Source organism: Phyllostomus discolor, chromosome 3 (assembly GCF_004126475.2).
Source record: "Phyllostomus discolor isolate MPI-MPIP mPhyDis1 chromosome 3, mPhyDis1.pri.v3, whole genome shotgun sequence".
In the NCBI taxonomy this organism is placed as follows: domain Eukaryota; kingdom Metazoa; phylum Chordata; class Mammalia; order Chiroptera; family Phyllostomidae; genus Phyllostomus; species Phyllostomus discolor.
This window is the reverse complement of record NC_040905.2, coordinates 9,034,714-9,140,639: the sequence shown is the minus strand read 5'-3', so window position 1 is coordinate 9,140,639 and position 105,926 is coordinate 9,034,714. Positions and strand designations below refer to the sequence as shown.

The 105,926-nt window shown below is 43.8% G+C and overlaps 1 protein-coding gene across 2 annotated transcripts; it reads right to left on the bottom strand.

Moving 5' to 3' along the window:
- Nucleotides 1-283: 283 nt before the first annotated feature.
- Nucleotides 284-88,151, bottom strand: LOC114506429 (FYN-binding protein 1-like). Of its 2 annotated transcripts, XM_036020191.1 has the most exons (18): nucleotides 86,985-88,151; nucleotides 42,939-43,095; nucleotides 31,970-32,016; nucleotides 29,770-29,789; nucleotides 29,297-29,328; nucleotides 28,569-28,689; nucleotides 25,519-25,678; nucleotides 24,888-25,032; nucleotides 21,221-21,243; nucleotides 19,068-19,131; nucleotides 18,130-18,267; nucleotides 16,509-16,534; nucleotides 14,529-14,595; nucleotides 11,571-11,661; nucleotides 10,174-10,336; nucleotides 3,476-3,509; nucleotides 1,277-1,308; nucleotides 284-536 (listed from the first exon to the last, which is right to left on the bottom strand). In XM_036020191.1, exons 1-18 carry the CDS (start codon nucleotides 88,123-88,125, stop codon nucleotides 514-516), a joined length of 2,484 nt encoding a protein of 827 aa, XP_035876084.1. In that variant the 5' UTR covers nucleotides 88,126-88,151; the 3' UTR covers nucleotides 284-513. The 2 variants fall into 2 exon arrangements, with proteins under 2 accessions (XP_035876084.1, XP_028379965.1); XM_028524164.2 differs by lacking the exons at nucleotides 18,130-18,267; nucleotides 29,770-29,789 and having other exon boundaries at nucleotides 31,953-32,016.
- Nucleotides 88,152-105,926: the final 17,775 nt, after the last annotated feature.

Below are 105,926 nucleotides of genomic sequence, written 5' to 3'. Positions count from 1 at the left end.
TAACACATAGGGACAAACTTTATACAAAATTTTTTGCTACAAGTATAATTTTGAAAAACATTGAACCCACCAGCTAGAGAGAAGAAACAGTCAAAATTGGAGGTGTAAACGATAGTTTTCTCCTTGTGGATGTTTGAAAATTTCCTCTTTTATATTTCTTTATGGTTCTTCCTTATATTTCTTTAGACAACATAGTCATTTCTTCTCAAATAATTGTTTTGGGATGGGGGTTGCTATTGATGACCTACACGAAGTATCTTTTTAAGTATAGCCAAGGCAGAAATGGGATGTTTAAATATTTAATAATTCCTACATTTCATGATACAGTCTTCCCAGATGTTGATTAAGCAGAGAGATCACTTTCTAAGTCCACAATGTCAAAACTTTATCAAGATAATCATAATTTTATAACACATGATAAGTAGTTTTGTGCATTCATTTTCTGTGATAACCAATAACATAGGCCAGTTCAAACCCAGACTTCACGTAGGTACAGATGACCCAAGCTGAGGGTTAGTCATTGTCATAGATGCAACCTGAAAGAAAAACACCACAAATTCAAATAATGTCATGCGAAACATACCCTGTGAGTATTCCAAGGTTGGAAATATGGTTGATTCAGATGCTCCTGGTTTAGGATTTTGAGAAGTAGGAGCTCATACACTTATTTAACTATTGATCTGTATTCAATTCCAATAAAGTTTATGGACAAGTTTATTCTCTGTCAAAATGAGACTCAGGGTTGTTTTGTTTTATTTGGCACTGAATGAAATGTACCTTGCGGAAGTCTCAACGAATGAGGTTGAAAATATTAAATAGCAATAAGAATAAATTTAAAAGGAGATTAAAGGCGACATGACTAACACTGTGCTTCCTGTCAGTTGAGATTAATTTTTTATATCATACTTTAGGAATAGATAATGTTTGGGGAATACTGATTTTATAGGTTATGAAATAAGTACCAAATGCACATATTTTTTTGTGGGAAAGCAGTTGGGCAAAGATGTGGGTTCATAGTATAATAAAAATTCACCGACTATTTTCCTGCGTCTGTTTTCAAAGGAAATAAATGAGATTCTTCCTTGATTTCCAGTCATGTGTAAAAACAATTTTTTTTCATTATATGAGCACATGTACCTTTTCTAACAGTTTCAAGTGATTCAAATTCTGATCAGATTGGAAGGTTCTAATTAACCCAGCAAGCTACTTTTAGTATTTGTAAGAACAGTAAATTCACTGTTCCTGTTCTCTGCGGCTGGTGCCACGGGGGACTCACCGTCAGCAATATCGTCATAGATTTCTCCATCACTGTAAGGGTAGAAAATACATTTTACTTTAAAGAAAGTACCTTTTTAACATCAAAGCAATATTAAGAATAAAAAGTTGATATACGATATTATAGGACACAGGCATTTAAGGGTGAGAAGTTACTGTGCATTTATAAGTGGGAAGAAATTTCATTTTCATCGGCATCTTTGTTCATTGGCTTCATCTAACCCTCTCTGTTTCATTATAAAAAAACCCCCACAATTTATTTCTGATTGTCAGGCACATCGGATAACGGAAACACATCTCAAGAGCACAGGCCACGCCTTCTTACTCTTCTCCAGACCCAGCAGTGAGCCCAGCGCAGAGCTGAGCTTGGGAAGGAGTGTTTTTGTTGGACTAAACGAACTGACAAATCCTGGAGCATTAGAACTGCTGGAGGTTCTAATAAAAAAAATCATCAATGGATTCATTATACTTGTTAATATCAGATTTATACTTTCACTTGAATTTCAAATGTTAAATGAAATACAATGATATATGACATAGGAAATGGATGCATCATTTTTGCATGTTTCTAAGTACAATTTACAAATATTAATTATAAAACATACACATATTGGTTATAAAATAAGTAGCCAAGATATAGTTACTATGGTGATTCCTATGTTACATAATTCTAAACGTATTTATGGTGACAGGTAGCATCCATAATAATAGTTCTGGTTATTTTTACATATTTTAGGTTTTACCTGGCCCCAACCAAATCTTTGCGAAATAGTCTATTCTGTTTGACTGAGTGTCTTCTAAGTTCCAAGAGATATAAATATAAATAAGACACAAGCTTGGATTTCAAGAAACTTATAATCTAACGGAGGAGGAAATGATACACATGTAAAAATAGAAAGTACTACAAATATTAATATAGCCTTGAAATGTAGGGTGCAGTTTCAAAGCCCAGGACTATAAGGTGACTTTGCCACTTAGACCCGACTGCATGTGGTCCCTGTACCCGCTCTGTGCTTCTGCCACGGAGCAGCCGCGGACCCTCCGACCGCTGCCAACTGTGGCAGATGCTCCGAGTTCCCTATGTCTTCTGTTTGGATTCTTTCTCTGAGATCGAGGGAGGCTTTGGCTAATGGGAATCTGATACAAATGCAGAGAGCACAGATTTTATTATTCATTCAAAAGAATCACAAGTGTTCACTTTAGTAGGTGGTAAGCCAACAATTACTTCCAGAGTGCACTTTCTAAATTCCCTCACAATCACCCTGCATATTCACCGGGGGAGATGTCATCCTATTGTTTACCACACATTCTTTCTCTGACATTTCCACCTTTCATAGAATAAAACCTACTGATAAGTCCCGTGGCCAGCACTGTGAGTAATGCTCTGAAGAAAATGAAAGTATTACAAATATTTTTCTTTTGAGTCTATTCTGGTTTTCAGACAGAGACCTTAACCCTGATTTGTCCCTTTCTGCTGGTGCTGGGTTGTTTATGGACACGGTTTGTGAATCCTCCTTGATTCTTTTTAGGCTGAATTCTGTAAATCTTTGTATTGGAGTGTGGCATAACTGATAATGGAGTTCTTTTGTTGTGTCAGTTTAGTAGGAACAGAATCTCATAATGTTTTGGGGGACTCTAATAGCACACTGCTACCAGACCGTGACAACATCTTATTCATAAGAATAGAAGAATCATTGACTACTATCTCAGTTCTGGCATGCCTCCCAAAAGACAACTTAATGCTCTACTATGTCTGGTATGAGTAAAGAAAGGTCCTCCAGTTAAGGGCCAGACGACACACTGTTAATAGGTGACACTGACATCTACTGTGCAGACAGTAATCAGTCCCTGATTATTCAATTCAACCCACCGCAGTAATCAGGAAGTGAAATGCAAAGTACTGATGAAAGTGTTAGTGGCTTCGACCTGTCTCCCATGTTTGCAATGTGTCTCCAGTGAATACATAAAACTGTCAACTGTAGAATGATGGATGAGAAGGGTTTCTTGTCTATTTAAAGTGACGCTTCATGAAACCCTTAACTTTACTATGGGTACTGACATTTATATGACATTCGTATAGCATATTGTTTTAAAATGTATGATAGCTCGGTAGACCATATTATTTAAACAATAGTAAGAATCTTTCCTAAAGCAAAGCATAATTTTTTTTACATGTATAATAAGAAGAGAAAGGACTTACTTGTCCACCAAGTTACTCCGAAGAACATAACCATCTATGAAAAAAAGGACATGAATTTTATTAGTAGTACAGACTTGAAAAATCTTTACTATTTCTTTTAATATAGTATAATATATTGAATAATTGTATCTGTCTTCAAATACAACCCATTTTTTGTGTCTACTTTTCTTTCCTTTCTTCTTTTCTCTCTAATTTTTCTCTCTGATTTTTCTCTCCTACATGTCTCTTTTTCTCCATTTACAATGTTTCCTCCTTTCCCCTATAAATAAAAAAAAAACAAAACACTGTTTTTACTTCTCTAAACTACTGCAGGTTGTAGTATAAGGTGTTTTGAAATTTTAATCTATTTTTTAAGGTGACAGCCATGTGACCCATTTGAAAAAGAATTTAGTAAGCATTGCTTCTCTAACTACGAAAGTAGTTCATAGGTAGGTATTTTAAAGACCACCACATTGAAGACTTCACATGTTGAATGTTATAATAGTGGGCAGAATCCTGCCTGCTTTCAGACGCCAGCTCCCCCGGGGCTGCCTGGGGGAGCACGCATTCTAACGGTCTGAACACAGCTCTGGGATGTGCGGTGCGGAAGGTCTTCCCCTACTGCTTGTGCTGTTTGACGGTCTCAATAGTGGTGTTTTCATCTGTTATCAGACAAATCATTACACAAGAACACATACAAGGGGTTCTAGTAACTCCCTGGGTAAGTAGGAAATAGACCATATTTTATACAAGAAAGCAAAAAATATTTTTGAGCACCTTATGTTTGCCCCTCACAGTGTAAAATGCCCTTAGGAAAAATATGGAGCATTTTGTTCAGGAAATGTCTGTTGACATCTAATCACTAACCTTTCAAATGATTAGCTTTGTGTTACTGCCTGAACTCTCTTGTATTCGGGATGTTGGCACCAATGATTGCCTTGCCAATACAGCCTCTACATCACATCTTTCACTAAGTCAAATACAGGTCTTGATCCACTTAACATATAGTTTGGGTTCTAAATCGGAGTAAATATATAAAAATTGCAAAGCAGGAAGCTCACAAGTGGAGATTTATGCAAGTGATAATGAACTTACTAGGACACCTTGATGTCCTATTATTGTTGATTTAACATGTAAAAACATATTTTTAAAATGTTACAGTCATACAACTGAAATGGTGGATTAAAACTTAAGGCAATGAACTTTCCCTTGAAATATTCCGGCATCAAAGAACTTCACCAAAATATTTTATCCAGAAATTCACCACCTTCAGATAAAAACTGTTTATAAGAATAATACTGGAAAAAGAAAGAATCAAGGTTTTCTTTGAATTCCTGTAGTATGGAAGTAAATGAAGCATGTTTCAAAATGATACAAGCACAGTAAAGTGCTGTTTTATTACAAGCATGAAAAATTAGACCATTGTATACATTCTCTTTTACTTCAGTCAAAGCAGAAGTAGCAGAAATTATTAATGCAAGAACATCTACAATGAATACTCATCATCCTGGGGTAGTCTTTGATATCATAGTTCTTTCATTCATTTCATGTTAACAGACTTGAAACAATTAAGGTATAGATCATAATCTAACATAATTATATGTGTGTCTCTCACATGAGAAAATTGGTGCAGATCACAAGGTGTTGGAGTGAAGGGTGGTTTTGTGTCAGGTTCCAATGACTGACATCCGCCTTTCCCTGTGCTTCTGTCTGGGGCCCAAATAAAACGTGAACAGTTCTCAGGCCCTGGCTGGCATAGCTCAGTGGATTGAGCGTGGGCTGCAAACCAAAGTGTCGCAGGTTCGATTCCCAGCCAGGGTACGTGCCTGGGTTGCAGGCCATAACCCCCAGCAACTGCACATTGATGTGTCTCTCTCTTTCTCCCTCCCTTCCCTCTCTAAAAATAAATAAATAAAATCTTTAAAAAAACCATGAGTGGTTCTCTATAGACAGTAATGGCCCCCAACTTTTTTTAGGTAAAATTTGTGGTTTTACTTTCATTTTGAATTTTCTCCTAAAAACTGGAAAGTAAAACAATACAACTGTGTTTCCGTGATACATTCATGTTTAAGTTAAAAATTTAAAAATAACTACACATATGAGCTGAAGCTTTTAGCAGTGACATCAGTCTCGTTGTGAGTTGTTGGGGCTTTATAGTCTCTCTGAAATGAAATTAAAATGCGGAAAATTAGAGAAATGTGTAAGAAATTATAAAGCGTTGTAAGAGACTAGAAGTATTCTGGCATCAAACATATTTCTGGTTTAAAAAATCATTGGAAGATTAAGAGTGACAAAGATAAAGAGAATATAATCATGATTTTGGAAATCAAAGGTTTTTATTTTCCTGTACTGTTAGGTAAGCTACTTTTTAAAACTCAGTTATGCAAAAATTGTGTGGGCCTGGATAAAACACTATCTGTAAGTAAGCACTAACACAGACCTTTACATGCCACAGTTAGTAACTCGTGATGTACGTCTTAATGATCTAACTTCACAAAATAAATTATAAAGACATATTCTCTTAGATTCTCAAAGCCCTCTTATATTTCCTCCTGTGTCTTGACTGTTCAAGAGTTGGCTTTCTCTTCTGCTGAATGCTCCATTTTCGTTGCTGTTATGTGTTTGATACATAAACATCAGTGACTGCGAATCTTTGTAAGAAAATTGTAGCAAGGAGATTAAGCATGGGGCAGCACTGTACTGCTGTATTTTAGTTCCCTAAAATGATGCGATAATTGGGGGCTCGTTAGCTATACAATGACTATTGAATAGCGTCTGCACAGGGCTAGTGACTTTCTATACAGCACCGTTTTTGCTGTGTAGCGTGTTTAAAACCCTCTGCTGAAACGTCATTCTGTGGAAAGCACAAATCACGACAGTGTCAACACAAGTGACTTGCCATGAATTTTTATATAACCTCTCCATTATAGTTCCTAGACATACTTTCTTTGCCATAGAAAAACGCTTTCTTTGCTCACATGTTCCATGTGCACCCATCATAAGGGAATGATAATGAAAAGTACAAACTAATGAAATTAATTTAAAAAAAACCACCTTATGGCTCTTTCTCATGGAGAATGACCACCGTGTCTCTTTAGCCCCGTGACATGGTGAGTTTGGGCAGAGATTCTCCTGACACTAGGAAATTGTTATTCGGAATCCTCACATGCATAGAGCAGAACACAGTGGCTTGGAACAAATGTTCTGAAATATGTGGTGGGGTAGAGCCAGTGACGAAAGCAACGCCCACCCCCAGGATGTGCTGGGTTCTGTCTCCACAGAACATTTGCTCGCTGCAGCGTCGCCGCGAGCCCGCGGAGGGTCAGCTCGCCTTGCCGAGGGGTGCCGTGAGCACGAAATTACGAAGGAGATAGAATACCATCTTTCGGAAACGGACAATATCTGTATTCTAATAGCTTCCACTTTGTTTTACTCGATAAAACTGACAACTGTTATTATTTCCTCATTATTTCACTTGTTGTGAGCAAGTCCAGATATAAAATTAAATGTATTCAATTTGGTCTCCTGCAGTTTAAAAACAATGAAATCGTATTCCACAGATGAACCCGGGCAAGTAGAACAATGCCCAATTTCAAGGAAAAATGCTCATAAGGTAATAAAAAGAAAAAAGCATATGCAGTGCATAAAACTGAATATAAATTGTTATAGTATCCTAGTTTTATGAAATTTCTCTCTTCCTCTCTTTCTTGGTCTCTTTCTGTTTCTCTTCCCCTCTCTCATTTCTGAGGCTTCAAATCGGGGTGACTTCTCAAAGTTCTGAATTTAAAAGATTTTTTTTTCAGTGGGGATGTGTTGTTTTCAAACTGAAAACAAAATTACTTAAGCAAAGAAATGATCAGCCGGATTTGGGAAAACTTAAAGTGCCTTTGAAATCCCCCTTTCTCTGATGCTCCAAAGAAATGGAGGACATTTTAGCCACAAATAACTCAGCTCATGTATCATCGCATATTTTGGTAGAAATTTATTTCTCCAGTGACAAGAGATGGGAAAACTCACAGCTAATGAGACATTGAATTGTGGGATATGCACCAATACTAGGGAGAAATTCTAAACATCTGGGACCACACCAGAAATATCTCCCGCAGGTCTCCACGCCTCTGTGATAGCGCCCACAAGTCAGTGGGTAAGACCTGGTCAGATGGGGTACCGCCTGTGAAAGTGGTGTGTACTCTGACTCACAGTGGGAAGGGATTACTGTTCATTCTTTAGCCTCTAGTTTCTATTGTTACCAACCTTAGGTTTGAGTCAGTGATGCTTTCTTTCCTTTGAAGCATTGAAGAAGGGAGAGCAAGGAAAACACTAGGGTCACCATGGTGTTGGGTTGCAAATGCCTTTGCTGCTAACCACAAGATGCAGAAACAAGGAACTGAGAGGTTTAGAGGCTCCCAAATGACACGCAACAAGTGAACCACGTTACTAAGGCTCAGACAGAGGACTTCTGTTTTCTAACCAGTTCGACTATTCAACAGACATTTTCCTGTGAGTGTTTGTGTGCCAGACCTTTATCTGGTTCTCTGGCTGCAGTCTCCAAATTGTCAAGTGCAATTCAGCAAGCCCTAAGCAAGGTGCCAGGCACTGTAGAACGTGTTGGCATAACAATGCTGAGAACAGTTCATTGAAGCTACTCTCAGAGTCTAATAACAGATTGGTGAAACAATAAGGCAATTACAGCAACAAAAGTATTGGTAGTAGCTCCGTGAAGCAAGGGAGATATTAGTTGTGGTGGGGTGGCTGGGGAGTAGAGAGTGGACATGTTTCCAATTGGAGGTGTCAAATGACAATTGTGTTGCTTTAAATAGAAAAATTTGGGCATTCCAAGGAGAATAAAACAGTGTAGAAGGAAGAAATAGCATAATTAGTCGAGGAAATGACAAGTAAGTAGTTTGTAGGTCTGGGTGTCAGTTGCACATGGGAAAGAGTTGATGAGGATGAGGCTAGATCAGAAAGCGGTACATCTGCACAAATGCTGGTCTGAAAGGGGGTTTTCTTTGTTTCCTGGAGCTCTGTTGATACTTTATCTCCAGTAAGGCTTCAAATCTGAATACCACACTCCACCTGCCTTTTATCCTTTGTCCCACATTCCATTCTCTCCTCATAAAAGCCAACCACACCTCGTCCAGGGTAACTTTAGACACATTTTTCTCACCCTCATCACTGTGTTTGGTTCTTTTTTTTTAAATGTATTAGTAACACACTTAGCTTGTTTTTTTTTAGTTTATTATTTTTTTAAAAGATTTTATTTATTTATTTTTAGAGAGAGGGGAAGGGAAAGAGAAAGAAAGGGAGAGAACCATCAATGTGTGGTTGCCTCATGTATGCCCCTTACTGGGGGCCTGGCCTATAACCCAGGCCTGTGCCCTGACTGGGAATCAAACCTGGGACCCTTTGATTTGCAGGCCAGCGCTCAATCCACTGAGCCACACCAGCCAGGGCTGTGTTTTGTTCTTAAAGCTTGTGTCATCTTCCTGTGTTTAAAATTTGACGTGGAGTTCACACTTCCTGTGCAGACTAACCTAGCTCAGGTGGGGCAGCTGTGCTGGCTGGCCATCCCATTGCAAATACAGGACAACAAAGCTTTGGATCACTCTTTCCTCGACTTTAAGTTAAATAAGCATCTTTATAAAAATTTCACAAAACATACTTCCATCTGTCTGCTTTAATAGCTGACAGAGTCAAAGAAGACAGGGACTGTCTTTTCATCGTATGTCATATCACATGCATCCAAGTAGGACACGGAAACAAGAGAATTGGCACAGTAGGAAAACTGGAAATTCTAGGGGTGACAGGACACATGTTACAAATTTCAAAACCAGGCCAGAGCTGGTGCCGCTCGCTACTTTCGCACCGTGATTCTTACATTAGTCCACACAAGGATAAGCCAGGGATGACTTATGACCACAGATGCCATCTGACCCCACGGAGCTCACGACTCAGGACGTCAAAGGTGGGTCCAGGCAACTGCAATTTCAGTCCCCACCCCCCGCCCCCACCCAGGGTCCTCCTGATGCTGGGTGTCTGTGCGACCTCATTTTTGAGAAGCACCAATTTGGCTCTGCAGTGCGACAGAGAGCAGGTGGGAACTGAAAAGAGGTGAAAATCAGATACATTGCTTGCCACACAGCAAGATTTCTTAGTGTTTTCTGTAATGAACAAAGCATAGAACAAGAGAGTTCATGGAAACAGCAGCAACCACGGAACCCTGTGTGGCTGCTAAATTCTGGAGGGCTGCATCTACGCAGAGTGCCCCAAGAATTTTTAAAACATACAATACCTATTTAGTCAGGGGCACTGGCCTATTTTGCCTTAAATTGCCAAAAAAAAAAAAAAATGACAACAGCCAACACAACAATAGCCTTCTGGTGTGAATGCTCTGTCTTGAACCACAAATATATAGGTCACATCATGGAGCTGCATCTTATTGGTCCGGCCACATAACAAGTTTGCATCTGATTGGTTAATTCTTGGTACCAGAAATCTTTATATACACCTGATTTTTTAAAAAGTCACTGGGGAGCAAAAAAAGGTAGGGAATTACTATTATTCATTTTTTTTGTAAAACAATCAAAATTGTGTCTTTTTGGTCAGATCAGCAAAAAACCATATTTTTTGGTGGGCCACAGAATTTTAGTCATTCGTGTAGGTGTGCCCCGAGGCGACAAAGGTGGAGAGTCGCTGATGCAGCGTAAGCCGTGACTTACATTTCCCTTCGTCATTCCTGCAGAGGACCTTGGTGTCATCCGTGTTCTGTATGACTTCGACGGATTCGCCAGGCTTCACCGGGAGGTCTCTGTTCCCCCACTTCTTCGCAGTTAGGGACGGAGCAACTGTGGTTGAATAGAGGACTCTGATTTCACCATCATACTGGGAAAATAAAAAGTGCATTGCTGATTGATGACTAATATCAAAGTAATCCATTTATTGACATGTTCACTAAGAAAATCTCTGATAAATATCAATAGTTCCTTGTTTTTAAAAGATAATGTAAGAACACTCAAGAAAAGTGTTTTTTAGGGGAAAATCACATATAACTTCACCAACTTAATATAATATCTATTTTTTAAATAAAAAAATAAGAAAAAGTTTAAGGTGCACATTTATTGCCTTGATACACTCATCTATGTCAAAATTATTACCACGGTATTTAGCGGACACCTCCATCTCCTCATGCAGTTATCATTTCATTTTTGTGGTAAGAACACTTACGATCTACTCTTTTAGCAACTTTCAGTGTCTAACACAGTCCCGCCAGCTGGGATCGCCACGCTGTGCATCAGGTCTCTAGAACCGGCTCATCTTGTAACTGAACGTTTGTACCCTTTGACTGACATCTCCCTGTTTCCACAACACCCTAGCCTCTGGTAACCCCCCACTGTCCCCTAGGTTTCTATGAGTGCGGCTCTTTTTGGATTCCACGTTTAAGTGACAATACAACAATTATCTTCCTCTGTCTGGTTTATTTCACTTAGTGTGATGCCCACAAAAGTCCATCCATGTTGTTACAAATGGCAGGAGTTTCTTCTTTTTCATGGCTGAATAATATTCCATTATATCTATCTATCTATCTATCTATATCACATCTACTTTATCCATCCTATTTCAGATTTTTTTCTTATCAAAGTTCAAAGGATGGCTTAATTTAGGTGATCATTAATGTGCATATACTATGCATCGTAAGTTTTCTTACCTTGTTATAGGAATAAATTTAAACCTAAAATAAATTTTATAGAAAATAAAGGCATTATGCCCTAGCTGGTATAGCTCAGTGGATTGAGCATGGGCTGTGAACCAAAGCATCGCAAGTTCGATTCCCAGTCAGGGCACATGCCTGGGTCGCAAGCCGCGGCCCCCAGCAACCACACATTGATGTTTCTCTCTCTCTCTCTTTCTCTCTCCCTTCCCTCTCTAAAAATAAATAAATAAAATCTTAAAAAAAAGACTTTCCCATGGAAAGAAATAATTATATAAAAAAGAAAATAAAGGAATTATGATGCATAACTGTGATATTGATAATGGCACTGCATTTTGGAACTTAAAAATCATAGATTTTTTTTTCATTAGCACTTTGAACTTCACATGATATTTTAACACAACATACTTTAAATTTTTTCCTGAAGTCTTTTTCTTCTTTTTCTTGCTTTTTTAGCTTCTTAGGGTCTATGTCTTCTGTTTTGGCCTTGGTTCCTTGACTAGGGAGGCAGAACACATGTAAAATAATACTTAGTTTCAAAAACAGAAAAAGAATAATGTATAATAGAAACTTTATTGATAACATGAAATATTTGTTAAATTTCGTTTTTAATTCTTTTTCTTAGAAATCCACTACAGTCATTGTAACAAACGATGGCATTCCATCATGCAGAAGAAGTTCTTCAAGAGAATACGGATTATGAGTTGAAATGGATGTAAGAGATGATCTATTAGATTGAACTACATAAAGTCTCCGTGGCATAGTTTAAACATGGTCACATGTCAGCAGTTTCATATGATTCGACCTATTCTTGAACCCCTGACGCTTTTCATCCCTTCCTAGGTATTAAATAAGTTGGCCAATGTCATAGAAAAGGCTTTCACTTGTACATGGGACAATGATGCCTCAGTCCCCTTCAAAGTAGGTCCCTTGGGTCCTCACACAGTTCTCCCCATTGCCATCAGCTGCCCCGTTGTATTTTCCTGAATCTCACCCATCCTCTGAAATCTCTTCCCTTTCAAAGGTGGTTTTACTTCTGGGGAAAGCCAACTAATTGGTGCCCTGTGACTTCTGACTGCCGATGAGATTCAGGAAAATGTGACAAGGAGGCTGTGTGAGGTCCCAAGATGCCTTCTTTGAGGGAGACTGAGGCATCATCGTCCTTGTACAATGTTTCTTGTATCTTGTATCTTCTTCAATAAATGCCTCTAATTTTCACAGTAAAAAATGATTTTTTAAAAAAGAACATTTTAAAAAAAATGAATTTTCATGGCTTAAAGAGTTTATCCATATGCAAGTTTTTCCTTATCTACTCAAAGTGGAGCCCGGGTTGCATGCCATACACACCAGTGGGCATAAGCCCAATTGTTGTAAGAGGTTTATAAGCCAAAGACAGTGAGTCTCCAGCTTGGCTATATACAGGGTCACCTGGGAAGCTTTTCAGGAATAGCATTACCCTTGCCCAGTTCCTAGCAATCCAGATTACATTAAGTTAATTTTAAATTCTAATTAATTAGGCTAAGTGGGGTCCCTGCACTGCCATATTTTAAAAGCTCCCCTGGTGACAGGCATGTGCGGCCAAGGTTGAAAGCCATCCGGTGGGGTTCAATACGGACGTTAGGGAAACGTCGTGAACCTCTTGCAGAAGGGAATTTTAAAAACCAGAATATGTGTGAATGATGAAACATTTTAAACACTGATAGTAGATTTTAGGCGGATGATCTGAGATGAAGTTTTGTTTATAACTGATTTGTTTATTAACGTTTGAATCCTAGGACTTAGTTCCTTCCCTTCGAGGTGAGTCAGCATAGCACTCCACCTGCTGCTCCCCCTACCCAGCCCCCCTGCACCCCCTGACACAGCACCTCCTGTCTTGGGGCCCTCCGGGCAGAGGTGGGGTGCTGCGGTCCCCGATCAGCACTCCGAAGTCATCGGAATATACATGAAAGATAAATATTCCCCGCAAGCTATCTTAAAAGAGAATTTATTGACATTTATTTTAAACGAGAGTATTATGTTAGAGGACATAAAACTGTTTTAAACTCTGAAAATCAGCAACTGGTAAGCAAACAGTTACATATTATGTTAAATTTAATCAGTTAAAGCGTTTTTGCTTGAAGAATAGAGTCACCGTGTGACTCTGTACTCCCACAGGGCTGTTTTACGGAATGCACCGGCATTTCCGTAGTGATATACAACAGAAACGTGCATTACAAACGGTCTGGGATAGAAGTGATTTCCCAGTGGTGAGGACTATTAAAACTTAACATATTACTGAAGATTAGGTTTTCCATTCATGAAGAACTAAGAAGGGAGCATGATTCTCCTGTCACCTTTCTTGTTTGTTTCACCTGTCAAGCTCAATGTTCATGTATACATGGCACCGTATTTCCCCCTGGGTTTCTTTAACCCTGGTATTGCCTCTTGTTTGGCGAAATGAGTTGAACAGCCTTGATAACAAGCGAGTACTTCAAGTTCATGTGTGCATTTTTACCAGTACAGCTCGGGAGATATCACTTCTTGTACTCTACTTCTGTTACTTTCATCCTTCAACACATCAAGCCCAGAATCTTTTTACTCACCTTTCTTTTTTTCTTGAAAAAGCTAGAGAGGTGTTTGCTTTTGTACACTGTATATATTAGAACATCTCCCTTACGTATTGAAGTATAAAAAAGAATCCTGCCATGTTATTTCCTATTTCAAAACAGTTTTGAGAAGGTACTCCTCTTGTATTAACTGATTTTAGATTTTTTTTTTACAATTTTAGCCTAACATTAAGTTGAAACCTTAGGTGAACCAAAGCATGTCACTATTTACGGCTTTTTAAAAAAATTTGAATACAACCTTTGAGAAACTGATGTTTTTGTGAAAAAGAGACACAATAGAAGTCCTGCTAAAGAAAAAAAAAATCCTCTTCTTTTTCATAAAAGATGAAAGTCTTGTGGAGGACAGAAGAGGCTTACACAAGGTGGGTGAAGGCTGACATGTAACCAAGAAGTGGATTCAAGACAAAAGGGTTTTGGGGAACAAAGGTAAGTTGTGATCAGGCTCTCGAATATTTTCCCGGTGAGTGAATGACTGAAGGAGTGAATGAACGAACTAATGAATGCAGCTATCTGTGAGTTGTGGAGCAGAGGATAATCAGGGGAGGAGGAGCAGGACCTCTGGGAGGGTGAGGGCGAGGGGAAAGGTGAGGGAGGAGAGAGACCCAAGAGGAGGACCAGGGTTATCTACTCACAAGCCTGGCCAGAGTTAGGGCTGGGATCGGGGAGAAGACAGAGCGAGCAGGGCCTCGCACAGTAGGTCCACGCCCTACTGAGCAGTCTGATTTTCATGACTTCATTGTAATGAGAGCATTTTAATTACCTCATCTCAGCTGATGGAGCAGGGTAATCTGAGGCATCCACATCGTCGTACACCTCCTCTCCCCCTTCTAAACAAAAGACAAAACATCAAATGTTGAAACACTGTTAGTGAACGTTTTGACATGAGCAATTCATGTTGCAAGGACCACCAAGCAAGTTTGCTTGTGGTTTCTGTACATTTCTCCTGGAAACACTATTCCTTTAAGGGGAGAGGTTCCTTTCTCCTTGGATGCCTGAGTTGAGTCTCCCTGAAAAAACCAGTGACCGTGATTGTAACTATCATCCTCGGAGGAAAAGAAAAACAGCGGCAGATGACTTGAAGACTCACAAGTGTGATACATGGCAGGATTAGAGGTTACTGACTAAAAGAGTTGACATCCTGGCACTTGGCAGTAAGAACTGAAATCAAGATTCTCTTGGGATTGGGAGTTATAATAATATATATCATTTTATTTTTATGTCTGTGTCTATGTCTGCTTCTAATCTATCTGTCTGTCTATGTAGCTAGCATTCTTTTTTGTTCACTGGTCTGTTCCTCATTCACTTTTTTGCTACAGCAATATTAGGTGTATTAGGTGTGGCGCCACCTTAGAATGGAAAGGACATTATGTTAATAAGATTTCTGAAACCAGGAAGTATTGAGAATCAGCACTGGTGGAAAAGGTCAATGGTTTTTCCAACCTGTGATGATTTTTCCTCCCCCCCAGACTTCCTGTGGATAAAGATCCACAGAGAGTGAAGGTGATGAGATGGGTGGAAGGGTACAAATATTTTAAGGAACGATTATCATAGAAAGTTTAAATGTTCTCTGGTAGTGGGAAGGATTTGATTTCTTTTAGAAACTCCTCTCTCTCTCTGCACATATGCAAACATACAGATTCCTTTCCCTACTCAGGTTAATTCATTTCACAGGATAAAACTTGCTTAGCTATGAAGAACCCTTATTAATATGTAGGAAAAAATGACCTATTGGTTTCCAGATAAGGAAAACTTAGTATTCCATTTGCATGTACTTAGAACACATATAAACAAAAGAAAATTAAAACAAAAAATATAGTTTTTACTTAATTGATCACATTTGTTACATTTTATACCTGTTCGTTGAGCTGTCTCTCGAATATGTTTTAAAAATTGTAGATTACAATACAAACGCATCGTTATTTACTGATCAATTTGAATTAGTTCCTTACATATTTTCAAATTTATAACTGAAAACAAAACCAGAAAAATGGCGTGGAAGAATATATATTATATTTGTATTTTGTTTGCTCTTTCTATTTATTTACAAATTAAAGTTTTTAAAAGCCCCTGAATATTCTTGTGAGACATTTTATTTTGTTTAAGTAAATCTAAGAAAAAAATTTAAAAAATTTGTTTCAGTACAGGTAAAAAAAGATAAGCTTATTGAAATTATACAAAGAAGAAATGTTTGCATTTAGCAGTAGTGAAATTTCCAAATAGAACAGAAATTATGCATTTTAAGGAATAAAAAAATTTTCTAGATTTAGAAGGACCTTGGAGGCATCTGGTCTGGTTTGTTTCTAGAAACCTCTATGAAGAAGTCCAGTGTACCCAGCCTTGATGGAACTGGGGCGAGGGGGACCTGGAGAAGGTTGGTGTCCACCCTTGCTTGCTTAGCCCTTTCTCCCCCGTGATCCTCCCACTGCAAGGACTCTTTATTCCTCTTTATTATTTTTATTTTTTCTTCATACTTTTATTGTTTATGCTATTCAGGAGTCCTCACTCCCCCTCCCCTTCGCCCACCTCCATGCAGCCTCGCCCCCTTTCCTTTTCCTCTTCACATTACTTCATCCTCGGGAAACCGGGGCCACCCAATGTGAAGTTACTCGACAAGGTTATATAATTCATTGTTTTCTATCAGGGCTGTAGTCCAGATACCATTGCTCCATCCAGTGATTTTCCCACTATCTTATCTTCAAGGAATGCGATGTAAAACATACAGTTGGTTTTTATTACTTACCCAGTTGTTTAGGAGGCGGAGGGAAGCTGGAAAGGAAAGGAGAACATAATTGCCATCAGACCATTAGAAGCACAGCAACGGAGTCCTTTATTTAGGAGACACGTGAACAAGTCACAGCCTGGAGGCTTGCAAAGGCTGAAGGATTTGTCAGCTGTCATTCCTTTCTCATCCCCCATTTCTCCACAAAGTCCGGTTTCTGTTCATCAATTTGGATTTTGGCCAGACTTTTTTGAACTACGATGTTAGCCAAAAAAGTCAAGAGTCCAGACATTGAGTGATTTATTTGCCCATAGCCACTGGACTGGTGTTTTTAGATTTGTTTTTTTTTTTTTTTGAGGTTTGGGCATATTACATCAAAGTTAATTAAATGGCCTCAATCTTTTGGATTCACTGTGGCATAGCTCAGGCCAAAACTGTTTGTTGGACTCAAAGAGCAGAAATGCAGAACTGAAATTTACAAAGGTCATAGGAGTCTTTATATGACCATGTTTTCCCAATATGTACATATACATCCCCAAACTGGAGAATGGTGAATGAGAGGCATACCCATGGAAACGAGTGAGGAAGAGCTTATTAGGAGAAGTGATTTGAAATCAGCATTGGGTGGCATTTAGTTGCAACAGAAAAAAGACCTTTTATTACTTTCTAAATTTTAAACACACACCCCCACCCCCACCCCCCACACACACACATCACTGGAATAATGGTGTGCAGTTTTGTGAAAGTGTGAGAGGTCATTAGTTAAAATGATCCAAAATCAGAATTAGGCTTCGTGTAATTGAAGCAGAAAAAATAACCCCCGCTTCTATTTCTGAGTAAGGATTATATTTGAGAAATGCTTCACTAAGATTTGTAATGTTTACTTGTAAGTTTAAGTGTCCTATTTATTTGAGTGTTGTCTTAGCATCACATGAGAGGGTTGAGTCATGTACCCGATCGCATGATTAAGACCCTTCGGAGTCATATGCCTGGAATTTGTACTAGAGGGTTATTTTTGGATGGGAAGATAAAATTTATGCATTAGTTTTTATTTAGACAAACTGAAGATACGTAGAATAACTTTGGTATGGGATAAATACATCGTTCAAATAGAATTAATATGTCATTGTGGTGGAAGAGAGTTACTAAGACTTTAAGTCTCTGTTTGGAGAAAAGAAATTCCAAGTTGTGTCCTTCATTTCAAGCAAATTAATTTTTAAAAGAGTGTATTTTGAGGAGTAGTTGTTTGAAATACTATATAACAAAATGTGGAATTAGAATCGGAAGCTTTTAGATGTGATGTTACAGTTAAAAAAAGTCCTACTAGGCAGGGGGTGTATGAGGATGTGAAGGTGTGTATGTGTACATGGATGTATGTGTGTGTGCATGTGCGTGTTTGTCAGGAAAACAAAATATATCTTACAATTATAAGATGGCTCTTAAATACGTTGTGCTTCTGTTATGTAAATGCATGAGTTTAAGGGCGAGAAAGTCAATGAGGCTAAGATGACTAATTTCAAGTAATATTAAAATTGTGTAAAGTCTGTCAGAATTTGGTTATTGGCCACGAATATTAGTAGCATTTGATTCCATTAATATTAGTGTAGCTATTGTGCACTGCATTTGGTTGGTCGACTCTTACGATGAACCTTCATTATTGTCTGACTCAGAGACTTTAGGTTTCTCTCGTATACTTTTCTTTCTGTCCTCTTTTCCCTTTAACATCTTCAAAATCCCCCAGGACCACGTGTTACTCTTCTCTTCAACCTGTAGCGTGGAGCTTGGGAGCATGCAGGCATTGGTCAGAATGGAATAATCAGTGGAACATGCAGACATTGGGTGGACGCTTAGATTTGTTACAATTATCCTGCGTATCATTCAGGCAATAAGGTACTCGTTCTAGGCAACAAGAAGATGCTATTAACCTTATAGGTCATGAGCTTTGAATACTGCTGCTACTAGGTAAGTAGTAGGTAAGTTTTATTTTATTCTATTTGGTGAGATTTCTATCGATTCTTAAAATAGTAGGCTAAGTCAGGATTTAGTAAATTTTAAACATCAATTCAGCTTTATTTTTTTATTAAAATTAGGTAACAAATACATCTGAAATTTTAAAATATGACATTTTAAAAGTTTCAACAACTAAAGGGTAGGGTATTCAGTACTGGTTTTGCCACAGATAGAATATGGTCTCAATTTATTTGAGTTTTCTGTAACTATGATTATTATACAAAGGATAGCCATACAATCAATAAACTCTTCAGAGATTGTTATAAAAATAAATTATCAACTGATAAGTAAACAACTGGGAAAAGTTTGGAAAATAAAAACGACAACCCCTATAATTGTTTATCTCTTTTCATTTGACATAGTGGCCCAAGTTTTCCCAAACCACACACCACTTCATTTGAAGTGTGGTGCAATTATCCTTCCTGATTTACTATGGCTATTAAACATCTAAATCATTTTTGCCAATGTAATACGGAACATTATTTTTTGCTCTTTATTCTAACTAGAAATCAAAACTAAATCTAGTAAATACGATAACTTTCAAGGAGGAAATTCACTGGTCATTCTTACCCATCATCAGCCTCTTCTTCTTCAATTCCATCATAAATATCATCATCTGGGGGAGGTGGGAACCCTTCATTTGGATAAAGGTGAGAAAATCTCCTGTTAATTTTGTAATTTGGTCATAGGGTAATCACTCAAAATTTGATAATTAAATCTGCCTTATTTAACTGCAGAAAGCATCCTTCTTTCATATTAACTATTTGAATAAAAATAATTATACTATCCTACTCTCTTCTAGATAGTAGGCACATTTTTCTGTTGATTATTTTATACAGAATTCTTAGAGGTAAAATGTTGATGCAATAGTATGAGGGATAAAAAAGGTGCTATGCACAGGAGATGAAAGGAATGGATATTATTAATATTAGAAAAAGAAAAAGAAATTAGAGAATACACGTTAATATTTGTTGTTGAAAAAGAGAAGGGTGGAGGTGATATGAACAATTTAATATTGAGAAGACACCTAGGAAAAGCTATTGATTGAGATATAGGTGAAGAAAAGCAAAGGTAATAAAATGTGAATGTGTAAATATTGATGGTAGCTGAAGCAAACCTTTCATTTCTTTTATTTCATTTCATCAATGTGATATTTGACAAGTTAAACCCTTTCTTGCTTGAGTTGTTATCCTACAATCCTCAGGAATCTTGGTATTTGGCAAATCTTCATTTAGCAAATGTTTATTGAATGTCTTTTCTGTGCAAGAATATGTACAGTGAGGGAGAACATATTTGCCAATGATACATCTGATAAGGGGTTGATATAAAAAATTTATAAAGAATTTATAAAATTCAACAACAACAAAAAAAATCCAATTAAAAAATATAGGCAAAAGACCTGAATAGAATATCCAAAGAGGAAATGCAGATGATAATAGACATATGAAAAGATGCTCAAATGTCACTAATCATCAGAGAAAAGCACGTTAAAAGCACAGTGGGATATCACGTCACACCAGTCGGAATGACTCTTGTCAATAAATCAACAAAAAGCAAGTGTTGACAAGGATGAGTAGAAAAGGGAGCGCTCGTGCACCATTGGTGGGAATGAGACTGGTGCAGCCACGGTGGAAAGCAGTACGGAGTTACTTCGAAAAGTGACCAGTGAGCCTGCCTTATGATACAGTGTTTCCATCCTGGAAATGTACCTGAAGAAATCTGAAATATTAACTCAAAAGAATATATGCGCCCCCATGTTTTTGGCAGCACTCTTTACAATAGCCAAGATTTGGAAGCAGCCAAGTGCCCATCAGTAGGTGAGTGGATTACAAAGCTCTGGTACACAGTGGGATGATGCTACATGACCATAAAAAAGAAGGGAATACTATACTTCACTTTGTTTGCGACAGCATGGATGGGCCTGGAGAGCATGATGCTAGGTGAAGGGGTTAAGTAAAACCAAAATAAAACACTCCCCCCCCCAAAAAAAAACCCTCATAGACACAGACAATAGTGTGGTGGTTACCAGAGGGGACAAAGGGTAGGGAGGGTAGAGGTGGGTAAAGGGGGGTAAATGGAGATGGAAGGAGACTTGACCTTGGGTGGTAAACACACAATACAATATACAGGTGATGTGTTATAGAATTATATACCTAAAACCTATATGATTTTATTAATGTTACAACAATAGATGCAATTAAAAAGTACAGAGAGTAATGGGGTGAAAGGGGGCCACTGTGACTGAACAACAGTAAAAAAAAATAGAATATGTACCATGAACTTGAAATGAGACTTTTGGGATGAGAATGTTAGCACTGCAAGGTGTTAGTAAAACTCCCTTGTTGGGTTGATGAGAAGACAAGGGTCTTTAGGAGTCACGGCCAAGGTGGCCATGTAAGTTATCATCCAAACAAAGACACTTCTGAAAGTGAAGGAGACTTCTCTTAATAATCACACTCAGGTGACTGGCATAAATCAAGACTTTCCTGGGCGCCCTGAAAATGGAGTCGCCCTACGAGTCAGCGCAAACTTGGGAGACAGATGTGAATTGCTCAGGGTCACTCGGTGACCAGGACTGAAACCCAGGTCATTGGTGTCAGTGCAATGCTCTTTCTACCACTTTAACACGCTTCTCGTTGGGCGAAAACAAAAGCACTTCGTCATTAATATATGCAACAATGTTTAAGACTTGGAGATATTTCCCGTGAAAGTGTGTGGCTTACCTCCACCTCCACTGTGACTGTGGCTAGGAAAAAAAAACAGACAAATTAAATTAGTATGGAGTATTTAGTTATCAGAAAGAGAAGCACATGTATTGAGTGGTTATACCAAAAAGAAATAATACCTAGTTAAAAGTGTTTAGGTTGTTATGTGTGGCCACGTAATAACAAGGCAAAACACAAAACAAAACAAACCTAAGAAGAATCAAGTGAGTTTTGGTGCTACATCAAGTATTCAAATCAGTGGTGCTGTTGGCTTCTCACATTTCCCATAAGGCTTTCCGATCACACATTACATCATTCCACACATAGACTTATTTTTTAAAAAATGAGTATTATTCCAAGAGTCATATAGAACCATTATTGCATTCAATTTGATTCTCTTTCAACATCTGATAACCACAGCATTTTACTCTTAGTCCCATAGCATTATGCAGTTTATTTTGAAAGGCAGAACTTTCAAAAAATTAAGATCTTATTCATGGGGCTCCTATGGAGTGTGGTCCCTGATTTTCTAAATCTAGACTGCTTATATTCATATTTCTCATTCCTTTCTGTAACATGTGATATCCTGTTTTACAATCATCCATTTTCTTACCTGTGTTTGCCACTAAAATGTTCGTTCCGTGACAGCAAAGGAAGTATAAATTGTGAGAATGGGAAAACCTCAGAATTCGTCAGACTCCATCCCCCCAATTTGCAGAAAAGAATGTGAAGCTCTTAGATATCAAATGACTTGACCGAACCTTCTCAGTGAGCTGAAGAGCTGAGATAAGGACCTCAGCATCCTGCCTCCCTGGAAAACGTCTTGGCTGCGCCCAGCTGCATTCCCGGGACCACCGCGAGTGCCCGTCGGGTAATTCACCCACAACAGGTACCAGACTGACGGCACCACGGCACAGTGTAATTACATACTCATACTTGAGTCCTCAACCTTCAAGTCAGATCAAAGAAATTGGTCTGATGCAGTTCTCAGGTTAATTTAGAAATAAAAAAATGCTCTTGCTAATGGAACTTTATAGAATAACATGCCACAAATATTTTCATATGTAAATGAAGAATTAACTTTTGAGGAAGTTTAAGTGTCTTCTTTACTCACATACCCTTTTCACACTCATTTCCTCTGACACTTCCTTTTGAGCATAATGCAAAAAAAAAAATTAATGTGAAGAGTTTCATTCTGGTTGACTGACACTCCTGGCGACTCTATCCCATCTTGGAGACTCTCATATTCAATCCCCAGAGAACGAGGTTATCATGATCAGGAGCAAAGCTGCCACCCATTATTTCATGACCGGAGCGATGCTTCAGCTCTCTAAAATAACTGTGTAACAGGTGAAGCAGAGGTAAAGAGAATGTGAGAAAAGAGAAGCAAAGAGAAAAGAAGAAATGGAAGGAAAAAGATTGGATAAAAGACTGGGCAGAAAAATGTTTGCCATGTGGTGGAGGATGGGAATCTGCATTAGTAATTTCCTTTCCTTCAGTTTTCGTTTTCATTCCAGACACTGCTTTACGTGAAAAGAAAGAGAGGAGGACAGAGGTCAGAACATTTTCAGCCTTTCCTCTGCTGAGTTTGAAGGGCACAGTCAGCTCTGTTCACCCTGCAGGGGCCCGGGAGGAGCAGGTAAGGAGTGCAAGGGGCCTGGAGGCCTGTGGGGCAGGCGGAGAGGATGGTGCCCCCTCTTCCTCTCGCCAGGGCAAAGCTGCCGGCCATTGTCAGCATCTGTCCTTGTTGTACGGGGGACAAAGCACGTTCTGTTATAAGATCCCTGCCAGCAGCAGCTGTAGTTTCAAAAACAAAACTTGTGTAGAAATGATGTCTCCTCTTTCATTTTTCTTATGAAACGTGTATGAGAGGAACAGAGGCTAGTCAATACTGCCGTTCTCTACCTGTTTGAGATATGCAGCATTAAAACTACCCACCTCCATCAGTTCTACTTTATTAAATAAAAGATCCTTTCTCTGCTGCTTGTTTACTCACTGAAGCGCGCCTCTCATCAGAGTTGTGGTATGTGTGGACTTAATGATGCTTCATTTTAAGCACGTCATTCATTTTGGGGAATTTACTGTTTTTCTTGGGTATGTGCTTCCGTGTCCACATGCATTTATTAATTTGACTGTGGTTCTTCAGCCCCCAAATAAGAAAAATGTATTTTTGGAAAAATAAGTAACACATACACATACTATACCATGATAATATATGTGGCATGACACGTGTTCACGAAATTTTGTAAACCTGTGACTACGACCGTTTAGAACTTCACCTGACTTGAAACTGACATTGACCGACTCCTCCCCTCGGTCAGTGGGTTTCTGATGACTAAGGCCTCTCCGTGGGCTGTACATTCCAGTGTACACATTGCATGTTGTAACGTACTGTTGCATAATTTCTGGTCACAACATGGTAAGCAGGCACTGCAGGCGATACTTATTTTAGAAAGACAGAACTGCCAGAAAGCCACATGACAAATTTCACTGATGACAAGAGGTAAGAGACCACAAGAGGGACATTGCATTCTTCTTGTGTCTTAGAAGTATGTTCCTATTTTGATAGTTTTACATTCTTTAAATGGTTGATAATGAAAACGTTTTTTTTTCTTTGAAATCTGAATCGGGAAGAATGCAGGCGCATTTTTGCCCGAGAGAAGATCCAGCACAGATTCTCTGTTTCGGGAGCCAGGGGCCGGTTCCCAGCACCGCAGGGTGGGCCTGGAAATACGAGGGCTCTTTTCTGGGCCGGGGGTTGTTCTCCTCCTTTCCCTGCAACTTGAAGACATTGTCATTTTTTACCAGGAAGGAGAGAGATAGGAGGAAGGAAGAAATAAGAGGACAGCGGAATGGAAAAGCAAGAAGCAGAAGAAAGGATGAAGAAGGTCAGAGCGAGGGAAAAGAGAGAAGAGCAGGCATGGAGGGAGGAAGTGGGCGGCTGAGAGAGGAAAGCGGAGAAGGAAAGGTACACGGAAGAAGACAACCGTTCTCTCCTCTTGGCTGCTCCAGAAAGGATGCCTTGTTCTGTTCCTCTGCCCTGGGAAGGTGTGCCCATAGTTTGTGGGAGGGACTGCATCCTAGCCAGTGGAATGAATGGGCAATGGAAAGTTGGTCCCTTCAGTTGATACGCAGTAATAGTAGGGGGCTGAGTGTTCATATTTATACTTTTAAAGAGCAAAGTAGAGTTGTAGTAAAAAGCATGCGTTTCTCTGTGATATGTTCAAATAAGAGCAACAAATATTTTAGACTCAAAAACTTCAGAGCAAAAATTTTATATTTCTTAGAACTAAATTTTATATTCTTATGCCTCATATTTTCCAAGATTATATTTATCTTAGGCATTGGAACAGATATTATAGAACAGGGTTTTGGAATGACAACACACTTGGCAAGATTGGGCAAATGGCCCATTATTTTTCAAGTAGCATTTGATACATGTAACCAAAGAATAAAATCAAAGAGTCTGAAGTTTCATATGAACTTGCACCTATATTGGAGTTACTGTACACAGATAAACAACTGCTGTTCATAGTACCTCCAACACAGGTGGTATATACATAAACTCAGTTTAGAGGTAGAGAGCAGTAGGACATATGGAAGGTAAAATGTGGAAGGACCTTAAAATCCACAATCGCTGGCAACGAGACGGTCTGACTGCTCTCCAGGTGGTTTCTGTACATACCTGCTGACCTCATCCTGCTCCCCCACATCATCATACACTTCTTGGTCATCTTCAATGGGTTTCGATGAAAGAGGACCGAGAGAGTTTTTCTTCCGTTTCAAGGAATCGTAGTCAATCTGCACAGCAGTTGTTTTGATGTAGCCATCTACCAAAAGGGGAATGATGTGTGTTCAGGTCACAGCAGCTGCAGTCTTTCCAAGTGGTGAACACAATATCAATGGCACATTTGCTCTTTAACATGGCCCTGTATCTCTTTGCTTGCAATTCTGATTTCTAGACTTCCCAGGTAAGACACACACGTTTTATGCTGTTGTGGTTTGGAGTAAGCTTAGCCTCTATTTTCAAGATTCCCAAGTGATTTACATGATTGATTTTTTTTTTTCCTTTTAACATCAATGAGAAACCTAATGCCCCATTTCCTCCCTGGAGTAGTGTCAACATTTACATTGTTCCCGCTAAACGATCGGGAGGTGAAGATGGAACTCCACCTGTCATTTTAAATCCTCCTATCTTCGTCTACCCTGAACAAAACTCCTTCCTCAATGCTTGTGAGCAATTCTGCAAGCATGTGCACATTTCATTTTGGCTCAGAAGGAGGACAACTTGAAGTCATAGGAAAATGTGCACTCACATGACCCCCTGCTGGTCCTGCCCAACCACTTTCCCTCTGGGTTGTCTGTGATGCGGATTATTTCAATCTGCTCCCCTTGCTTGAAGCTCAGCTCATTCTTTCCCCCTTTGACATCGCAGCAAGCTTTGGCTTGATGGATGACTTGGATAGGGCCTGTGAGCTGCAACGAGAAAAAAAATAGGCATTACGACAGGCTTCCTTGCTCTTCAGAAAGTCTTCGAGGAATGCAGTTTTGGAAGCTGGTATGGTCACAACCTGCCAATCTGCCTATTTCCCACAGTTACAGCTTCGAGCTAAAAACTGAGGGTAGGGCAAGTCAGGGAGAATTCACAGGGGCCAGGGGGAGGAGCAGAGAGCGGGTGCACGTTCCTGGGTTCCAGCAGAGAGAGCTGATCTGTGGACCTCAGCAACTCGGAAAGGCTTGTGAAAGAAGCCACTGATAACCAAGTACCACTGATGTGTGACAGTCCACTCTTGGTGCTATGTGTTTTCATGGGAGATACTGGTGGTCTGCTTGGTGGGCGAAGGCTTTTCCTCGCATCTCACCATTAACTTATTTTGATGGTTCTCAGCAGGCCTAGAACCCAAAAGGGAAGGGTAGGTGGCAGTGGTGGATGTACTCTTGGGAAGAGCATTTTCTTTTTCTTTTTTTTTCTTAAATTTTGTGATATTGTCTATCTATACATGTGGGGTAGACAGTACCTGCTGTAAACAAAATAACATTTTAGAAATAGCCTTGTAACTAAAAAAATAGCAAACAAATATGAGGCTTTTAAAAATTAGTGTCCTCAATAGTATAGTGGTTTCTTGAAAGCAGGGGAATAATCTGGTTTAGACCATGGATCCTAACAATCTAGTTTTCTGATCTTGAATTGATGTCTTCTAAAACAGAATTTCTTGAATATTTTGATGTGCAACTATGCACTGTGAGTTTTGAAGAAGCTTTACCTTATTTTATTGTCTTATGATGCTATGAGTTGTGAGACATGCCATTAATTATGTACCACTGAGAAGGAAAGCAAACAGCTTAATTTGAATTGTGATGTGCCGCCAATGTCAAGGTGCATCCTAATGTTAGAATTTTAAAATGTGAAATATTTCATGACTTAGAATTAATGGAATATGGTACCATGTAAGAGTTCTTACATTTACTTAATTTATTTACTTTAACATCTATGAACATTTTGTGGAAGAAATATAGCTTGTGAAGTCCTAGTCTTGATCAACTTTTCAGTTCATATTTAGTGATATGATTCCCACACACTATTTTTTGTTACTAAAAAGGCCATCTGAAGGAATGAGTAAAACATTGCAAAGTTGATTTTTCCAAAAGAAACACAAGAAAAACTTCATATAATTCATTTAAAATTATAAACAGTCTTTTCAAACACATAAAATGTGTATTGTGAAGATTTTCATTAACAAAATGAATTATTCATATTTTTCACTTGAAAATATAAATGTTGGTAGTCATATATTTTGTTGAGTAAAATGTTGTAATATTTGCATTGTAACCTTAATTTTACTTATATATATAGTAAGATTTCTAAAAAATTTAACGAGAACCAATAATAGATACAGTGCTTTATGTGCATTCTTTTTTTTAAAGATTTTATTTATTTATTTTTAGAGAGGGAAGGGAGAGAGATAGAGAGAGAGAGAGAAACATCAATGTGCAGTTGCTGGGGGCCGTGGCCTGCAACCCAGGCATGTACCCTGACTGGGAATCGAACCTGTGACACTTTGGTTCACAGTCTGCACTCAATCCACTGAGCTACACCAGCCAGGGCTTATGTGCATTCTTTTATTTAATTCCACACCCAACTTTTGGGAGGGGTGTCATTTACTTTCGCCTTAAAGAATAAGAATCTGAGGTGCACAGGAGTTGAGGACCATACCCATGATCGCATGCGGCCCACGTAGAGCTGGAATTTGAATTCGCATCTGCCCAACTGACTAGGCTTCACGTTCTCTGTACTCTGCTGGGGATTCTTTGTTCTAATGTAATACGTATACCGAGACATTATATATGAATCACATTTTAAATAACTTAAAACATGTAGTGAATATTTCAGGGGAATTAAATGTTTAAAGACAACACTATGAATCCTTTTTAAAGAAGAGAATAATTTTGTACCTCACTCTAAAATGTCGCTGACATGCCAGACCCACATTAAAGAGGCCATGTCGTCTCCAAGGGTGTGGCCAAGAGAGGACAGCCTGCCACGGTAGTGCTGGTGGCAGTAATACAAGTCACACACACACAATTAGAAATAGGAGATTAGAGGAGACACAGGTCAGTAATCCAGGTAGATGAAGAGGGATGAGCCCTGGCTGGCGTAGCTCAGTGGATTGAGTGCAAGCTGCGAACCAAAGCATCGCAGGTTCGATTCCCAGCCAGGGCACATGCCTGGGATGCAGGCCATGGCCCCCAACAATCGCACATTGATGTTTCTCTCTCTCTCTCTTTCTCCCTCCCTTCCCTCTCTAAAAATAAATAAATAAATAAATAAATAAATAAATAAGAGGGATGAGAAACAGCAGGTATGAGAAACCAACGTGTACACAGACTTAACATCAGGGCAAAAATGTAAGCCAGGTGTAAGCAGTGAGAGTGTTCACAGAAACTTGACTCAGGGACAGGTCTGGTTCCTCTGGAGACACACGTGTCCCTAGCGCCGCTATAATTCATGCCCCGGGGGTGTGTGTGGTTTGAGGCTCACAGCATAAGCAGTTTAATGTGAAATAAGAGCCACAGTGGATGTGAGTAACTGAGTGTTCATTCACTCAGTCAACAAATTCCTTGGGTGCCCACTAATTCTAAGCCACCATATTTTACTTGAATTTTATCTAATTGTACTTTTAATGCAGGGATAAGAGAATACATTGAACCAAAAAAAAATCTGTTGTGAGGATAGTTACTCTTTAGAAAACAACAATTAACCACGATTAAGTAATTCTCCAACCAGGCACGCTTTCAAGAGTGGTGCCCCTTGTGTGGGAAAATGATAAAAAGAGGTTACTCCACTGATCAGCAAACAAGCTCTTACTTTGAATTTCTTCCTTATCTCTTGTTCTTTCTTTTCTCTCTCTTTCTGCTCCTTTTTCTCCAGCTCTAACTTCTTCTTTTCCTCCTTTTCCCTTTTCTTCTCTCGTTCTTTGGATGCTTCTCTGTAGAGAGATATTGTCAGGTTGTTTCATCAGTCACAGACATTGGCGTGATAAGGCTCCCTACCCAGAGAGGTTTCCACCCACAACGGGAGAGGGTATCTGCAGTCCAGATGGAGGTAAACAGCTAAGAGTTGTCAACACTCCTGGGTGTGTGAGATGGTTCTTAAACCCAGTGGGACATGTACAAATGAGGGTTCCTTCCAAAAGCTCTGCTTCCCCTTACGGCTGGTGCCAACCAGTGGGAGACACCAAAGATAAAGGCCCTCTTCTTGCTGCTTGTCGGCGTGACTAGAATTACTCTCTGTGTCTGTCTCTCTCTCTGACATCCATGCTGTCCCAGGTACAAGGGCACAGACATGCTGTGTATCTAGAGGCTGGTCTGTGGCATCTCACAGTGTTTTACAGAGTCCTCTGTGAAACCCTCAGACGAGTCAAGAATCTTTAGTCCTTTGTATTAAAATAAAGGTTACCATTATATGACAGTCATTTGAACAATAAGGTTTTTTTTTTTTTTGGTCCTAGTGTTGAATATCCATCTATTCTCCCTCCTACAAACCATTATATTCATCTTAGAAGGAAAATATCATGTTAAAAAAGTAACTCATACATGTCTTCATATGTTTCTCCTTCACTTTCTTCCTGTCAAAAAAACATAAATAATAATTAATTTTAATTGTTCAAGAGGGAAGTATACACATATTACATAGATCGAGTACTTAGTAAAACAAGCATAAATTTAAGTGTACATAAATTTGGCTTGTTTAAAATATTTTTTCCTTTTTAGAGATAGACTAGGAAAGTAAGCTCCAAAAGATTTCATTTTATATCCTGCTATATAATTCGGATGTGTTGGCAGATTTTAAGCTTATGTTTAGTGCCACAAAACTACTATGAGTTGGAATAATGATTGGTATTTAATGTCTCCAGCATTTTAGATGAACTAAGATCATAAATGGAAAAATATCAACTTTACTCATAAGAATTTTCATTTGTTGTTTATACCAATAGAAAATGAATCACAATGCTTGTTAAATGTTCTAGTTACGGCAGTATAATATGAGAAGGAAAAAAAAAACTGACCTCTTCTAGGTTTCCAGAACCTAAAGGGGGTTAACAAAAGAATAACATACTGTAATTAAGAAGCACTTTAATATAGGGTTGTTACCTGTAATACAATATTCCAGACAGTTCATAATCTAACAAAACTTATGTTTCATCAAAGATATAGAAATATAAAAAAAGTATAAAGTAGAATATGTAGTTTAGATCCTTATGTCTTTTGGACACTTGTGATTTAATTACAAAATCCTTTTATTGGCGTCCATAAGATAACGAAGACACCCTTTACGCTCCTTATGAAAGGCATGCACATTTGCTTTTTCGGGCTAGTCTGGAACAAAGGTATTATCAGAAAATCACGTCTAGTTTGCACTTTTTGACTTACTTTGATTCACTTTCACGTATCAAACAAATCGAGTTACTTAGATTTTTTAAAGAGGACAGTTTTTAAAGAACACTTGAGTTTACTGCTCAAGTACTCATTAATATCGATGACCAGATATTAAGACATAATCTAAAACACTAATAATAAAACAGTATGGTGCAGGCATAGAAACAGACCAATGGAATAGAGAGCTCAGAGACAGATGCATAAATTTACATATGAACATGTACTGCACACACAAACACACACAGAGTTAATATGGTATAAAGGTGGCACTTTAGGTTAATGGAAAAAGGGGGATTTCAGGGTATGGTAATGGAAAAATCGTCCCCATACATGAGGCTACAAATCGGATTCCTCCTAATTCCCCAAAGGTGAACTGAAATGACGTTAAAGATCTAAGTATAAAGAATAAAGTTTATAGAAGAAAATAGAAAATGATTGTTTTTTATTTCCTAGGGATAAAACTTCTTTGATAAAACTTAGAAAGCATAGTTATAAGATAAAAATTAGTAATTTTGATCGCATTATATTTATTACCCATATTTTTTCAGACTGTAAGATGTATCTAGGTTTTAGAAAAAGGAGGAAAATAGGAAAAAAATTTTTGAAGCAAAAAATGTGGTAAAACATTTAATAACATAAATAACATAATATTTCACCAATGTAAATGTAAACAGAACTCAACAACAGCATTAACCACCATTATTCCTCCCAAATTTGGGGATGGGGGGAAAGTGTGTCTTATAGTCTGAAAAATACGGTATATTCAGGCAGCATGGGCTAAATTAATAGACGGAATAAAGTGGGAGAAGGTATTGGCAATGTCTGCAGCTGACATGGAATTAGTATCTGGAATACAAGGAACTCCTGCAAGTCAGCCAGAAAAGGACACCAACCCTCACCTTCTCCCTACAAAAATGATCAAAGGATATAAACTGGCAACTTCCAGAAGAGGAAACACAAAGACTAATAAACAAATGAAGTACTCAGACTCCATAGTAAGCAGAGATATGAAAGTGAAATAGCATTTTATACATATAGGACTGGAAGCAATGGGAAAGCCCAATACACCATGGACTGGTGAAAAGCAGGCACCTTGGAATGTCCCTGCCCTGCTGATGGGGGTCTACACTGACAAGGTCTTCTGGGGAGTCTCTAGTCCTACTCAGTCAAAATGAAGATGCCACAGCTTATGAGCAACCATTCCTGGCTGGATATATATAATATGTATGTATATATGTATATATGCGTGTATATATATATATACACACACATATCATATATATCGTATATATATAAGGGAAGTCTTTCAGAGGTCCACACAGGGGCAAGAAGGTGCACTGAATTATTATTTGTGGGACTAGTGAGTTGCAGGTAAACTGTGAATGCATAGGATGCATACCATGGAGTACTTAACATGCATACTGTGGAATACGTGTGCACTCGTTAACAGCAACAAATTAAATACAGTACATATAGCAACATGGATGGGTCCCCCCAAGCACATTATGTTGAGTGTAAAAGGACAATCAAAGTGAGTGCTAACGTAGTGTTGATGCAAACTGAAGTATATGCGCACACACAGCGGTATGCGGAGAATATGTACAGACGCACACACACACTAAATACATAAGCATATTTGTCCCTGGCAAGGGGAAGAGAGGAAAGGAAGTGGGTCACTAAAATGAGTGAATAAATAAGTAAAGCCAGAGAAGGGTCTCGCATGGATCAATGATGATGACGACCCACGAATAACCTGACGAGAATGAATAACGTAAACTCCTGTAACATGAAGTAACAGAAAGATAAATTAAACATCTGTTTGCCCCTTACCATCCAAGTGCATGCCACCATCTCGACTGTCATCATTTACCGAGCTTCTGGAAACAAGAAAGAAGAAGAAGTCAAAATGGAACGCGTAGATGCTTACCTTACAGTACAAAGGAAAAAAAGAATAAAAAGATACTTTTTAAAAGTTATTCTTTTCTCTTTAATAGCTTCTCTGACACAAGACGTCAGAGGCCATTGGAGTGACTGGAATAGTCCTGCTGCTGCCACCGCTGCCCAGAACGGGGAGCCGGGGAGGGAGCACCGACCACCGGGGCGTGCATGGCGAGCACAGGCGATGAATTCGTTGCTCCGGGGCAGCAATGTGGTTTTTGTTACAACGGCAGTGTGTCAATAATTCAATCCTGGGATTCTGAAGGCATCGGATGGGTTTTATGGTGCGGATACCCCGGAGGATTAGTTCCAGTCCTGACTCCTTCCTCTTTCCCAAATGTTCCCCACATGGCTGCACGCCCGTCATTTGTGGCTTGGACTCCCAGGCGCTTGGTTCTAAACCACTGCGCTCCAACGGCTCCTAACAGTTATTATTCATACCTGGGCCTGCGAGATCCCTAATGATTTACGGAACCATCTATGCTTTCTATTCCTACTCTCAAGTTGAGTAGCACAGCTGGAGAGAATTGCCATTTTGTTGATTTCAGGTATTACAAATAATTTGACATTTGATTTCCACTACACCCTCTCCACTATTCTATAATCTCATGACGTTTTTTATCTAGACCATCTTCTCTTGCATCATCTTTCTCAATGGCTATTCAAAATGTTCACTACTTTCTTTAAACCTCCTTTTCCTTTCCCCTGTAATCAGGTGATCTTGTTTCTCATTTCACTGATAAAATAACAGTTATTGGGTGTGAACTCTTGCAAGAAAATACATTCTTTTAACCCAACATCTTACCCACAGTTATGAACATCCTTACCTTCTCCCTACCAAAAACTTCCCTTCCACCTGTGTTCTTAATCCCATATGAATTATCAGTGATTTTAATCATCGTATCACCTTTCTTCTGTACCTCAGTATATCATTTATATTATTAGTATTGCTCCTCTTCTTTTACTCTCTATCTCTAAATATCTAACTCTTTTTCTTCTCCAGCCCAAGTGACTCTCATTTATAAAGAGTAAACACTTCTCTTTGCCTCTTTAAACCTTCTGTATCCCCACAAGATAATCCTGTTTTTTTCCAGCCGAAGTAGAGAAAGATGTTTACAGTCACTGACGTTACTTCCTCTCCTCTCTCTCACTTCTTCATTGAGAACAACCTAGCTTCTATTGCCAAGCCTTCCTGAAACCAGCCTTGAAAGAGTGAACTACCAAATCCACCGGACATCTCTTGGCCTGCATCTCACTCCATTGGCTGCTTTGTGGCCCTCAGCAGCACGGATTATTTTGCCTTCCCTGAGTCTCTCTTGTTGCAGTGACGAATCTTACCTGTCTCAACTCTTGTCTCTCTGGCCACTATCCCACAATTTCCTTTGTGGGTTTATTTTCCTCTGACTTCTCCTTTAAGAGATGATGTTTCTTTGTGTTCTGGTGTGGGCTTTCTTCATTTTTTTTCATTCTATATCTGTCTCTGAACGTCTTAAATACCCCCAAAGCTTCACATGTTATTTTAAACTTGGTGACAGTCATATTGAAATCTTTTGTCCAGGCCTATTTTTGAGTTTTATTCTATCTATCTATCTATCTATCTATCTATCTATCTATTTCACTATCTACCTATCTATCTTTACTTGGACGTGCAACTGCAGGCTCTATATTAACATCTCAGAAGCTGAGGTTTTCCCCCTTCATCTCAGCCTAAATCTGTTTTCCTTACCAAGTTTCTCACTTTGGTGAATGGCACCACAGTTCACATACTCACCTAAGCCTCAAGTCATCCTTGATTTCTCACTCTTCTCAGGCTCATATTAAATTAACCAAGTTTTGTCAGTTCTACAAACTTAACGTCTTTCTTTCCTTTCTCCTGCTAGACACGAGTACAGCCCCTTCTGCACGCTGCTGCCAAAATGACCTTTCTAACACAAAACAAGGTTATATTGCTCTTAGTTTCCATACTCAAGACACTTAGAGAGCAAGGAAAGAGTGTTACTTGAATGTAAGAGATATAGGTTGAAAATTTAAGCTATTTGAAGAAAGTGAGGTGGAAGCACCTTGTGATCACCGAGGCTGTAAAAAGAGCCCAGTGGGTACAGTTGTGGCTCAGGGAAAGCTACCATGGACATATGTGTTCCCACCTCAGATGGCAAACATGTGATCGTAAACTGTTAGTATAACAAACGCACTCTTCTACATTTAAAATTCCACTTACATATGCACAGATTTCTATTTAGCTAAGTGTAGATTGGTTATGACAAGATGTTTATTTCTCCTCGTGAGCCTTTTTAGATCCTGAAAGATGGAGAATTAAATACAGAAATGATGAAGTAATTCAAACCCCATGGCACAAACATTTGTGGAATAAGTTTTATAGTCACTGGGACAATATACACGTGTTTGATATTTTTAAACATTTACAATATTTAAGAGATTAGTTACATGAGAGAATATTCAATTAGATGTGCCACATCATTTAAAATTTATGACTCAGGCTTTATTTTAGTTGAAAGGAAAGATCCAAGGTGTTGATTGTCAGTGGTGGCTGACATCATTAAGAAAGTCAACCAAACATTATGAGCTCCGGACAGAAGACTTCCCCATCATGAGGAAGGAGTCATGGACACAGACACATGCATACATAAATAAGTTCAATCAAGCTGCTTCTATATCCAGCTACTAATTTATAAGAAATACATACAAAAGGAGAATACATAAACTATATTGTAGAAAAGAGATCAGCACAATCTAGACTGGGCAACTACAGGCCCACAAACGACTTGATTTGTTCAAGAAATAAACTGCAATAAATAAAAACAGTGATAGAAGATGAGCTTATAGCTTAAAAAAGAGTTATAAAACATATAAGCTAATGAAGACATTAGACTTTGATTCTTATTCAAACAAACAAACAAAAACCCCCCACACAATTTAAGAGAGAATAGGAAATTTGAACAATGACTTGAAGTTTTGTATTAATAGAGTCTATTTTTATGGATACCTACTAAAATATTTGTGGATACTCTGACTGGTGTGGCTCAGTGGATCGAGCACCAGCCTGAGAACCAAAGGGTCGCCAGTTTGATTCCCAGTCAGGGCACATGCCTGGGTTGCGGGCCAGGTTCCTGCTGAGGGGGGTGTGCAAGGCAACCACACACTGATGTTTCTGTCCCTCTCTTTCTCTCTCCCTCACCCTTTCTCTAAAAATAAACAAAATCTTTAAAAAAGTAAAATATTTATGGATGAAATTATATAATTTTTGGTGTTAGTTTCAAAATAATCTGAGAAGAGGGACAGGTGGGTGGGGGTGTGGATGAAATAAGATTGGTGATGAGTTTATAATTGTTGAAGTTGGTTAAGGGGACATGGGAATTCATTATACTATTCTCCCTGCATTTTGTATGCTTAAATTGCTTCAAAATAAATATGTATTTTATAAAGTATAATGAAAACCCAATTGCAAATAAAACTCTAATATCTCAAATGACTGGTTATGGTTTAATAGATTAAGAATCATTTAGGTCTTGGAAGGGTTTTTGCTTAGTAGAGTTATTAAATTTGTTCAGTCAGGTATCTGAAATGCTTAAAAATAATGCTTAAAAATTCAATATATAAATTTTTACATTCAATGTAAACCGTGTAAGGGAATTAACTAAATTTATAAATAAAACTATTAATTTGAAAGAACTTAGTGTGAGCTGTCCCATCATTAATCAAAGATCCCCCTAAAAATAGTTACTTAATAAAACTTACTAGCTATATCAATAGGATAGCAAGTTACATTACATAAATTTAAGTACTTAAAATAAATTAAGCCTTTGCATAAACTTTCATGAATTAAATATTAATTAAAAGTACAAGGTATAAACACCAGAGACATCAAAATATACTGACTTTCTACAGAATCACACCTACAGCCCTTTCCAGAGTATACAAGGTTTTCACCATCAGGCCTGCTCTTTTGCAGTTTTACTTCTCCTATTTCCTCTCCCTCCATTATTTTTTTCACATTTTAATAGTGAACTGACTTACTCCGAACACTCTCTAGTTTTTTGTTCTTCCATGCTTACCCCTGCTGTTCCCCTTCTCATCATCCCCTGCCTGTGACCCTTCCTAATCTTTTAGCTTCTCCTTAAATACTCCGTCTTCCGGGAAGTCATCCCTGATCCCCTAAACCCATGCAGCCGCACCTTCTTTGCCATACATTGTTCCCTTGTAGCGATTATTCTGCATTACCGTAATTACAGAGAAACTGACGCGTGTTTCTCTTCCTGTTCTGAGACCATAAGCCCCTGGAGGAAAGAGACTGTCACTTTGTTAGTTAATTTATTAACATGACTGTCATTTTTAGTAAGTTATTAGAATAATTTCTGTCATGTATAGAATTTTTTTGATGAATTAATGATGTCTTAGTAATAGTAAGAAACTAAATTAACTTTCACTATTTAAGTGAATTATTTATTAGCATTTATGAAGAAGGATATTAAGTAAAAAATACTACCAGACTTGTAGTTTACTTGCTAAAACACTTGGATGAATAATACTAGCAAAATGCAGGCTAGTTGCATATCACATTCATACTTATATCTACACATCATGCAAACCATTTGTTACTTGTAGAGCATGTTTGCATGCACACACTTACTCATGGGTCCAACATTATAGCATGTAAATCTTAGTTCATTTATATAGGTCTGAATGCACAAATGTATAACGTGGAAACATTCAACAAACACGGACTAGAGATAGGAATAGGGATGCTAGTGAGGAGTGAAAGGGAAAATGAGGAGCACTACACGAGTGTCAGGAATAAATCCAGATCAGTGCCCCCGTTTGCTCAGAAGGAGGGTTCCAGGCAGAGAGAACAGCTCCGTGGGAGCTGGAGAGGCAAACAGTGAGACGAGCCACAGCCTAGGACATGGGCAACTAAACAGAGGGAGTGGGTAGAGAGGAAGCAAAGGGCGCGTATGGTTTGCTCTAATAGTATGTCCAGTCCAGGAGGCCTTTCACCAGAGTTCTTGTTGTTACGCTACGGCGAGCAGAATTAAGTAGGAAGAGTAACGTTACTGCCGTCATTGTGACTGTCCTTTTGGGAAAACATTGAAGCTGTTTCCTGACTGTTAAAGAGGTGAGCCTGTTGACCTTTTGGCATCATTGCATTCATGACTCCTACTCACGACTTTAGCTTTTGTCATTTGTGTTTTCAAAGAAGGGAGAAATCTGAGTGGCACATAAGTCTGTGTTCTACCTGCCCTCACTGAAGTGAAGCCCCATGAACGTTACCCTGGAACATGTCTTCTCCCTACACGACATCCAGTGTACGGAGAGTGAGGGAACTCCGACAGCTCCCCAAACGGAGTTAGAGAAGATGATGCCAGTGCGCACTTGATGTGGCAAGTCTCAGATCCAGGAGCATTTAAAGCATTTCTAATTAATAAAAAGGTTATAATGGTAAATTCTTAAGTTTCCCCTAATTTTAGAGCCACAAAAAAAAATCCGAACAAAGCTTAAACTGACTATGAATGACCGCAGGGAAAAACACTGTTAACCTTTCCTTTCCCCTCCTTAGTCACTTCCCATTATTTATTATTTCTTATTACCTCACTCTTCCTGTCTCATTACTATTAATAACCATGTAATTTGTTCTGTATTTCAAAGTATTCAACCATTGACTCTGTTTTCTCATGAACAATTAGTCATGCTGTTAAAATTTAACTTATTTTTTTTAAACAGCTCAGAAAAGCGTGTGACACTGGAGATGTTGGTCTGAACACTAATAATGATAAACATGCTCTTTTGATCCATGTCGGTTCCTCCTCAGATGTCTGAGTGCAATAGTAGAAACCATAACTAGCTGATTTCTGACCACTAGGTGGGGAAACAATACAATTTAAAACGCAAGATAACTTGGGCCTCCACCACTTTATTTTTAAAGCTACTTCTCACTTGTAACTTTTACCTGCCTCCAATCTTTTCCATTCCCATGGCATCCTGACCTGAATGATATAATTGCAAGCGACTTCTTGGGAGAAGGCAGGTGATAAAGGCATCCTGTCTGCTGAAATTCCTTCCTCCGGAGAGATTTGTTTTCTTGCCTTAAGCAATGCAGACTCTCCATCCTGGGAAGAATAACAACCTTACATGCTCATTATTCCTTTGAAAGTCGGCCCCTCACCTGAGCACCCATCCCAGCTGCTCTAGTTCCTGGTTCCAGGAATTCTTTCCTTCCTTTGTCACTATCATTTCCCCTCTTTATTGGATCTTTCTCATTAGCATACAAATACACTCCTGTTTCTTCCATGTTAAAACAAAAGTCTTGATTCTGTTTCTTCACTGGTTACTGCTCTATTTCTTTTCTTTCCTTTCCTCCTTTAACATGCTGTCTATCCATTCCTTTCCTTTGTTGCTATTTTAAAACTCAGTCAGGCCTGGGTCCCCACGGCTCCAGGAACTTCCATCCACACTGACCTCCATAGTGCTCGCTTATTGGTCCTCATAGCCTCTGATACAGGCAATCACTGCTTCCCCGTTCAGAATACTATCTTGGTTTTTTCCTAGACGTTAGGAACAACTTTATTGGTTGTTCTTTTTTATTCTCCTTCCCTGATTTTTCTTCTCCCAGGCCCAGCGGAGTTCAAGTGCACCAGGGCTTGTTTCTTCTCTCTAGTTTTATACTCACGTCCTTGGGGAACTATAATAGTCTGGTGACTTTAAGTGTGGCATATATGCCTATGACTGTCAAATTTATATTTTTAAACCAGACTCTCCAAAACCCATCACTCCTTATACCCGATTGCCTCCTCCACATCTCCACTGGGATGTTTCAGAGACACCTTAAGCTTCGCATAGCCACACCCTGCCACCCTTCCCTACCCAAACTTGCCCCCCTGCAGCCCCTCCTGTTTCAGTAGATGGGAGCATCGTCCTCAGTGTTGCTCAGGCCAAAACCTGGGAGCCATCTTCAACCCTGTTTTCTCTCACATCCCAAATCCAAATTCTGTTTCAAAACATATCCAGAATCTGGGCACCTCTCACGACTCCGCCCTGGGGAGAGCGCCCTCTACATGTTGCCTGTGTTTCTGCAGTTTCTGCCCACTTTCCCTGCTTCAACATTTGCCCGCCATCTCTTATCAAACGGCTGTTAAGGGAATTTTTTAAAAAACGCAAGTCAGAAAACATCACTGCACAACCTCTTTTTGTGGTTCCCTTTCACTTAGGAAAAGAGCCACAGTCTCTATCACGTCCCACAAGGCCCTGCACGAGCTCAAGCACCTTCCCAAGGGAAGGGATAGCAGGAGAAGACTCCAGCTTCTTCCTCGTCTTTGAATATTCTAGGTCTTTGTTCTGTCTGTTTTTTTTTTCTGCCTGGACCTGTTTCCCCACCAATACCTGCATGCCTAGCTCCCTCACTTCGTTGGGTCTGCTCAAGCACAACCTTGCTGCTAAGGGAGCCACCCTGACCTCTGGGTAAAGTTGTTAACACGCCGCCCCTCTGTCTCACCTTCACACGGCACCGCCCAGCCCTGTGGTGTTTTCTCCCACAGTAATCGATGTTTCCTAACATACTGTATCTTTTACCTGTTTATCATTCTAATTCCTTTGCTCTCTTGCCCCCGATTTATGTGGGCAGGGGCCTTTGCTTTATTCACTACTGCCTGAACTCTTACTGCAAAGGCACAGAGTAGTGGCTTAAAAAATAGTTGTTGAGTGGCTGTAAAATAATCTCTTTGATCTTGACCTGAGAGTGGCCAGTGATTGGAGAATAGAGGAACGGCATTTGCAGCCCTGCGGCAGGAGCACCTGGGACGTGCCCAGGTGTGTGTTTGAAGGGTGGTGTTGTGAAGCACAGAAACACCCACATCTCACAATTTTAAGTAAAGATCAAGCCATAAATTTACCTTCTGCGTTACATATAAAATTTTCAGCCAGGCTATCAAGATCCATTTTGCTTTCATTTCCTCTTTGTGTCTTATCTAGCTTCCTCTACTTGGGGGAAAGTTTCTAACCAAGATATTTCTTCACTTTGGAATTTGCTTGAGCTCTCTGATGAGAACCCACAACTTTTCATGATATATCACATTTTTGTTTCTGAAAAAAATACTATCTCAGAGACGTGCTTTAGCGTTCATTCCCTCTATGCCCTCCACTTAACAATGAACTTTCAGATACTCCGATTATAGTTGGTCTAGGCAATATGACACCTAAGACTCTTGTTCCTCTCCTGCTTTCTTCCGAGAGTCTGCATTTTGTGGAGTTGACAACTCTGAGATGAATCAGACTTTCCAACGAGAAGCCCTTAATAAGATGGAAACAGGGGTGAGGTAAAGTTTATTACAGTTGGTGGTTTGTGCTAGGCTTTCTTCAAGTGAGAATTTGAGCCTAGCTGGTCTGCAGGCCCCTTTCAACTTTCCAGGAATTCCCTGCAGAGCTGGGAAACTGACCAGCATCCATATGAAGGAGCTGCATAGGCTAAAGGGCTATTTTTGAAATCCTTTCTTTCTCCCACAACTTTTTACTCCACACCTTACCATAATGGATTTTAGGGGGAGGTTCGCAGAAAAGAGTTAACACAGCAGGCCCGAAACTGTTATATTTAGAAGATCCTTCTACAAAGAAAGGTTGGCCCTTGGCTTGTACTCTGATATGAAAAGCTGCCTAATTGTTAAGAGTGGTTTGCCACTCCTAGACTGTATACACAATGTGATTTATGATGAACTTCTGATTTTTTCCAGAAGTCTGGTATTTTGGAAGTTGCTAGGTAGCAGGTGCCTATGGGACTAGCTCTCAATAAAAGCCTGTCCCTAACAGGCTTTCTGGGGAAGCAGCATCACATGTGCATTGCATCTCCATGGCTGGGGGCAAGAGCACCCCCAGTGTGTCCATTCCCAGCCTTGGAAGGAGAGTGTTATCATGATAAGCCTTAGCTGTCAGTACTACTCTAGGGACAGTCTCGTGATCCCATTAGAAAATCATCAAACATTTATGGTCTCAGGGATCTGCAGACAGCAGGAATGGTGCCAAATACTCCTTCTCTCCTCGATTTCTTTGATCAAACTATTATGTACTGGTCTCCATGTCTTATAAATGTTCAGGAATTCATGCTCCAGGCATTCATCACAATTTCTCACTAGAATTACACAGAATCCAGAAGCCTAACTGAAGTCTGTCATTGGGATAAGGTCGCACAATAAAATTCAAAATGCTAAGTGTGGCCCTGGCTGGCATAACTCAGTGGATTGAGCGTGGGCTGTGAACCAAAGTATCGCAGGTTCAATTCCCAGTCAGGGCACATTCCTGGGTTGCAGGCCATGGCCCCCAACAACCGCACATTGATGTTTATCTCTCTCTTTCTCCCTCCCTTCCCTCTCTAAAAATAAATAAATAAAATCTTTAAAAAAACCTTAAAAATGCTAAGTGTGAAATATAGTTGGTTAAATTTATCAAAATAGGAAAGAAATTAAGAAAAGGAAACAGGATTAATACATGTGAAAGGACAACCATTCACACAGAAATCAGGTGTATTGGAGAACACATAGTAATTCGTTATTTTAATGAAACTAATCTTTACTGAGCCTTTATATGTCAGTAGGCAGATGGCTTACCCTCTTATTTGGTAGCTGCATATCATGGGGTGTTACAGACTTTACATTACAATTTATAAGCTCACAAGTTTGGAAGGGTGTGCGGTTAACATGGACGCACACTGTAGGCCATATAGAAGATACTCCTCGCCACTGAGCTCCTCCAACACTCTCTGGTTCCTGCCTTCACATCCTCCCCAAAGCATAATAAAGTGAAACACACTGGAGCTTACCCCTGACTAATGCGTTTGCCACCCCTGCTCTCAACTGTAACCTTAGAAATTTAGAGAAAACTGTCAATCAGATGAGCAGATTCTATTATCTGGGTTATGGATATTGAGACTTTGAATGTAAAGAGCATCAATCTGGTAGGGGCTTCAAGGGAAGGGAAAACAGACTATAGTTGAATATTTGGGGATATTACTTATTGGTGGTGCAGGAGAATCACGGACAGCAATTTTCTAGAAGGAGAAAGGGAAAATCTAGCCCCACGGGCCATAGGAGGCAGGCTTGCCACTGACTGGATATTTCTTTTTAAAACAACATTGCATTCCATTCCAATCTTCCACTTGCTTTTTCCTCCCCGCCCCCACCCATCCTGGTAAATCACGGATAAAGAGCCTGTACGGAAACCCCTATAGTTTTAACATTTCTAAAAAGTACCATCTAAAAAAATTTAAGCTTGAATAAAAGTTTCCTAGGTTTTTAAAACAGCCCCAAACCTGCAGAATGGGAGAAAACCTGCTTTCCTTTGGACTCAGACGGACACTGGCTCCAATATCTACTCTATTCTTGCATGATCTTGCAGAAGCTGTTTAGCCTCTGTAGAGTTCCATTCCCTCGTCTGGGGAACGATGAAACGTTACACACTTGAGAAGATTATAGGGAGTACGTATGTAAAATGCCCAGCACACCACAGGCTGTCAGTAAAACCTGGTGGTGGTGGTGGTGGTGATAACGATGGTGGAGATGCTGGAGTGGTGATGGTAATGATGGTGGTTGAGGTGAGGGTGGGGGGTGCTGACCCGCATCAGGCAGCGGGAATTTTCTCCTAGTAAATGCTCAAGGGGCAAACTACTGCAAACACAGACAAACAAGAGTGGCTGGAGGTGCTGGAGGTCAGAGAGCAGCCTGCTTAGACACCCCGTCTCCCCGCCAGTGGTCCACCCCTGGGGCCCCAGCAGGTTACCATGGAACTCTCAGCATCCAGCCAAGCACAGTTTGGAAATCTATGGCAAGAGGCTGACAAAGGCATGACAAGATAATCTTCTGCTTACTTTAGATCTAGAGGAGGTTTGATGTTTCTGGGAGGTAGACTTGGGACTGGCGGTTGTGTCGGGTGGGAAGCTGGCAAGGGCGGTTGGCTGGCTGGATGGGACGGTGGGGGCGGTGGTACGGAAGTTGTTGAGAAAGGTGGTTGGCCTTTGCTGGTACCTAAAAAGCAAAACAAACAACACCATGAATTAAGACGAGTCTTCAAAGCACAAGAAATGGTTACTCCCTTGTGTAGAAATGAGAATTTTAGATATAAAATGTAAGGAATGGATCTGAAGTCGATGCTTTGGAGAGTCTAATATCCTAAGTATCATGGGACATGGCATTTTTAATGTTCCGTTTCTTTTATTTTTTTCAGCCTTATTGAGGTATAATTGACAAATAAAATTGTGAGATATTTAAGTGTACAACATGATAATTTTACATACCTATATATCATTAAAGGATTCCTTCCATGAGTTAATTAACACATCCATCACCTCACATATTTACTTTTTTGTGGGAGGAGGGGAAGAATATTTATAGTCTATTCTCCTAGCAAATTTCAAGCACACAATACAGTGTTACTAACTATAGATACCATGTTAAATGTTAGATCCTCAAACTTTACATATATTTTTTAAAGATATTATTTATTTATTTTTAGAGAGCAGGGAAAGAAAGGAGAAAGAGAGGGAGAGAAATATCAATGTGTAGTTGCCTCTCACATGCCCCCTACTGGGGACCTGGCCCACAACCGAGGCATGTGCCCTGACTGGGAATCAAACCAGCAACCCTTGGTTTGCAGCCTGTGCTCAATCCACTGAGCTACACTCGCTAGAGCCAAACTTTACGTATCTTATAACTGAGAGTTTGCACCCTTTTACCTACCTGTCCCTATTTCCCCCACCCTTAGCCCCTGGCATCCACTTTTCTACTCTATTTTGATGAATTCAACTTTTTTTTTAAGATTATACACATAACTCATATCTTGCAATATTTATCTTTCTCTGGCTGATTTTACTCAGTATAATGTCCTCCTTATTCATCCATGTTGTCACAAATAGCAGGATTTCCATTCTTTAAGGCTGAATGACATCCCGCCATATGTATTTACCATATTTTCTTTACCCATTCCTCTGTAATTGGACACAGCTCATTTCCATACCATGGCTGTCATGAATAAGGTGGCTATGGACACAGGAGTGCGGCAATCTCTTTGAGGCAATGGCTTTGTGTCCTCTGTGTAGATACCCGGCAGTGGGAGTGCCGGGTCACACGGTTGGTCTAACATTATCTTCTCGAGGAAACGCCATCCTGTTTTCCATAGTGGATGCACGAATTTACATCCCCACCAACAATGCACACATGTTGCCTTTTCTCCACTTCCTGGCATTTTTCATCTCATGTCTTTTTTTATGACACCCAGTCTAACAAGTGGGAGGTGACATTTCACTGTGCTTTTGATTTGCATTTCCCCGATGATTACTTGATAAATGTTCCATTTCTTGAGATAGATAAATTCTTTGAATTTAATTCCTACTCTTAAAAATATTTTTTACCTTGTTTAAGGAAACCTTAAAAATTATTAAATCTATGTGTAGAGTATATTAATGAAGTATTTCATAATAGAAAGTAAACAAACCAAAGGAAATTCTCTTACTTTTATAAACCTTAGCTTTATATGATGGATTTTGTGAACAAGCCTGTATCGACTTGAATGCCACATTCTTTGTTTTCCAGATGTAGATTATTTTTCATCTGACCCATCATTTTATAGCACAGAGGTTTAGCTTTTGTGTCTGTTCTCATAGATAACACATTTTTACCTGTTTTTGATGATCTCCTTGAATCTTTGAAATATGTATGAGAAGTACGTTTTGTTTGAGGTGTGATTTTTAAACATTGAAACCTATTTAAAGTCTCACATGTAAATCATATATATTGCAGAAATTATAATACAGAATAAGGAAAACTAAATATATATGAATTACCTATAATTCTATCACCAAGCAGTAACTACTGGGTTATATGTATTTTAAGACATTATAAGAGGGGAATAAAATGAGAGCATTTTGCTATTTTGCTATCAGCTTTTTATTTTTCTCAATATTCATAAATATCTTTTCAGGTTAATATAAATATAATTTTAAGTTATTAAACTATTGTTCTTCATGTAACTCCACCATGATTTAAAAATAAACAGAGCTCTAAAATTAGATATTTATATAATTCTTTTCTTTTTTGCTGTAATAAATGGCTTAATCTTTGTACGCTTCTTTAAAATTTTTTCTTAGGATAAACCCATTAAGAAGAAATGCTGGGTCAAACAACATTTTTAGGGCTTTTTATTTATATATTTATTTTTACAAATATCAAATTATCTCCCAGAGACATACCAACTGAAAGCTTCCTCTGTTAGCATGAGAGAGCTCATTTTCATTCCTTTTGCCAACATTGGCATTTCTGTTTTGAATCTTTGACAATATTACGGGAAAATTCTACCTTTCTTGTTTTAATTTCGCTTTTATCAAACAAATACATGCTCAGGAATTGGCAAGTCAGTGACCAACATACAATAACACTTCAACATTTGAGATGTTTCTTTTGCATTTACATACATATATACTGCTTGATTCATGATTTTTAAAAATATTATTGACTTTCTGCTTAATAGATGTGGATTTTGCTTTCCTTCCTTTTCCTTTCCAATATAGCAAGAGCATGATTTTTCTAAAAAATTAAATTTGTATCGATTGTTTCCATGATCATGACTAGGCAAACATTGTTCTTTGCTGAGTCAGGTAGTATACAATACTATAATTTTCTGTCTCATTCAACTTACTCTTTTCTTAGAGTAAGTTTGTCATTTGCAAAGTTTTCTTTGGAACACTTTCTTCTCACAATTTCCAATAGTTTTTAAATACTTCTAAACACTTTCTACCAAATTAGACCTGTCATTTAGTTGGCCACTTCCAATATATTGCCTCTTTCCATTTGCTCTAATTTGATCTGGTTGCCTTCAAGGGCTGTCACACAGCTGTGATCCTGATCCTGGGATTTGCCTTTGCCAGTGTCATGGCTCTGGTACACACAGAGAATCCACTGTGACCAAGTGTGCCAGCTCTGCAGTCGGAGTGCCCGGGTTTGGATTCCGGCCTCACCACTTACCTGTTGGGTGACTTGGTTAAGTGACTTCTGGTTCCTCTGTAACACAGAGCATCATAATGCCACCCCATAGGGCTGTGGTGAGGACTTAACATATGTAAAGCACTTGGGATCCTACCTGGCATATAATGAGTTCAACATTTTATTTTTCATTTAACAAGTATTCATTGATTGTCTACCATGTGTCAAGCTCTGTTCTAGGCACTAGGGACACAACGGAAATAACAGATGAAAAATTTCCCTCTTCCTGGCTGGCGTAGCTCAGTGGATTGAGCGCGGGCTAAGAACCAAAGTGTTGCGGGTTTGATTCCCAGTCAGAGCACATGCCTGGGTTACAGGCCACGGCCCCCAGCAACTGCACATTGATGTTTCTCTCTCTCTCTTTCCCCCTCCCTTCCCTCTCTAAAAATAAATAAATAAAATCTTTTAAAAAATAGCATTTCCTTTTTCTTACTGGTTTATGAAACCTCTTTATTAAAATCTTAATCATTTTGCATCTCACATGGACAAACTAGACATAATAATTTGGCTGCTTTGGCTCCTGCTTCTGCATGTCCATGCCAAAAACAAACAAACAAACAAACCAAATACTCAAAACAACAACAAAACACTTTGCCGCAACCAATCAAGCCTTAAAAATTTTCAAAAGCTTTAAAGAAAACGTGGTGCTTTACAGTAAATTCCCTCAATGAACCAATGGCAGGCTTCTCAATGGCATATTACCACATTTTGTTGTGTAGAATGCACACTCACATTTTTGGCCCAGACATTCAGGGAAAAAAAAGTCTTTCGTTTTAATTTTTAAATTCAATTATTTATTTATATTTAGATATTTTCTTGCATTAATAAAGTGTATTGTCATGCATACAGATATCATTATCTCTTCCTAGAGTTACACTTTTAACACATGAGCATAAATAAAAGAATTAAAAACACTTATATAGATACTGAATTAGTACTACCCATGTATAATGTGCATCCTAATTTTTTCCTCAAACATTTGGGCAAAAGGTGCTCCTTATACACAACAAAATATGGGTATACAAAAAGCTCCCTCATTCTGAATTCCTTTCAGATATTTCTGCCTCTTTCCAAAGCGCTTCTTTCACTTAAGGTCATAAAAATGTGACCCTCTGTCCTCACTGTGACAGTCCCCTTCTTGGAGCTGTATTCCGAGGTTGCTCAGGTGTGTGCTCCTGACCCTGGCTCTCCCCGCCCGGCGCCTCCTCCCAGGGGCTGCTCCTCGCCTTCCACGCAGCTACGTTTTGGGGGAGCTGTGGTAGGAAGGATGAGTTCCCTCACAAATCTGGTGTGTAAAAATGTCCAGCTGATGCTATTTTTATTAGAAATGTTTTGTCCATTTCATTTTTGTCATAAGTGAAGTTTAATTTTTTGATATATTGGACTTACTACTTTTTCTCTAAACCAATGAATACATTCTTTTATGTGTAATTTCTATCACTAGCATTCTAAAGAAAGGTCTTTCCTGCTCCAAGAATATATAATTGTCCACCTTCTCTTTTCTCCTTGGCTTTATTTATTTATTTATTTATTTGCATTTAATTCCTTAAAATGCGTAGTAATTTATTTTGGAGTCAGACATGAGAGCAGGACCTATTTTTATGGTTTTTCTTGTTATTGTTATTAAACCTTTACCCGAGGTCCCAGCACCACTTAGCTATGACTTACTGATTTGAATTGCCTCTTCTCTCCTGGAGTAACTACTTAAGATCCTATTGTATTTGACAGATAAAAATGGTATCTTGTTCATGTATAAATAATGTGATTAGATAGACTCATAGGTGATTTCACAGCTGTACACAGAGGGAAGAACCCACTGTGAGCGGATATTGTAAACCATCATCAAACTAGACAGAAAAACTGTTCATTAGCCGTTTGTGACATCTTTCCACGAAAAAACTTGACAGGCAGGAGGTGATGTCACCTGAGGATAGTCTAAGGGATGGAGATGAGAAACCGCAGACGAGGTGTGGGGGATGACGGACTGCGAACACTGAAAACCGTCGTGCCCCCAACCCCCATGCATTTGCGCCTGTGCACGGACCCGTGGGACGGTCTGAGTGGGCATTGGCGGCGCGGCCCTGCTGCTGTGCCTGCGCCTGTCCTCCCTGACAAGTTACACTACCTGGAGCTCCTGGGAAGGGCGTGCTGGCTTCGCCACTGGACCGGGAGCTCCGGGGGTCCTCCTGGACCTGGACCGCAGGCAGCCACCTGGCCACCACCAGGGGAGGGCTTGCCCGAGAGGGCAGCAGAACCAGCGGAAAGCAGGGCTGAGCGGTGGCGAGGGGGACTGGTTGGATTTTTAGCTAAAATGCCTTTGAAAAATTATTAGAGATAATTTGAAAGGCTTAATGAGGCTCTAACTAATTGTGTGTTGTCCTGCCTCCTCATCCAGCTTGGGAGAATATATGCTGAAACCTTCCTATGCTCCGCTAGTGTTAAGGACATTTTGCTTTGCAAAGTCTGTGGTCACTTCCAGATACTACAAGGAATACATTTGCATGCGTACAAAATAATTCTGAGAAAAAGTACCTGAGTTTTTCAGGGGAAAAACATAGGCTAACATTCATGTAAAATGATTGGCTCTAAATCTCAATCCAGACTTTTTTAAAGTGATGCCAAAATATAATTAGTAATACTGGAATTCTCAAAAGCAAAGGTCTAATCTGTGGTAGGGAAAGAGGGGGTGGATTCTAATAAAAGAAGTAAAAAAGAAACAGAAAAAAAATAAATGTATAGGAAATTTCCGAGATTAATGATAATATTATAGAGTAAACAGTTTTTACCAGGCACTATTCTGGGCATTTTACTAATGCAATCTTATTTAATATTCATAACAAGCCTATGGGTATATATCATTATTTAATTTCTATTCAATAGTTAAGAAAACTCTCCAAGTTCAGGAAGTTTGTAAGCCATAAAAGTGGGGGTCGAACACAGCCAGAATTTGAACCCTAGTCCATTTCTTATGATGTCTTTGCCCTTCCAGCTATTTTGCGGCTCCTCAAAGTGATGAAATGAAATTACTGATAAAGTCAAATGGACACACACTAACACGCTTTTCTGAGATCTGAGTGTGAGTCCAGCTTTTCCCATGGGTACCTTTCCTCTTCGTGCAACTTGGTAAGAATTTGCTGTTTCAGGCAGAGCAGAATGGGCTCTGGAGGATGTGAAGTAAGCCCGAAGCAGATATTCACGTATATGGGGGTTTTAGATGTTGAGTTTATAATTTACATCAGAATTTGATTTTGGAAGCCAGATAGCAAGGAAAGCAGACATTGAGGAGCTGGTGAAGAATGGTCCCCAGAGATGCATGACCCATGTGAGCTGGCAGGGAGCAAAGTCTCAAGAAATGGAATTTGAATACAGTCATGAAAGAACTTAGAAGATAAAATATAACAAAATGGCAAGCAACAACAACAAGTTCGGAGTTTAGCTGGCATCAAGAATTAGGGACCGCCCTGACCGGCATGGGTCATCGGTTCGATTCCCCATCAGGGCACATGCCTAGGTTGTGGGTTTGGTCCTGATTGGGGCGTATGTCAGAGGCAACTGACTGATGTTTCTCTCTCACATCAGTGTTTCTCTCCCTCTCTTTCTCTCTCCCCTCCCCTCTTTATAAAAAGTAAATAAATAAATCCTTTAACAAAAAAGAATCACAGATAAAAATTGAGAGATAATACCCCAAACTGATCAAGCTAATCAGGAAGTAAGTATTGCCAGTGGTTTTAAAATGCTGAACTGAAAAGACCACTTGGAATTCCTTCCTCAAACATGGCAGAACGGGGCCCCAGAGCCCTGGGCAGCGCCGGTCCCCTGGACAACACAAGGGGATGCAGTGACCGGGAGCTAGTCGGGCAGATCTGCAACTTGCTGCCCACTCTCCTCTTGAGTCATCAGACCCAGGGACTGTTTTGGGGGGCATTTTAGCAGCAGCTTGAGAGCTCAAGAGGGACCTGGAGACAGAAGCAGCTTTCCTCTACTGTCCGACGTTCTCCCGGCGGGTCTAACAATAAAATCTGCACAAAACAAATGAACAAGAGACATCCAAATTTCATCACAGATGCGATGGGATCCCTGTATGGGAACCACACGCACAGGAGAAGTTCGGAGACAGGAAGGAGAGACGAGGTATCCCTGACATTCTGATTTAAGGGTGACGTCAGGAGCCCTGGAGCTTCTGGGGGGGGGGGGGCGGGGAGGAAGGTCATTCACGGGACACAGAGGAGAGCAGATGTTCAGTAATGAGGAGTTTGCCCTGCCTTACAGACAGGCCGTAAAAAGTTACTTCTGTTGATACCTTCAGATAACTTCTGTTCGAATTAGAAGCAAGGCCTCTAACTTAAATTCTTTAAGGGGGAGATAAAAGTTTCTCTTGGGCCTCCAGGGTCTCGATTAGCTTGAAGCTCAAAATAACTCGCATGCCTGCCGAGGTGCCGTGCAGGGGAGGCCTGTCCTGAGCCCGGCAAGGAGATGCTGGGCAGTTCACCGAGAGAGTCGAGTGGGAGCATGACTTACACTTTGCTGTAACATCCGAACTTTCACAAGACATGCCATAAGTTTAACAACATAATTCATAACTACAACACGAATGTGACTAATGGCAAAAATAAGAGAGAGAACTGACTGTACTTCGATGAGGGAACAGTTCATACTGGTTCCAGGAAAAAAAAAATGAGGCAGGCGCTGGGAAGGAAGGGGAGAGAAATTGCAAAACCTCGTGGACGTGCAAACGGCTCTCAAGAATCTGGAAAGCGAATGGCCTCGGATTCCAACGTTTCATCCTCTTTCATTCTGGAAGCTCAGCAGGGGCTTTGCATAAGTCACGTGCCTTGGCTCGGGCACGCCCGGATGGGTGGGACTCCGAGGCCGATTTATGAGGAGGAAAGGACTAGGAGGGGCCCCACTGTGAGTCAGCTGCACCCAGGCGTTATCTGGCCTCGCCCCAGGGTGGCTCCAGAGCCCCTGAAACACAGACTCCCCAGAATGATGGCATTTTGCCAGTGCCTAAAACTCTATAAACAGAGGGCTAGAATAGAAGGAAAAGAAAAGAAGGGATGAGGAGAAGCGGAAGGGGTGGTTAATGAACACACAATGAAGGCACTGTATATACTCACTGGAAAAGGAAACTGTATTCATTTCACAATCTTAGCACTGCAGATTTGTCTGCAAACCACACACTGGTTCTAGATATTGTCACAATACTCTTGTAACACAGAGATCTATGAGGACCCAGGAGATCCGCCCTGTAGAGTCTGACATGTATGACTTTTGACTAAGAAGGTACCTAGAGCCTTCATGTCACAGGGGACTAAGGAGCATCCAGAATTGTGGTTCTTGGTTTCCCTTTAAATCTCTGGATTCCTTGACCAAACCAAAGGCATTGTATCATACTGTCCCCAATTGCCACAAAATCCTGGCTCCAGGCAGCGCATTTCTAATGCTCGTTTTGTTGGGATGTGTTAGAATTAGGACAGGCATTAGAAAACTTCGATTTTTACCGCCAGCTCTATCACCAAAGAGCTCTTTGTCTTTGGCAAATCAGTTAACTTCCCTGTGATTCAGCGTTTCCATCTGTCAAGTGGCAGTAACAGGATTCCAGCCACTTCTCAGGCATTCAAGGATTAGCAGAGCTGATATACACGAAAGCATCCTCGAAAGTCTGAAGCATTGCATACACGTACACAATGATCTCGGACAGGGGCGCTGCAAATAGAGTTATTATGAAGTTATCCTGACTTAAACTATTTTGAAGTCATTGTGTAGTTATTCTCTGGGAATTGTGCCTGCCCTTGGATTTAGCCATTGAACTGGCAACTTGAGGCATAGACTTTTAGTCTCTCTGAGTCTGCATGGCGTTTCTGGACTGTGAACTCTGCGTTCGGTAATTTGTACAACAATAGAAGGGCACCCATCGTGGAAGCCCTAGCACACTCACTCACACCTAATGACATGTGGGCTTCCTCAGGACTGAGTCTCACGGAGCTCTTATCACATTTACCATAATGGATGGTTCAATCCATGTTCCCGAGCCACACGCATGCCTCCCTTGTCCACCGCGCATAGCCTTGCCTATCGTTTTACTAAGCACATGGACAGCATGCCACCCAACCATCCTCCCCCACCCTTCGTTCTAACTTAAAACCTCCTTATGTCTTGTTCTCCCTGTTTCCGTTTCCCCATTCACTGGGAAAATGTCATTCCTTGCTTGTCACCTGCATGAACAGGCATTCTTGGTTCTTACCAGTGCCCACTTCCGTATAGATGGTCCTTTCATTATTAACACCTTGCATCAAGCAAGAAACATTTAGTGAGCACTTACTATATGCTCTGGACTGTGTGTTTCATCCTTTAAGATACATTTCCCATCTTATATATGGTCTGAGCTCCTCTCCTCTAAAGCACAGGCGGCAAACACAAGGTTCCATGGGCCGAATCCAGCCCAGCACCTCGTTTCTACCCGGTTGGCAGCACTGAGCTCTCGCTTAGCTGTTAAGGAGTAGGTACATTATCCAGTCCTAAAACTACTTTTTGTCCCTTTGAAGGCAAACGTGAGGCTGATGTGGCCCCTGGTGAAAATGAATTTGACAGCCCTGCTCTAAAGGAACACAACAATGTCCTTTTTTTACTCTGTCCCTCACTCGAGCCATGAGCAGCTTTGTCTCCTGCCCTTCAGAGCCAAACTTTTTGGAACAAAAATCTATATTTGCCACTTCCATATCTTAAAAAAAACCCTATTGAATTTAGATAGAGGGGAAGGGAGGAAAGAGAAACATTGATTTTCCACTCATTTACACATTCATTTGTTGCAGCCAGGGCCTGTCACCTTTATATCTTTATTGTACTTGGTGGCTTCATGGCAGAATAAAGAATGAAAGGGTTCTGGGATAGATAAGCCTGGGTTTGCACTCAGGCTCCACCACTCCTACGTTAACCTTCAGCTGTTTATTGCTCAGTTTGCGACCTTGAGTAAGCTGCTTGACTTCCCCAAGTCTTCATTTTTTCATCTGTGAAATGGTCATATACACCCGCCTTGCAGAAGCAACGGACACATTCTGGCTCTTAACAAATGCTCCCATCCTGCTCAGCTATTCCATGGTCTGGCTACATCGCTGATACAGCGGGCTTCCCACCTCAGCTGTAAACATCAATCAACCAACCAAACATAAAGCCTTTTCCCCAAACCAATCATGCCTAACGCTCGTTCTGTTAGAGTATCTCAGAACGGATTAAGAATGAGGAAGTTGAACTTCCAATCCATCCCATCAGGTACCCAAACAAGCATTGCTTTCGCTTTCTTGATTCCTAAGCACACCAGGAGCAATTTGAACACGGGAAATAGCACGGTTTGATAGAAGGAATAGTCGTATTGGCCTTATTCAGACCTGGGTTTGACTCCTAATCTCATTCTACAGTAGCAATAGGAGGACACTGGGGATGTATCTCACTTCTTAGGGTTTCACGTTTCCTGCTTGTTGACACGGGACTTCCGCTTCCTAACTTGCAGGAGGACTATGAGGATGATAAATAATATGCGCACCTGGCCTGCACATCGTAGGGGCTCTACTTACGAATTATCCCAGAACCTGACCCTGTGCTCTTCGTGGAACAGGCCCTTACTAAGCTCTCAGGGCACACAGACTTCTATCTCTGTAGAAAGACTGAGACAATCCTCCTTTAACCAGTTTAAACACTTTTGTTCCCCAAACCACCGCATAGTGCCTGACCATGCTAATGGTCGCACGTTCTGCAGAAGGCAGGCTCTGAAAAGCCACGGGCCCTTGTGAGTGTAGAGTGGTTGGCTGTCCTGCCCCCCTCAGTAGTAGCGCCCATGCAGCCCAACGCTCTTCAGAGAGCTTTCCCTCATCTGTGCACAAAACCCTCACACGTGGTTTCTTATACTAATTTTATTTTTTTTTCAAAAATTCCCGTAACCTACTTTTTCACGTATATAATCATTTTCTTCCTAGTGAAATGGTAACCTTTTCTAAAAGCAGGTCTGATGCGTCAACACCTGGCCACAGTGTCTGGCGTCTATCGTACACAGTAGGGCATTCAGTGCTTTATTGATTTGGACTTTCTTTTTCCATTTGGAGGAAAAAACCTAATGTAAAATATTCTGTTACAAAATAAATGTGTACACAGTAAAACATTTAAGGAAAGAGGGAATCCTGAAAAGAAAATCTAACAGTTAGATCCCATATCCTGGTCCCTGCCCTCAAGAAATATTTCATCTATTTTTTTTTACACAAATGGGACCATAGTAATACATTATTCTGTACTTCTTAATTTTAAAAAGAGATTGTTTAATATTTTTACAAATAGGGCGATCAGTTTTTGTTCGGAGCTGTGGAGCTCTCCAGTGCATGGATTTACTATAATTTATGTGGTCAGTCCTATCACTGATAAAAATTTAGATTCTTTTTAATAGCTTTATCAAGATGTAGTTTACATAAATACACTGGTTTAAAGTATACAGTTCATTGGTAGTACATTTACCATCATGCAGCCTTCATCAAACCCAATTTTAGAAGGCATGCATCACCACAAAAATAAAGCCTGAACCTACGAACAGTCACTCCCTGTTGCTGTCTTCTCGCTCCCTCCCTGGGGCAACCACTAACCTACTTTTGGTCTTTATAGACTTGTCTGTTTTGGACACTTCGTATTAATAGAATCGTACAGTATGTGGCTTTTTGTGACTGTTTTTACTTAGTTGTTTTTGCAGTTTAATCATGTTTGAAGCAGATATTGGTACTTTATGTGTTTTTTTTATGGGCTGAAGTATAGCCCAGGGTGTGAAGGCCACATCTCTTTGTCCACTCATCGGTGGGTGGGTGTCGGACCTGTCGCCAGTTTCCAGCTGTCACCGACAACGCCTGCATGGGCATTCCTGTCCATGACTCTGCGGAGGCACAAGTTTTCATTTTCCTTCAATACATGCCCAGAGTAGAATTGCTAGGTAACCCCGTGCTTAACTTCTGATGAACTGCAGGTTGCTTCTAATATTTTTATGTTTTTGGATTATTCATCACAATGATACAATTATTCTTGCACTCATTCCCTTCACCATAAATATAAATACATTTTAGAATAAAGTCAAGGAAGTGAAACTGGGAGGTCAAAAGGACCGACATCAAAACATTTTGGGAAATAAAGCCATTTTGTGAGATTTTATCCATTTGTATGTCGTCTAGCACAAAAGGTAAATACCTGTTTTACCATAACCTCACCAACCTTGTGCGTTATCATACTTCTTTAGTTTTAACAGTTCTGATGGGTAAAAACTAATCCAACGTTTCCATGTACATTTCTATGTTTATAAGTGAGGATAAGGGTCCCTTCACACATTTACAAGACATTTATTCTATTTGTGCATGTTTCTGTCTGCATTTCCTTTACACCGAATGTTGGAGGTACAGTATCCTGTTTAGTCAAGTAGCTGAAAAGAATAAACATTGTCTCTTTTATCATTGGAATTTGATCGAATATAGAATATAATGTACCATATAGGCATAAAAGTAGATATTGACTTATCTATGTCAAAGTATCTTAGATATTTCCAGAAGACCCTTAGCAGCCTTCAAAGGTAAGAACTCGAAACCTCTGGGCCACTGGGTTGGAAAATCCAGTTTTAGAGAAATTTTCCTTGCCCTAACTAATAGTCATCTGTTCTTATCTTCAAAGGATCTGTAAACCCATAGTGGATGGGAAATTTTGAAGACTAATTTAGCTAAAAACAAACACTAACTATATTAGTAAGAAACACTTTGCTTTGAGAGCAAGCCGCCAAGAAAATGTTGGTTAGCTTAGAGGAGTCCATCAAAATGGAAAAACAAAGTAATACTGAAACGTTAGCTTTTGCACAGATAATCAAAGCAGAAATCAGGATGAAAGTGAAGAAGTAGAGATAAAAAAATATGGTGATCAATTAGAGGGAGATAAGTCAAGAAAGGCTGTGATCGCTATCTTAAGTTTCTCCAGCTGGGACTTGACTTCAGCGCTCAAAGTCTCTGTACGTTATTTTAGTTCCTAAAGGTTCGCTTGCCCAGTAACTTTGTTGGCCATCCATTTGATGTTTGTACAGTTATTGCCATAATTGTATGTAATGAAGAAATGTAAATTATTTTTATAAGTGATTTTATTTCTTTTCAATTCATAAAATAACATGAAATTACATCAGGCCGTTATGTGATGGACAGTTTCTGCCTTAGAATCTTTTCTTTTTTTTTTTTAAAGATTTTATTTATTTATTTTTAGAGAGAGACAGGAGGGAGAAAGAGAGAGAGAGAGAAACATCCATGTGCGGTTGCTGGGGGCTGTGGCCTGCAACCCAGGCATGTGCCCTGACTGGGAATCGAACCTGAGATGCGTTGGTTCACAGCCCATGCTCAATCCACTGAGCTACACCAGCCAGGGCAGAATCTTTTCTTTTTAACAAATATTACACATTATTTTAAAAGGAAAAATTTAATACGCAAAAATCATTTTTGTTGTCATATGCTCAGAGCTTACAGAGTGCCTCTCTCTTGCTGCCTGATAGAGCATAACTGGGCAGGTGATAATTGAACTTCTTCCCTTCGAATGCTAATGCTGTCTTAAAAGTACACCAATAACTCATAAAGGAGGAAAGAAAGGACTGGAACTCAAATTTTCAAAGCTTCCTCAGATGAACTGATCCACGTGTTGAAGGAATGGTGACTGTTTTGGGGGAATGAACGCTTTAAAAATAAAATCAATATAACCCAGAAGCGTAGTAGCGTCAAGGAGCAGGGAAGGAGTATGTGCCATGGAGACAACATCACGACTTCAGAAGACCGGCAAACAGAATCCGAGGCTCCACCCTCGCCCGGTCAGGGGAACCCAGGTGGGAACCTGTGTTTGTCCCCTGAGCTGAGATGTGACTGGGGAGCAGGAGGGCAATGCCCTGTCTCAACGGGGTGGCTACCAAAGGGCTCCCGCCACTGTAAATTATGAAGGACAACTCTAGATTTGTCTACAAAACCTTCCCATTTTTTGAATGTTGACAACTAAGAAACAAACAAATAAATAAAACCACCAGCCCTGGCTGGCATAGCTCAGTGGATTGAGCGTGGGCTGCGAACCAAAGCATCGCAGGTTCGATTCCCAGTCAGGGCACATGCCTGGGTTGCAGGCCACGGCCCCCAGCAACCGCACATTGATGTTTCTCTCTCTCTCTCTTTCTCCCTCCCGTCCGTCTCTAAAAATAAATAAATAAAATCTTTTAAAAAATTAAAAAAAAAACCCCACCAACTCTCCCATGCCCAAACTCTGCACACCAAACAAAGCACATTTGCAGGCTATCTGAATTCATAAGTGAAACATTTTTTTTTAAGTTAAGGAAGAGGAAGTTGCCATAAAGAAAAAGTTTATTAAGGGAAATTGCTTAATCATAGGTTCATCCAGAAAGCCAGCTTTGTTTCTGCTAACAAACACCGTGAGGTTTTACAGGGGTAGGTGGGACCATCGGACCAGGCAGAGAGTCACAACGAGTTAAAGAGAGAGACCCAGGACTGCCACCAGAAGTCAGAGCTTCCTGAAGTGCCCCGGACAGAGCAGGCCCTCCCCGTGCGGTGCGACCCCAGGGGAAGGGTCAGTGGGCCGACCCGCAAAGGGACTGCAGCCCAGAGGAACCATAAGCAGCACAACTATGCAGACTGATGGGTGTAAAGGGAAGGTGCTCAGTTCCGTTAGTGTTTGCACTTCTATGACAGTGACTATTACTGCCCTTGCTGTTTCTGAAAGACCACCTAGGCAGAAGAAAGGAAGGAGCCGGAGTGGAGAGACCGCACAAAAGCATCACATGATAAATAAAGACCTGGGGAAGAAGAGAAGGCCCGGAGGAGAAACTACAGAAGCCATAGAGAAGCTCCGATTCGAGTTGTGATCTTAGGCTTCTCCCTTTTCCTTCTTCTCTTGGAAAAAAAAAAAGCATTTTTAATTACACAAAGAATATGCTAAGCATTTCTGAAAAAAAGTGTCGCAACACAGATCAAGTAAAAGTTCACATGACTTCGCGCTCCCTATTTCCCTCGCCTTTCCCGAGGCAGCCCGTGTTTTATCTTTGCTGAACTTACTCTAAAATACACTCCCCTGCGGATGCACGCATAGAAATATCTGATGAAAAACCTAAGCATTCCGGTTCCCTGAATACGCACAGCCGTGGAGCCCACCGCATTCTTCGTGACCGCGGCGGCAGAGTGTTCTGGGATCCCCCAAAGCTTGCTCGCACCCCCTTGCCTGCGGACCACGTCGCCACGAGCAGGCGCTCGCAGGCGCCTCTGCAGACAGGTGGCTGCAGCTCTCCAGGGCAGGTGCGGCAGGCGCAGCTTGACCAAAGTGGACTTGCCGAAGCTCTGCCCCCTCCTGGCCTCTTTGCGACTGGACATTGTAAAACATTTTTCCATTTTGCCAACACGATTACTTAATCTTTCTGAGCCTTCATTTAATCTGTAAAAGGATAAAAATTCTACTTCTCGATAATATTATGATACCTATGTCAGTTAACAAAAGTGTTTATTATTAGTACCTAGCTTAGAGTAGACACTTCATAAATATTCATTCCTTTCCTGGATTACATCTTCTTTAGTGAGGAAAAATACACTCAAATTTGATGCCTTTGTATAATTTTTGTACGGTGTTGATAAACCTTTGCTCTTAGTAGCATGTGTTTAACCATTGAGTAAATTCACATTTTTAAGGCTACATTCATATTCTATTTTTAATTACAGCTTTCTAATTAGGAATATCTCTTTACAGTTTAGCATTAGTGCTTTACTATGTCCTGTGTTGTAACTCAATTTCCCACTACATTTCTTTTTTCTATTACTGTGAAACCTTTGTTTTTCCAGTTCATCGTGACACTGTTTGGCCTTTACTTGGTCTTTTTCACTCATCTCTGGTGAATAAAGCTGTACTTTAATGAAAATGTAAATATAGGCTTATGATAATTTTTAAAAGGATTTTTTTTTTTTTCAAGAGGGGAAGGGAGGGAGAGAGAGAGGGAGAGAAACATCAGTGTGTGGTTGCCTCTCATGCACCCTCTACTGGGGACCTGGCCCCCAACCCAGGCATGTGCCCTGACTGGGAATTGAACCAACAATCTTTAGGTTTGCAAGATGACTCCCAACCCACTAAGCCAGGGTAAGCTTACGTTAATTTTTAAATTTTTTTTTACTGAAATAAGATACAATTTAAAAATCGGTTGGGGAAATTTAGGGTTTCTGATAATGTTCAAAGAGCTCAAATGTGAATACACTGTCCTAACTGTCCGCAGCTCAGGCAGGCTCACCAGCTGAACATAAGGTCTGCTCCACCTCATGTATCTTATCTGCGTGCTATGGTTAATGATTCATACCAGTCAAATGCCACCGAGTTTTGCAGTTCCTAAATCTAATTCACAAACTCCATCACTATATTATACAATTTAAAGTACCGTCACAGTTACACTGTGCATCTAATCTTGTACAAAGTCCAACTATACCAGTAAATTGGTGACATTAAAATCTCATGAACAAATATTTCACAACTGCTCATACCGATTCCTCTTTCGTTTTTCCAACCCCTACGTCTAACACACGAACAACTCTTACCAATGCTACCTCTGTAACGCATCTCAAATCCACCTACTTCTCCCCCTTGCACTGCGCCACCCAGGTCCAAACCACATCATCCCTCACTCAAAAACCTTCCGACCAGTCTTTCTGCCTCATTCTTATGTACCTACATTTTATGCTCCAAACAGCAGTCAAAGAGAAGCCCTAGAGTGTTAACCAGATAGCAATGGCTTCAACTTCAGTGGCTTCTTATGACAAGCTCCAAACTGTGACCTTCTAGGACGTATAGGATTCGGTCAGTCAGTGCCCCCTGCTGCAGCCTCTTCTGGGACCATTCCCCCTCGTCCTTGGCATTCCAGCCCACTCAAGGCCTTTCGGTTTGTGTGGCCTCACCAGGCTGGTTCCGACCTAAGGAATTCACACTGACTGTTCTCTGCTCAGACAGCCCTTGTCCTCTGTCACCGTCCAGGTGGACCCTCTCGCCGTTCATGTACCTGCTCAAATATCGTCTTCTCAGGGAGGTCTTCACGGTTGACCTCGCTTAATAGCGTCACCTTGTCTGCCACCTGCCCAGCCACTCCACCGCATCCCTATTTTACACAGTTCTCAGAATTCTTAGAATTTGTGTATTCATTTACTTCTCTATTTTCTTCTCCTCCATATTAGGGGGTAACTCAAACCATATACGTCCATCTCATTGCTGTATTTCCAAGCATAAACACCTAGCTGTCAGTCACGAAGCATTTGTTGAATGGCCATGTAAATAAATAATCTCCTTTTTTGAAATTATGAAATGGCAAGATCCTCTTGGATCTTGCCTCTTTCAGATCAACACCAAAAATGAAACACCATAAAGAATTCATTATGTAATTTATGTTTATCATTGATATTCACAGTAAGGATTATTGTCATTTTTAGTACAAAGTAGTGGGATTAAATGTTACGGGGCACTGAACAGAAAGAATGATGGTTAAATATAAGCTGAAGCCATACAATGAGTAGAAAGAATAACATTTAATATTAGCTGCAGAATTGGAATTGGAATAAGAAGTCATCTAACAGAGAAAGTCAGTGGGTCTAAATTTAATTAAAATTTAACTCACAGACTCGGCTGAAAGAAAGGAAATCTTTGGCCATAAGAGAGCAGGGACAGTCAGAAACATAAGCCCCAAACTAAAGAATCCAAGTAGATATTCCAGAATTGGATGGGTCAAGTTCATTCAGAAAGATCAGCCAGAAAGGAGGCACCAGAGTCCAAGGTAGTCAGTCAATATAGAGTATCAGTTAAGACCACATGCTCTGGAGTTGGTCAGACTTTTAGTAAAACCCCCTTGACCTTGCAGATTACCACTGCCCTCATTCATTGACTGCACATTGTTACTTATTTGAAATGTGCCTATAGATATTTAATCATTATTATATAACTAATGAACAATGAAGCAGGTCAATTCTAGTGGCCGACTAAGAAACTATACATGAAACGACAATATTAGATCTGGATAATGTGAGTTGCAAAATGCAGATTTTTACAACCACGAAAGGGAGTGATGCTGGAGATGTAGTGTGAAAAAAACTGTGCTGGGTGGGGGAGAAAAAGAGGCTTGGTAAGCCCCGACTTCGGACTTTCCACGTGTGCCAAGACTTTGCTATAATAGACACCAACCCAAAGTCACCTTGAGGGACTGAGGAAGTAGAAGGTGTCCCCACCTAAAATCCCCCAGCCTGATTTCTGTTGGCAGGCCGTGCTAAAACTGTACCACTTACACTTACTTGGGCAAACTTTGACACCTACAAACTGGGTCTCAGTGCTCATTTTAACCAAACCTCTAATGCCGTCCTTTGCAGGACCACACTGAAGACGCACAGTCGACTCAGATTATCGGTAACACCTTGCTGAAAAACCTTCTGTTTCTTTAGAAGACAAGACTGTATGTAAAGAATCCTTAGTAAGTTAGAGACATAACTAGAATGACATCAAGCAGGAAGAAGTATAATTACTTAGTGACAAAAAATTTAGTGCACTGCAAGGAAAAAAATCAACTATGCACAGGAATCATAGAGAAAAATTTTAAGGGACCCCTATGTCATGGATAAAATATTAATAAACTTTAGAATGTAGTTCCTCAAAAGGTAAAATGGTAGTTTACATTATAGAAACTCAACTGAAATATGAGTCCTAGTTCCTGAAAAGAGCCATATTTTAGGCTCTATTAAATCGTCAGAATTCAGCTCTTCAGACACTGCAGTTGTTAAACTCAGGTTGACGGTGGTAGTTTTCACCGTTTAGGGGGCGTCAGCGTCACTGGGCCTTACGTGGTACACAGGTTTAGGGACCCACCCTCAGAGGCCCTGATTCTGATGCTTTGGGATGGGGCTCAGGGGCCCACACCGCTGCTTAGAGTCTTGGCGAGTTCTGGTGCTTGTGGCTTACGAACCACACTTTGAGAACCATTGATTTTTTTTCCCCCTCCCCTTTAAATGAAACGCTAGCTAATGGTGGCATTACTGACATAGTAAAAGGTTTAGATTAAGGTATAAAGAGATGTTTTAGGTTGATTGCTTAAAAAGATTAAAAAAAATAACCTGGAGATAGCATTTATACACTTCTGCCCGTAAGCTCAGAACCAACAACAGCAGTATCCCCTGAAAAATTATCAGAAATTCTGACTCTCAGACCCCAGCCCGGATCGACTGGGTTAGAAACTCTGTAGCTGGGGCCCAGCAATCCTGTGTAATAAGCCTTCTAGGCGATTCTGCTCCGCACTAAAGCCTGAGCATCACTGGTGTAGAGTGAATGGTGGGCCTTGCCTTATTCGAAGGTCCACATAAAAATGAAGAGACTGGTAACGGGAAGAAGTCACTGCCCTCCTGAGGTGTGCAGCTCCATGCCTGACATGTGCAGGTGAGGCAACAGTAGGTTTATAGTTGTTTGTATGAAAAATAACACAATAATAAATGACAATGCAAGAATAAACTGTTTCACATACCCATAGCTGTATTATTATCACAGCCTGTCTTTGTTCAGTCCTAAAGCATGACTTGTTTGTCTCTGACCCTCAGTTATATTGTTTCAGGTACTAGCTGACACTTATTAGTACTTCATTCTTTGAAACTCCCTTCTGGCCCTTTCTGCAAGAACCAAACTGTATATGATCCAGCCATAGCTGAAGTAAGAGAGCCTGGTGGTTAGGAAGCGGGGAAAACCTCATTGAAACGCCACAGCACTCCGCATTTAGTAACTGGATGGATGGGGCAGTGACGAGCAGGGGTGGAGGCTGATGCGAGGCAACGGGGAAAATCAGGAGGCGACTCCAGGGGCAGACTGAAGAGACTGTAGAACAGTAGACAGAGGGATGAGGAGCAACCTGCAACACACTGTTTATGGGGGACGCTGGCGACCAGTTTTCTACCCAGAAAGGAAACAGAATGAGGCCAAGTGGACCCACCAGCGGCGGCAGAATCTCTTTTGACCACTCCCAGAGGAAATCGCCAAGGGACTAGAGTCTCTGCTTCTAAAGACAGAACCATCAAACCATAGGACTGAAAGTTCTTGGGAGCCACTATTCCAGTGGCTTGCATGTCGTTTGCCGTAAGTAGACCTGTTGATTCTGTATGCAGCCCTCTTCCCGGTCCCACATAGGATTTTGGAACAGCATGAGAGAATCCTCTAGCCTGAGGGATGCCACGGCATAGGATAACTCTTTTAAAAAGGCCCCCTGTTCTGATTGGAGATAAGAAATCGGAGGTCCAGGTAAGTGTAGAGATCCACTAAAGCACATGAAGCTGCAGATCCTGAGACCCAGGGACCAGAATCCTCTTTTCCTTATTCAAGTGTTATATTCTTTCTACCATCCCATGAAACCCACAACAGCTCTTTGTCTTTCTCTCTCCTTATTTGTGTCAAACTTCTAAAAAGATCAAAGATAAACAACTTCCTTTGGTAAGTTTTTTCAGCCTCTCCGTGATGAGATAACAAGAAGGTACATGTTAGCCTCTAAGATGGGAGAAGGAACTGGGGAGAGACACAGCCAGACAGACAATCAACAGCCCGTACGTAGACTGGGAATAAACACAGCCAGGCGGAACTTGTCCCCCAGACAGAAATAGCTGTCCCAGTCTTTTTGTGAAGAGGAGGAACTTAAGATTTCCTACAAGTCATGGCTACATGCTTGCTTGCTCATGCGTGTGTGTGCGTGTGCATATGTGTGCTGAGACGATTCTGGAGGTGAGTGTGGTTGATAATGAACTTCCTGGAAGGGGGGCGGAATTGCTGATAGTCAAATCTCTGAGCTGGGGGAAGGGGGAGGGAGTGGGGGGTGGGGAGAGTGAGCAGAGTCGGGATTCATCAGGCAAACGCTCCATTGAGGATTCGGGCTTCTTTACGGAGAGTCCAAGAAATCACCAAAGAAGGGACCCAGGTGGTGGGGGCAGGGGGCGGAACAACAGCGACTGCAGACGCCATCATGCAGGTTTTGGTGAAGGTCCCGCCTGACCGAGGAGCCTGTTACAAGCAAGAAACTGGGTTGGCCTGGCTGGCGTAGCTCAGTGGATTGAGCGTGGGCTGCGAATCAAAGCATCGCAGGTTCGATTCCCAGTCAGGGCACATGCCTGGGTTGCAGGCCATGACCCCCAGCAACTGCACATTGATGTTTCTCTCTCTCTCTCTCTCTCTTTCTCCCTCCCTTCCCTCTCTAAAAAATAAATAAACTCTTTAAAAAAAGTCAAAAAAAAAAAAAAAAGAAACTGGGTTGGACTGAGCTGAAACGGCGCTGAGATAAGAATGGCCCACAGGGTGTGGAGTTGGGGCAGCTCCATGGTTGTAACTAGGCGGGGGCTCATTTGACCTCCCTGGGAAAAACCCCTGCCTTCTTCTCGAGCTGAAAAGAGAAGAATGACAAGAATTGCTGTTAAAAGTATGTGGAGTTGCCACTCTCCCATTTCGTAACTCCCCACACTGTCAGTGTGCCTTTCGCAGGCAGGCTTCCTGCCGTCTGGGGCGTTTCTCAGAGGTTTGGAGCTGCAGACCGGCAACAGCCCCGGGCTCTTCCTGTCCGCCCCTCATGGAATGCTGGGCACAAAGGCATCTCAGGGTGCCTCTGCTCGTGTGCCACATGGGGATGGGTCAGCACCAGCTTCCAAGGAGGCATTTGGAACTGGGGGCGGGGAGCCCGAGGGGGTGACGGGATTGCTTTTGTTTGTTGCAATGCAATGGGAGGTGAGCAGAGCTGGCTTTTCAGGGGTTAGTGGTCAAGGAAGCTGGCATTGCTGCACTAGGACAGACAGTTCTGCACAGGGAGGAATAGCGCATTCCAGAAGGCCAGTGGCATTCTGGAAAACTTAACAGCTCATTTTATAGATGAGACCCAGAGTGTTACGTGCTTCAGAGTTAGCTGCAGAGCACAGATGAGCTTCCTCGAAATACACAGGGTACCGTGGCATCCCTCTCGCGGGGCTCACGTGGCTGCCCACGGCGGCCTCTTCGTGGTGTCTGTCTTGTATTCCAGAAGCCTTCCCTGTTTACACCCACCTCAGACCAGCGAGATTTTGGAAGGGCACGCTGCTGCTATGACCCTTGGCCTTGTCAACAAAAGCAAATGTGTACTTTCGCACAACTAAATGTATAAAAACTTGCAACTTGAGGTGATGGCCAGATGACTGGTCTTCATTTGGCACCGATTCAGAACGGCTTCGGCCCTGGCTGGCCCGGCTCAGTTGGTTGGAGTGTTGCCCTACCAACTGAAAGGTTCGGGCTTGATTTCCGGTCCGAGTACCTCCTGGGTTGTGGTTCTGTGCCCCCCGTCAGGGCATGTAGGAGAGGCAACTGATTGATGTTTCTCTCTCACATCGATGTTTCTTTTCCTCTCTCGATCCCTTCCTCCCTCTCTAAAATCAATAAGGATGTCTTTGGGTGAAACTTAAAAAAAAAAAATGTAAAAAAGAGTGCCTTCACTTTGAAAGCGCCAGCCTTTGAAAAAAAACAAATGCGGCCTGCCTCTCTAGGCAGCCATAAACGTTGGGAAGAGAAACAAGGATGGAACCATCAGAGTTTTTCGGTAATGAGGCTCTTTGTCAAAGTGGAAAGCAAAACAAAAATAGCAGCACAGCTTCCTGATTTTCGGATTCGATCAGTCCGTGGGCCTGCCGTTTGGCTTGGCTTCCTGATCCCATTTTCACGGAGCTGCTGGGGGCGGGGGAAAGCAGGACACCGGCATGTGTGCGGCAAGGCTTCAGAGGTGGGGGTGAAAACAGGGAGGGAAGAGGCTCACGTCAGCCTCATTTCTAGACCCGGGCTGGCCCCTTGTCACGAGGCCCTAGCACCCATGGGAGGAGGGCACCCATCTTCATGCTTATAGAGAATGTATTTCAGGCTTTGAAAAGAACGTGGGCTGTCTCAGGAATGCTGGCCCCGGTAACACCGGAATACAACTTTTGGTCAGCTGTCGTCGTTTCCTGGCCCTCCTGGCCCACACGTCCTATTTCAGTACCTCTGCACATTCAGTGACATCACCCAGCGGCCCAGCAGGCTAGAGCCAGACACCTGTCTGGTTTCCGAAGGACTGTGGCTCACCTCCGGTTTATTGTTTTTGGGGCTGCCTTCCTGTTACAATGTCTTCGCCATCCAGAGAGGCCTCAAGTCATTCACAAGCAGGGGAGGTCTGTAATGCACCCATTCCTTTGATCTCAAAGGACCCCGGCACTAGAAGGCACCCGAGAGGTGATCTAATTCACCTCTCTCATTTTGCAAATGACAAGGCAGTCAAAGAATGCACGGGTCCTAGATCACCCCAAATTTGCAGAGCAGAGCCCCAGGAGAGTCTCTTGACATTCAACCGGACCGCACGGTCCAGTGTAAGAACTGCGGGCCGATTGGATTCCCCAAGAACTTGCGGTGCTCAAACTGCTGGCTGTGATGGAATTCGGGAATCGTTAGAATGCAAGACTATTTCTTTTTTCCCAGCAAGGTTTTCAAGCTTTGCCATTGCATCAGTTCAAACTTTTGAGCCTTAACGTTTATGTATAAAAGGAGGCTGCCACCCAAATCCCCAACGCCCTTCACCGTCTCTCCCACGTCCGTGAGGCCGTGAATGCGCGGGCGCGAGAGTTCTGAGATAAGGGGCCTTGCACTGCAGCTCCGGCTCTGAACTACAAAGCCAGCGACGCTGCGAGAAGCTGCAAGAATACCCACTTCCTACTTCGCTGGTGACATATTTTTGCAAAGCTGTTCTCAGCTTCCCCATCTCAAGCAAGTTCAGGTCTAGAACAATGCCTCCAGGTTCCTTTTTATGCTGCTTCTGCTGCGCACAGTAAAAACAGCCTTCCTAGCAGACACGGATCGTTTTTCACCAGTGAATTTGAATTGTAAGTATGATCTGCTGCCCTGCATTTATCTGATGCAGCATTTCCTTTCAAGTTAGTTCCCCAGGACCATTGGTCCTACTAAGCTATTTTGAGAGGGAGGGACGGGGGAGAGAGAGAGAGAAAGAGAGAGGGAGAGGAAGACTTCTATGGTCAAACATGACCTGAAAAATTGCCACAAACTATACTCTACTTTTGATATCCATAATAATTAGCAGTGTATCAAAGACCATCAAAAGGAGCCCTGGCTGGCGTAGCTCAGTGGATTGAGCACAGGCTGCAAACCAAAGCATTGTAGGTTCGATTCCCAGTCAGGGCACATGCCTGGGTTGCAGGCCACGGCCCCCAGCAACCACACATTGATGTTTCTCTCTCTCTCTCTTTCTCCCTCCCTTCCCTCTCTAAAAATAAATCAATAAAATCTTTAAAGAAATAAAATAAAATAAAAGCGGGCTTTAAAAAATGAATTTGACTTTGCTCCAGCCAGGATTTCCTGAGCAGAGTGAAGTTGCGTTTTGCCCATCACACTCACTAACAACCCACAGAGCTCTCAGCAGGCGGGCAGTGTCGAGGTCACCACCAACCTTTACTGAGCACCTTCCTTCTGCCTCACGGGCTCCCAGGGATGTTATGGAATAAGATCTGTTTTAGGGGTTAAAGATCTAAGGACAAATCCAGACGCTGTAGTCGGAGACTAAGGATTCGAGGTGGGATGCCCCTCTTGACCCCTTCAGTGACTGTGGGTAAATTACAAGGCTCTCTGAGCCTCAGTGTCCTTCCTTGCAACATGGGGAGAAGAAGAATAGATCGTGGCATAGTGTGTGAAAAAAAAAATACTGGTTAGAATATCTAACTAGAAGCACTAAATGAGCAATACTTCAGTTTTCTAACTGCACCAAGAGGCTAATTGTTTTTTAATCCTTAAAGAAATATCACCTGGCTATGTATCACGGGTGTGACACGGCAGGTTTTCTTCCTGCAGATCTTTGAACATATTGCCATTGTTTTCAGGTAGGTACCCTGATAATTTTCCCATAAGCTTAGGAAATCCTTTATTTTAGGAAATCTGTCTTGCGGAGCACACAGAAAATGTGCTAAGTTTTAAAATCTCTCTAGTCTCCCTTCTCAGTGGGTTGGGACACAGGGTAGTCTGTATGTTGCTTCCCACGGAAACGTGAGCTTGTTATCACATTAGCTAACAAGTCTTTTCAGCCCGTCATACTAACAGCCTCTGTAGAGCGTTTCCTTGCTCCAGGTGCTCTTCTAAAAGCTTTGCTTGTGGAAACATTCATGTAATTCTTCAAAAACCTTAGGAGAGAGGCAGCATTATTTTTCTCTTTATAGGTGATGAAACATGCACATTATTAACTTGCCCAGAGTCTGACAGCTACTGAGGGGCGGAGCTGGGGCTCGAACCCAGACAGCCTGGCTCTGGAGCTGGCACCTTGACCACTGGGCACCCCCCACCCCCGGTGTAGCTGAGCAGCCATACAGGGTGCAATTCCTGTGGGGGAGCAGGAAACATGGGGTCCAGTAGGAAAAAAGAGATGAGACCGTTTCCATTCTTAGGGGACAGGGAATGGTATGTAGGTTTATCTTTACAGTAACTTTTTACTTCCTGCTTCTGCAGATACTCTGAGTTACAGAGAAGTTCACTTCGCTACATATACCACCAGACCCTCCCTTCTCTCCCACAGTCAGCTCACGCTCACCCATTCTCCCCCAGCCCCTCTCTCCTCTGTCCTCCCTGGCCTTGGTGACGCCTGCTCTCTCTGGGGCTCTGCTTAGGTGTCACTTCCAACGGGAAGGCTTTTCCTCTGACCCTTTAGGAAGAGCTAAGCCTCACAGCACCCAGCAGGCTTCGCTGCCCTTACTTTTTAGCCCTTATGGGGTGGCGTATAAGTGCTCATTGACGTGTCCGGGGCTCTCATTACAAGTCAAGGTTCAGGAAAGCAGGAATTCCTTCTTCCCAGCACATAAACAGGAAAAGTGTATCAGACCCATCATGCTGCTGAAAGAAGAGTGTGTTTCTGCTCAAGCTGTGCCTCTCCTTTTATTTTCCTGTGCCTCGTCATCCCTCCTGAGCCCTCCACCAACGCATGATCCCGACTGCAATCCTTCCATCCTCGAGGGAGACCAGAGCATCTCTCGTAACAACACTGTGTTGAGCATATTCAGGCTGGGTGTTGATGGAGACTCTCAGGGAAGTCCTTCGTGGGACGCCGACCGTTCCCAGGAAGACAGTGTGGGCAGGAGTGGCACCATCACTATGGTTATCTGGCTGGTAGCCTGGCCCTTAGGAGCAGAGAACACAGGAGACATGGAAGCAGAGATGCTGTAGCCACAGGCGCTGCTGCAGCTGCCGCCGCCGTCTCCCTGAAACGGTGGCAGGTGTCACCCGCAGAACACTGGCCGAGTTAAAACTGGGTGCGGCAGGGGCAGAGGCACCATTACCTGCTCTCTGCCTCTCCTGCCTGGGTTCTGATTCTGTTGTCACCATGTACGATGAGTTGTCTTAGAAACCAGGCGGTATCACTTTTTATGCTTTCCATTTTGAGTGGCCATTCCATTAGAATAAAGCTAAGAAATGACTTAAGGGATTGATTATTTTTTCTACAGTTTTCTGGAACAGAATTTTTAGGTATTGGCTCCCTCCGTGGCTCACTCACTCATTCAACCACGCTGGCCAGACACCTAGTACAGAGATGTGCTGCCGAGTGGAAGGGCGGTGAGGGTGATGGGGCACGGCCCTCACGTTCATGGGAGTCACAGGACACGAGGGGTCAGGGGCAGAAATAATGAAAACCGTGTGAGGTGTAATGGGTATGACATTGCAGGGATGAGACTTTAGTTTTAGGGATGTAGCCGAGTTCCCAGCAGGTCATCAGACTGGGGCTGTTCGGTAAAATGTTCTGGGATGATGGGTATGTACAATTCCTGTGCTGTTTTGTACTGCACCGACCAGCCACAGGTGGCTATTGAACATTTAAAATGTGTCTAGAACAACTGAATTTTAAGTGTTATTGAATTAACTGAAATTGAAATAGCCCCCTGTGGCTAGCAGCTACTATACTGGACAGTACAAACCCAGGTAGCAGTCTATCAGACAGGTAGAAATGTAAAAACTCCACAAAGCATTGGGACCCAAGGCGCAGGCTGGAGTGTCAATGGCGTAAAGAGAGAACTGAAGCTCCTACGGACTCCAGACTGTGCAACTACCTGCCTATCTGACATCTCAAAGCTCCCCTAATTGCTCATGGTCAGGTCCTGCCTGAATAAAGTCACAGTCCTGCTAAATAGCTAACCCAATTTTCTAACCAAACGACCTGTCAGACCCACCTTCTTCCCTTCTCCACTGCCACCTCCTCATCCGGGCTCGTATCACTTCCTGAACTGCTCCTAGAATGTCCTTCCCAAACATCAAACGTGACCAGGTCATGGCCCTGGCTGGGTAGCTAAGTTGGTTACAACATCATCCTGATACACCAAAACTGCAGTTCGATCCCTGGCCACGGCACATACAAGAGCTGACCAATGAATGCACAGCTAGGTAGAACAACAAATCTCTCTCCCTCTCTAAACGTCAATCAGTAAAAAAATATGACCAGGTCACCCTCATATTTAGGCAAAAGCCCCAAGTCCTTAACATGACCTATAAGGTTCAGTGTCTGCCTATGACCCTAGTCCCAACTTTTATTGCTTCTATTCCTTTCTCTCCACTCCAGCCTCACTCACCTTGTTACTTCTCATTGTTCATTAAACACACTGGACAGAATGGAGGCCCAGCGGGCATGTACAGATGCTACTGGTGTGTGCGTGAGTGTATGTGCGAGTGTGCGTGAGAGTGTATGCCAGTGTGTGTATGTGAGCATGTGTGAGTGTTTGTGTGAGAGTGTTCATGTGAGTGAGTCTGAGTGTGTGCGGTCAAATATTATATATCACTGCCATTTGGTTTCACCGGAACTGGAAGAAGCTCCTGGAGACACCGTGCAGACGCCTCTAAGCAATAAAAATAAATGCTTATATTTAGGCCTGTGGTCGGTGTTTGTGTAGTGCAAGTTTTAGTTAAACGGAAGGCTTTCAAAGAGACTCTGGCCACATACATCATGTTAACCGGGTTGGTGTGCTACACAGGCACAGTGTGGGAAACCGACCCTGAAATCAGGCCCTTTGCATGACAGCTCCAATTCAGGGTGAAAACAAGGGCCCCAGGTTACCTGCTTTGAAGGTCCGAGCACTCAGCATGCAGTGATGTCAAACACTGGGTAAAATCAGGTGCCGGTGGGAGGCAGAGGAGTGAAAACGAGAGGGCTTTCTTCACGCCACTACTTTCCCCACGGCAGCTGGCGCCCTGTCCTGCACACTTTTGTGCCATTGTTTCCTTCCCCCGTTGTTATTAGTGTTCTAGGCATTTCAGGAAAATTTCATTGTCCTCAAAGCTGTTCAGGGCGGAATTGTCTCCTTGGGAAAAAGAGAACGAGCTGCAGGCCAGCCTGGCTCTGAGCAAAAGTCCGGGGACAAAGTTTGTCTCCAGAGGTCCCTGTGCCTCCTGTGGGCGCTGGTTCCCTTTTTAGGTTTTCTGGAGCTCTGGTCCAGGAAGGAAAGGGGTCGTCTCCAAGGTATCTTTAGTCACAAGAGCAAGCAAGCACGCTGTACACATTTGAGCTGTTAGGACCTGTCCTACGAGTACTTGCAAACTCTGGCGTCCAGCCCTGTCTCTTCATGAGGCTGGTTGAATATTTGACGGTTTTCTGCATGCTGTAAACCCAGACTTAGGTGACTCTTTTACCATAATCCATTAAGTATTGTTCCGGTAGATGTTTTACAATAAAATGTTTTCCTACTAATGTTTTCCCCTTAGATACGTGATTAAAAGTTCTTGGTCAAGATGGCAGGCTGACAACATATTATGGCAATACTGCTCACCCCAAATGTCTATAAAATATGGGAAGTATATTTGACCAAAACCCATAAACAAGCCCTGGCTGGCGTAGCTCAGTGGATTGAACGTGGGCTGCGAACCAAAGCATCACAGGTTCAATTCCCAGTCAGGGCACATGCCTGGGTTGCAGGCCATGGACCCCAGCAACCGCACATTGATGTTTCTCTCTCTCTCTCTCTTTTTCCCTCCCTTCCCTCTCTAAAAATAAATAAATAAAATCTAAACCCCCCCATAAACACTCTAAAAAACAAGAAAGGAAACCCACAGTGGACCAGAGCCATGAGGAACCTCTAAAACAGGGGTGTCAAACTCATTTTCACTAGGGGCCACATCAGCCTCGAGGTTGCCTTCAAAGGGCCAGATGTAACTTTAGGGCTGTATAAATGTAACTACTCCTTAACTAGGGCAAGGAGCTTGGTATTGCTGTGGGGTAGAAACAAGGTGCCAGGCCGGATAAAACAAGGTGAAGGGCCGGATTCGACCCACGGGCTTGTGTTTGCCACCTGTGCTCTGAAAGATAGGTCTGCGGAGAGTTCAGTTGAAAGGGGTCACAGAAGCCCAAGCAGAGCCCATGAGAGTGGGTTACAATGAGTAGGTACCCGCTGAGAGCACCCCGCACTAAGAGAGGGAGAACGCTGGGGCAGGAAGGGGAACGGGGCAGGACTTAGAGGAATCTTTACTACCAACACGTGCACAAGCGCAGAACCTCTTAACATTCAAGAAAAAACAACACCAAGAGAGGAGGGCTCTGGAGTCAACACAGAGCAAACCTCACACCTGAGGAGCCAGGAATGCAGCAAGAGAGATGTGTCTGAAAGAGGACCAAGCTGACGCTGTGGTAGTGAAAATATTTTATGCTGTTTTTAAACAAAATACAGTGTGACAATGCAACAGCTGGATGTCATGGTTCCTAGTGTTGATTGATACCTGGGGCAAATGCTGACGGTCACCATCTATTACTTGTCTATTTTTCAGGGGCTTGTTATTTGAGCATTATCGCTTTTTCATAAATATAATTAAATTGCTGTCAATGATTTAAATCTTTATGATGTATCAGGCACTTTTAAAATATTCTTCTTTTTAAAGGTTTTATTTATTTATTTTTAGAGAGGGAAGGGAGGGCAAAAGAGAGAGAGAGAGAAACATCAATGTGCGGTTGCTGGGGGCCGTGGCCTGCAACCCAGGCATGTACCCTGACTGGGAATCAAACCTGCGACACTTTGGTTTGCAGCCCGCGCTCAATCCACTGAGCTACACCAGCCAGGGCTTAAAATATTCTTTATACTCATATTCGATCCTCACAATCCCCATATGACAGAGCTGACTTTTAGTAACAGATGAGAAAACCGAGGCTTGGAGAGGCTAAGGACTGAGGTCCCACAGTGAGTGACACAGTTTGTCCTGGACCCCAGGGCCCTCCAGCAAGACAGCATCTGCTCCAAACTCTCCCCGATGAAAAGCAATGGTGCAAACTCTTGCACTTTTCAAGACCAAAAAGAGTGCTCCTGTCTTGACAGTGCATCTCACTTCTCCTAGATTGGTAAGCGTTGATAGCGTTTTCAGTGAGTTCTCTTATCACTTTCACAGTGAGATTAACAAATGTTTCCAACTTACAAACACACGGTGACAAGCCCGAACAAATTCTGTGTTTGTCAAGGCCATGTCCACACTCTCCTGTCCAGCAGGCTCCCCGGTAGGCTCACACATGCAGGAATCTGTCTGCAGCGTCAACACTGGAGGGTGCTTTTCTGCAAACACGCACACCTTTGAAGACCAGCTGAAAGGTGCCACTTAAAATAAATGCACCCTTTATTTGAGGACAATGGACTATCTTTCTTTTGCATTGACTTAATTTCTATTACGGACTACGTGAACGAACACAGGCCTCGTTGGAAGAATAGCTACTTAATACACTAAACTTGTTGAAGAAAAAGATGATGGTTGTGACCAAGTGAAGAGGTATTGGATGGCGGGGTAATGAGGCCAGTGCAGCTGCACTCAGGGCTAATCAGACTCAGAGCACAGAGACACCCAGTGGTTTAACTCTGCTCGTCCTTAGCCCTCCGGGTTGGTTCTGGTGGAGGGGAGGGGGCTGGGCTACACCAAGCGCGGAGACCTCCCAAGGGAACAAACACGGTCACCTTAGGCAGGACACTGGGCTCCATCATCATTCTGACCCGTGTCATATGACAGCCATTCTTACAGTGATACTCAATGATTCGGGTTTTCAAAGTCTATTTATCTTACCACTTAGGTTTTTTTCTTTGCCCTGTGTACCACCCTAGTGCGAAATGCGGCTTTTTAATTGGATGAACAGAAATTACGTGTGCCACGTGAAAAACTCTGTGCTGAGCTACCCTGAAGGCCACCGCGAGGCAGGAAGGGAGAGAAGAAATGCAAACAAAGGGGAATGGAGAACAGAAAAAGGGCGGGAAGGAAAGGGAGGAGGGAGTGGTGTGGCCGTGATTGCAGATGTTCTGTGGGGGGCAGGGGGCCCCCCGCACTCACTGACTGTCCGCCTTCTTCATCTCCCGGCCTCGTCTCGTACACTAACTACCAAGACTCTGTGGCACAGCGGCAAACACATTCTTTGCTGGTCTGACAAAAGTAGGAGGAATTGTGATTCATTCACACCAGATGGCTACTGTTGGGCTAGCTGTTCTCACTTTTGTATTTGACGGCCTATGGGAAAAGAGGCCAGTGGCCCCGACTAAAGGGTCAGGTGTTGCATGTTATCAAAATTCTTGAGGCACGCCGCGTGAAAATTGTTGTTCTAGGCCGATGGTCAAAGCATGTACAACTTAACCACCAACTGTTAAAGTCATGAACTAGCTGTGTCCCTCTTAGGGCTCCAGACACTCCTTGGGGGTCTGTGGACCTCTTTCTGATCCAGCAAATAGAAGGTTAAGCCTGACATAGCAAAGGACTTTGAGGACTCTGGCCCCAGCCACGCAGACGTTAGAAATTTGAACAGTGCTTCGGCACCTGTTCTAACTAGACCAGTTTTTAAGGTCTACCATGGGACACTACTGTTTGATGACACAGAGCCCTCACTCATTTCCATGTGTGGTATAATCACTAACTTCTAGTATCCTGTCTCATGGCCTGTTTCTTCTGTTTTCAGAGTAATGCCTATGGATTAGGAACCCTGTCTCTTTCCACCATCCCTTTTACTCCCTGGCGCAACGGTGGTTGGTCTCTCAGGCTGCAGTATTTCTCAGTGTGGTCCAAGAACCACCTGCCTGAGAACCACATGGTGATGGCGAGAGCTTTCCCAATTCCTGGGTTCCACCCAGGCTTCTTGAACTAGAAACTTTGGGGACATGCTCATGCAATTTAAAATTCAATAACCTTTGAGCCCTGGCTGGCGTAGCGCAGTGGATTGAACGTGGGCTGCGAACCAAAGTGTCGCAGGTTCGATTCCCAGTCAGGGCACATGCCTGGGTTGCAGGCCATAACCCCCAGAAACCACACATTGATGTTTCTCTCTCTCTCTCCCCCTTCCTTCCCTCTCTAAAAATAAATGAATAAAATCTTTAAAAAAATTCAATAACCTTTGAAAGATTAAGGCCCAATTTTGATGTTTTCTTGCTCCTTCTGAATACTCGATGTATAAACTGTCGGTCAGAATGTCTGTCCATGTTGGCCATCTTCTTCCGTAGAGACCCCCTGAGGGTGACAAGGGTCAGAAAGACCTGGGAGAGACAGTGGATTCCGTGGGAGTCCTTGTAATATTTTACTTCAGGAAAGAATCTGAGAACTTTGGAATCCAAGGAGACAGCTGCTCTTCAGCACTGTTATTTTTTTTAAGAGGGTGAAACAGCCTGCTTATCACACCCATTGGGAACAATTCAGTTCCCGCACTTCTGTTGGGATCGACAAAGCTCTCCTGGATACATTCCGCTCATCAGTACTTTGTTTCTAGGAATGTAATGACTACGGATAGCAATATAAAATAAAACTACGTCCTCCCACCTGGCCAAACCTTTCAGCCATCTCCTTCTCCTCTCTGGAGAGGTGGGGAAGAGATCTTTGAATAAGAAACGTCTAGTTATATGCAAAGGAAGAAAACAGCTGAGTTTAAGCGTTTGGGTTAGAGGCAGCTGGACCATTCTGAATAAAAAAAATGAAAAAAAAAGTTCTTATTTTTCTTTGGCATTGAGAAAGAGGAGACAAAAAATGAGGGAAAGAAAGGAAAGGGCGAGCAAGAGGAGAGGGAAAAGATGCCCGAGGTGCAAATATGCAGCTGCTTTTGAAGATGGGTCGCAGCCATAATCCATTTCAAGCTTCTAGCTTCAATGCAGTGTAAACTCTTGCCTCCTCACGCCCCCAGCAAAGTCTGTTGTGCACATGAAAATGCCTTCGGTAAGTGGTTTGCAGTGAAATCTAAGGAAAAGCGCCAAGTCTTATTCGGGTGACCGCAGCAGGACCTGTAGTCAGAGAGGCAATGCCCACGCTGACCCAAGCCCGAGGAAGCACAGACAGAGTCAGAAGTGACCTTGAGAATCCCAGCCGCTTGGTCATCCACTGGCCTTCTGTGGAGGCCGGCAGATTCTCCCATAAGACCAGGCTGGTGTTATCTGGATTTTAAAGGCCACACTGGCTGCTTTTCTATCTCCTGCCTTAGCTTTTCCACTTGGAAGTCTTGTTGGCACATGGGATTTGCCATATTTTCCTAGTAGTTCAGAATTCAGCACCCTCTTTGCTCCACAGGCCTCCCCAGTCCTCTGTAGGGAACCGACCTGCATGGCAGTGGCGAATGCAGTGCAGCCCTATCAGAAAGCCGGTAGGAGTGAGGCGGCATACAGGAGCCAGGCCCACGGACCGGCTTTCCCGTGGGGAGCCCGGCCTGCATTGCACCCAGGCTGCTCTGAGGCTTGCTTTGGCTGAAACTCCCTCACCCTGAGTTGAAGCAGCAAATGTTGACTACACATCTTTAAAGTAACTTCCTAAAGTCTGTGCGAAACCTCCCTAGGATGGAGTGTAATCAGTTCAACCACTTTTCCCCTTGCATTTGCAACATCCTTCTCTCTGAAGTCACCAGTGACATTCTTTTCTTTGTCATCTGTAAAAGGTAATCACCTACAGCGAACCTGTGCATAGTAAATGAGGACCATTCTCAATGTAATGCACCCAGAAAAGCAATGAATGCCTGTCCAGGCAGGGGTCGGGGCCCTCTGTCTCACGTAGAGAGCGGCCGGCCATGCCGTCCCTGTTTCTCCACAGGACTTCCGCAGTCCGTGTGAATGTGTTCCTCGCAGCCACAACACACGGATCCTGCTGGTCAGAGTCCACATAACCCCCCAGAGTTTTCTGTGGGTTTTGCTAGCAGGTTTCACTGACTCACAAGAAAGGAGATTACTGGTGATGGTATGGAGGAATGGGAAAAAAATATAAGATTTTAGAAACCATAGCTTAAAAGATGAGAATGAAGAAGCAAGCTAGAAAATAAAAGGCAGACAGACGGATGTTTGGGGCAGAGGTGGGATGTCACATCCTAGGTCTGGTGGCACAGGCTGTCTGCTATGAACCAAAGGTGTGGTCCCCTAAAACTCGTATCTTGAAACCTGCCTCTCAAGGTGATAGTGCTAGGAGGTGGGCCCCTCAGGAGGGGCTTAGGTCATGAGGCTGGAGGTCACCTGAGTGGGGTCAGCGCCCTTGAACAAGACACTCCGGAGAGCTCCCTTGTCTCTTCTGCCGTGGGAGGGCACAGTGAGAAGACAGTCATTTTTGAGACGTGAAGTGGCTCTCACCAGACAGTGAACCTGTCGGCGGCTTGATCTTGGACTTCTCAACTTCCAGAACGGTGAGACATACATTTCTGTTGCTTCTATGCCACCCAGTCTATGGTATCTGTGTCACAGCAGCCTGAACTGGCTAAGACGCTACCTCACCTTGTAACAGTCTGCCCAAACAGGCAGTCTGTTACATAACCACCCAGAGCGAGTGGGGAAAGCAGAAGTTCCCAGCTGGGCAGTGGAGACCTAGCGGAAGGTCTTGACACATCATCTGGTTGCATGCCACTCAGCCAGCGCAAGATTCATTTCTCCCCCCGGAGGAATAAGAACTCAGAGCGTGGGAGACATCAAAGACAACCTCTTCACACAAAATAGGGAGGTTTCCTGCTCATGAAACTGCTCATCCTGGGGCTAGAAAAATTTCTTTAATTTACAGTAACATGAATGACTGAAATGGGTATTACAGACTGGCCTCATCCTCCTTCCACATATAACTGCTTTTGAGAAAATGGCTGAGGAGCAAGTCACGGGTGTGTGTGTGTGTGTGTGTGGAGGGGGGCTTTCTTACCTAATCTAGAAGAAGAAGCTAAAGGCTGGAGAAGAGAGAGAGCAGGGCTGCTAGAGAAGACGCAGTCTAGACCCACAGTAACTGAGGGCATGTGCGTGGGGCGCCTCAACTTCGTTGTTTTAATCTATTGATTTGAGAGAGAGAGAGGGTTGTTGCTTCACTTCTTTCTGCATTCACTGGTTGATTCTTGTACGTGCCCTGACTGGGGACGAAACCCGTAACCTTGGTGCAGTGGGATGATGCTCCAACCAACTGAGCTACCTGGTGACAATTTGGAAGAGAAATGCAAGATACTGTAGGATTTTAAAATAAACCACTTCCTGAAGGAGGCTTTTAAAATCTAGGATTCTTTCCCCACCTAACGACATTGAGCAACTTTTGTTCCAGAATAACAGGAACAAATACTCAAACACACTTTGCGTATCTGTGATATGTATACCTGCCCTGCCATTTTTTTAAAGACCGATTTTTAGCTGCCCGGCTGCACTCATCCTCTCCCCACACGGATGGATGGCTTTGGAAGGTATGGCGAAGCTACCTGATTGTCTGGAGAACCATGAGAACATCAGGAAAACAGAGAGGTGTTATCTGGCGAGAAGCTTTCCCTGTGCCCTCTTTGCTGCTCACCGGCCAGCAGCCAGCCCCACAGCCAGCCCCACACCGAGCCCTGGGAAAGCACGGTTGGGCAGCCAGGAGCCACCACCGGCCCAGCGCGCCCTGCCCGGTGCTGTGCAGACAGATGAGCAGCTTGGGGGGCGAGACTGTTGGATAAACACAAACAGCTGACTCGGCCCGCGAGCGAGCTCTTACTCTGGGCAAAGAAAAACCTCAAGTGATTTTTCGTTCAGATGCTTTTTTTTCCCTCTAAGCAGATGTCTCACCTTCGGTTGCTTTTTCCTGATAGTATCTATTGCTGTGGGGTGTTCGAGGTGTTTTTTCTGCCTTTGCTCTGCCAGACAGAACAAAGCCTATTCTTTTTTCTCTAGCGGCGATTGGAACGGAAGAGAGCGCGTTTCTTGTCTATTTACTTACTGGTGGTTGACATAGCAGTTAAATTCTCCAACCTCTGGACTCTTTTTCTCTTCCTGCTGCTTCGTATATTGGAAAAACACGTAATTTAGTGATCTGGATGGTTCTCTCGGCTTTAGAGACAGGCCACCACGATCATAATTGTGCTTTCTCTAAGAGAATACACACACTGTGTGTGTGTGTTTGTAAATTTCCAGACATTTTTGTAAACACAGATGGCTGGATTTCTGCTCCTGAAGCATAATTTTGTTCTTCTAATAATTAGAGTTATTTTATACAAAGATTAATTTCATTTTGTTTTTTAAAATAAAAAAAAAACATACGCACAAAGCGGTGCTTTTCGCCTAGGAGCCCATGTTCAGAAATAGTTTTCATCAAGCCAAAGAAGGACCTGTAGTGGCAAAAGCCTATTATGGGAACCCAGTCCTCTGGGAAGAGTTTTATTGGACGCGGCTTAGACGGTATTTCAGCAGGGCGTGTGGAGCGGAGCATCTCCTGCCGAAGGTGAAGTCTGAATTACAACACACGTTTGCTCCACTCTCCTTACCGAGTTTTTGAAAGGAAACTTTTACATGTGTGAGCACAATTGAGAGTAAATTCGAAAGAGCTTTTTTATGTATTTGGTTCTTAGACCCGACTTTCCTTTTAGTCTCCTTCCTTTCTCGAGTAATTGAAATTTCATTTTAATGCTTTTACTCTTATGGGTTGCATGACTGTTTTAAGAATGGAATACTTGTGATCACATGTGGTATGTATTGTGTAACCTCATATGCATTTTGTACTTTGGCCATTGTAAAAGAAAATATTTATGTTACGCCCTGGCTGGCGTAGCTCAGTGGATTGAGCGTGGGCTGTGAACCAAAGCATCACAGGTTCGATTCCCACTCAGGGCACATGCCTGGGTTGCAGACCATAACCCCCAGCAACCACACATTGATGTTTCTCTCTCTCTCTCTATCTCCCTTCCCTCTCTAAGAATAAATAAATAAAATCTAAAAAAAAGAATGGTTAACTTTAAAAAAATATTTATGTTACAAGTAGCCATGTCTTATTGGATCTAGCACAAATGCTGGTAATGTTGATAAATGCCCAATTGATTGGGCATTTTCCTGTGTAAATGGCTCAAAATTATACCAACTCTTGCCTCTTGATCACGGGGAGATTTATCACAATAGGCGCCTCATGGCATGTTGCTGCAAACTAGGATTTACAGAAGTTTCTCTTCCCGTAACTAGGAAAAAGGATAGCCCTTACCGTGTGCAGGGCGAGTCTCTCTGTAAGGAAAAGATTCCCTGTAAATTAAGTGACATGTGGGTTATCGTTGTGCTACAATTCATTTTAAAGACTACCTGGCGCCTGAGAAGTTTGGGGGAAAAGACTGAAGGCCAAGTAGAGCTCTGGGCCGGGAACTAGGAACCTAAATACGCTGAGGCGGCTTTTCAACGGCCAAGTGACCCAGGGCTGGGAGGGGAGGCGTCTGTTTTTCCCGCACGTCAGCCCCACTGGCCCTCTCTTCTCTGGGCTCATCTTCCTATCCGGTGTTCTCTTCCTCTCCTGGTCTAAGTGTGAGCTGACTGGCTGGAAAAGACTTAAAACAGGACTGCCGTCAGGAAACGTGCGGGGGTAGCAGAGGTCAGAGGCTGCCCTGGCTGGTGTGGCGCAGTCGGTGGAGGCGTGGTTTGTGCACCAGAAGTTGCAGGGTCCGTCCCCAGTCATGGCACCTAGGAGGCAACCAACCCACGCTTCTCTGTCCCTCCCTGTCCCTCTCTCTCCCTTCCTCTCTAAAACCAACATGCACGTTAAACAATACAACAGTCCAGAGGCGAGGCAGCCGTCTGGGTGGGGCTGGATGTCTCCCTGGCCCCACCTTGACCGTGTCCAGAACAGGAGACTGAGAGAGGGATTGGGGAGTGCCGTCCAGGCCCCTGACTGACAGGAGAGGCCCAGAGGACGTGAGACAAGGCTGGCAGTGGGCACCCCGTGCACGTGAGGCTCCTTCCTTCCATTCTGCTGCTCGCTTTGTGGAGGGTAAATATTCGTGGTCCTTTTAGAAGTATTGTTAACCCCTGGACTGTAATAAAGACATTTAGTTGGGATTAAGTAATGAGGGAGGGGACTTCCAGCATGTTCCTCCTCCAATGCCCAAATAAAGTAGTAAAAGCAAAATGAGGCACGACGAACATATCTCAGGTTCACTAGTGGTTGCCACATGAGAAAAGGAAACTAGGCTCATTGGATAAATTTCAGAAAGTGGTGTCTAAGGGAGGAAAGAGAAGGTTCTGGTGTCGCACAGGTGAGTGAAGCCTTGCACTTGTTCCCCAGGCTCAGGAGCAGTACTGTGGGAAGACAGCGATTCTAGAAAAATCTGGGTGTCCTCCCTAATATACTCCAGCTTGCAGAAGTGAACTCGGGGATGACTGACCAGTCCGGTGGAGGAGCAACCTACACCAAGAAAGCCGTGACTACCACGACAGGGCCATGGCAGAGGCGGGAGGGGGCTGAGTCTCGTGCTTGGCTTTGCCGCACAGAACAGGGCACTGCACCAGGTCTCAGGCTACGGGGTGGAATCCAGACCCCAGCAAGGACTGCCCTCCAGACCAGCACAGCTGCCCTTCATTCCACAGGAGGACGGACGGAAAGCCGTACCAGGACTGAAATTGCAGCTCCCAGGGGAAGAGAAACGGATCACCGTGGATTAGTTCGAGTAGATGCATTTGTCACCCATGGGGCAGATTTAAAACAAAACAAAACAAAACAAAACGTCGTGAGCCCTATGTATGGGGACCTGAAGATCCCTGGACGCAGAGGGACGTCATCTCTCAGAAAATATCGGTGATAAAATGATCGACACAGGTTTAGAAGGATGACAAATGATCGGCAATGATGGCAGAATGACTGGCTGTTTTCAAACCTTAAGGACAGAGATGGCTTTAGGAATCCAGACAGAAAAGCAATCATTTTCAAAGAGAAAAATTCAGGGTGGTCAGGTCGTTCAATAGGATTTAGACTGGGAAGCTAGTTTATCTTCGCGTAGCAGCAGAGAGAACTTTGGAAGACAAAGAATAGGCAGCTCCCCAGATCTGACCGTGAACTGTGTGACTAGGAGAGGGCAGGCTCTCCCTAAGGCATTTTCTGTTATGGAGCTAAACCCAGGCAAGCTGCCGATGAACAGTGTTTCCTCACAAGTTTCAACCTGGGATAGAGGGAAGACCCACAGGTCTTATGCCAAACTGTTCTCCCAGGGATCCAAGAGAGCAAGGGAAACAGACTGGGCTCAGGCTTAGTGAAAGGTGAGGGTGGCTGCAAGCCACAGCGTGCACCAGGCCCCGGAGAATGAGAGCAAAGAGCGTGGGAGGTTCTTGTTGCCACCAGAGGCTGAGCCAGGCTGCAGGTGACTTCCCATTCAGCCTGTGCACCCACAGCTTTGCCTCCGGTTTCTGTCTGCTGGAGCAGCCAGACTGCGTGGCGCCTCAGAAAAAGCACCTGCTTTTGAGGCAACCTGCTCTTAGATTCCAAGTGCACACACTCACGGATCAATGCTTGTAGAAGCCCTGCTGCAAAGAATCCACTCGGCCCTATATTTCTTTTTTTTTTTTTAAATCAAATGTATTGGGGTGACATTGGCTGTAGAGAACATTTTATGAATTTGCCCTCAAAGGCAAGGGAAGTTCAGGCAAAAATAAATGAATGGGACTAAAAAGCTTCTGCACAGCAAAAGAAACCCACAACAAAAACAAAAAGGCAACCAGTCAAATGGGAGGTGATATTTGCAAACGACAGCTCCGACGAGGGGTCAGTATCCAAAGTATACAAAGAACTCATACAAGTCAACACCCTGCAAACAAACAATGCATTTCACAAGTGGGCAGAGCACCTGAGCAGACACTTCTCCCAAGAAGACATCCAAAGGCTGACAGACACATGAAAAGATGCTCAGCTCCACCAGCTCTTAGGGGCGTGCAAACCAAAACTGCAAGGAGGTACCACAGGGCACCTGTTGGGACAGCCGCCATCAACCGAAACAAGGGCCGGAGAGGCCGGGGAGAAAGGGGACCGCTCATGCACTGCGGGTGGGACGCAGCCACTCTGGAAGCAGCCTGGCTGTTCCTGCAATTCTTACATGTGGTTGAGCAGTGAGTCCCTGTCCCCTGTCATGACTGGGAGCGACACACCGAGCTAAGACGTGACCTTTAAGTATCTGATGGGCAGTTTTCAGACAGTGCACGTGAAAGGTGATTGCAGGGAAGAGGGAAGGCCACAGCTTTCGGATGGATGAAGGAAAACCTTGCCTTCCCCCCGCCCCCTGCCCCAGAAACAAGTCACTGGCCCGAGAAAAGAGGGCAAATGCCTTTCGGCTCCAAACTGCTGTAGGTGGGTGAGTTAAGGTGACACATAATAAGCAGATGGCAAGAGGTCAGTCACACTATCAGCTCATTGCTAAAGCCGTCTAGGATGTTGACCTTGCCCTCCGTTGTCAAGATGCTCACCCAGCCATTCTTACAGCCAACACAGGAAAGATCAGCCTTAGTCTCTCACCAGTGTTAAGAACACGACTAGGAGAAAAAGAGCTGGATGGAGTACTTCCCAGCAGGTTTTACGAACTCCTACGCACAAACCCGCCGTTGGGTCGGGGGTTCGCAGCACCCCAGACTTTGCTGGCGAGGCAAGCACCGTGGTGCTTGGAAAGGGAAGCCTTGCCCAACTGGCTGGGGGACCAGAAGGAACCAGGGAAAAGGTTAGTTCAAAAACACTGTGATATTTTGAATTTTTTTAAAAAAGTTTGGCCTTTTTTAACCTTTAAAGGTTCTGGGGGAAAAAAGGTTATTAGCTCCACATTCAAAAAGCAAGGTGTTGTATTCGAGGTTCTGGTCTACAAGAAAGTGAGCTGCCAAGATCTACAATATAGGCTCTGTGTATAATATTCATTTTGCATAGAAGCTCATTGCATTTGCATGCAAGTCTATTGGCAAGGGTCGCCTAATTTGTTAGAGAAATGATGGTTGAACCACACAGAGTATTAATACGAAGCTCTGACTACAGAGACTGCGGTGGGAGGACGAGCCTGAGCAAGTAACAAATATATATCATTTCTGCACCAGTCCTCAGTCCACCATGGGCATTTTCAATGGCGAATGTGTTGGACAAAGACGATAAAGACGGAAGGCGGGTCTGAGGACGAGGTTTAAGGAGTGGGACGTGGGTCTGGAAGGGGAGGACTCGGGCGGAAGGCTAGGAAAAGAGCTTGAGAGTTTTGAATGCCGACACAATGAGTAGATGAAGCTTTAGTTAATTTGAGCACTGCATACTTCCTAATTCTGGTGTTTTTTAACATCCCTAAATGGAATTCTAAATTAGCTTAGTGAATGATCAGTTATCTTTTACTAAAATGTGAAAAAACATACAGGATTTATTAGGTTTTTTTTTTTTTTAAAGAAACAAGGATCACGGCATTGCATACAATATCCTACTTCTCGAGTAAAAAGTGGGGGGATGAGAATCTGTATTTCTGCTTGCTTGTGTGAGCATATGCAAACTTTGGGGGCCATGGAAGGTAGAAGAGAGGGTGTTCATTGGGGCCAGAGGCTGGGGAGACCCGGCAAATAGCAGGAAAGGATGGAAGGTGACTTTCACTGTGTCCCACTTCACACTTGTTTACGCCTGCTCTTTCTGGGAGCTCGACGCAATCTCTATTTAAAAAATAGATGAAAAGGAAGTGAGCACTTTAAAGGGGTGTTGTTCAGGATGTAAATTGATGAAACAGACTGCTTTACCCTGACACCGACCTGAGCTCAGTTTCCCTCGTGAAGGACCGAGTTCTGATTTGTGGGAGAGACGCAGGAAGAGGGATGCGGTCCAGTCTGGAGTGTCACACCCACCCAGGGGTCAGAGCAGGAAGCAGGGTGCGCCGACGAGAGGACTTAGAATCTAGGCCGTGTGATGGGGCATGTGATGGGGAGCAGCGGGGATGCACGTCAGGAGGTGGGGAGGAGCTGCAAAGGGAAGGACGAGTGCAAGCACCTGCCCTCACACTGAGCCATCACACCTGGGTCCCTCGGAGCAGCACTGTGCTGAAAACCAGCTCAGTGTTGACTTTGACAGGACCGGAGAGCCCGTAGGAGGGATGCAAGAGCGTGCGTGAGAGCTCATTCAATGGCACGACCCCGGGTCGCTGGTTCCCGGTGCCCAACCCAAACCTGAGAGTGGAGTGGAAACTGGGTGGAGGGCACAGAAGGAAGCTAGCTCCCAAGGGTGTCTGCTGGACATCGTGCCAGCTACCTTGGCGTGGTGGAGTAGAGCTATAGGATGGAGGCTGGGAGAGCAACATTTTATAATCCGAGGTACAGGAGGGCTAAGAAGGAGAGATAAGGGACCTTTTAGAAGGTCTCCCAAAAGTAACACTTCTAAGTTATAGGTCAGTATTAAAACGAGAAGGTGACAGATGAGAAGGACACAGTGTAACAAGCCCGAGTCTTTCGAGAAGGTCATGGGGTCATTCCACACCAGCTCCCCTGCGTGATGGATTAATGGACGATTTGATCACACATCTGTTGATCGACTCGAAAATATCGATGCCAGGAAGATGCCATATTGCAAAATACTTTTCCAGAAGCAGAAAAGAAAAACAACCTTTATGCCTGAAATAGCTTTAATGGGACCACACTTCTGTAAGGAGGAAAGTGTGGCTAATCGTGCAATAGTCACTGGCTCCCATCCCCCCAGTAAACAACGGTTACACATTGTTTGCCTAAAACATGTGAGTTAACTAAAACTCACACTGCAGGCCCGTGTGAGTTTCCCTCATCACTATGCAGAGGTACCCATCTTTACCCAGTCTCTCAGCACCCAGGGAGGGCATGTGCCACAGTGTCGTGGTAACATCTCTGGGAGAAAATAAACCATTCAGCCAGAAGAAGATAGACCCGTTTGTCTGGCTTGTTATCCTAGCTATGTGCTACTCTGTGAGTCAGAGAAGTTCAGAAAGCATTATGGTAAGAAGTAGAAAACAGCTAAAGCAGAAAACAGAGTATCACGCACAAGAGCCCCGCTGCTCTCTCTCGTTTGAATATCGGGCTTAGGACATGTATGGTGAGGTTGCAGGCACTCACAGTCACTTGGAGGAGGGGTCTGAGCCTCTGCACTGTTGACTCCGGGGCCGGGTGCTCCTTTGGTGTGAGGGGCTGTCCCGGGCACTGCAGGACGGGGGGCAGCACCCCTGCCCTCTACCCCCCAGAGGCCAGTGGCACCCTCCTGCTGTGACAATGAACAGCACCTCCTCCAGGCATTGCCAAATGCCCCCTGGCTGTCAAAGCTGCCCCTTCTGAGAATCGCTGCCTTAGCGTTTCACCCATGTTTCTGTGCAACTCCTGAGTGGCGGTAGTGCGAAAACCCGCTGCCGTCTCATTCAACAGAAATGAAACCAAACTAAGGAAGTAAATGAAATGATGGTCTTTAAGCCAAACCACACACCAAGCCCAATGGATGTGCTTCCCCCACCCCCCGAACCAGACCCTCCTCCCAGCCCTCTGGCACCAGGGGGAGATCATGCCAGAGCAGCCACAGTGTATGCTGATGGATGTGTTCCTGATGACAGACCTCCCCCAGGAGCTAAAACACTCCCCCCACCACCGCAGCAGAGCAAAATGCGTTAGACAGACACCGAGGGAACTCACCGTTTCCAGGGGCAGCTTTGTAGAATTTCGACAGGTTGACCTGCGGCGGCCGGCTGGGTTTCGGGGGCGGCGGGCCCAGGACGGACAAAGGGGGCAGGGGCTTCTGCTTGGGGGTGGCTGGGTGCTTGTCACCCTTTTCCTTTTCCTGACTTTGGCCCCAGGGCCCTGCCACGGCCACCTTAGAGGGTGTCTTTGGGAACTTGGCAGGGGGGGCCCCAGAGGCCGGGTCCTCTTGGTTCATTTTGCTCAGGAACATGTTCTTGGCGGCATCTATCCGTCTGTCTTCTCTCCTTTCTTCAGCACCTTTGGGGAGGCCCGGGCCTCCCCTGCTGGCCGCCGGTTTCAGAACGACGCCAGGAAAAGGCGAACTGGACGTCTCCCCTCCATGGTCTCTATTTTCCGGGTCTTCCTTTGCAGGCTTTAAAGGGCCCACTTTGGGCTTGACCCCCAGGGGGCCCACGGCTCCTCTTTGTAGCGCTGCATTCTTTGGGGGGCTCTCGGCTTCGTGAGGGTCCTCCACGCTGAGGGATGGCTTCTGGCCAAAGGGGGGCTTGGGGAAGAGGGGCTTGGGGTCCTGGTCCTGGGAGGCGGACACGAACTTGCCTTGGATGCCAGACAGCTTGGGGAACACTGGCTTCTGCTCATTTTCCTGGGCCGGAGGGTTAAACTTGGGCTTCAGCCCTGGAGGCTTCAGGTCAGGGTCCTGGCTCGCACCGGGCAGGGCAGGCTTGTTCCCGGGAGGCCGCGGGAAGGCGGGCTTGGCGTCTTCTCGGGGCAGGCTGGTGGGCTTGAGGCCTGCAGGCCTGGGAAATTCCACCTTCCCCTCCGGGCCCCTGCTGGCCGAGGCCGAGGCTGCCGGGGAGGGCGACCCGAACCTCGGGCCCGCGCCCGTGGGCTTTAGGAAGGGGGGCTTGGGCTCCACGTCCGGCTTGTCCTCGGAAGAAGGTTTCACTGCCAGAGGAGGCTTCGGCGATCCAAACTTGGGCACGTTGCTGGGTCCCGTGGGGGGGCTGGCATTTCCTTGGTTGTCGAATAAGTTCTTTCTCGCCTGTACGCCTGACGGGGAGTTCTGCCCCGCCACTTTGAAGGGCCGGCTGTTGACCTCCTGCGTGGGGTTGCCCAGCGTGTTAAACTTCGCCATCAGGGACTTCACATCTGCTTTCCCATCCTACAAGCACAGGGAACAAAAACCAGCTGAGAACCAGAAGCAGCGCTTGCACGGTTTAAAACACTCCACTTTAAAGGGTTTCCTGGTTTGAGGCCCGCCGTGCTGCTGATTGGGCAGTGAGATATTGTAACATTTTATCTTCCTCTATGGCAAAATAAGTTGTGAGCGCTTCTCGAAGGGGGAGGGCTGTCGTACACACCCTCCCGCAGTTGCCTCGGGCTGACATGCTTACTGTTATTTGTCACCGCTTGCTGTTCCCCTTTCCTGTCCCTGTGCCTCGGGCTCTCCTGTTGGAGTTACTCCTCACTGGGTGGCTGTCCATTGTGTGTCACTTGAAAAAAGATGGACGTTTCTAACAAGGGACTTCTCCCATATTTTACAGCTGAGCCTCTGAGATAGAAACCGCCCTCTGAAAACGAAAGCAAGCCCTTAGGTTGCATACCCTGGACTGCATGGCCGTGTTTAACATCCCTGTGGTTTGTCAGCGTTCTCTCTGCCCAGCGCACGGCAGGCCTGCCTGCTTGCTAACAAAGAGATGGGGCAGAAGGATGGGCCACTCATTGTTATGTGCAAGTGATACAAAGCTTTTCTACTTACTTGTGTACAGTGATACGCCTGGGACCAGACTAGTGGGCAGAATGTGCACCCTTCCAGGGTGGGTCCTGCCTGGGGGGGGATAGTCTAGGGTGCTCGGGGGAGGGGACAAGGATGCAGAGACTGGCTGGGATGTGTCATCATCCAGACCTCTCCTTTCTCCGGGCTTATCTCTTCAGTAATGACATTTGTCACTCCTTCTCTGAAGTCCTGCTCCTCAGGGCCTGTCCTCCCTGCCTAGGGTTCGGGTACTGCTCAGTGAGGAGAGCAGCCAGTCCCCCTTCCTCTGTGGGGGACAATCCCTTCTAGTCTGGTAGAACTCATGCTGCGTTTGGTCTGTTTCTCATCAGCAAGGTCTTCCAGACTATTCTAGTTCTTTCAGAACATTTGAAAATCTGAAGCCTTAAAAAATCATTGAAGTTACACGTCTGGTCATCACCCTTTCTATTTTTGTGCTTTAAAACTGACCTAGAAACCTTTTCTCACTCCCCCGGCCGCCCGGCTCATTGCCACACGTCCGAGCGCACGCTCTCTCTCAGGGCCCGGCGCGAACACCACAAAACCAGATCCTGTCCGGCTGGGAAGAGTCACTCAGTGCTGTCAGCTCATGTACCCCGTCAGTACCTCTCCAGGCCCCCCTGAACAGCTTGCTTCCTTCCTGACAGCAAGCACCACCGTTCAGCGTGTGACCTGGGTGGCCCATCTCGTGCTTCGGGAGGATGGCACCATCTAACTCCACTTCCCAGGAAAGAAAAGTGAGCTGAGAACCGCAGGACCATGGAGAGATCATGAGAACTGGGTTTATTAGTTGGGCCTCAGTTGCATCATCTGTAAAATGGGGACAACGACACAGGCCTACCAGAATCGTCATCGGAGATGGAATTTGTAGAGCGTTTGCCTGGCCCCCGCCATGTGGGGCTCGGCAGATGGAAACTGTGATTCAGGGGAATGTGAAGAAGCAAGTTCAAGGACTCGCAGCCAGGAACCGTGAGCACAGGGAGGCAGACTCAGGGCCGTTCAAGTTTCCAAAACCCAGAAACCGCCTCCTCCCTTTTCGTGTCCCCACAACGCCGGGACCAAGGCCAGGGTTGCAATGTCTATGTGGGGAGTGAGGGTCGGCACTGGGCTGAACACTGTGAACAGCAACTGATTTTAAGGAGAAGTCCTCCACAGCAGGAGTCTGTCTCCGCACCAGACCGCGGTGCGCGGGTACTCGCGGGTTGAGGGTAAGGAACCCGGGCAGGAGATGAAAACCGGATGAAAGAAACATTTGCCAGCTTGGATTTTGCTCCTTTATTTCCAACCCCGTACCTGAGTTGCTGAAAATATCTTGTTTTTCTACCTTGCTTCCCTTGACCGTCTTTTGTAATCCCCGTGATTTCCTCAAAACCTCAGTCAACCCCTGAAGGCCTCAGGGCGGAGGACAGTGGACCAGGGAGAGTTTGGGTGCTGGGAGTGGGGGTGGGGGTGGGGGTGGGGGGTAGGAGAAGATGGGTCCTGCTCTGGGCCCCCAGGGGGAGCACAGCCACGGGGAACTCCAAACAGCATAAAGAGGTAACCTTACGAAAACCACTCCCCACCTGGAGGACAGTCTGTCTCTGGGGAAGAATTCTTTTATGTCTACACTTACTCTGTGTTCCGTCATTCAGACTCTAGGTCTAGAATTTATTCGACACTTTATACCAAGAGGCTGCCTAGCGGAGAGATTAATAACACAGACTCAGGAGCCAGACCGCCTGGGTGTGAATCTTGCTGGCTCTGTCATCTAGGGCAAGGCGTGCAAACTCTCTGGGCCTTGCGCTGTTCAGCTCTGTCTCGGGCATACTGATGCCGCGTCCTAGGGCTGTCAGGGATCACAAACACAATTAATATTCCTAAAGCACAGCACTCCCCGCCTGGCACCGAGCAGGGTTTCCTGTGTTCACGGAAGGAGCCAAGCCGGAGAGATCGTCGAGTCCGTCTCTTCCACCTTGTTGGGGAGGAACAGAAACCGGAGGATTTCAGGGACATCCTCCTTAGTTACAGTGGCCCATCATCTCAAAGTCTGTGGGGGAAATCCCAGGAAACGCCTGACCCATGGTCACCCTCCGCATCCTGGTTTTAACGGAGAAACTATGGATGTGGTTGATTTGGAACTTGTCTCTTAGATGTCACCCCCGACCCAGGGGGCAGGATGATGTCTTGGTTAATACCACAGGCTCTGGGATCATCGACGTGGGTTCAAACCTTGACGTTGCCCCTTCCTAGCCATGTGATCTACCCCCTCTGGGACTCAGTTTTCTCCATCGATAAAATGCAAATAATAACAGCGCCAGTTTCCCACAGGGTTTTGTTTTTCAAAGCAGGCTCGAAGGGGTTCCCGTGTGTCAAGTTCTAAGTTCAACAGTTGCATGTCTGCCACGGTTGTTTTTTTCTAATTCACTAGTCACATGATAGCGTTTTCTCCAGGTGACCAACTTGTGAAGTTACAATTGTTACGTCCTAGTTTTAAGTCAAGGGGCTGAAACCAGCGCAGCCCCGGATAACAGAACGGAGTTCCCGTGTTCGAGTTTGGTTTAGCTCACTCTGAAACTTCTCACTGGCTGCTGAGGGGCGGGCTCCAAGAGAGCCCGTTGCTGGGGAAGACGCTGCGGAAGCAGGAACAGCACCTGGGCTGACTCATGTGTCTGGTGAATCAACGGCCTGAACCCGACTGTTTAATCATCACTTGCGCTGGCCGTTGAGCTTTAGGTTGTTGTCATTGTCAGGAAGTGTGTTAGATACATTTTTAACACCCTGGTTTTCCCTTACTCCTAGCAATAATAGCCATGTGTTTTCCTTAATGATGACAACAGAAAGTCAAAAATGATCGTTTTTTTTGGACATCCTCCCATTCTGAGTTCATCGTAGGTTGCATACCCATTCCATTTCCTAGGGCTCATTTTACTTAAAAGATAAAAGTAAAAGACAGAGCAGGAGCGATGTGCCATTGTGCCACGGAGTGGAAAGTAAGCCTGCTCTACGCCCCGAACCTCCAATTCCTGGTCCCCCAGTTTCGGGAGATGATGCATCTGGACTGACCAGTGCACCACAAGCTCGTGCCTGCTGCCCTGGGATAATAATAATGTTCCTTTTTTCTCTCAAAACTGACCTGCTGTAAATAACAAATTAAATGGTAAACTCACCCAGTTCCTCACTGGAGGCAACCATTTCATCAGTTTCTTATGTGTATATCTAAGCTACGCATGCACAAATACATATAGATATATATACGCACAGCCTGCCTGTTCCCACTTTTTGCACAAATGGAAACCCCAATTTTGCACTTTGCTTTTTTTTTTCCTGAAATGATGATCAGCTGCTACATACCAGTGCAGCTGGACATATGGTCAGAACTATTTTGATTGCTTAATGCCCATGCAATTCCAGTCATTAAATTTTCTGTTAACTCTGCTTATTTCCCGTGCCAATGGATCTTTATCGGTGCATATTATTTGCAGAATCTTTTAAAAATAGACTTTATTTCTTTATTTTTTTGAGCAGTTTTAGACCTATGGAAAGCTTGCAAAGGTAGTGCAGAGGGATCTCATGTACTGTTCATCCAGTTTCCCCTGTGATGGACACCTCATGTTAGTTTATAGGACCTTTTTTTAACTTTTAATGATTCTAAGGTTGAGCCTCTATTTATTCCTAAGAAGATGTATTTCATGATCTGGAAAACTGCAGAGCTTAAGACAGTTTAAGTAAAACTAACATTTCATCTTAGATTGTTTGGATTTCCGCCCCCCAAGTCATTCGAAGCAATTCATTAACTATTTCCGTCGATGTGCATACGTAATATTTAGCCCAAACTGTAACATTGCTTTGCCATTACGCAGATGTAATTGTACAGATGCTCTTGATCCAACCGAAATGTCTTTAGCCCTCCATAGAGTTCACACTTCCTGAGAATTGTCCACCTTCCCTGGTGTGACCTCACCACCCCTGCTATAGCCCCTGGGAAGACGGCTGTCAGCAAACACTTCCTCTGATTTCCGGTAGCCAGCTCCAGAATCGCGGAGTCTTTTCTCGTTTCTAGCAACCTGCATAAAGCTCGGAAATCAAGTACGTACTCACACGAAGGCCGAGATGGCGTTTAGGACAGACATGAGGACAATGCTTCCTTTTACAGCTAACTCATCTATATATTTTCCTAGGGAAGACTGAGAATACTCTGTAACTATTATGGATAGCAGGGCTTGGGTTTATTTCTACAGTGTTGGTGCTTTTTAATCCATCTCGGACATTAGGCAAACCCAGCGGCGCTCAGCCGGGGGCAGTTTTGGCAACGTTTGCAGACGCTTTCTGGTGGAAATGACCGATAGGGGGAGCGCTCTCGGCGCCTGGAGAGGAGAGCCCAGGGGAGCTGCGCACACTCTGCAGGGCACCGGGCAGCTCCCCACAGCAGAGAGCCGAGCGTCCGAAGTCCAAAGTCCGCTGCAGTCGAGAAGCCCCAGGCCAGCCCGATTGCTCCTGAATCACTGCAAACCCCTCACCAGAATGTTTGCTTTGTTAAAAATAACACATATTTTTGATTTTTCAATTCCAATCGACATACGATATGATGTTAGTTTCAGGTGTATAACACAGTGACCAGACATTTATGTAACTTACGGAGTCATCTCCCTGCTAAGTCTAACCGCCCCCTACCCCACACACAGTTACCGCGATGTTATTGACGGTATTCTCTGTGCTGTGCTTTACATCCTCACGACTGCTTTCGTATCGGCCAAAGTCTATTGCTTTTAATTTTTAATACTAGAGCACACTCTAAAACCTATGAAGAGACTAAATAATACAAAGGCTACCACTACAGGTTGTTTTTAAATGTCCTGGTCTTTGAAAGTCTCATCTCTGTCAAGTTTGATTTTGTAAAACACAAAAGAAATAAAACATCCGTGGGTCATGGATATTTAATACATTTAAAATAACTACGAAGCCTGAGTTTACCTCCTGAAATTGTGCCCGTGTCACTTTTGTAATTCATGCACGAGGAGAAGGAACCACTCTAACGGATACTGGTATTTTTCCTGAGAAAAGAGTGAAGACAGGGACTACATACAATGAAGTCACTTTACCCAGGCCGCTAAAATTATTAGCGTTATGAGGGTCGAGGCATGAGGAAAGACTATACTCTTGTTCTAACTAGTGTGGAAACTAGTTTTTGAACTTACCAGTATCGTGACAAGATCTGGACGTACACCTGGACATACACAAGACCTCCAGATAACCACCTGATCGCACCCTGAAGGACGTAGGTATCCAGGCCCCTGACGTCTATTATCCAGACCCACAGGTGTGACCAGACCACCTGGCATCCCTCCCCCAGACCCGCTGACCTCTGACTGATAACTGTCCTGGACCCATCTTGGGCCAGTCAGTGTAGGACTGATGATTCTCAGGAATGTACTTTTTACCATAAAAATTGTTAACTTTTCTTTCTTCTTTGGAATGTTTCTGGGGTTTTGCCTAGCTGTGTTCTCAGGTTACACACTCTCAGACCCTTCAATAAATCTTCATCATTTGTTTCTAGCCACAACCCACAGACTCTTTTGAGTTCATTCAGCATTCTCTACATAAAACCCGTAGAAAAAGAAAAGAAATTGATTTTACTTGAGTGCATGTAATGCTTTTCATTAAGAGGGAGACAGTAAGTAGCAATAGTTGACCCAAACTGGTGTGTCTCTTTCTCTCTCTATTCCTTCCTTTCTTCTCTCTTCCTCTTTTTCTGTCTCTTTGTCTCTCACTTTCACCATTAATTAATGTTGGTACATGTGGGTTTTTCTTAAAGATTTTATTTATTATTTATTTTTAGAGAGGGAAGGGAGAGAGAAAGAGAGAGAGAGAGCGGGGGGAGAGAGAGAAACATCGATGTGCGGTTGCTGGGAGCCATGGCCTGCAGCCCAGGCATGTGCCCCAACTGGGAATTGAACCGGCGATGCCTGGTTTGCAGCCCGTGCTCAATCCACTGAGCTATGCCAGCCAAGGCACATGTGGGTTTTTTTAATTGTTATGTTGAGATAACATGTCAGTACCCATAGCTATTCGGTCCAAATTGCTGGCTTGTCTTATGGAACAAAATTAGTTCCCACCACCACCACCCAGAACGGGGCCACAGGTACAGTGGCCTCAGGGGATAATAGGAGGCTGCAAGGAGGTGTAGCAGTAAAGACAGAAGATTCCAGGAAACGAGCCCCAGTCTTGCAAGTCATCAGAAACTGTAAGCAGGTGTCTGGAATGGGGAAGTAGGCAGGTGAGGGCTGCTGGGGTGACGGCTCGTGTTGCTCAAACTCACGGTCCACGCAGCCAAGGGTCGATTGACCAGGAGGAGTAACAAAAAGACTGAGAAGACAGAAAAGTTCTCCTGGAAGCCAGGGAAACTTACCATCTTTGAGGTCAAGAGAGGCTGGTAAAAATCTGGAAGGGACTCAAGCGGCTCAGACTTTCACTGAGCAATAGCCTTCAGCCTCGCTGGTTTATGTTGCCCAGGTTAAAGCCAAGAACAGCTACGTCCCCCACGGTCATGTCCTCTGAACACGCCCACCCACACTGACATGCACTGTGCACACACATGCACACACATACACACACATGCACACACACACACCTGCGTGCACACGTACAGTAGTAAGTTGTTTTTTGTCTAGAGAGAGACTTGATTTGCTATACCTAGTAAACTTGGAACAGAGAACCGTTTTAATCTGAAAAATAAACTTCTAAAAAGCTCTTTATGGTTAGCAATTACATAACAAAAGTAATTGTTTTAGCTGTAAAAACAGAGCCCGTGGAAGCCGGCTGAGAGGCAGTACTTGTGTCCAAACCCTGCAGGTGGCGGTGGGTGGTGAATTCCACCGCCCTCCTCCGTGAAACTGCCGTGGACACTTCCGTCCTCGTCTGCCCTGCACTGTCTAATGATGGATGTGCTTCCTGTGGGTGCCTGTTTCCCTGGAGGGGTGGAGACGCAGGGACCTCGGCCCCCACCCACCGGAACAGGCACCGCCCCGAGGCCGCCCTTCCCACAGTGCCGGGCGGGGCAGGAGCAGGCTTGCCCTCGTCCCCATGAAAACACTACCATCATTAATGACGGCAGTACGAGAGCACACTGCGTTTCAGGCACTCACAACCGTGAACTGAGTTCTGGGCCACCCCGTGTGTGTTAAACATAGTGGCTGACTTCCCTTGAATTTCACCAGAGTTATCACAGAGACAGGGGTGGGAGAAAGGACTTCCCAGGCTTCTTAAGGCATGTTTGAAGAGCCCCGTCTCTCTCAGCCTCTGCTCCAGGGCTGGAGGGAGCACCAGGCCCCTGCTCAAGAGGATGTGGGAACGTGCCTCTCACCGCAGACTGCGCTGCTGGGGAGGAGCAGCCTGCTGCCGCCGGGCAAGGGCCGGGCTGGGCCGGAGGAGCTCGTGTTAGCCCTGACTGTGGCAACCCCTGGCAGTTTTTTTGGTGGCCTCTGAGGGTGGAGACGGGACGCCAGGCGACCTCAGCGGTGGCTTTGTGCTGTCGGGGGCCTGTGAGAAGAGAGCAGGTGGCAGGGCAGGGTCTCTCTGGGCGCCGCGTGTGGCTCCCCTCAGGAAACGGCCCGGGCACCTTGGCAGAAAACCTCAGCAGATGTCACGGAGGATCAGCATCCCCTCTTGAGCTATCTCAGGGCCCTGCTGCTCTGATCCTTTCCTGGTCCCCACTGGGTTCCCTTGAACTTTCTTTTCGAGGCTGATTTGAAACAGAGGGCGCAAGCTCGTTCAGCCAGTGCTGATGCTTGGGCAGCACGGCCCACCGTCCAAAGACTGTGTCACCCTGAACTCTCAAGGGGTACTGACCAGGTGGGGTTTGTGTGGCCTCCGTCTTTAAAGACCAACAGCCTGAGGGTCACCACCATGATACGAACCTAACCTTCGGACCTTCTCTTCGTGGTTCTCCTACCAGACGGCTTCTGCACAAACACAGCTGACTTTGCTGCGGCCTCCCACTGCTCACTGTGGATGATGAAGAGGTCCCATGTGACATTGCGGGTGTTTTTCAAACCAGTTCTGCTCCAAGGTTTTGACTTCTTGGTGCCGATGGAATGGTGGTAGGAAACACAGGATGTAGATCGTATAGAACAACAGAATGGTCCCGAAACCACTTCTTTTTGTTATTCTATTTTATATAGTTTTCCAGCAATTTTTTAAAAGATTTTATTTATTTATTTTTAGAGAGGGAAGGGAGGGAGAAAGAGAGAGAAACATCAATGTGCGGTTGCTGGGGGTTATGGCCTGCAACCCAGGCATGTGCCCTGACTGGGAATCGAACCTGCGACACTTTGGTTCGCAGCCTGAGCTCAATTCACTGAACTACACCAGCCAGGGCTGTTTTCCTGCAAATTTAACTTACGTTTGCTTAGGATATAATTCGCTTAGCCTGCATTAACTACGTATACCAAATTGGAGAAGAGTTATTTACATGTTGACTAATGCACATTGAGAACAGTTTTCATAAATACATTACTAATGGCTTATTTGAATTTTAGCGTAATATTTAATGCACACACACCATAATACAATATAAGTCCTTCCATTTTTTTCCTATACCTTCAACTCTGTCGCGGCAAAGAGAGCTTAATTTCATCTCTTACTTCTTGTGGTTATTTTATTTTCACATAGAAATATAGTATGAAGCACCCAAAGAAAATCACTTTGCCAAAAACACGACATTTGAAATAAAAATGTCTGATGGTAGAGACAGTTGCTGTTCAGCACGGGATAAACACAATAGAGATATTACACTGCCTCTTTTCCAGCCTCCGTGTCCCTCTGAACACACACACACACACACACACACACACACACACACGTCTGGGCTGTGAGTTCCTTCTCTGTGCTCGACAAGAAGTCAGAAACCGAAAGTGTACGTTGCACATGGAGTGGGGTGGGGGAGGGGGTATGAGGCCATCTGTGGGGTTTTCTAGAGACTTCCTTCCCAGCATGTGAAAAGTTCTGTGTGAAGTAAACGGCCCAGAGGAAGGCTTCCACCAGTGAAGCAGGGCAGGTGGTAGCTGCTACTCAATGCAATGGGTGTCCACGGGTTGAGCCGAGGAAAGTACGGGTTAGACCTTGGAAATGCAGGGCCAGGGGAGATTCCACAAACAGAGCTGGGTGGTAGTTTGAAGCCTCACCCTACGTGTTAGGGTGACATGAGACCCTCCCCCTAACTTCCTCTATTCCCGTTCTACCTCTTCTCCTTGTAACCTTTGGAGAAAACGCCTTCACTGTTGAGTAATTGGGGTGAAAACTAGAACCACCTCACACCCCTTCCTTCACGGTTTCTCCCTTACGAGTCACAGCAACAAGACTCCGCCTTGCGAGGAGCGGTTTCCGCTCACCTTTGTCACTGTGTCACCTTTGGCTCCTTACTGCGGGTCGCACCTTTTCTTATTAAAATTATGATGTTTGACATTTCAAGCTTTTCATGGTGTATCTCCTGTTCTTAGCACGTAGCCACCCTTTTCCCACGGCCCCTCACCTTTCCAAGGGGCTTCATGGTTTCTGCTACTCTGGGTCTTCACTCCCCTTTCATTCACGCATTCCTGCATTTTACTCTGAGACGGCTGGTGACTCCTTACAGAGGTGCTAGTTCTAGTATGTGGCCCTTTGCCACTATCTAGTTTAAAGTTTGTGCTTTATTAAGGTCGCTTATTCCAGAGTACAAATGATCTCAACACTTCTCCACCTCCACCCACCAAAAAACAAAAAACAAAAACATGTATGATTGTATAGTTAGCAAAAAATGCTGGAGTTTGGTATTATACACTTATTGCTAATTTTATTATTAGAACTATTAATCATTTTAAAATAAAACTGTACATACAATATCTCATTTGTCTCAAAGTGTGGTTATTTATTTTTTTAAAGATTTTATTTATTTATTTTTAGAAAGGGAAGGGAGGGAGAAAGAGAGAGAGAGAAATATCAATGTGCGGTTGCTGGGTGTCATGGCCTACCACCCAGGCATGTACCCTGACTGGGAATGGAACCTGCGACACCTTGGTTCACAGCCTGCACTCAATCCACTAAAGCATGGTTATTTTTACAGAAGGGCAAACTGAATGCGAGCATGCCGTAGAAAGGAGAACTAAACACAGGTTTTCTGACTCTAAATTCTGGGTTTGCCCAAACACACCATAGAAATCATCACTTTTTTTCTCGTCTAGTTACTATTTTGAGTTTGAATTCTCAGCTCACGCACAAAAGTTTTAACAGTTTTCTTCTGATCCCAAAAGTTTTCCATTAGCCCTAGGCATTGACCTCCTGTCCAACAATGCCTAGTCATTGCAGGTGACGTGTTAGCAGTTGTGTCCTGCCCCTGGTGCTGCTCCTGGCACATCTGCCATGAGCAAGGGGACAGAGTCCGGCATAGGGGACCTAGGGCTCTGAGTCCGAACATTCTGATTTACTTAGAGGCATCGGAGGCAATCTGGACAGGGAACAGAAACTAAGGGAAGACGGTCTTGCTTGCTGCTCTGATGTTTGGTCTGTGTGCGTTGCTGCAGGGGTGGCATGTTTAGGCAGGCGGCTACATCAGGTCTCTTTCCCCCAAACTATTCCGTAGAGTCAGAGGCATGAGTCACCCAACTGGCAGTTCATCGGCCTGGGGCACCGTTCTGGTTCAACCATTGGCGCCTGGCATGCTTTATTACTAACCTGGCTTTAGCTTAAGACTCCTGACCAGAGAGAGGCTGAAGGGTGTGAGCCAATATAACTAGGGAATGGGACTATGATTTGGGGAGTTCCGTGGGAAAAATCAGATCGATGTCAATGTATTCATACAAAATAAGCTTTTCTGTCTAGATGATGGACAAGCCAAAAAAAATATGTGTTACCTCTATGGTAGAATCAAAGAACTGAAATACAAAATGAAACCCAAATTCCTTTCTGTTCTATAATTTTCTAAGATGAAGTGGTTTTTTTTAAAGAATAACAATACCACAGAGATTTGCCTATTGTTTTAAAATAATTTTTCTTCACCCTGGCTGGCGTAGCTCAGTGGATTGAGCTCGGGCTGTGAACCAAAGTGTCGCAGGTTCAATTCCCAGTCAGGGTACATCCCTGGGTTGCAGGCCATGACCCCCAGCAACGACACATTGATGTTTCTCTCTCTCTTTCTCCCTCCCTTGCCTCTCTAAAAATAAATAAATAAAACCTTTAAAAAATAATTTTCCTTTTAATGAAACATTGCAATCATGATGAGACACCAGTTCACACCCAAGAGGATGGCTATTGTCAAAAACCAAAAAGTAACAAGTGTTGGCAAGGACACGGAGACATTGAACCACAGGCAGTGATGTAAGGAGAGTAAAATGGTGCAGGCACAACGGCTGCTGTGGAAAACAGTGCAGTGAGTCCCCAAAAGACTGAGAGTAGAGTCACCACAGGACCCAGCAATCCCACTTCTGAACATACGCCAAAGGAAGCAGGGTCTCGAATCCATGTTTATATGCCCGCGTCTGTAGCAGCATGACTCTCAGTAGCCAAAAGCTGGAAGCAACCCAAGTGTGGTCAATGGAGACATGGAAAAAAACCCCCCCAAAATGTGTTACATACATGGCATGGAACACTATCTGTCTTAAAAAGGAAGGGAATTCTGATACATGCCCCAACATGGATGAACCTTGGAGACAAGGTTGATGCTAAGGGAAACCCGCCCGTCACAAGAGGACAAACGCTGTATGGTCCCCCTTATCCGAGCTGCCTCGAGTGGTCACACTCATAGGGACAGAGGGTAGGGTGGTGGGTGCAGGGACTGAGGGGCAGCGGGGAGAGGAGGTGGGCTTTCCCGGGCACAGAGTCCCCGCTGGGCACAGAGAAAACACTCTCCGTGCGAAGGTGGCGGTGGCCGCACGATGCAAATGTGCGTAAGGCCACAGAACTGTACACTTGGGATGATTTAAAAGGCAGATTCTTATGTTACATAAATTTGACCACAATAAAAACATTTAGGAAAAAGAGTTAACCAGCATTTGGAGAATTGTTAAGTTAAATGAAAACTTTTTATACATAACACAATTGCTTCAGTGTTTTTTTTTCCCTTTGTCTAAGTGGGAGCGCTTGGAAGAGACAATGGAAGGGACTCGAGAGGGAGCAGAAAGTGGCATTTCAGTGAGTCATGCTTATATGTGGACACTTTATGGTCCAGCAAAATTTTTATTTTATTCAAAACAGTTTTTAAAGCTTGTAAAACATTGTAAATGACTTAAGTGTGGCTGGCATGTAACAATGGGCCAATGCCGACGTTCTCACATGCGTAAAAACGATGAATGAAAATACTTGAGAGGTACAGGCGCGCCTCACTGGCTGAAGTGAGTTCTGGCCCGAGGAGGGCAAACGAGGAGTTCTGAGAGGTCTCTTGAGGGGGAGACAGGGCGGCAGAGGGTGTGGCGGGGTCGTCCTTCGGGGACGCTTTCCCAGCTGCCCGTGCTCCGTGGCCCAGCCCCTCCCGCCAGCCCTCCCGGGCTTCTCCATGGAGCATGCGGCCCCGCCAGCCCGGCTGCTGCAGGGAGGGCGGGCATCTCGTGGGGCATTGCCCATGGTGAAGAAACCCTGGGTCTGCTGGGGTCCTGGGTCTCTCTTGCTCTGATCCTCACGTCTTTATCGATCGTCTCCAACTAACAATGTGGAAGAAATTTAACTGCAAGGACTGGGTTTTTTCAGGGCTACTCTGACTCAGCACGGGGTGGTGAACGGGGTTGGGGTGCAGGTGTTAATGACTTCATACGTTTTCTCTCTATCTCCTACACTTACTAAGTGGGCTGAATGGTAGCCCCCTAAAAAGATAAGCCCATGTCTCTAAATCTATGACTGTGATCTTATTTGGAAAAGGGCTTTTGCAGATGCAATTAAGGATCTCATGAGGAGATCATCCTGGATTTCCCTAAATCTAATGACAAATGTCCCTATAAGATACACAAGACAAGGTAGGAGAGGACAAAGTCCTGTGAAGACAGAGACAGAGACGGAGATTGGAATGATGCCAGCCACCATGCTGGACCCACCAACCGCTGGAGGAAGTGAGGAATGGCTTCTCCCCCAGAGCGTTTGGAGGAAGCCGGCTCTCTCAACACCCTGAGTTCAGAATTCTGCCTCTGGAACATTGCTGTTGTCCTAAGCCACCGAATTTGTGGTCACCTGTTTACAGCAACCACAGGAGACGAGTACCCCGACTCTCGCAAAGGTCCACAGTGCTTTTGTGTTGTCTTTCTATGAATGTTGGAGCACCTGCATGGATGAGGTTTAGGATGAAGGGCCGAAAAATCTTGTTGCATGATCACCTTCTCTGGGTGGCCCTGCTGGGGTCACCCCCGGCTTGGAAGGGCAGAGTGGGGAACTAGTCACATGCAGCAGGAGGGCTCTGGTGGCACCAAATCTGCTCTCAGCAGGTCAGGGACTGGTCTGACCAACACCGTGGCATCAGCGGAACAAATATTATTAATCAGCACACACTGAATTTGCACAGCTCAGTAGGTTTTGCTGGTTTCCTGTCTGTCTACAGAGGCTGGTTAGCAGAGGCAGAGACTACCAGGACAAGCCCTGAACCCTCCAAATCCATCAGGGAAAGCCCAGACCAACTTCTGCTGGGGGTTCTCATTCCGGCCCAAACACAACACTTGGTTGTTCCTGGAGGCTGATCCCGAGGGAATGCCAACCCTCACTTTTTATTAGTTGGCAACTGTGTAAATGAATGCTTGGACATGCTGGACCCTGGGCTTTGATAAAAAGAAAGGCAATCAGCCCTGGCTGGCATAGCTCAGTGGACTGAGTGCGGGCTGCGAACCAAAGTGTCACAGGTTCGATCCCATTCAGGGTACGTGCCTGGGTAGCAGGCCATGACCCCCAGCAGCGGCACATTGATGTTTCTCTCTCTCTCTCTCCCTTCCCTCTCTAAAAAATAATAATAAAAATTTTTTTTTAAAAAGAAAGGCAATCAAAATGGGCCTTAAAAGTAGACATTTTAATGGAAAGCCTTCCCTTTAAACCCAGTGTTTCAGAAAGAAAGAAAAATCCCCAAACACCAGTGAATTCAAGCTCTTCCTTTTACAGGAAGGGAACACGGGTCAGTTGTTAGGTAGGCTAGGGCAGTAAACTACGGCGAGAGCGGGGGGGAGACCTGCCTCACCCACTGACTCAGCAGTTCCGAGCCTGGTCCTGTGAGATTGCTGGGTGTTCCGAACATCACAGGCAGGGAGGATGGCGCAGGAGGAGGGGCATCCTTGAGGCTCTGTGCTGGAAAAGGGAACCTCTGTAGCGATTTCACTAAGACAAGAGCCTTCACTAGCTGAGAAAGAATCCTTTGCCAGCGGTACGTTATTCCCCAAGGTTTAGAAGGGGGAGGAGAGGAGGTGGAGCCCAGAAACTGACTAAAGTATATAATCCTTGAACCCCAGTAGTTGGCACATCAGATTAGATGAGCACCCACTTGTCGCCTTGGCTTAAGTGTACAGATCGAACTCACTAACAGACTCACTCACAACTTCATTCCTCCATATGCGGGGCATTCAGACTAGCCGGGGGCCTGCTTGCAGCTCTTTGCACCCATATGGGTGTCATAAGTAAATTTGCTATCCCATTTCTGCTACGCGTGTTCGTCTCTCCCTTGAATTTGTCTCTTGTGAGTGAGGCAAGAACCGAGGGACAAGCTCGAGGGAGGGGGCCATCCCCTGACTCTGGTATCTCCCCCGTAGCAAAGTGGGCTGTCCAAAGTCACACAGCTATTAGTGGCAGGACTTGAATCTGGGTCCTTGTATATCCACTGGGCTTCCCACCATCCTGTGCGGCGTGACCTGAGAGGGGGCGGGGCCACGGTATCCAGGGCAAACTTTCTCTCAAACACCGTCCAGTGTCAGCAGGGGCATTGCCGGTTGCCTCTTGCAGTCGGAGCTCACAGAAAACCATGAAGAAGTTAACTCTTCGCCCCACTTTGCAGATACAGAAACCAAAGCAGGGGGCAGTTCAGTAATTCACCCAAGAAACCAAGCTGTCGAGTGGCAGGGCCCCTGGTCAAACTCAGATCTTCATTCGGAGCCACTGTTTTTTTTAACCACAGCCCCTGGGACCGCAGCCTAAACCAGGCCAACGGGCCACCATCTTACCCCCCCCCCCCCCCCCCCCCCCCCCCCCCCCCCCCCCCCCCCCCCCCCCCCCCCCCCCCCCCCCCCCCCCCCCCCCCCCCCCCCCCCCCCCCCCCCCCCCCCCCCCCCCCCCCCCCCCCCCCCCCCCCCCCCCCCCCCCCCCCCCCCCCCCCCCCCCCCCCCCCCCCCCCGCACTCTTGTTCTTGGAATGGTCACCCAGAGGCGGCCCCTGCTGACACATCGGACAAGTGAAATATGCTGTCTACTGCCCCTGAACTCTGCCTCTTGTTAACACGGGACACCTACCAACGGCGGAAACATGATTTTTAAGGCACATGAAGACTAGCCAAAGTTTCAAAGCAATCGCCTGCGTTTGCATTCGGACCACTAGGTGTCAGTGTGACCGCCCCATGGGCAGCCGTCACTTTCTGGGATGAGGCGCTTTTCCAGAAACCAGCTCTCCAGAGCTCGGCGTGCAGGAAACGGGCCTCTGGATTTAGGCAGGAGCTGGGGAGCATTGGAAACCCAATGGCCACTTAAACACATGGGGAGGCATGACAAGCAGGCAGCGTGGGTGTGAGCCTTTAAAATAAATTCCCAAGAGAAACGAACCCCTCCCAGGCTTTGCTGTTGCAGCAGAAGACTGACGTCTCCAGGGTGTCTGCTCATTACAGCGCAATTCCTTTGACGTTCCTGATCACCTTTAATCCCCTAAAGATGTGGTTTTTATTGGAAAACACAGCCTCCTCCTCCTCCCTCGCCTATCACTTAGCATTAATTTCTTGGGGCATTATAATACTTAGAGTCTGTGCCTCACCTTCTAGGTGCAGGAGCACTGGTCCGCACGGCGCCTCTCCCGACAGGGCCTCAGCAGGGGCACGGAAGCACAGTCCTGACTTTGCCTTGTGCTCACGTGCCCATCGATCTCCCTACCCAGAAGAATCTCTCTCTGATGACAAAATATTTAAACGGCAAATATCAACAATCTATTATCACACAGGAACGCACGGTAAAGGTATGAATTTTATACTCACAACAGCTATATGAGGTTAGTACTAGGATTATCTTCACTATTTTAGTGGAGGAAACTGAGGCCCAGAGAGGTTAAGTGGCTCACCCAAAGTCACACAGCCGATAGGGGCAGAGTGAGAGGCTCCTCCTCTTCTTTTCATTACCTCTCTATCAGTTTAGTTAAAAGGTGGGGAGGGGAGGGGCCTTATGAATTCTTTAGAAGAGGTGGCAATTTATACAGAGGGCCAAAGGCTCTCACCCCTTTTACAGGATCTGTAGCCCTCTGTCATGCTGGTTTCCCAGCATTCCTTCTGAGAAGGCAGGGTTGATGGCGGCTAGCCCCCCTCTCTAGTCTGTGTAGAAATTCTGCATGAAACCCCAGCCCCTAGATCTTAAGGTCTGGCAGGAAACTGAAATTTGCCCCTTCTCATCAAAAAGGATGGATGCGCACACGCTTGTTAAGAGCGGGATGAAGTAAATTGTACCCAATAGGATGATGTGTCTGGTTTCGGGGCAAGACTTCATTTGATCCCAGCGGCACCAGAGGTTGGACCAGGAACATATGAGCAGCACTACCCAGTTGCAAAAGAGAAGGTGACACACTTTTATCTGCTTGTCACCCTGGCTGGGTTTGCATGTCCGCTGTCCACCTCTTGCGCTGTTCCCCAATAGAACGTGCCTTTCTGTCAGTCTATGCTGCCAGAATTTGGAGTGTACCTTTTCTTGCTGTAAAAAAAAAAGGCACATCTGTCTGAAAGAAGAAACCTGGGCACAGTTGTTACCTGACTCCAGTAGAATGAGGTGGGGGCAGGGCCTTGTTTAATGGGTCTTCCTGGGCCCAGGGGCTGGGCGCCCCCTCCCCTGTGGCTGTTGTGGTGCTCTCAGCACACAGAATGCAGGGACTGTGGCACTTTCTGATGCCTGGCCGGGGAGATGTCCAGGGGAATGGCTGGGGGACCCTCCCCTCCCTCCTCCAACTAGAATGACCTGGACGAGAAAAGCTCTGTTATGCCCTCAGGATATTGAGCAAGAAGGAAGAGAAAGAGG

What these genes read in the sequence shown, in the direction of transcription:
- LOC114506429 (XM_036020191.1), bottom strand. Translation starts at nt 88,125, where the DNA reads ATGGCGAAGTTTAACACGCTGGGCAACCCCACGCAGGAGGTCAACAGC. An exon ending in CAGTCACAGTGGAGGTGGAG is followed by an intron (nt 19,132 to 21,220) that starts GTAAGCCACACA and finishes ATCCAAATGAAG; the next exon opens with GGTTCCCACCTCCCCCAGAT. An exon ending in GAAGAAGAGGCTGATGATGG is followed by an intron (nt 18,268 to 19,067) that starts GTAAGAATGACC and finishes CATGCTCCCAAG; the next exon opens with CTCCACGCTACAGGTTGAAG.